This window comes from Dromaius novaehollandiae, chromosome 15 (genome assembly GCF_036370855.1).
Source record: "Dromaius novaehollandiae isolate bDroNov1 chromosome 15, bDroNov1.hap1, whole genome shotgun sequence".
In the NCBI taxonomy this organism is placed as follows: Eukaryota; Metazoa; Chordata; class Aves; order Casuariiformes; family Dromaiidae; genus Dromaius; species Dromaius novaehollandiae.
Genome location: NC_088112.1, coordinates 3,626,683 through 3,770,861, shown reverse-complemented (window position 1 = coordinate 3,770,861; position 144,179 = coordinate 3,626,683). Strand labels below are relative to the sequence as shown.

The 144,179-nt window shown below is 41.8% G+C and overlaps 1 protein-coding gene across 7 annotated transcripts; it reads right to left on the bottom strand.

The window, feature by feature from the left end:
- Window positions 1–59,412: 59,412 nt before the first annotated feature.
- Window positions 59,413–141,557, bottom strand: FBXW11 (F-box and WD repeat domain containing 11). 7 transcript variants are annotated; one of them, XM_064520817.1, is made up of 16 exons: window positions 141,366–141,555; window positions 132,675–132,754; window positions 130,049–130,155; window positions 123,611–123,712; window positions 102,354–102,416; window positions 101,020–101,245; window positions 83,308–83,494; window positions 82,364–82,454; window positions 72,393–72,530; window positions 71,635–71,753; window positions 70,693–70,942; window positions 69,372–69,490; window positions 68,574–68,684; window positions 67,426–67,504; window positions 65,789–65,977; window positions 59,413–61,930 (listed from the first exon to the last, which is right to left on the bottom strand). In XM_064520817.1, exons 4-15 carry the CDS (start codon window positions 123,659–123,661, stop codon window positions 65,816–65,818), a joined length of 1,596 nt encoding a protein of 531 aa, XP_064376887.1. In that variant the 5' UTR covers window positions 123,662–123,712; window positions 130,049–130,155; window positions 132,675–132,754; window positions 141,366–141,555; the 3' UTR covers window positions 59,413–61,930; window positions 65,789–65,815. The 7 variants fall into 7 exon arrangements, with proteins under 7 accessions (XP_064376887.1, XP_064376889.1, XP_064376888.1 ...); XM_064520819.1 differs by lacking the exon at window positions 141,366–141,555 and adding an exon at window positions 135,031–135,046; XM_064520818.1 differs by lacking the exon at window positions 130,049–130,155.
- Window positions 141,558–144,179: the final 2,622 nt, after the last annotated feature.

Sequence of the window (144,179 nt, the reverse complement as noted above, 5' to 3'; positions counted from 1 at the left end):
CCAACTTCTTTCTACAAACAACCTTTCTTGTTTAAGGAGTTTGTGGCTAGTAGGATAAAAGTCCTCATGCAGTTGCGCTCTAACACCAACTCTTCTGCACGCAATATTGGTGGAGGGCATCTAACCTCTAGGAAAACAATCTCTTTCTAAGCATCCTGAGCACCTATCACAGTTTCTCTTTTCCTTTCCCTTTTTTAAATTTAAACTTTGGGATATTCCTTTAACTTCTTTCCCTGGAGAAGTGAGAGAACTGGTGAATGGCAAGTCAAATTTTGGCTAGTACAAATCAGCACAGCTCCAACTGAAATTAGGTTTTTGGATGGTCTCAGAGTTTGGAGACACATTGGGCAGGGGTTTTTAATTAAAAAAAAAAAGAAAAGAAAAAACACTCACCTGAAGCAGCTAAAGATCAAGCTGTCACTTAAATGGGTTTGGGTGACATTGGGGTATATTCCAACAACTCAAACCAAAATGCCCTGTGAACTTTACTTTAGCCTATCAGAAAACCGCACAGGAGGAGAGCACTAGTCAAACTTCACATGTGAGAAACTCAAGTAACAGAAAGAGTAAGGAACCAATTTTAAACCTAATCCATAGTCCAATACCTTGCAAAAGATGGGCCTGTTGAAATTAGGCCTCAGGTGATCTGCCCAAGGATAAACAATAAATCAATGTAATTAGATTGTTTCAAACGTAAGTAAATTATTTACAATTTTCATGTCAAGTTAAAAGTTCTCTCTTTATCCAAATATACGCACATAGGCATTATTTTATAAACTTTCCTTTTCTGAAAGAAATGTAAATATACATATATGAAAACATCAAGGCTACAGACCCAAGCACTCAAAACTTAGGAAATGCCAGAATTAAGTTTGCATGGGCAAAAGAAAATATTTTTCTCCTGATTTCATTCCCAGAAATGGTGAAACCATTTTTTGTTGAAGCTTTCCAAACAATTCATCTGAGGCAGACATTCAGCATGGAAAGTTTCAACCCAAACAGTTAAAATTTGGCAAAGTTATATGCTACTGAAAACAGGGTCTTATAATGGGAAATGTAAGGCAAGCTTAATAATAGGCAGTACTACCAACATCACTTATATATTTAGGACTGAAATTTCATCCCGGCTTTACTAGGTCTATTTTTCTAGGAATGCTGTACCAAAGTACTTGAAGCTTCTTATATACATCTAAATTTCAGACTGTGTTTGTAAGTCTGGGGTCTTTGACAAGCTTGGCCAAAACTACAACACAGCTATTTACATTTGCCATCAAAAATAGCGGTCGTTACTTGAAAAAAATTGCACTTTCATGATATCAAGTAGAGGAAGAGGTAAGATATCAAAAAAAAAATTTCAACACTCATTTAAGTTTAAAGTTTTCACAAGTTTTAATATGGACATTTTTTAATTTAGAGATTTCAATCAACCCGATAGCTTATAAAGAGGTCATGCATTCTTTGTGAGAAGCTGGTTTCAAGATAAAATAATTTAAGTCACAAATTTTGGCAGATCAGATCTAAAGAACAGATCTACTTGATATTAGTACTCAGGGTTTCAACAGGAAATGAACTAAATTCAAAATAGTCTGATATGCTAGGTGTCTAAGGAGTTAGCTGGCAGTATCACGGTGTTCTCAGTTCTCACTATTCCAGCTTTCTCCACAGGCTTCTGCAGCATGTATACTCCATTAATCTCCTATTTTTAATGGAATCCATAAATTTCTGCATTATTTTGCTGCTTTTGATTAATTCTCTACTAGGTATTATATTACAATTTTCAACAATTTTATGGTTATGAAATAGCATGTAGGTATCTTTAGGAATTCTTAAGATCCAAACTGTACAGTCAAGATTACAGAGAAAAGTTATTAGACAATATCAGACTTGCTCCCTTTTGTTTTTTTTTTTAATCATTTACAACTAGCTTCCAGTCTAATATTACATCACTCACAATAGTTATTGACTTATTTTTATTGTTTTTCTTTGTGAATGTAAAATAATCCCAAAAGCGGTCTTTCCACTCTACTTCTACTAACTACCAACTAAAAGAGTGATCTGTACAAACTCTGAAATAGCATGTGGTGGCGAGGGGATTGATGCAAAACTTTGCGAGAGCACAGAATGAACTTCTATGCTCTCAGTATTAAATTCTGGTTTGATCTATTGCTAAAAAGTATGACATTTAGGTAAGAAATATTTTCAAGTTGTATTCTGTTCTACTAGGAATCAAAATGCATTTATGAAGAGGAAGAATGAGCTTTCAGTTAAAAGTACTACCTGAGATGAAGTTCTGCTGCCAGTTCTCTCAGTCACTACAGATTTTGTTTAACTTTCACTAATTCATTTCTCTCTTCTAGGCTTCAGCTTCCTATTTTTAAAGCATGAATAATAATACCTCCTTTCTCCTACTCCTTTCTAGTTAGACAGTAGGCTCTTCCAAACAAGCACTGTTTCATTCTGTATGTTTTATACCGCCACTAGCACAAGGGAGACTGATCTCCAGTGGGATTTCAAGACACTGCTACAATACAAATAAATCAATATTGTCAATTTAGGGTCAAATCTCAAGACACTTACATAGACTCTCAGTGAACTCTGGTCAGCTCCAAAAGGAGTCTAAATGAATAAAAATGTGAGGAATTGGGTCCTTTATGTTTAATTCTTAAGTTCAGTTGGTTAAATGCATTCTTTCCAGTACACTTTATACCACCATTCACTCATATTAAACATTCATATTTTACTTTGTCCAGTGCTGCTTCAATTTGCCTTTGTTCAGACAAAGCCTCAAAAACTACATCCAATATTGCTTCTCAGCTAACTGTACAGTGACTTCTTTATTTCACTTCAATAATACATAGGATATGGACAGAGTGACATAAAGGAAACCTGTGAGGCAAGGCATCTACGGCAGGAAAACTAAAGGTGACCTGTAAAGTACTTCACCAACTTTCCTAAAGACTTCATGTTTGTAACTTCTAAATCATGGAAGTTTGTTCCATGATGGCTTTGCCAATTATGCTACCTTGCAATGAACATCTTTAAGAGCTCACAGTGACACAATGGCTTCTTGACTGAATGTATTTACACAAAATTTCCTACATCAATCTTGCTGCACAAATGGAAGTGATGTAATAAAGCTGTGAAACACCTATCAACTGTAAAAAAGCTAAGGTTGCCCTCAGGAGCTAAGCATCGTAATTTTTTTTTAAAACTTATGCTGCGGTTTTAAACCTTGGAGTGCAACATCCTTGTAAAAGCAAGTGTGGTGGATGAACTTTATTTATAGCTTCAAATTTTACATTCTGTCTGCCTAAATATAGCTGCACCCACTGGAGAGAGCCACTGTGATTAGAACCATGTCAGCATTTCCTCAAGTGTGTAATTCAACCATACAAATTTGTTTCAGACTGCTACTTGACATTCAGGGGTCAGCTTCAGCACTGCATGTTCAGGAGAAAGAAGGTGTGCTGGTTTCCACAGTACATAGCCCTTTACTTTAGAAAGTTAAGGAATACTTCTCCTGTATTTTTTGCATTATTTGCACCACAATAGTACGAAAATACAAGCGAGTCCTCACAGAAAAGCTGGAGTTTCAGAGCCAGCTTGATATATTGCTACACTGGTAAGAGCTACATCCAACTTACCTCCAAGTTCAGAGTATTTCATTTCACCTCCTCTCCAATATGTGTATGTTAAACAAATTCTTCTTGGTATTTTTCTAGCTTGCATATTTATTTTGCATACACACATACTCACACACATAATGGGCATCTTTCTTCAGTTGACACATGTATCCATTACCATCTCTCCCAAAAAAGTGGGCCATAAATCCGACTAATCTTGTTTTTATTAAAGCACCCCAGCATGTTTTTTGCTCAAGTCAGTGCTCTGAAAATTCAAATGGTGATCATCTCTCTCCAACTATACACCAGGGAAAGTTCTAAAGGAATAAGACTCAATCCAGGTTTGACAGGACTACATCTGCTGGAGCTGTAAAGTAAGCAGAAGAGAGGAAGCTGCACACAGGAGGCTGCAAAAATGAACTGCATACTTAAGAATACAGCCACACATAGTGGCCAGGGCACCAGAAACTGAACAGATTCCCAGAAAGTTTAAGGCAAAACTGTGTGCATGCTGATGCACAGTTAAGTGCAGCCTTGTAGAATCAAGCACAACTCCATTTGCAAAGCCTGTAGTCAGCTGTGCACTCAAACCATTCATTTAGCTATTCTAATAACAAAATTGATTATCTTCCTTATTCTAGCTACATAGGAAGTAGTTCGCAAATATTCTCAGTAGCAGAAGACACTAAGTAAATACAAGCTGTTCGAGGACAAATCATTTAAGAACTCAGACTCTACAGCTTGGTTAAAGAATACTGTTTCACTTGTGAAATCCTCTTATCTTAGAGTACTTTCACTAACTCCTAGAAACAGACCAGTAACAATTATGTATTGACTCCACATACTAGACTCCTGATACAGTTTTGCCTCCACATTGCCTGTGCTCCCCAAGAGCTGAGGTTCGAATGGAGGTCTCAAGTATTAAATGAACCAGAGACTCTTGCACAGGGTTATACGCTATTCTGTGGCAGTGTGGGCCGTTCAGGAAAGGATTGAGCTACTGTAGCCACATGGACTTGGTCCATCTTTTTGGTGTCAGTACTCCGGCACTCCCAATTCTGCTCATGTCAAGAGTTGGAAGGCTCAGGAGGACTGAAGAAAGGCAAAAAAGATATTTGAGCAGTTTTAGACATGCAAGAACCACAGTACTGAATTTTGTGAAAGTGTTCAGATCAGTCTGATAGCATTCACACCAAGTGAGGCATTTCTGTAGTACTTATTCTAGATCTCAGGTATATAAAAATATACAGATTTCTTCAGACATCTCTTGTATTTGAATACATGGGGGAGGCGCAGCACTTTAAAAGCTTCACTCAAGTCCATAAATCAGATCTCTTTCAGTGCAGTGTTTTAGTGAAAACTATGTAATTTTCTTACAGTCACATTTTAACATAAGATGCAACATCACATGACAGAAAAAGGGGGGTTGGAACTGCAGAATGACAAGCTGTAAGCTTAACAGTAATCCTGAACTACTAAAAACAACTAGCATTGTATCTATAGCAAACCCAACATCTGGAATATCAAAAGTCAAAGAGGAAACCATCAAAGCTGCATCTTTTCATAGGGAACATCTAGGCTGCTTGCCAGTGTTGCGAGGCGTTAGGAGTATTACAGTCTTGGCCTTTCTCAAGAGAAGAATTCTTGCCCAAGTTGTCCATTCTTATTAGGACAGTGCAGCCTTCCCTGTCCTGTCCCTGAACTACAGAGGCTTGTGCTGTAACATGGTTTCAGGGGAACCCTGTGAATGGTGAGTAATTTGGGAATGCTAACCTAAAATTCACATCTGTCAGCAATTACACTCGCTCACTAAAGCACAAAAGAATTCTGCTTATTTGTATTAGACTGTAAATGCAACATGGCATTGGCTTTCGAATACAAAGATAAGCCTGTCATTAAGTTGCGCACTGCATGTAATCAAAGAGATGGACATGCCAGCAATTACGTTCTTACTTCGAAACTTTAATCTGGTTGCACACAAGCCAGCATTTCTTGCTATCTCTTAATATTTGTAAGTTCAGGGGAAAAAAATCCACTCACAAAAACTAACATGCCTTTTTATCATCACATCCATATACATTTATTGCAACATCTGAGAACTCCTCTAAGCCTAATGAGCATAGCCCCCAAATTCAAAATGATCAACAGTTAAAGGACAGAGACAGGGAAGAAGTTACATAAGAAAATACATACTTCCTGCAAGGTACATCCGACACTGATCAGCTTAAACAGGACGGTGTTTCAAAGAAGACTCTTCATATTTTGTAATTTTGAAGAAAGGTGAGGTCATTGCCAAGACAAATACATCACCTGTGTAAATGGAAGCACAGCACATCACAGCAGTGGTATTTTACATGGAATCAGTTGTAGTCACATTTATTTTAGCAGCGGACCACAGCTCCAGGGGAAAGAAAGCCAGTACTTGAGTCAGTAACAGTCACACTGATTGAACTGTGCTACACATTTGGCCTTTGCTCCCCAAAGGTATTGTCTAAAGCCCACAAAGTCAATGGAGACTTCTGGCTATCAAGAACTGGAAATGCTGCTAAGAGAATGAAACTTGACCCTCCTGTCAGCCAGAGAAGCAGTGCTGTCCAGAAATACCCGTCAGTATTCCAGAGGTAGAGTTGCTGGTTACAGAAGCAGCTTTTAAATGGTTTTGAAAGACATGGAAAATACTACAATTAGACTCCTTACGCAAATATTTTCATATGTCCTCCCACACTGAGCGGCATTTGATTTTAGGCTTGTTTTCACAGTGGAAACAAGGCTTATGCAACCACAAAGTCTGTTTGCCCCACCCAACAACCTTTGTCATTTGTCACTACATCTCTACCAAATTTATTTGAAACTGCTTGTCCTGCAAAACTCATGAAAATACATGGCCAGATAGAACAGAAAGATTAATTTCATGACTGGGGAGGAGAATGAACTCACACTGCAGACTTTATTATATGCCAATCACAGCTCATTCTTATATACTGAAGATCCCAGCTATTGGAAACAAATCCTCAAGAACATGGGTTTGCTAATTCTGCTACATGTGAAACAACCTGCGTTAAAAACAAGAGGACAGCATCATCTTTTGCATTCTCCTTCCCCTTAGCCAAAAGTGACAGCAACCTGTCAGTCAGTTACAGCAGGGCTAGCTGTTTTGTACAAAAGCGAGAAAGCAGCTAAGCAGCAGCAGTAGAGCATAATATTGAAAGTAATGGTAGAATTCAGCAGTACTAACAGTACAATCTTCAACTTCAGATTATAGGTTTTCACACCCAAACAAGGTAGCCTGTATGATCCCATTACTAGTAAGTCCTAGCTGGAAGAGTGCTTTCCCCAACTGAGGTCACTAGCAAAAAATGGCATATGAATCCCTTCAGTTCACCTGGAAGAGGCCCACACAAGCCAGCAAGAGCCTGGCAATGAATGAAGAGTGCCTTATTACTTCCCCTCCTTGCAGTGGACAAAGAAGGACTGAAGCATAAACATGATCCATAGCAACGCTTGCAGTTGGTATGTGACAATACAGTGAATTAGAAGCACATGTGCTAAAGGAGAAGTGTAATGTAACTGGCATGCTTGAGACGTGATTAAAGCAAGACACTGGCTAGGAGATTAAATTAGGAGGGTGTCAAATTCAGAGAAGGGATGAAGGCAAGAAAGCAGGAATAGCTAGCAAGATAGGGAAGAGCAACATTACATCAGAGAAGGTTAAGCAAAATGCTAGGTTTTGTTGACACTCCAGAAGCTACTTGGATTGAATAAGAAAGGAAGGAGGAAGAAAAAAAAACAAGAAAGAGAACAAAAAACGAGGAATTGGTAATAGCAAGTGGCTGCAACACCTTACGTCCAGACAGGACACTGTTTTGTATGTAAAGTATGTCAGCAAAGTTAGGAAGCAAAAGAAAAAACAAGGATGGCCTTATATCTGCTTAGTCTTCAAACTGAAGCCTAGAGAGCATTCTGGCCTTTGATCCTGAAAACAAGCCAAATGCGGCCAGCAATAAACACTTCTGTGAATAACTGAACACCAGGCAACGGGGTAAACACATAGGCTTTCTGTAAGACCAATTAGTGGCAATGAAATAGCACCTGATATTAAAAAGAAAAAGAGAGACACAGAGAGAGAGAGAGAAGTACTTCTGTGAAAGGAAGCAGGAATAAAAAGGAAAGCATACGCCCTTTCCATAACTAGGACACTACCAGAACATCTACCACCATGCTTCTGAGCCCTAACAGTAAAGCTTTGCACAATTTGCTACTGATCCACTCCTGTCTGAATTAGCAAACACCTCCTTCATTTCACTGTACACTGGTTTGTATATCAGTCTTTTGACTCATCTTGGATATCATATACAGTTTTCATCCTAGTTTGGCTGTTTTTGTTTCAAATGGGAACACTTTAGAGCAAACAAAACAGGATTCTTATCCTGTGTGCTACTGTAATTCAAATCAAAATACTGCCATCTCTTTAGGGGATCAAAAAAGTAATTAAAATGAAAACACTTTGGGATGAAACAATCAGCTTGAAAAGACCTAAAAAAGTCAAAAATAAGAAAAAAAATACCAATTCAGGAAGCCTCAGGATCATATCTCGAAAATCTCTATTCTCATTGTTTCTCTAGGAGATGAACTTGTGGCAAGAAAGACAAATTCACCAAACATTAGCTACTAAGTGAATGCACTTTGATGCAAGGAGAAAAGCAGTATCAGTTATTGGAAAAGTAGTCTCAGTTATCATAGAGGATCAGGGGCCTAGGCCCAAGACTCTGAAGGGGCATTTTAACAAAAAAACAAAACAAAACAAAAAAACACACACACACCTCAGTATCGAGAGTCCTCTTCAAAAAAGTCATTTTAAAGATATCTTCCATAATATATGATATCTTCTAACCTCCAATATCTAGCTAAATCTGAACTCAGATGAAAGGGATTGACAGTGATGAACATGATATGGGACCATGAGACAACAGTACGACTTAAGCTCTATTTTAAGTGTGAGCAGAATAGCTCTGTAGAGACAACAGAACTTCTACAGTGAATCAGAAGCGTTAGGTATCTTACACAGCTGTCAATAATTGAAGAATTTTTATTACAAACTATTTAAATATGTACACATTTCATATACCAATTCAGAACGAAGACAAGACTAAATTAACGCCCATGTATACAGTCTATTAAAATAATTTAAACAATCCTAACAACATTAAGTAATACATGTCTAAAACCACAGCTTTCAAGAAAGTTGGTTGCTTAACTAGTGGATGTCACTGGCCACACCTGAATCTAAAGTTTATAGAAGTACTGACCCAGCTTTTGAGATCAATAGCCTTTTTGTTCATGCAGAGAAAAATCTTTTTTTCGGTTCAGTTATTTATTTTGGGACTGACTCAGAGATAAAAAAAACAATTGAGAACAGAAAACCAGAAAAAATTTCCCACATTTAAGTTATAAAAGCATAACATTTACTAGTTTGTGAGTCATTATAGACAAAGTAATCAATAAAACTTATTCAATAGATAAGACCCCCTTTTTCTGAAAAAAGAAAATGAATCAATGTAGTGTATTTGGATGAACACTTTTCCTTCTGCTTCTGGAACACTCAAGCTCATTAGGTAATCAATGTTTTGAAAAAAAATTATTTCTGTGCTTTTTTGATTCTAGCTTTTATCCAAATAGAACTTGATAAAAGCCACATATCTTCACCATCTTTAACAGTCTTCAATAAAAATTTTAAAAGTACATAAATGCATTCTATATATGCACACATCTTCCTAGTAAGAAATATCATAATTTTTCTATGTATTTTAGTGATTATTTTTCTCAACAAATATTACCATCAATTTAAAAAACAGGGCCTCCCATACCACACATTAACTTGTGATTGATACATCAACCCTTATCATTACAAAAGGATGCATTACTTGTGAACATATAAATTCTTTTTGATTAGCTTCACTTCACATACTGAAGAGATTAGAAATTGCTCTGCTTAACTGTATTGATTTAAAATGATCACAAAGACAGTAGGAAACTTTGACATGAATTGCAAGGGAGATTTGCTACATGTTGGCAAAGGCCTTGGAAAAGTCAAGGTCTGCAAAGGACTGAGAGGATTATTAATACTCAGTTTTGCTTAGAAGAAATTATTGCCTTTGTAGTACTCACTTATTGGGTGTCACACCACTACTGCATACAAGTCCAAAGAGCAAACTCATGACAAATAACCAAAATATCATAATATTAAAAAAAAAAAAGAATTTTTTGTCTGCTCTCTGAACTCTTCCTACTCATCTCTAGTATGCATGGAAATAAGCTACTTTCTGTTGCTTTATTCTCATCCTCATACTGATATCAAAAAGCTCTGTTTCTCTGAAACATAGCGAAAGCTTGAGGAGTATGGAAAGTATATAAAAGTTTCATTTGCAGTATAGCACAAATATACATATAATTGCACAAATTTGCAGAGACCACTTCCTGCCAATGCAGAAGACAACTCCCCCCCAGTAGCCATTAAATTCTTCCCACCTACTAACCTATCTGCACTGCTAGAAAGCTAAATTTTCAGTGTTATCATATTCTTTCTAAATGTACAGTGAGATACCTAAGAAAAAGTCAACCTTTGTTTCAAAGAATGAAACAGAAAGCTGTTTTTCAAAGTAAAGTAACTTACAGTTACAACTCGGCTGTTTTAGTTATCTTCCTTCGAAACACCATGGTCTACTACAAGCCTCTTTAAATACATGCAAGTTACTTAATAACCAATTCTTGGTATATAGCAAAAGCCACATTACATGAACTCAAACTGAATAAAAGGCAAGAAATCCCCAAACTGGCCTGTGCATTAGCAAAAGCTACTGGTGGAAAAAGAGAAATGAAAAAAAGCAACAAGAATTACTCAACAAATTTATATGATCAAAAAAACTACTCTAAAAATGACTTTGTTTTACTCATGTTACCAGCTTGCTGCATGTAAATTCAGACCTTCCCCATCTCCCATACACCCGTAAGTCTGTGTTACTCTGATATCAAGCTTTCCTAACTGAATGATCTGGTGCCTACTCTGCATTTTGTTTCAAGATCATTAGCTTGTCTCGTTAAATTACTTGTGCCACTAGCAACTATTAATAAGCTAGAGAGTACTCAGAAAGATTGGATTCCATGGTTCAGTTTGTGTGGCTGGCAATTACAAACTTCTTCCTTTTAAATTTGTAAACTGGAAGTAGTTAATTTGGTTCACCAAAATCAGTGCAAATAATTTTCAAAATGTACTGGGTTTGGGGGGGGGGGGGGGCAAAGAGTTTGTTTGTTCTGCAGTGCTATGATAAATGTCCCTTTTGAACATACTGTTCCAAGCCATACTACAGTCCTCAAATTACATCTAGAAGTAAAATTCTTTCCAGTTTATCACCTTGGATCAGGGACATGCAGCAATTGACTGTTGCAGAGACAAAAGTCTTCTGTTGCTAAATAGTCCAAAACAGAAAATGAAACAAAACATTAACTTCTCTATGTAGAAAATCTACTGCGGGGCAATTTAGGACTGGTTACAATTGACAGAAGTTCCAAGTAGCTTCACATGGCAAAGTACTGATGCAGCTTATCACTCCTTACAGTAAAAAACAACAACAAACAAAACCCCCACACACACAAAAAACCCTTAAGATCAGTATGCTCTGTGCTAGTGATCACTCTACAGACAGGGTAAGGGGGAAAAAAGAAAGAAAAACAGTCTATTTGGAATAACAACCATGTTCTCATTTACTTCCCAAGTCTATTACCTATCCATTTTTCTCAGGACGTAGCCAACAATCTAAGAGTTTTTTCCTGAGCTACAGAAGTCCAAAAGGCATCACGCAGCACCTTTAAACCAGTTCTCTCCAGAATCGTCTTCCTTTTCACAGATGCTGCATTCCCTGGCCCTGCAGCAGAGTTCCAAATTGCTGTCTGCCACTTTGGAACCCATGGAGAGGAAAAGGGTTTGTCATTTGAGAAAGAATTACTATTACCTTTACTTCTTCCACCACACCTGGCTATTCTAATCTCTAGGAAGTGCATGTGGAAAAACTGAGAATCACTGCCTAAAAATATTTCATAAAGTGGTTATATTTGGGTTATAAACCCAAATAAAGTTATCCACATAATGGCTCTAGATCACACTTACAGGAGTGCAGGTTCAGAATGCATTGTGGAACAAGGCAGGAGACAAGGAATTTATACAGGGAGGGAAAGAACATGGATAAGCATTTCTTTACCTTACCTATTCCCTCAGCTACTGGCCAGGTGCAGGGGCCTTCCCCAAGTTAGAGAAAGCCTTCAAAATTTCACCTGGACAAAGGACTAAACTGAGCTTCACAGCCCAAGGATTCTCCAAAACTTAACCCACACATAGCTTGCCCCCAACTTTGTTTCTGATCAGCCTGTGATGGGTTTTGCACTCTCACACAGTCCTTTCAGACCCTGCAATCTCAGCACAGATAAAAGCTAGCAAGCCATGTGGTCCTAGTAGGGACTGCAGACTATGCTAGCTCCACATTCACTGACCCTCTGCTTTCCCCAGGACCATTACACCCATGATTATATGTTTTGTCATGACTTGTTTTCTAATACATTTAAACCATAGTAAATAACCCCCTTATTGAGGACTCTGCTCCCACAACCCTCACAAGATTCCTATTTTTTCTTCTGCTTCCTTTCCCCATTCTTATTCAGAACCACTTTTTCCTTATACAAGTTCACAGTCCACCTCCTACCGTGTAATCCCACAAAGACAGAAACACCTTGACAACCACCCTCACAGTAAACAGTAAAGTTACAGCCAAAATTTCAGTGAATAGAATTGACAGTACATTTACTAGACAGTATCTATATTAGGTTTATCCAGGCATATGTTATTACTGATAAATTGGGTAATGTTACTAAATTTGCATACAAAAATACTAGTTTCCAATCAATGGGTGTAAGATAACACAGCTCTAGAATCTTCACTTAGTTGGAAAACTAACTTCTGGTGTTATACAAGGTTAAATAGCATAGTCAGAAAGAACTTACAGGTTAAGACCTGGTCTAGAAAATCATATGCATGTAAAAATTTACACCTCAAATTTAATATGGCTACAAAGTTGATCAATTTCTTCTGTAAGGAAGAGAAAAAAGAGAATCACATGCTTATAAAGACCTGAGTTGCAAATTTTGCACTGCAGAGAGACGGGTTAAAAAAAAAAACACTATATAATCATGTCTCTGTTCTTCAGCTACTTATTTTCAATTATTTGTTTCCTAAAAACATATTCCCTTAAATATTTTCAGTGAAAAATCCAAGGCATCAGCAACTCTGAACTTTCACACATGCTTGAAATAGGAGAAGTATTTTGATCACTGGTGTTTAGGTTCATTCATTTACATTACACTTCCCCTTCTGCAGCAGCCATTTTCATAGGGTTGGGGTTTATGACTTCACTTCTTCCTTTAATGCCCCACAAAAGCTATCTATTGCCTCATACAGTCTTCTGCTATGAACATTATCTCTTGTCTTACATTGTCAACTATGGGATACCTTCTTTGTGTTTTTTTTCCTGCAGAAAATACGATTTTCACATAGCTTTAGACCTGCCATATATCATAGCAATGCAAATCAGTCTCTTTTTTTTTACTACTGTATGTCAAGCTCATACTGTGCTTTCATGTCATGCTATATCACTTTATCATAAAATTTTATTGTTGAATTACTTCCCTATGCATTTTACAGATCTTCAGCTATAAGTATCACAGCTGAAACCTGTTCCCCCACCAGCACTGGTTTCTCACTCTGATTAGACTGGTGTGGCAAATCATTCCACCAATATGCTTCACTGACATCATCTCTCAATCTGACAGTTCTTCACTTCATTAGCGTTTGTACTTTTCCCTATAAAATACTTAACTTAATGACAGGAGCTTTTAAGTAAAAGGTATTCTAAACCATTGTTTCGAAAGTGTGGGTAGATGAATACGGTTGCTTTCAGAAATCTAGATCTCAGGAAGCAGCCTAGTTGAAGAACTAATGCAATGGTGAAAGTGCAAGAACTTGCAGTGTAAAACATGAGCAAATAAGGAAGGAATTTCTAACCAGACTCTTTTAAATAATATTTATTTGATTTCCACATAGAATCAAACAAAAATAATTAGCACTCATTAGTGCCTGACCATTTTTTCTCCAAAATTTAAATAAACAAAACTGGGGGGGGGGGGGGGGGGTGGCACTTAGGAAAACACAAGCAAGCAAATGAATAGGGAAGAAATCTCAAAATATTGTTCTTTTTCCACAGTATTTCACTCAAAAAAAAAAAAAAGTCACAAGCCCCTCACTTACCCCCCACACACATACTTTTTAAAAGTTGTAGGCAGCTGCCTTCTGACCTGGTCAACACTGCCTCTGGGAACTTCAAATCCTTGCAACAGCCATGAAAACCATTCTGTCATCACCCTAGCTCACACGGGAGACAAACTGGAGAACCCTTTCTGGGACCTAGAAGTGATACTCCTTACCAAGGATAGGTCTTAGAAAGCATTTACATTTCTCATAAAGGAGCCCCTGCAGGCTACCACATGAAGAGTCAAGAACATTAAAACAAAAACAAACAAAAGAAAACCCACCCACACAGCCCAGGAAGGATCTCTTCACCAGCTAAGAGAGACCACTCATTTCCATATCAGAATAAAATTCAGTCCATAGGTCATTGTAGGATGTGCCCTGAATCAGTAGGCTGCACATAACCAAAGAGCTCTGTCTTTCAGTGATCTTTTCTAAGCATTTAAACAACATTCCCTCCCTTTTAAACAAGGCATTTTTATTGCATGTCCAAATGTCCTTGACTGAGTACTTCACTTAGTACTGAAATATATTAACGAGAGGGATCATCCAATTCATCTATTCCAGTCAACCATAAAAACAGTTCCTAGTCCAAGAAGATACCCAGAACAGCTACTGTATCACACACCACTTCATAGCAGAAGCCACAGGAAGTATTCCTGCGGCACAGCGCATGAGCAGTTCATCAGTATACCAGCTTTTTAAGAGATACTATTCCCTATTTGATAGTTGATAATATAAACAAATATCAAGAATTGTCATGCCACACTGTTAACAGTGTTGTTAGAGCATGAGTAATTCGGTAATTGGTAATGCACATGGCTGATATTCACAAAGCCATTAACTGCTGCTTATAAATGAGATCTCACCATTTCAGTGCTTGAATATGTCACTCAGAGGCAATGTCAGCAATTCCGTTGGGACTTGTTTACACTGTCAAAAAAAAAAAAGAAACGGGAAGAGGAGGTCAGGAAGGGAAAGAGTAGCTCAAAAGACAAAGCTGCTTGTTTGTGAGTACAAATGAGAGCGATTCACAGGTTACTATCTTTATGCTCCAAGGCCTAATAATGCTCCAAGGCCTAGTCCCTATAAATCTCCCATAGGGAATAATTAAGTAAAATGAAGCCCTGTAGAAATGAGCACAATACTTCAGTACCACAAAACTTACACTACACTAACAACCCACTTCCTCCAAATGGCTGCATTGCCTAGACTGAACTTTAGTTATTCTGAGGAAAAAAGTGTGCACGACAAAGAAGCTGGACTTCTAGAATATCTTAAGACTTAAACTAGGGTCAAATGTTGGCTTTGCAAAGACGCTGTAGAATATACAACCTCAAACTTGGTATAAATGCACATTGCAAGACAGCACTAACTTACACCTGAATTCTGGCTGCAACTATCCAAGTCCCCAAGTTTTGAACAATAACTCTAATCCAACCTAGAACTTGAAAGAGGTTTTTCAAGAACATTCTCAAACCCAAGTTACTCAGTCTTCCACTCAGAGCATTCTTTAAATGGCTTCAGTCTCTAAAACAGCACAGGAGACACTACAAGGCTCAGTAATCAGCTATTAATCTGACACTGAAACAATCTGAGCAAAGTTCTTGGTTTAATTTCAAAATGTAGGGGCGAAACCAGGTCACCTTTTCAGTCATTCTAGGACCGTGGTAGGGGAAAGCGTATGTCCAACCTTGCAAACAGCAAGGAAGAGAAATCCAAGAAAGTAAGTCTCTGAGGACTTGGACACTATTTACCATGTATGTTGCAGAATCTTAAATTGATATTGTTTTCTCTAATTGTTTTAACACATACTGTCATGCATGCTGATCAATCTTTAAGGCTGCATCACTTGAGACAATAACGTTTACTGCTCCAAAACGCACTTCAGGTCTTAACATCAGCATTTTCACAGATCTCAGAAGAAACACTTTTGAGTTCATCTACTTTGTGCAAGCAGACCTTGAAAGACTGAACCTCTAATGAAGCTTAAAAAAAAACAGTAACAAAAGACAGTGGTCACAAAATAAGCCACATAAAATTAAGGTTTAATTCAAAACAACAGCTGAACAAAACAGCTGAACAGTCTAATTAATCTACTTTAAAATCAATTCAGATCAATTTTCCTTAGCATCCAATCCCAGCCAGCATTATCACAAGTGTCATTTTTATAACTTCATTATTAGAAATTACTTCACACATTATAAACAATATATTCAAGAGTATACGAATTATATATAAATACAATTGTAAGCAATTATGAACTACTAAATTACAATTAGACATATTGAGTATGATTGTCTCTAAGTATCTGCCTAACTGCAGACAAATTCTGGCTGCAAACAACCCAGTGTGCAGCTTATCTTCTCTCATGCAAATTTATCTCATGAAAACTAGAGCCAAACAACATTGTCAGTTGGCAATTAACATAGATCCTCTGAAATTATACTTACTTTCACTGAAAGCCTGACCTAACTAGTGCAAAAGCCATGGGTTGACATGGTATTGTCAACTGAGCTGAAATAGTTTAAGAAACTTACAGCCTTAAGCTGTCTATTACCACACTTTCAGAGATTGTTTATGCTAACCAATTTTCATTCTCCTGAAACAGTACGAGTCTTCAAAGCAAACGGAAGACCTGGATCCAGCATCCTCATCCACTTCTTGGGATGTGGCTTAACCCTGCATTTCCTCCTGTCTCCTAGAAGGATGCTCCCACATTTTGCAGTAATTTTTCTAGTCCCTGGACAACAATAGAATAAATAGCCCTAACAACCACTGCATATTAGCAAAGAAAAGATTCTTGTGTTCTCGGCCTCCAAAAGTCTTATATTCTTCCCTGTACTTTTTCACAGCTTCATGACGAAAGTGCAGTCACCCAGAGCTATCCTGGCCATACTCTGATGTCAAAGTTGTTTGGGGCTTTTTTGGTTACAAAACCACACAAGTAACCAGCAATATACTTCAAGTGCAGCTAATTGTGCCAGGCATGCTATTTCAGACCAAAGGTCCATCTCAAAGAGTATCCCAACCTTGACAGTAACCAGTAATAGTTGCTTAAAGAAGCAGTATAACGAAGAGGATATGAATGTAGAGAGCTTCTCCTAGAGTATCCTCTTTTGCTAATACCTAGTTAAGGAACTTAAAGAAAAGCTAACTAGGGCTGCTGAGGACTCCCAGGGTAAATGCTCTCTAACATATTCCAGAACCTGGAAAGGTCAGTTTCATAGGATATTTCCCTTAGCAGGTATACAGAAATACAGGGAAGCCGAGAGATTTCCTAGAGGAGGACCAAGGCAGGATTACTTTTCAGAAGCAGAGACAGCATTTGAGATAACATCAGTCAACCCTAACCTGCGAGAATGGACTGAAGAAGATTCAACCTAGATGGAGACAGCCATGCAGCAAGCTGCGTGGAGGCTCAGAGAGTTCCATTTCCTTCAATAAACTGATCGGTATCATAGAGCATAAACAGGAATACAAGAGTTTACATGCTCTGTAACATCCAGCTCACCAAGGCCTGTATTTCACTTTAGGGACAGTTCCAGGCAGATTCTACAGTGCAAGAGTTCTAGTCTCTGCTCTCTGTTCCTCACTGTTTGGCTATATGGCCTGAATACTGATTGGCAGATATGTTCATTTTCCTTCTGAAGGCCAGCAGATTGATCATCTCTGGCCACACTCCTCCCCTTGAGCACTATCAGATATTTTGTCAGGCTCAAAGGGTTGTGATCAGCATCACAAAGTCCAGCTGAAGGTCAGTAACTAATAGCATACCACAGGTGTCAATACTTGGGCCAATACTGTTTAACATCTTTGTTAAAGACCTGGATAGAGGGACAGAGTGCACCCTCAGCAAATTTGCTGATGATACAAAATGGGGAGAAGTGGCTGATACACCAGAAGGTTGTGCTGCTGCTATTCAGAGGGACCCTGACAGGCTGCAGAGATGGGCAGGGGGGAACCCCATGAAGTTCAGTAAAAGGAAGCACAGGGTGCTGCACCTGGGGAGGAATAACCTCATGTACCAGTACAGGCTGGTGGGCCAACAGGCTGGAGAGCAGCTTTGCAGAAAAGGACCTGGGGCTCAGCAAGTTGACCACAAGCCAACAATGCACCCTTGTGGCAACAGTATCCTGGGCTGCATTAGGAAGAGCATCGACAGGACAGGTCAAGGAAGGTGATCCTTCCCCTTCCCCTTCCCTGGTCAGACACACCTGGAGTGCTGGGCCCTGAACCAGAGAGATATGGACATACCAGAGTGAGTCCAGTAAAGGTTCACAAAGATGAAACACAGTAAATCCCATCTGCACATAACAAAACACTTCTTCACTGTGAGGGTGGTTGAACTTAGGAACAGGCTGCCCCATCCCTGGAGGCGTTCCAGGTCTGACTGTGCAAGGCCCTGAGCAACCTGCAGTAGTTGCTCCTGCTTGGAGCAGGGTGGTCAGAGCACGGGCCCTCCAGAGGAGCCCTGCAGCCTCGGCCCCTCTGCGCCTCCGCACCCCGCGGGGCAGCAAAGCATGCTGGAGGTACCTGCTGGAGTCACATTAATCCTTCTCACAAGTGACCAAAGGATGTTCCTTATGACTGAGCCCTTACACAGGAGGATTAGCAAACACATAACACATTTCCATCAACTGCTTTGATTCTCCGGTGTGATTTGGGGAAGTTTTTTATTATTATTATTTAAAAAGAGACAGACTAGGAGAGGCAGACTAAGCTGCTTTTTCCTTATGCACATCCACGCCCATTCCTCACATCTACATCACAGTGTAACACCAACATCTCCCATAGCTTCAGCACACATAAACACACCAAGAAGACCCAAAGAACAACTGCTCTGTCAAACACAACTGCTCCGGGACCTCAGCGCCACAGCCCTACACGGTGCTGGCTGTGCTGCTCTCAGAGGTGCGATTTCATGCATCACGAGGAGACCACAGCGAGCAGGAGGAGGGTAACTGACCCCTGCTGCCCAGCACCACCGCACGGCACGCGGGACCGAGAGGCGCTCGGGGGCTGTGGAGCGTACTCAACGCCTGCGGGCTGCCCTCACACTTGGGCCATGCTGACTGCGCCGCGCCGCCTTTCCAGAACATTCCGCCCACCGCCGGCCACCCTGCGCCGCCTTTCCAGAACAGTCTGCGCTCTGCATCGGCCACGGCTACAGGTGGCCCCGCCCCCTTTCCAGAACATTCCTGGCGGCACCTCCAGCACCTGCACCGCCGCTGCGGTAAGTACCATTCCTGCATTTGGGGGGGGGGGGGGGGGGGAAGGGAGAGGGGAAGTGTCACAGAAATGCCCTCCGTATCATTCACGCTGAAACGCAGAGGCTGAGCCCGAGGGATTGACCACACCAAGCATTTAAACCAGGCGCTCGGCTACAACCTGCTGCCTCCCTTTCCCTCAGCACGGTTGTTCCTCCTACCCCGCAGGGAGGCGCGCGCCCTCCCTCCCCGCCGCACAGGGTGGGCGGTGCGGGCGGGGTGCACCCAGGTGCTCCTGGAGGATCCTGTTTTATCGGCCAGTTCTTCAACTCAAGCTGATGGTGAAGCAAAAGTTACTGGGAGCAGGCAGCTCCCTGAGCGCAGCGGGGGGTTCCCCTCAGCAGCTGCCCTCTGTGAGGTGAGGGCCGTGCTCTTGAAGGCAAAGTAACAAAAGTAATATAACGCCCCTCATAGGAACTACACAGCCCCACAGCAGAGCCTGAAAAATGCCTGAAAAGGGCCTCCCTGCTGGGGCTGCCATGCTGCTTCCCTCCGGCACAGAGCATGCAGCCCAGAGAGTGGAGCAAACGCGGCCCCTCCGCGCCGGTGACCACAGAGGCCCTGCAGCTGTGGAGTGTCTGAAGTAGGTTGGCACACGCTGGCCCGGTGATCTGTGCCCTGGCCAGTCCCATCTAGCCAACGACCAAAGTTCACACTTTAACAGGTGCTTCAAGAACAGATTTTATCCCATCTTTTGGCATTTAAACTTCCCCTTCCCTTCTAGTTTCCTCCCTGTTAGGTGTATCAGATGGTCCATGTTACCAGCTCTCCCAGATTCACAGGATTCTGGCCACTGCTACAGAAAACATCACTGGGAATCAGTAGAAAAGCAGGGTTTGGCATAAAATGCTATCTGGTGATATAAAACTGCTAGCTTTTCCCAAAACTCATGGTTACATAATTCATTTTCCCTCTTTTGCCTGTATTTGGCCCTTGCATGTCTGCCTCTGCAAGCTACTCTCCCTGTGCAGCTCCAGAGACCATTGCCTTTCCTTCACACCTTCCTCCCTGGCTTTGCAGTGGTAAGGACATACAGCAGAAAGACTTGTTGTTGAGAGAGAGAGAGACAATGATATTTTGTCATCCACTGACTGCTTTCTATTCCTCTTGTCCCCCTCTTTTGTCTTACAACTCCTCTTAGTTCCCCAGGGGAAGAAGAGCTTTGTCTGAGCTCCACAGCACCCATCTGTTTTGCTGGAAGCCAGGAGCAGGAAAGGCAGCCTATGCCAACAGGGTTTTTCCCCTGGACAGGCAAGAGCAGAGTATGACAAGCAATGTTTTTTGTCTTAATGCAAGTCCAGCTCCATCAGATTTAAGATTAAAGTGCAAGACCTGGCAGTCCTGGAAGGAATTATAATCACAGAAGAACTTACAGTTAGAGAAGTTTCGGAAAAGTTACTCAGAATGATAAGGACGAGGAGCCTCATGGGAAGACAAATCTATCCCAGCTGCACAATGCTTTTGCTGCTGTGAACTGAGTCATTTTAAATGGGCAGTATCTGAAACATGAAGTACATCTTGTTTGCTATGGTGTAACACCAGACTGAACTTTGAATTTTTATTAACACAAACAGCCACAGAAGTTAAAACTCACAGTAACCCTCTCAGTAAAGTATTTGGCCCAAAAAGGAGTATATAAACTCACAAACTTTGTGCATCACTTCTCATATACGCTATTCAGGTCTGCTGCTTTTCAACACACACAGTGCTCACTGATGTGCAGTAGCACATTCAGCCGTGTTATGTCACATTAGATTTAACAAAAGGATACAACTTTCAAGTACTTTACACATTTATGTCAATCCCATCTGACATGTCAGGTGGCCTTTCAGTGCACCTGCAGTTTGTTTGTCATCAAGGTAACCTAGGAGGTCCAAAATGACAAATCAGGATAGCATTGTAGCATAGAAACAGACTAGCAAGAAAAACAGACCTCATTCGTGAAGAAATGAAGTTCTTCATTGCCAGTCTTAACATTTATCGTCATACTTTTCATGCTGTCAATAAGCCCTGCTAACCAGATTCCAGGCTGTCAGAAGCCAAGAGAAGAAGCTCTTCATAGACACAGCAAGTAGGATAACCTTTACTGAAGCTATGAATAAGCTGAGATGATGATACAAACTGTTGAAAGTACCCTCCGTAGTGTTATGATAATAAATACTGCCAGTGAAGCAGTTTACTGCTTGGCTCAACAAAAAAGCACATTTACTAAATGGGAGACTGGGCCTAGAAGAGCAGAAAACCTGTCTGATTTTATTTTGAAGGAAGAGAGTGCAGAGGATTTGATTCATAGCTTGCATCATGCTTTGGGATCCTTCACGATGAAAGCTGTTACAATACTTTCAGGGTCGAATACTGTCAATCCTTAGGCACACTAAGCAACACTTCATTATTTGAATAAAATCATGGGGTTCAGCAGGTCTGTTTGAGTGAAGTGCTGTTCAGATTACAAGTTCCAGTTTGGCTTCACTGCTAACTGTCTCTCCTGTTTCTTCATATTACATGAGAGTCTTAAATGGTTTCTCAAAGAAGCCAGAGAGAACATTGTGTGTCTGTTGCTGTCTCCTCTAAAAGAAATGCATCACTGCCCTTTATGGTCACTGTCAAAGTCTATATTAAAGCTCTGAGGCTGGCACAGTCGTATTTACTGTTTAGCATATTTTGGACTACTTTCGGTTTTGTCTAAGTTAACATCTTGAAGTAGTTGGTTTGTCCTGACCTCTCTTTCCAGGATACGGATGATGCAGTAGAGCTGGTCTCCGAGTCTTTTACTGCCTACTTTGTACAGGGAATTGGATTTTTAGGTATTGGAAGAAATCAGAAGAGCAGCTTAAGAGAGCAAGATTTACCAGGTTAGAGTTTTCAGAAGTGTTATGTAGATCTAGATATACAGAACAGCTTCAGGCAGTTGGGAACAAGCTCAATTTGGACAATTGAGTTTGACATGAATATGGCTGAACATGATCGAAATTCACTTTAGATGCCATAGAACAAGAAGAGAAGTCAATACTATGAACTTTTAGTTAATGGTTTAGCAGCTACAAAATGGCCAGATCACAGCTACAATTTGAGCAAGCAAGTGAAAGTTTAATTTGCTATCCAAATAACCTGAAACTCTGAGATGCTCTTCCCCTTGTCAGCATATTCAGGCTATAGGCTTCTCTTAAAGCATACAGTACTGTCACTTCTGGAGCTGGTTACTAGTGCAAAGCTAGCTGTGCTATACGATAGTTCAGGATGTGAAATGAGACAAACTGCTTTCAACTAGCATAGCAAGTTTCAGCAAGACTGTAAAGGGACATTTTTCAAGACACCCAAAAGGAGTTGGATATCATGCTCCTATTGAAAGACCACAAGTATATAAGTAATGAACTCCTTTTTTGTGCTTTGGAGGAGTAGAAAGGAACACTAAACTCCTCTAGTAAGGCATTTAGCTGGAAATAATGAATTCATATTAAATGAATACTAGTGTACTTTCAAAGTCATCAATGAGAGCTTTTAATGCTGGGCATTCATTTGAAAATATCCACAGTCACAGGCAAAAGTCTTTTAAGTCCCATCTTTATGTCAGGAAGAGCTCACGCTGCTAGCTTTACTCAAGGGGCATTCCTGATGGACAGGTACCCAGATGTGGTCTAGCTCTCTGAGCAGCTGTCTCCTGTAAGACCTGCTAAAATGTTTCTCCAGTCATGAGACCAGGCTGCAGCAAGTTAATTCTTGTCATCACCTTTGTGACTCACCTTGCAGTTTCAACTGAGTGAATTATTCCTTACAGCTCCTCCTCAGAAAAATAAACCACTGTGTTGTTAGCACAGAATGGCTGCCATGTTCCAGCCTGGGCAGATGCATTTCAGTGGTGAGTCATCAAACTGAATATACAGGAATGATGGCTAGGATTTACCAAGAAGGATAAGCCTTATTTGCTTGACTGGAGTTAAGTATCTGAACCATTTGTAATCTACTAAAACCCCTCAACAATATGCCTATCACTTATGATAAACTTCAGTAAGTACCTGTACCTATATCTTAACACACCAGAAACTTCAGTTTTACAAGATATCAATTGTTGAGCCGTAATACCGACTGCCACATAATCTGCAATGCCGAAGTGTTTAAGAACAGGGGAAGAATCACTGTAGATATAAAATTTTGGATTAATTCCATGACAAAGAAAGACAATGTTCAGACCAAATGTGAAGAAATAAAAGTTTCATTCTTTTCATATTGCTGTCCTTAAATATTGCTTCCTCAGCAGCTAATCTAAACATTGACTAGTCAGATCCATAAATCAATCTTGGACAGAACTTACTAAACATTAGGTGGTGGTGAGTTTGTTTGTTTGTTTGTTCGCTTTTCAAACAAAAATATCCAGCAAGAAATCTTTACTTTTAACCATAGCCATACAAGCTGTCTTATTGATTTCAATGGAGCTATTCATACAAATATCTCTGAGTATATACACAAGCAATGGTATAGCCAAGACAGAAACTATATTTCATTCTGAAGACCAGATTATATCCTACTGTATTTTTCAAATTTTCTATCTTCCCTTTTCAGTACTTTTATGAATTATTTATTCAGTGATGGTCCCTAAACAGCCTAATGAGTGAGGAGCTGAATGCATTACATCAAAAGATACTGAGCAAATAACCAATAATATATGCAGATAAGAAAAGAAAATAGTTGTCAAAATAGATAAGGAAATGAGCTCTCTCACTGCAGAACAACTGACTTTGGCATAAAAACTGAAAATCAGAACACGTCCAAGAGAAACCTTTGTAATGCAGGCCCTCGTCACAGTTAAACTATTTCCTTGTTGAACAGCCTCAGTTAGATGGCTTCACATTGTTGAATCTGTTTGGATTATTTCTGAAACTGTAATTCACCTTGTCCAGTTCCTCCTGTATCCATTTTAGAATGTATTTCACCAGTGATTTCAGATCTGCAAAGATATTTAAAGTATTTCCTGTGGTTTGTTTATAAATAAGCAATAAACTCAACACTAATGCACTCATAGTCAGTCATCCTGGAGGTTCTCATCATGAATTTTCTTCAGATGCCCTATACAGATGGCTCTGCCTCTAACGTGTCACATCAGGAGCATGTTCCCAGTGCTTGTTTGTTGAACAAGATGATATTTGAGAGGCACGCTGAGTTAGAGACTTTAGCCCCTTATATTAGTAATCAAGCATTTATAAGTTCGTACTTCATTGGATATACCAAAGAGCCCCTGGATCTATAGTGTCTTGTTCACTAGTCATCCCATTGCCACAGAAACCTTCTATTATGTAAAACATCAAAAATAGAAAATGGCTTTAAAATTAATTACCAGTGGGAAATCAAAGCAGAATACAGCTGATGCTGCTACAGCCCTGATGACTGGGTAAGGTGATAGTACAAGCTAGAAAGTACAAGCTGGAAACACATTTTGTTTTATTTCTTTAAACCCAGTCAGTAGTATCCCAAACCCATTCATTTAATTGGTAAGAAGGTGTTATTTTTACAGCCACATTTGAGATTGTAATGCACTTTAACTGTAAAATTCTATAAGATTTAGTTTATGTAATCCCAACAGACACTCTGTGGAAAACACCAAGTCCATCAGAACAAGGTCTATCCTTACTCTGACATTTCATGATTTCACTAAGTCACAGATCTCCTAAGCCCATGTAACATACAAACAACTCCATCATCTCCCTGTTTAGTTATGAATTAATCTTCACTTATACCAAAATCCATCCTGAATTGGATAAAGACCATATCATGGAACTATATTGCTATTTTATATACCCCCCTTTCAAGCGGCAGTAGTCTCTTCTTCATCTCTTCCAGAACCCGAGTGGAACAAGATATTTGAATTACTTTCTCCAACCCCTGTTCTGTGCTGTTACTAGCAGAACAGTCAACTGTCTTCGGTGTTTTTGGAAAAAACCTGTCTGTGTGAACCCATCACTGTGGACATGCTACTCTGCCTGCCGCTAACTCCTGTTCCATCTCTTTCCAGATCTCATTCAAAAGCATTTTGCACCATACCACAGAATCCCCACAGCTGTGCTGCCTCACCAGTGTAGCAGGAGTAGGTTCGGGTTCAGATTCGTCACTAACCTAAACAAATGCAAGCCTAAACATGCGCCTTGGGATGCAGCTTTTGCAAAAAGGATAATACACAATGTGAAGTGGCATTGTATCACTGCATATATGCCAGGCAGGCAAGCAGAACAAGTGACATCTCATTGAAGCAGCAGGCACTTTTTTCCCCTGCATGCTCTTGTGTCTGTGATCAGAAAAGCAGTCTTCAAGTTCCTTCACATAATGGTATTCTACCTGAGCTGATGGACATATGGTAGATACAAAGAAGTTAACAATTATTTAATTATTGTTGTGATTCTGAGAGCTTTGTGCATGTTTGTTGCTGAATCATTAATTGACTGGTTTAATTAGCTTTCCATGGAAAATTAATTAGCTTTTTTCAGGAAAGGAAATACAATTGATTTGTACAAATACAATGACACTGTCAGCCAGTAAGCCCAAGTCCCTCCTGGTGATACTAAACTTTGGCAGAAGCATGCTAAGGAAACTTGGCAGGAAGAGTATTGAACCCCTCCTATAATACTCTGTCAGCAGTGCCACTGAGTGTTCTTGAAACTCCACAAAGCAAGTCTGTCCTGTAGAGTGGAGGTTGGTACAGAGCATCTGCAGCAGCAGTGATTAACAGGAAGCAAGGTAGTTTTATCAGCAGGTTAGCTGCTGATTTCACTAAAATTAACCTTCTTTGAGACTTTCTCTGCATCAGTGTTAGTAGCAGCTAGCAAAATAAAATCATATGCTGCTTGTTTACTACTAAAGAGTTTTGATTTTCCATGTTACAGTTATACCTGCCCAAACATATTGTCTTGAGAAAAAACAGTGGAAGGGGTTTAACACTGAGGTGAGAAGAGAAGCAAATGCAAAACAACCAAAAGGCCAAGCTAGATGTTAAGCTAATGGACAAGATTCTGGGCTAAGCTTATATGACTTGCATCCTTTTCCAGTCAACCCTGTCTTGCTAAGGCTGTCTTTCCAAATTTGCATCTGTAAGGGGCATCTTGAAGGAAATACAAATGAAAGCAGAAAGAATATAGAAAAAGGACTGATATAAAAATTTGGATCAAGCTTTTAAACAGTGAACTAAGATGGAAAAGAGCACAAAGTGTGTTGTAAGAGAACCTTGTAAGAAAAAGGTGGATCGTGGGGGCACAAAGGATTGTGTATGAGGAAGTAGGAAAGATTGGCTGTATGTGAATGAGGCTGGAAAGAAGCAGGCGCAATGGGCTAGATTCTCACCCTGTTTCAATTGGCATTGCTTCTTTGACTTAACAGAGCAGTACAATTTACACCAGCTGATGATCTGGCCTGATAGCTGCAAGTTTGAGGATAGACCATGTTGATCTCAAGGCTATAAACCTTCCCCACCCTAAGAAAACAAGAAGCATAATCTAGTTCCTGAGCTTGCTGTAGCCAAGTGGAAAAGGTGCCAAGCACCTGAATATCCCATATGTGAGGCTCTTTATTTGAGAAAAAAAAAACGAAAAAACAAATAACAAAAACAATTTTACTGCCAAATAAAAGTGTCCCTGATGCTTTCCTATAGAGAAACAATGACATCCAGTGGTGAGTTACATTAATCACAGAGGGGGCTTACATTAACATTGTCTCAAGAAATCACAGCTCTACCTATTCCAGGAAAGGGATCATTTGCTATATCCCTATTGCCCATGTTAAATGCTAGTCTGGTCCTTGGAGATTTTTCTTAAATTGTTCTTACTGCTTTCTTTTCCGCTAAGCCAAGAGACTCTGCATTTTCCTTTCAGTGCTGTTCTGAAGCTGTACTCTATGTCCTCAAAATCTAATATGGGCTTAATACTTTGTAAGATAGACATCTTCAGGTTTGGGGAATGTTAGCTTCATGACCAACTGAAAGCTTCTCAGCAGTGCAGGCAAAATTCATGTTTGCAGTGGCAGCCGAGCAGCCTACTGGCTGGCACTGTCCTCCCTCTGCCAGTGGTGAGCACTTATGCCCTGCCTCACCTAAATCATGGACTGCCAAGAGATCCAGGCTGGGAAGATAGAGGGAAAATGTGATTAAGAATGCAGCCTCTCATAAGCCACCACTCCTTAGAATAAGACACTATCTGCACAGAATTCCCCCTTCCCCCTCCCTAGCAAGAGGCCAGTACAGATCAGCACCATGACCACCTTCTACCCAGCATACTTCCTAGTTCAGTTCCTCTGACCTCAGGACCATAGTTCAATCATAGTTCCAGGTTTTAGGCCCCACAAGACTGCCTGTTTACACTGCTCTGTTTTGGTCCACTACCCCTGCAGAGAAAGACAACCTTTGGTTAGTTGCTTTTATTCTGATTCAGCTTGTCTCTCAATACAATGTCAGGGACTGAAGATCTCATTTTGAACAGGAACACCATTTGAGGACCTCCCCAAGTTCTACATAATTTGTCTCCACCACACCCTGTATATTGGCCAATGTTCTTTCCTCCTTTCAATTGTAAAGATGATACTTACACATGAGATTGATAACATCATTACGTGGAAGACATTTCCTCTCGTATCTAGATACCATGAAGCAACTGAGTACCTCAGCCCTAGTCTAATGGGTCTGATCTGCATCTTCAATCCCTTTTTGAATCTGTGGCATACACGGTCATCTGTGTTTTACAGTTAATTGATCACACCTGTCTATGATTTTAAGTGCATCATGAGTTTTCTGAAGAGAAGAGAAGTGGCACTTGGATAAATTAACAGATAACACACAGCGCACCAAGGTCCATAAATGTTGCTGGGATACACTGTCACACTACCACTAGTCTGAGATGGTTTGGATGAAGAGCCACACTCTCCAGAACTGGGAGGATTTCTTTCCTAAGTCTGTACAGAATCCAATCCATCTAAGCTTCGTTTCCTCAGTACTATCTAGGCATCTCACAGACTGACCTGTCTACCTCCCACAACATACCATTAAGAGATGGAGGCACTGGTTGTCTTACTGGAAGGCACAGTGGAAAGGCCAGAACTTTTAATTTATATAAACTCTTGAGATGGAAATAGTTACCTGGTGGAATTTACAAAACGAGCTAGATACCTGATTCCTAACAGGATTTTGTCACGTAGGTACTTTCAAAAATCCCGTCAGACATCCAATGCCATCCTTAAGTGCCTAAACAGAGTCCAAAGTCTGTCCCTGCTGTTTCTATCAAAGCTACACAAAAAAGCCTGTGGTAGATCAGGTACTAAGGAAAAGCCCAAAATGCACCACCCCATTGAGCTAACTGCTCTAAAAACATACAATTAGGACTCATTCTCCACTCTAATTTATCTGTGACCTTCACAGACAAGGCATATAGAGAAGACAGAGAGGCACGAAGAGGAGAAATAATTTTGCTTACAGGCACACAACAAGTCAGAGATGGGCTGCAGAGAAAAGTCTCTTAATCAGTGCCATTTCTGCTAAATTGCACTGTTTGTACCCATTGCCCATCTGCAAACTTTGGAGGTCAGAAGTTCTAAATAGTCTTGTTAAATGGTCCCCGCTGAAATATTTTCCTTGTTCATTTTCACTAACCAACCCCTTGCTCTCATATTAAGGAATGATGTTAATTTGAAGAATGGATTAATTTTCATGGTATCTTTCTTAAACACCTCGCTTACATACTACTCCAACCCTATCTTCTTCCAAGCTAAACAATTCTCACTTTTGCACTCTATCCTCAGATGTAAACCCCACCCAGCCTTCTAACCATCTCATGACATGCTTTTGGTGGACTTCCAAACCAAAGAGGTTTCCAAACTGAACCTCCAAAATGTCTGAGGTTTCCCCATCTCTATATAGTACTTTCCAAGAGCACACTCCCATTGATTCTGGAGGCAGCCTTGAATCAAAACTAACCATAATGCAGTCAGGAACAAGTCTGGCTACTTTTTAATGAGGAAATATGCTCTTGGGAAGTATCACGCAGTGATGGACAAACCTCAAACACATTGGAGGTTCTGCTCATAACCCTCTTTGATCTAGAAGTCTCACCCAATGGCAAGAAACTGATGATCATGCATGCGTAGAAGCAAGCCAGCCGTGACACGAGAGAGCTATTATCACGGTGGGCAATCAGCACAGTCCCCACTACACATCCCTGCTGCTGACTGGAGCGGTCCTAAGTTTTAGCAAGAAAATAATATTTCTTTACTAATAATGAAAGAAAAAACAACCCAGAAGTATGCAATTCAAGTTAACAACTACCCCTCCCTACTCCCACTGCTGTCATATCTAGTAGAGCCAGTCTGAACATTGCTCTCAAATCTGCAGCTGCAGAGAGCCCCAGCCAAGCCAGGTTCAGATCATAATGTAGACTTAACTGCTCATTGTTGCACAGTAAGAGAGAACCGAGCTCTGCTGGGATGCACTGCCTTTCTTTCATTAATCTAAGCTAAAACACTTGAATTCTGGAAGGGCAATTTTTGCTTTTGGTGCATGTCAGAGTTCTCCCGCTGGGAACAGCCCATACACAACACATTCATTATCGTCCCAGCTTCAAGGCTGACTTTTTAGTTCAAGCTACAGAGTGTCATACCTTCTACACCAAAGATCTGTAGTATTAGCTAGGTGGTGTCCAATGCTAGAGAAAAAAGGAACTCTGAAACCAAGGTAGAGCTAGAAATCAAAAGCAGGAATAAGGTGCTTTAAGTGTGCGTGCCTGTCCGCCTGTCTGCTTCTTCCGTTGGAGAGGGCCCATGACAAATCCAGCAACGAAGTTCTGCACATGACAGAGGTAGATTTCACTCCCACAAAGAACTTTTTCATTGTGCTGGTAAGAGCCATGAAACGGAGAGCCTTCCCTGTGCTACAAACAGTATTGAACTTTAGGACTTACCCTGCTCCACGTCGTTTGGACTGTTACAGTAGATAACCACAGAAGACACCAGGCCCTGCAAACTGGCTTCCCCCAGGATCCTTGTCCCATTTCTTTATATCTGTGTCCTGAAACAGATCTATAAGCAAAACAAACTCATCAACCTGAGAGCTTCAATATGTTGTCAAAGCAATGTTAAAAGGCTTTTAAGTAAAAACAAAATTACCCCTTGTTTCTTACGAAGTCCAAGAAAACAAGGCATTGTTCTTTCATAGTTATGGACTCTGCACTATGCAATACTACAGCCACTGCATTAGGAGAGTTGCAAGAGGTACAAATAGGGTCATGTACTTGCACTCTCCAAAAAGGAGGGCAAAGAGTTAGTCTTAAACCTGTTAGAACGATTCTGAGCAAGTGTGAGCAACTGCTACTATTGTGATGTCCAACTGAGTAATATCTTATTTCTAATTTTAACATTCAAGAGGAACTTTTTGTTTGGCCTGGCTTGGCCAGAGAGCCATTGGCAGTTGCCTATGGATCAAATGCTAATATGTCAGGAATTCAGGTTGGCATCCTGTGTCTCTGGGCGCTGGTGAAGATGTGTTGTTTCTCAGTGAACTCTCGCTTCCCGTCTGCTTCAGCATCGGCCTGTACAAAAGCCATTGAACAGGAGACTTGCAGGTCATGTGGCACGGTTCCCACGCACTGTAGGCTCTTGAAAACTTTCAGTTGTGTATCTCTGTGCCTCCTACTCAGGTGAAACAGAGTTCACAACCAATCAAAGAACTAATCAAAAATGACCCTTTCACTGTAAGGCCTGAAAAGATTCCATTACCTTTTAATTATCAATAATATATAACTTTAGATTGTCTTTGCATCCCTGATATGTAGCCAGAATGGAAGTGTGCATTGCCTAAGTAGGAGAAGACCATGCTTGCTTTTAGCACATTGCAGTTTTACCTTGGTTAGCTAAATACATTAACTCAGTATCTGCAGTAGCTCCTGGTGATTTGCTCTTAGTTGTCTGAGACTGAAAGGAATGATGAGGAGGGAAGGTTGTACCCTCTGCTTCAAACTTCTGCGTAGCTAGGAACATTTGCAGAAGCAACCACTCTTTATCTGCCCCAGTTAAAAAGTCTACTGCACTTCTATAGGAGAACTCAGATAAGCTTCTCTAAACTTCACCGAGCCTTTTGATCCACTGAACTTCAGACAAAATAACCCCACAGTACATTTGTGAGATGAGAAAGAATCAGCCCTGAAATTAGAGATGGAAAAGACTGACTTTATTTTCCCTTTCTTGTCCCTTCTTCCCCACTGTAGTCCAAATGTTACTCAAAGTGTTTATTCTGATGTTTCTTAGTATTTTTATGTGTTGACTTCAAATCAAATGAAAGGATGAGGTAGCCATTACAAGTCTTAAGAAGTTCCTCAATCCTCTCTTGCCAGTCTACCTAAATTTTTCTCCTACCCCTCAGATCCTATTCCATGTGTTTCATTCTGCAGTTCCTCTCCCCTCTTAGAGCTTTCGTACATTTGCACTCCTTCGCACTTCCTCGTGCCATCACTTGATCAAACTTTCAATACTGAATTTCTTTTTAATTAGTTCTCAAAATCTTTTGTCATCTCCCTCACCTGCTTATTTTTATTGGCTACTTAATCCACATCAGTTCACTCATGTCTTCCATCCAATTGGGACACACACAACTGAACACAATACCCCAAATCCCATGATGTCAGTGCCACCTCAGCAAAAAACATAATTATCTAATTAATATCTAATTTGATGTCTCCCCATTACTTGCAGGTCACTTCTAATAATAGTGCTTCCCAAATCTCTCTCTGTCTGATTAAGTACTTGCAGTTTCCTTTAGACATATTAGCTACATTTTTCTAAACTGAATCATGTTTGTTTTCTTCTTATTATGGTACTAATCTCTTGAGGCTTCTTTTGTACAAATGGATGGAAAGAGTTTTTCCCCTGTATTATTGCACAAGAGGGTTTTATGTCTTTGAATGTGTCATAACAAAATGGTTTTGCTTTCAGCGAACCTAATTCCTGTTGTTATTAAACCATAACACACTTCAGGACAACTTAGTCATTGTGGAATAACACTGTCCTGCGGACACCACATACACCTAGTAGGAAGTGCTGAATTAAGAGGAAGTGGGCTAGAGATAGATACAGAGTGAGCGTTTAGGGGCTGAGTAAGAAATTACATTCAGTCACTTTTTATGAGTTAGCTTTAAAAAAAGAACAACAACAAATGATGGCTAAAATTCTCTATTACTCAAGAAATTATGAAGTCTCCCCCCTTCATATAAGACGTGGTAGGAAAAACATGATTCTTAATCATATACATATTTTTGATTAAAAAACATAGTCCAAGCTTTGTCTCAGCGGGAGGGCAATGTTATGTCCTGCAACAGCTATGGGGTGCTTAGTGTACAAAGAAGCTGCTCTCCTCTTGGTTCAATTGTAGTCAGAATATTTTTTATGTAAAGGTGTGCTTTGAAGGATTTACAGCCCATCGTGGACCATTTTGGGAAGGTATTTTCATCACATTCAAAGCTGGCTTTTCTTCCGGGCTGCTCAGTCCTCCTGCCGCTTCAACTATCTGCTGGCCAAATCAGAGCCAGTAGTAATGGGAATGGTGCTCTTCTCTTTGGAAGGACAGAGCAGCTCTCACACACACAGCTAACCTCTGGTGGCCTAAATTAAATTTGTCTAGCTGGAGATAAATATATATACGCCAGTATATTAGCTTTGACCACCTTCCTGTAACACTGCTAGGTTTTTGTAGTAGCTGGTCTACTATACATCTCCATGTAGACTTGCCAGACAACCTTCTTTGACCTAGCCAGTCTGAATTTTGGGTCTGGTTAGAGTATAAGCTGGGCAGCAAGAAGTCCAAATTGCTGAGCTCATAGTATGGAAAGGAGGATGGCTCCCCAGGACATATTTACAGGGCTGGAAGGTGTGACGCTTCTGCTGCTCAAGTTTGTCCAGACTGACCTTGCAAATCTAGTACCATCCAACAAAGCTGAAAGATAAAATATGGCTGACTGGAAATTCACATGTGAAAAAAACGTTTTAGTGATGAGTTAGCTGAGAATCTTTACATCTATTTCGTTCAAGACATCTGTTCAGATCTGACTGATATAAAACTAACACAACTCAACTGAAAACACTGACAACATGCTGCTTTGCATGTTGATGCCTATGAATTTACACCATCTTGTGGCAGCAGGATGTACTTATGCACAGAACCTCGTTTAAAGTACCCGTGATGGTTACCTCTCTTTAAAAGAACAGTTACCTACGTAGTAGGAGATGCTATGCACCTCAGCTTGCTATTCAGCTGAGAGAACATCGCACTTCAGAGTAATTCTAGTTCTTTGCTTTGCACTTTGGGGATGCTCCACCACTCGTACTGCTCTGTGACGAGTAACCTGGGAGCTGGAAGGGGAGAAGAGGTGAGCTGGCTACTGAGCGAGAGGGAGCTCAGGGCCGTGCTGACACCAGCACTGCCTGCTACCACTGTTAGTCTGGCAAAATCTAAGCTAGTCCTCACAATGCAGAGCAGCTGAGAGGTATGGAAATGACAGAGTGAAGGAGGAGCAGGGGAGAGAGGAAAGTAGAGGGAAGAATGGGAGGAATAAATTGGTCCCAGAGAAGTTAAGAGGATCAGGAACAAACACGTAAGTCAATAAATAGAGGGAGGAAACAAAGAAGAGGGAGACAAATATCCTCACTTAGCAGTTTATAGCAACAAGTCCTAGGAGAACTCTGAGTTTGCATCCCTTGGAAACAAAGCCATCAATAATGCAATCCTGGAAAAGCATCCCCACTCTGAGTCTTGAATAGTATGGATCCAGGAAATATTAAATCCATCTGCTGTGAAGAAAATGTTTTATCAACAACAAAAAGCCCGTTTGATTTATCCCCTAGACGCTGGGCCCAGACTCAGTCGCTAAGCTGTGCTATCTAATGTGGTTAGAAAACTTCTAGGGAACTAACCTCTTGTTGCCATTACTCACAGTGTTTGCTTTTCCCCTATTGCCTTACTCATCTTATTCCTCCCTTCTTATTATGACTCTGGTGGAGTTGATAGGTCATAATTTATACTACGGGCTGAGGCTTTCATGCTTTTGTCAGTAACTTGAGCCAGGGAAGTGAGTTATTCTTGCCTGTGCCGTGTTTCTCTGTCTCATTCCTTCTCTGGCTGGGAGGTTACCTAGACCTAGAACATACAAACTGAGAGCACTACCTGAGAAGACAGGGGTCGATTAGCTTTCTCTCCAGTTTTAGTTACAGTGGGTGACTGTGAGTGTCTTTGGATGAGGTTTTTGCTGGATAGCAGGTATTTGATAGTAGCCTACAATGATACAGCACCTTTAATCCCGAAGTGCTTTCCAAACCATAGATTCATCCATCTAAGTCATTCTAACTAGCATTAAAACAGGGGCCTCACTGGAGAAGAGCACAGCAGCAGGCACCACCTTCTGTGCAATGTTAATGTGTCGTGAGCTTTTTCTCAGGTACTGCATCCAGCACATCTCCAGACACTTTCCAAAACATCTCACCTGCCCTTGATGGTAACTCCAGATCAGCTAATCAGGTCATTCAACACAGGTGAAAGACAGAGCGTGGTTTATACCATAGCCCACCCACTTCCCAAAGAAGACAGACTAAAACCACTCAGCTGCTGACAGGGACCCTAATTGCTGTCCCTCAGCTACCACATGCATCCAGTAGTACACAGCAGTTCTTCTCCATCTTGCTGGGCAAGGACTCAGAGCAGTTTCATCTACTGCAAGCAAAAGGCCCACAAGGCCTCTCACCACATGCAGTATGACCGACCTGGCCATGGGTGCAGGGCCCTGCTCCAGGTTGCAGCTCCACTGAAGTCCCTCAGAGTGGAGCAAGGTCAACCCAGAAGTTCCTATGGAAAATGCTTCTATGGAAAATGCAAGTAACTTGCATTAATTCTACTGCAATGCCGAAAACGAGACTGGCTGAAGACAAGATCCCGTACTGCCAAAATGGCTGCCCTCCCACTACCATTTGCAAAGGCAAATATCCACTTCTATACTAAAATGCTATGAGAATGTATGCAATTACCAATTTGCCTGAAGATGTCCCGATCACTTACTGGTAGACAAAAGGCAGCAGATTTACCTGGGGCAAAAAGACTCCCACCATCCCCTCTCATCTCAAAGGAAGCTTGCATTCTTCATGGTCAAAAAAACTCTCCGTGAAGAGCTCCCAGACTGCTTACAAGGACAGAAATGTATATCCCAGTGCATCTTGTTCCTATCTTAGCTGAGTATATTCTTATGTTTTATTTAAATCTTTCCACACAAGCAAAATCTACATTCTCTGCATCTTCTGCCATTGGGATTTCCGCACATTGATTACCTGCAGCAGCTGAAGTCAGATCTGGCTGGGTCTCACCTAGGCAGCATCAGCCTAAGGATTCACTAAGATAACACTAAGGAATCTTCAGATGGCCGCTTGAGGCACATTAAATTTCTTCCCAGTATGGGTTAAAAAGTTTAGCTCATCTGCCAATTTGCCAATTAACCAAAGTCTTAAAAGAAAACAAAACACCTTCCTCCTCCAGAACACAGGAACATGCCAGAGAACTTGAATTAGCCCCAGCAATATAGACAAATGCAGAGCTGGCCCATTAAAATACACTTTACCTGCTTCAAAAATGCCCTCGTGATCTTTTGAATCAGAGCAGCAGTTCCTAATGTGCTGTTTGACAGCTGCCATGGGCTTTGCCAAGGGTGGTTCCCTGCCGGTGGTGAGTGAAGTGATTATTGTATCTGCAGTTAGCTAGACACTGCAGTGTGGAAACCTGTGAGATGAAAGGCACCATATAAATATACAATATTATTACTGCTATTATTATTATTTCACTGGCCTTTTGCCTTCCTTTCTGGTTGAGCAAGAGAATATGAGTATTTCTGAATGTCCCCAACCCTGCAGTTAGTCAAGCCTCGTCTTTAGCACTGCAGACCTTCAGATATAATTTTTTCCCATCATCTCAGTTCACAGAGCCACAGACTATGTTTCTTTACTTGGTATTAACTTCAAAGTATTTTTCCTTTTAAAATACAAGTCAATGTTATTTGTTAAATGACTGTTTTGAACTTGGATCCAATATTTTTAGTAAAAAAAGAAAAAAAATGTTTTGTTTTGTTTTTTAACTGGAAGGAATCCAAACTATCCACAGCTTTTATAACCCAGCTTCCTTATGAGTCAGGACATTTATTGCCAGAAAAATATTATTTTAACTTTATTAGTGCAATATAGTAGTGACATCTAGTGGCTTTCATTAGTGTCATGACCAGTGAGGGAGAGAGACAACTGGAAGGACTTGTGGGGCAGATCTAGTTCAGATTCTTTATTATGTCACTGTTGAAAGTCAATGGGAGTTGCAACAGCTCTTCTCAAATCTCTAGACTTTATTAGAATTAGGAAAGTCTAATGATATCGTGACAACACACCCTAATATGGAAAATTCTAATAGCATAATGTCCATGAGTGACTTCTTCAGTTCACATCAATAACACAGACGGTAAAATTCATGGCCCAATGAATAACTGTGTGCAGTCCTGAGGTGTATGGACATTTTGCTGATGGGTACTTCCTTGCTCTGCCCTTCCCCCAGCCAATTCTCCACGTTCTCCCTGACCAGCTCTTTTTGTGCCTGTGCCTCCTCTTAGCCAAGCTGAAATATCTCTTTGCTCACACTGCACAGCTCCTTCACCACGAACTAAAGAAACAATGGTCTCAATTTTCAAATTCGATGTTCAATCCAAGGTCATTTATGAGCTGCATAGCCTGAATTCTGTGGGCACAGCCCAGCTCCTTTTGAAAGAAGCAGGAGTTTTGCCACAAAGCAAGACTACATCTTAAATACTATTTTTTCAAAGCTGAAACCCTTTCTCAGGCCTTCAGCCAGGATACATTTGCATGCAGACTTAATTTTACACTCAGAAATACCAAAAAAGGTCAGGATTTAGCCTTTTAGTAACACAGAATTGAGGTATTGCAATTACCCGACTGGCAGAGGCAGGGACTGCGCAAGGACTCCTGCAGCAACACTGGCACAAGAGTGTGGTAGAAATGTGATACTTCTATTGCTGGCGTGAAAGTTGTTTATCAACTTTGTAGCTTAAGATCTTTTTGTTAATTGTGGAGTAACATTAATATTACAATCGGTTTCCATTGTAAGGCCCTGCTTTGAGGTCTCCTGTTAGTGAGCTTGCCTTTGAAAGTTAGTTTGGCACAAAAATTACCACATTTTCTTTGAAGTCGGAGTAGATTATGTTTGTGAAGTCTGAAGAACAATGGTCAAGTGGCTTTGGTGCTTCAGATCATTAAAATTACCCTGATTTTAAATTCTAACACATATCTGATGGTTCTTTTTGTCTTTTTGGCTCAAAAAATGCTTTGTCATTTGGTCAAACTTTCCATGTAGCCAACCCAATTCAACAAAAAAGATTACAAGTGAGAAAAAGGGATTAATAATAGTTGTGTTTACCTGAGGAATTGCTCTAGCTACATTTAGGAAAGGAGAGGAAATATTAGAAATCTTATTTTGTGTAAGCATATTACCCTGTAGCTTAAATAAACCACAAGATCACTCTATAATCGACAGAGAGCTTGCATCAGCTTTGCTGAGAAAGCCTGCGTTATGCAACTGTTGGGTTATGGCTCTGCAGGTGTGCGGCTGGGTGTGTGTGTATGTGTGTGCATGTGTTTTATTATGAAGGGATTTACTTTTCCATGTGCAGTAGTGACAGCACTCCAGAGGAAGTCATAGCTGGGAAGTATCTAATATAATATTTGCATTGAGTCTGCAGTTTGCGTCAGAGTGCCAGCGTTGTTGCTCTGCTCTCCCTCCTCGGGATTATTAGGGGTTTGTAACATTAAACATAATGACCTTCTTTGATGTTTAGACTTAAGAACTGAGATGGTTTTTCCATGTTGGCAGTTAAGTTGCAGCCTCCTTCCACAGATGCCAGGCCAAGGAAACAAACGGTCAGCTCCACATCTGCCTGAAGCACCTCCACAATCAACTTAGTGCTTCCACCTTGGATGAAGCTTATACCCCAGATACGACTTGCTGCTTGGCCCCGCATCCATCATGCTCCTCCAGGCGGGATGAAATCAGACCTGGGAGTGTTCTCCAGCGGTCCTGAGGCTAAGTCCCTGGGGGCAACGCTGCCCCAGCCCTGGAGCCACGGCCGATGTTGTCTCCAGGAATTGGACGGCTCCTGTCCACGAGGCAGCGTTCCCCACATGCTGGAAAGTGGTGAGTCAGAGCAGCGGCTTGGGGGAGACTTCAAATACTCCAACAGGTCTGGCAGAAATATTTATACACCTGCATTTTCAAATATGCTCTACTTTCTCACTTTATAAATACATGGGATCCAGTTGAACACTTGGCCTAACAGAGCCAAGCATGACCCTTTTTATTTGATGAACCAGCTGTTTTTCTGGCCCGTTCGTATAAACATATTTGTGTGTGTTGATTTTGCAGTTCATTGGAAAAAAGAAACAGATGACAGGTCATATGTGCATTTTTGTTATGTATATAACTACCACATAGAAAATTACCTTCAGTCCACTTGTTTACTTTGCATGAAAGGAAACAGCACATAAAACACTCAAAGAAAGTATGAGAGGTGGACTGTAGATGCTTTTTAAACAAAGAGATGCAAAATCAGTTGGTTCATATAGGTAAGTTGCTGCAGTTAGTCTGCTTACAGGTCACCATAAACAGCAATATCATGTGATATTAGTCCCCATATGGGACAACTCCTAACCTAGCCTAGACAGTGAGCTCCTGCTCACATATTCATTCCTTTGGTTTTGGCTTCTACACCAATGTTTCCATGTGTGGATCTGTCAAACTAGCACTGGCTTTAAAGATTCAAACTGGGATTTTCAAAGCGTCTGAGATAGGCCCTTGTGGCATTAAAATGCCACAACAGTCAGGCATTTCACTTAGGTTACCTTGAATATATCCTTTCATACAGGTACATGAGTCCAAGACCTACCTGCTTGTCCATGGCATTACGAGTAGGTAGACAACAAACACAGGCTTGCACTCCTCCCTGCGTAGAGGCTTGTCAGGAGCTAATGCAATACGACGATCTGAACCAGCTCATAAAATTATAATGGGATGTCAAGGAATTTATTGCCAAGTCTGAAAAAGAAAAACATTTCAATATCCTATTATGGCCTCTCCCCAGTCCTATAACCTGCTGAGAACTAGGCTTTAAAAGGCTGTACTAGCCAATCCTTGTGAACTTTGACTTCTATTTGGAGGCATTGTTTTTTATTCAGCTATAAATAAGCTGAATTACGGGCCTTTTCAAGGGGAACATGCATCTGGAACATTACATGGAAAACCTCAGGTTAATGCTCTGACAGTTTGTCTAGGCAGTAAAAGGTAATTGCATGTAACGCCACAAAAGTTGTGCAATCCCCAATATAAGGAACTTTGCTTCACACAAATCACTGGAATTAGACAAGGGATAGGATATGCTCGCTGGAGGTGCCAGATTTCATCTCGCCAGTTCTACTTTTTATACTTACCTTAACAATGCATTTATGATTAAGTATTTTACTCTAGTTCTGGTTGTCTTTGGGGCCAAGCTGGAGAAGGCAAAGCACTGTTATATGGTTTATCCAGGTAAACATTCACATTTCTTTATCTGCTTAAAATATTCACATTATATTTTCACAGCTATCTTCCCCTTCCACTTCATCTAGAGTATCACTGAACTCCTTATTTTGTTCAGAAAATGAAATTTAAAACATCTTACTTTTTGCATATGATTCTGTTCTATGATTTCACAGCCAAGCCAAGAGGGACAACACAAATTAACAAAGAAAGCCCATTTCCCAGAAGAAAGGCTTACCTTCTTGATAACATCAGAAGTAACAGCAGCAATGAATGCGCATAAGCCAAAAAGATAAAGGACTGGAGCAGGAGGAGTCAAAAAGATACCAGTGAGTTTTGAAGTTTTGTTTCACTTTGAAGCAAAAAGTAACATTTTCTGCTTCCTTTGGAATTTTACGCAATGCTTCATTTGCACGTAAAATTTTGAAAGCAACATTATTTGAATGTTCCCAATAGAGTGTGCTGCAAGGACAGAACACTTCTGTTACATACCTGCTGTCACATGCTCTTTACAAGCGTGTGAATGACTTAACGGGGGAGAGGGGATACATGCCTGTGCAAATGCTAACTATTCCTTTCAAATATGATAAGCAAATAGAGATTCTTTGACTCTGTCAGCAAGGCAACTCCAGTTGGATTGGCACCAAAAGTGAGTGATGGGACCAACCTACTTAATCAACAGCTGAGCCAGGTGCCTAAATATATGGGAGAGAAATGGTTTCCAAGTAGTGTGCCAAGCTCATGTTCTCTGCAGTGGGGCCCCATTGTGTGCTGGGGAAGAGTTAGGACTCTGAATCTCAGTGTCATGGGATGCTTTGGACAGCTGTTGGCTGGAGATGCTGAGAGCCAGTGCTGATCTCGCTGGAGCTCTGAAAATAGATTTGCACCTGTTATTAGCGTCAGCTTTGCCATCAAAATCCCATCCAAGGGTGTAAATAACTTACGAATAAGAGAGATTTCGAAAGTAGACTACACTGTTCTTCCTCATCAAGGAAACAACCCAGGCAAGGAGTCCAAATGTTTCTGACCGCTCGAAAGGCAAGACAGTGCAGTACAAGTGTTAGAAAGAAGGCATAAACTAAACCCCCATGCAGTTAAGTTTGTTGCACATTTTCATTGCACAGTTCAACTCTACATTAAAAATGTGGCCAAACATGTAATGACTTGTCAAGTCAAGTGACTTGAATGTAGCTGAAAAACTGCCAGGGCAATTTAATGAACTTGGAGGCACCAGTCTGCTGCATCTCTTCTTCCTCTGTCTCTACCTTGCATGCGGTTTCCAGGCTCCCCAAGGCACAGACTGTCTCTTATTCTCTTCTATATTGTACCTGCTGCACTGGATCACTGTTGCACTTGAATGTGTTTTGTTTTTTTATTCTGTGGATGACAATGTAAGAAGGTAATACAGGCTATTATAGGTAAACATTTCAAGAACAACTAATCATTTTAAACAACTTTATTCTGGTGTATGACTTGAGCTGCTGTATTACTGTATAAATTCTGTACCCACATTGCACAGTAGTTCAACAATGCCTCTAAATTGACCTACAAATATTGAGATTTCCAAAATCAAAGACATTTTTGAAAATTTTAGCCTATGAATTTCAGTGGGGGCAAGAAAAGCATGTCTGTTCCCAGAGGTGTGTGGGGGGGTCTTTATCCAAAGGCAAATTTGGAGGGCATATGTTTGGAAGAGATTCAGTTCAAAGATGTTCACAGACTGTTTATAAACAATAGGTTTGGGGATGCAGCTAAGAGAGAGCTGGGTAATGAACAAGTACACATGTAGGTAGTAAAAACTGATTATTTATACAGGGAATATAAACCCAAAGACAGCAATAGCAACTGCAGTTGTGTATGTCTTCACGAATTTCGCCCAGTCATGGGCTTGAGGTTACTGCATCACATGGTTTAAATCACTAGTTTCCATACAACATGCACAAGTAATGTTTCAGTTAAAAATCAGTCATTATCTCATGCCCAAATTTTCCTATGCAACAAACCAGCTTGCTCACTCCAGACTTGCCCAAAGCAGAGTATGAACCAGCCTGTTAGTAATTTGGGCAAGAAGAGGGTTTCCACTGAGGTGAGGTCTCATGCCCTCAGCCAATATTAAAACATATACACCTCCTAATCAACATGATCTTGCTCCCACTGAGGGCTTTACTATTGGGAATTGAGCTGAATTTGTGTTGAACGCTCTTTGAAGACAGAGAATAGAAAAAACTGACTTGGCACAAGTGACAATGGTGACAGACCTTGAACTATCTCAGGAAAACAAGCTAAAATAAACCTTGCCTTAGGGTCATGTCCCCATTCACCTTGAACACTGATGATCCTCTTGATCACATGAATGCTGATGCTCTTCTCACACTGCACCGCAGCATTGGCTGAGTAAAAAAGACACATACCCAACCCATGCAGTTCTTCCACAAAAAAAATTGATTTTCCTTAAAGAGGAATATCATCTGGAAACCTGTTTCTATCACTGCAATAGCGAAGAAGGAGCATGGCCCAGCATATTTGGATTGTCTCACACAGGACAAGTTAAAAGCTCAGCAATGGAGTCCAGAATTGCCAAAATGTCACTGAGTAGTGGAAGAAGTAAAAGTCTCGCCAGCTCTCACATGAATGTGTGTTGGCTCTAGCATTCACGCTGGAAGTCTTTATGTGGCAACTTGAATTTCCTCATTTCACTCCTCTTGTTTCAGTTATCCGGTCATGGAGCAAAAAAAGCAAAACAAAACAAAAGCACCCAATGTGCGTGGTTAATCATTCACTTTGCATAACTTACAGTAAAAAGGGGAAGGCTAGTCATGGCAAATAATTCACCAACAATCTGCAAGCTGAAATGCATTTTTATGGAGTGTCCAGCCAATTCTGACTAGTTAACTCTTAGAAATGGGTATTTGCAGGAAATTCACCACCAACAAAAAAAATAAAGCAGCTATTACTGGTGTCCTTGCCAGCTCTATTATTTGCCTAACACAGCAAAACATGGTAAAGTTGGAGCAGGAAGTACAAACAAACCTCAATATGCTCACAAGAAAACCTGTTGGGTATAAAGCTCCACATGCCACCTGGAGACACAGTCGAGGTTGTTGAAAGCTGCACCATCGTGCAGGCTTCAGCCCTCTCGGCACCGACAAGTGGGCGAGATTTTTCAAAAGCTTTGCTTAAGTCAGCCCCAGTTACCTTCTACACTGCTCAGTTTTTCGAAAGCATGTGCTAGCAGACATACGGAGTGCTTTTGAAAATCCAACCATCTAACTTGGCCCCTAAATGAGGCCTGAACTCTGCTGGAGCTAACTTTTCAAAAACTAATAACGTGGCTTCAGACTCTCCATTGTCTCGCAGTGGTCATCAGATGCAGGAGAAAAATAAAACCTTGAGGGTGAAAGATCTTATCCAAGCTCAGCAGCAGAAATATGTTGTTCTGCAAACTTGTACGCTAAATGGGCTTCCCTCCCAGTATTCCCCAAGTGGCACATGGCCCAAAACGCAGATGGATCAGCACCAGCACATATAGAGCTGTAAATAGATCATATATAATGGTGTTTCATTTTGTATCCGCAGCTTGCCAACAGATATTAGGCCATGTGTCTGGTCGTGAGAGAGAGAACTTAAGCCCTGGAATAATAGCTACACAAATTTCCTTTGTATACGGTTGTGGAATAAGGGCCTCTAAGCAAGATCAAGGTCCCGTTGTGGCTCAGGGAAATGATTCATGTAAGGTCGTGAGCAAGTAGATGAGCAGCTGAACAGAGCTCACATCTCCAGGAGAGGGGAGGCTACCCACCGGCCCGCGCTCTCGCAGCTCAGAAACTGGGTACCTCCCACGTCGGTGCTTCCTCATGATATTTACACCGCCGCTTTGAGCGATGTCTGAAACTGTGCTGTGGCTGAGTTTATATCAAGGAAATGATCTGACAAAGCCAGACTTAGTAAAAGGCTTCCACCTGTAGGGAGCTACCACTGTGCACAGAGACCCCAAGAACAACTATTACTGACACAGTTAGATGTGAGTTTAACAGCAGCCAGAGAGTAAGCAAAAAAGAAATGAAAAAAGTATAAGGAAGCTCTGCTCAAAGTCTGCTCTGCTGGTGCTCTGAGGCATTGTTCCCCATGAAATTAGGCTGCTCTGGTGTTCATTAGCTAAATACAATTTCTATATTCGCCTTTCTTCTTGCTGCGTCTATGCAAAATAACTGTGCATGCCAAAAGAACTGCAGAAGAATAAGAAAAAAAGCACAGACGGGTTTGGTTGGACTTGTTTGATAGCACTACTTGTCATTGCAACAAAATGTAACCAAGCAATTTAGGGCATTTGGTCCATACCTGCACAACCTGAGGCTGTGTTAAACAGGGCCTTGTCATGTCTAAAAGGCAGCGTTTCTGGTGCAAAATGCCTGCAAGCTTAATATTTGCCCCAAAGATTAAGGAAAGTAAATAGAACTCTGACATGAATATTCAGAAGGGGCAAACGCAGAAGAGCTAAATACACTACAGGCAAGAAACCAGTTCATGTATAAGGACTCAAAACTGCAAGCATCCACATTTGGGGACTGCTTATATCCTAACAAATAGAGCAAGAGGAACTCTCAAGAGAGCATCTAGTCTATTTTCTTGCCCAGAAACAGGATCAACAGTATTTCTCCTACAGAAATAAAACAGAGTGTGGGTTTCCTGTGCTCTCTCCATTCTGGAAGACCTATGTTCCCCTCTCCGAGATCTTCCAAAGTGACTTTATGCAAAAATATAGAAAAACAGACCAACCGCATGGTGTTATAAGGAGAGAATGTGAGCAAGCACACACTTGCATGAGGCAGCATTGTCTTGCTAATCACAATGTGCAAATAATCCCTGGCACCTGCTAACCCCACGCCTGCCGCGGTCTGTCTCTGTAGCAAAGCACACCAGTAACGTGGTTCTGAAGGAAAAGTTAATCCATTCTTCAGCATGTCATGCACAGCTAATTTTGGTATTGCTTTCATTGCCATCTTTGCCCTGAATATAGGATTTTTTTTTTCCCCTCTGTTCCAATTTTCTTTCCAACCCTTGTCAAGAGAACCATCACAGGCATTTACAGCTTTCCCATTCTCTGAAACATGATCTTCAGAAAAGCAAAGTTTGACCTCTCTTGGCTTGCAAGCCAGTACAGCTCTCTCTTAAAGCATCACTGGCAGTAGGCATGCTGCATAGTCATACTGGGCCACACATACGATATTGTACGGAGCCGTAAGGATGGTGCTGAGTGAAAAGACAACCTTTTTGTAAGGTGAACTATGCACATTCACACAGACCAAGCCTATGTCTCTATCACATATCCATGGGTAGTGCTAGGTGGGACCCGAAATCAGACATGGGAGGAAGCAAGAACCATTGCATCTCCAGGCCATCAAGCAAAAAAAGATTCAAGCTGCAACTCAGGTTCCCCAAACATCCTTTTTTACAAATAAATACACAGATACTTCAGTACTAGCATCCAGCCTGACAATCTGTTTATCCATATGCGTGCCTAAAAAGACCCCCCCCCCCCAGGAACACAATCATGTCCACACTTGTCTTCTTCCTTTGTAAGTCCTGCTTGTAATTAGAGTCTCTGGCATAGGATCACCATCCTCTAAGGTCCCTTTTCAGCCTCTTAGTACAGCAGCCGTCCCCCTGAATTTTGCAAAAGCATGCAGTGGTGAAGCTAAACCATCTGCTTGGCAGTTGCCTGCTACTGTCCCTGGCTCTTCGAGCTGGTCCGTATTTCTACTGAGCCTTTCCCACACTTGAGAAGAAGCACCATTCCTGGTCTCGCGGCAGCCCACTAGGCAGCACACTGCCGGGTCTTTTCTGTTTCTCTCTTTCTCCCCCAGACCTCGGCAGTTTGCTCTTCCTAAGCACTGTTAGGAAACGTATAGGATTTCTGAGAGTCTCTTTGTTGTATTTTGACGACAGGGTCAGGAAGCATGTCTTTGCAGCAGTGTCTCCCCTCTTGCATCAATTGCCCAGGCTCTCCCCTCCAGTCTTTGCTTGCACTTGGGTCTCTCATTTGTGAACTTGCAAAAGTTTGTCAGGTGTTGACATCAACAGCATGAATTGACAAAACCAGATGGACACAATGTGGGGCTGCACGTAGAGTGCATCAGCTTTGCCCTAAACGTACACATGATTTCAGAGAAGTTTCTCCCCAGCGCTGGCTGGAACAGGCTCACGGGCTTGTTACCGCATTGAGAGTGAGGTGCCTTCATGAGCAAGGCACGGAGAAAGATGAATGCTTCCTCTCTCTGCTTTGACTCCCCTCAGCATTTTCATTTAAAGATATCCACATTCAAGAGGCGACTGAAACACCCAGTAGCGCCAGCCTAAAATGATCACACCCAAGGAAAGCCTTACTGTAGATTAGGGTTGGCACAGAGGTTAACTGAGCAGACTCATCACACCCCAGACTGTCTGTGGGACACAAGCTGCTCTTTTGCTCTATGCCGCAGCTCCTGGCCTGTGAACAGCAACAGTACCTCCTTTCTCCTGTCCTCTTTTGGCCTTATCTGCTAGGAAAAACCTGGTCATTCTGGTACACACACTTTTTAAAAACTGTTTCTACAGCATATACAGACTCAGCATTTGTTCTGTTTTTCAAGATACTGTATAACAATTCTTTCTAAGGTAAAAGATTTGTAGTCCACAGCTTTGCTCAGATCAGAAAAATCAAGCTAAATACAGGCTGGAAGGAATTCATCATCCAAAGCTATGTAAACCAACACATCAAGACAGCAGGAAGTCTTGGAACAGTGGTAAAATTAAATTTTTCCCAAGCAAAACATTTTTATTAATTTGATAACCACCAGCATTTCATTTTGACATTAACTAAGATTCCACTGTAGATAATGGGAAATGGCAGTTTTCTGTTAAAAGCTGAGGGATTTTTTTTTTTATGTATATAATATAGTTCTATCTGAAACATTAAAATAGTTTGGAGGCATTTGCTCTATTTCTGATAGGGAGTTTTACCTATAAGCAGCATTCACGGGAATGTGTTTTTAAAAATATTTCCATATGCTAAAGGAATGCAAATAGTTGCCAAAGAAATTGGCTGTTACAGCAGCAGGCTAGGGCTGTTTTTAAAGGAAAAACTGTTGCAGAAACTAGGTATCCACAGAGGTGCACTAAAGCAACACTAACTGCAGTGACCTTGCGATGACCTAGACCTCCTCATATTACAAAAATGAAAAGGGAGTTAGAAAATCTGAGGCCAATTAGGCTCTTTTTTTTTCCTGGAGACATGATGAAATTTCCTGAAACAAAAACTTTAGCAAATTCTATAAAATACTTCTAGCTTTGGTGGAAAAATAAATTATTGCCTTTTTATCTCCTCATTCCTGAGGCACAGAACTGGCCCACTTCTGTTTGTGCAGATGGATTGGAGGGAAAACACCCAAAGAAGGGCCAAGTGGTGAGATTCTTGGCACGAGCGATTAAGTGCGAAGGGCTGCCTATTTGTTATTGCAGCAGGAATCATTAAGATTATATGGAAAGATATTGTCTGGGAAAAAGTGTGAAGTAAGGATTATATGTCCTGAAACGCGATTAGGGAGCAAACCATTGTCTGTCCTGACGAGATCGCCCGGGACCAACGAGATGGAGGTGGCTGCGCTCAGCTGCACTTTGCTCCTTAAACCCCTCAGTGGAGCTGGCCCAGAGTTGGGCGCTGAGGACAGTGCACTGCCTTTCCCCAGGTAGGACATGCAAGAAACCACTGCTAGCCCCTCGCAGGGAGAGGCAGGACTTTGTCCGGCAGGCTCTGGCCACCTGGCAGGAGCACCCCCGTGCCCTGGCCAGCATGCCTGTGCGGAGGTCACCTCCTCCCCGAGGGCGCAGCAGAGGCTCCCACAGGACACAAACCAGGGAGCAGGCCCTACTCATGCCTTGTGCCCCAGCTGGCTCCCCAGACAGCCTGACCCAGCTCCAGGAGCCGAAACGAGAGGGCAGAGACAGGGTGAAGGAACGCCTTTCCCTCCCTACCCTCCCTCCACCAGCTTCTGCTGATTTTCATCTCCAGAGCAAGACGTGAGGGTAGGTGCCGGGGGCCAGGAGAGCCAACTGAGGGCCGTGCAGCCCCGAGCACAAGCTCTGATGGAGAGTTCAGGGACAACATCTTTTACCTCTTCATTTTACATCTGTCACCACCACCCCAGTGCCATCGCTCCTGCTAACGCTACCAGGGAGGCAGTAGCTTTCTCCACCCTTCCCTTGCTGAGGACAACAGCGCACTGCCTTGCGAGGAGAAAACTGCAGCCGAGAGCAGGGTGTAAGCAGGTCCTGATACCTCACTGTCACTGTAGCTAGCACCAAGGCCCAAAGATTAGCCTTAGCTTGAAAGGCAAAGGGTTGCCGCCCTGCCCAATCTCTGTGGTTTTCCATTGCCACCTTCTTCCAGGATACGCTGAACGAGAGTCACACTGAGATCTCTGACTGGGCAGAAATGGGTGCAACCAGGACTGAGGTGGCAACTCTGCAAAGCAAACCTTCCCGACCACCATCGCTCTTGGCAGAGCATCCGTCTGCTCCTCACCCTGCTGCTGGGCTGGTCTTCCCACCTCATGCCCTTCTACACCCCTTTTTCCTGCAGCCAGCCCCAGTCTAAGCCCAAATTTCCCAGAGGGAAACGCAGAGGGGCTGCACCGTGGGACAGGGCCCTGCATGGGTGGGTGCCATGCTGGGGCACCAGGGGTGAGAGCAGGGAGCACAACGGGGCCTTCTCGGGTCCCAGCCCCACCATGTGCAGAGGTCCATCTGCCCATTTAAGCTTGTGCCCCTCCATAAAACCCATGTGCAAAAACAGTAAGTGATTTTCTATCCAGCCTGACGGGAAGTAGAGGTCTGGGGCAACACCATCCTGGCCACTTCCCTGCATCTCTCTTCCCCGCTCAGCGCACTCCCATTCAAGAGAGAAACGTTTGTGTTTCAAGCCAGATGCTGGTGGTTTGGACTTTCCCTTTCACAGCTCGAGGCTCGTGGCATTCACTGTAAGCTGTGACAAGGGTTTGCACGCTGGCCAGGAGCATGTGCCGAGATAAATGGATGCCTACGAGCGCCGGGGAGGAGCAGGCCGAATGTCTTTGCGTGGAGCTTGCCAAACCAGTCCGGGGATTTGGAGTCAACGACGCGTGTGTCTGATACTCCCAGCGCCTTTTCTCAGTTCCCCCGCACCACCTCTGAAGAGCCGCCGCGCGCAGACAACCGTGCTGCAGGGTGAAGAGTGCAGACACATGCAAAACTAATCAGAGGCATCGTGCTTAGGCAGGAAGGACCTGCAAGCTCACGGCGTTCATCTGCTGGCGAGCAGCTTCGCTGTGCTGGTACCAGAGTCCCGCAGACAACAGGATCCTGCATTCCTCTGACACAACTGGATTCCCCCACCACGAGCGCCGCCCCGGCTTTACAGCAGCGACCAGACAGTAGGGAAAACGATACGACGAGAGAGAGGGTGGTCGACCTCCAAAACTTTCCAGATGCAGCCGTAACTAGATACCATTCCCACAGCGATGAGGTACGTGGGGAAGGCAGCAGAGCAGGATTAGCTCATTATCAAAGAGAAGACAAAGCGGTGCTTTCCAAGGGAAGCCGCTGCACACAAGAAAGAGCATAACTCCATTTTTGCGATCCATGCCTGGCCCCGCTGCGGATGGGTCACACGGACTGGCCCTTTGCAACGGAAGGTTTCTCAAATGGCTTTTGAAAGCAGCACTCTCCTGTTCAAAAAATCAGAGTTGAATACATCCAAGTATGTTGCAGAGGTGTATAAATCCTGTTGAAAATTCTCTGGAATCTCTTTCAGTCTTAAATTTGACTTGTTAAATTACTGCTTAGACTGGTCAATAAAAGTCAAAGTGATAAAATGAAAGGAAATCATTCTAAGGATAAAAATTAACCATTATTTCAACCAGTGTTCATAGCTCTTAGTGGGCGCAGGCTGAATATTTCCTGGTAGGCTGAATATTTCCTGGTAGTGGAAACACCTATGGAAATGGAGCAAGCTCATAAACAGCTAAATCAGGACAGGCCTCAATGCATCAATTAAGTGCTTCAGCCACGTGCAATACCCACACTCAGACCTGACTACGTCTCCACAGGTGATGTTTGACTATAGGTTTTGGCAATTAATGCTGATTTTTGCAGTCCCGAAGTCCTGAATTCAAGCCTCTGGTCAATAGAAACCTTTACCAGAAAACAAAAGAAAAAGTGTTTCCATAGAAAGCTCACAGAATGACCATGAAGACACCGCTGCTCGTAGCAGGAGTATTTTCGCCTGGTATGTAAGTCATTAACAACTGACTTGCATCCAGTTTCAGAAACACAGAGCATAGCACAAACATTTTTAAAGTGCCCAGGGAAAAGCTTGAGCTCGGAGAAGCCAGCGAGCGGCCACCCTGCTGCAGAGTGGTGGCACGGTGCGGCTGCGGGGACACGAGGTCCGATGCTGCACTGCACGGCAATAAAACCTGCCATTGATGCAGAGCATGGCAATTTGCTCAGCAGCCTGGGCCTGAATCACAGGAAAACTCTATCAGGCTAGGATGGAGCAACCAAAGCGCAATTTTAGCATCCCCAAGGACCAAGTCTGTGTGGGTTTTATATGGTGCTGACGATCCCAACGTGTTTCAGCAGCACTCTAAGCAACGCAGCTTGTGTCTGGCATGGAGCGCCTCATCTCTCCACCTCTCCCAGAGCAGGAGTACGTTCAAGGGAGGGCTGCGTTCCTGTAGATTGGATCTGGTTTGGGTTTTGGGTGGAAGATGCATCTAGAGGCAGAGTGGAAGGGAGAGGATCTTTTGCTGGATTCATTTTTTGCATTATAACTATGCTCGCTCTTCAGGTTGGCTTATGAAATTCCCTCTCGTGCTTAGGGAGGACGGAGGAGTGTCTGTGATGCCCTCTGCTCCCAGGGGTGTGCATCCCGCAGGACCCTGGAGCAGCACAGAAGAAAGTCCATGTCCTGCACAGACATGCTTTACCCATGCCATCAAGAGCTGCCAGCAGTGCCGTGTTGCTTAATTCAGGCTGGAAGCTTTTGACTGTCAGAAATCCATAGCCCAGACCGCTACACACCTTGAAAATGTGGACTAAGGCCTTGATCTGATTCCAATGGGATGTTGTGGTTGGTGCTGTAAAAATACAGATGCTGATGGCGTGAGTCTGGACTTGCTCTCTTGGAAAAGTGCTGAGAACTCAGTCCTGCAATGTGCTTTCCACATTCCAGATGGCTCCCAAGGGAAACTCGGCATCTCCCAGGAGCAGGCGCAGAGGTGCATGGAGGCACTGGTTTCACTGATGCCAGTATTTCTTTCCAGGTGAAAGATCTGAATTCTGAAGTCTCTCTCCAGCATTTTTTACAAGGTGCCAGAGGATGCCACCGACCCTAGTAGAGAAAATGTATTTCCTGTAGGTTAATTTCTTTGGCGACAGATGAATTTCACTAAGGTTGTTAAAAAATAATGAGGAAAAAAAAGAGGACCATTTTGATCCTTCTGTGATCTTTTTTCCTACTACTCTTCATCTGCAGGACACAAGTGAGCACAGCTGGGAGCCCAGGGTCGGTCAGGCAGGAACAACTGGAGCATCTTCCCATTGAGGAGAGGTGACACGCGGCCCAGACTAGCCAGGTCGGCTTCTCGCAGCCGAGCGCGCCAGGCTGCTCCCACCTGCAGACGTCAGCCCTGACCCAGAGAAGGCAGCAAGCAGCCCAGAGGCAAGTCCCGTCAGAGCTCGCTGTCCCGATGCCAGCGCCTGCTTGCTAGGGAGCAACCGCTGCAAGGATCCATCCTGTCGAGAGAGCTGAAGGCAGGGAACGAGCCTCCCCTCCCGGCTGCTTGCCACAGCCCTCCCCAAAGAAATTGCATCACAGAACTAACCACCATTTGGGACTTCTTAAACAGACTCTCCAGCCATTTAAAAAAAAAAAAAAAAAAAAAGGAAAAAGCGTAAGTATTCGCAGTAGCTGCTTTCCCACTGCCTTTGAATACCAGCTCACTCATTCAAAAAATAAACAAGTATACATGCTCAGGAAACCTTAAGAGACTGAATTACTCTAACTTACTTTTTTTTTTTTTTTTTTTGGAACATTAACACACCCATCCTTCAAAAGTGATCCGATTTGTAAGATTTAATGAACTGGCACCAAGGACCGTTCACGGACTCCCAAATTGGAGCAGACACCTTGCCCCGGGAGCTCCGGGAAGCAGCCAGCCCTCCATGTTTGAGATCCATGAAGCCTCTGCTCCTGTTTAACACAGTAGCATGCTGCCGCTCGGAGCCTCCCAAGCCCTCGAGGCTGGAAAGCCCCCGCTGGAGACCTTGGCCTGGGACCAGTCACCACCTTCTGCCTGCACCTGAGAAAAATCAAGGCTGCTTCGATGAGGGCCGTATTGCAAACTGCGACACCTCATCTCCCATGGTTGCTGTCTGGAGATGCTCTAGAGAAGCTCACGTTTCTAAAATTAAATCCCAAGATTTGAAGAGAAAGAGTATGCTTAATTAAACATGAAGAAGGTAAATGTCATGGCAGTAGGAGAGACAACCCCCAAAAACATTTAATGCAGAATTTATATAGTAGACAAGGGAACACAGCCCTGCACAGCAAAGACGAGATACTTCCGGGGCTTGAACTTTTATCAAACTCTCTCCGCTAATGTTTCTACGTTATCATCATTGGTGCAGGTTGAACCTTTAGTGAACCGAGCCCGTTCCTGCTGATGGCTCCCTCCGGGACGCGGCCACGCCACAGCCCGAGCCCACCGGACACCACTGCCTGCCCTCCCTCCCTGCCCGGGGTGGATGAGCAACGCACAGGATGGGGCAGGGGCCCGGGGCACGCCACGGCTCAGCAGAAAGCTTCTCTTTTCTCATTTGTTTATGACTTTTGGTTCTAGAAAGACCTCAGCATTACCCCCAGATCAGCTCAGGACATGGATCAGCTTAATCGCTTGAGGGCCACTCAAAGGCTGTGAGGCTGTGCGGTACTTGACGCTGGGCCAGCCTTGTCCACGCAGTGCTGATGGCGAGCTGAGGGAGCAGTCCCGGCCATACTTGTTCAGCATCTCCTCTGGCCGAAACGCCTGGCCGCTCCAGCAGACACCACCTCTTCACCCATCATCCTTCCAGGCAAGATGCTCATCCAGCAAAGCCAAATGTTCTGCTCTTCCAACAGGCACGGGCCAGCCCATCTCAGCAGAAGACTTAAAAAAAAAAAAAGAAGTGAACTTTTCTTCTGAGCATGATGTGCGTAGAAATTAAAAAAGAACCCAAACCTTCAAAGGGCTCCTTCAAAAGAAAAAGAAGAGGAAAAGAAAACACAAAATTTAAGACTGTGGGAAAAAAATAGTCAAGAGATACAAACGCATCTCACTTTATTTGTGCTGGGCTTTGCCAAGGAAAAGATGAAACTGCGATTCTTTAAATCGCTCAGACGAGGAAAGCTGTTTCTACTTCAGCCTGAGACCCGTCTGCAGATAAAAAAGGGGCCACCCAGTCAGCGGGCGGACTCACCACGCTGGCTACCGGGAGGGCTCGGGTGCAGTTTATGGCGCTTGGCAGCCCGTCCACCTTGTTTGCACTGCAGGATGAAAGGGAAGCTATTCCTCGACTGAGACATTTTGCAGGGACGTGCCAGAGCCGAGCAACGGCCGCCTGCACGGAGAATCCACAAACAAGCAGTGGGAACGCTTCGCAGCTCGTCCCCCGTGCCCGGGAGGGGAAGTGTCCTCCAGAAGCGCTCGCTCGCGCTCATCCATCTTCTCCCTGCTGCTGGCAAATGCTGCCGCTGCTATTAATGGAGCCTCGCCAGTAAGCACCAAGAATAAACCTCCAAAAATATACACCCGTCGCCCTTCTCCAGAAGGGAAAGCCACCGCTTCCTATCCTCGCTGAGGCCACGCGCTGGGCTCACTTGAGCGGTGGCGCCAAAGAGGCTGGACACGGGGACCCGTAAATCTGCGTGCGCCAGACGCTAGAGAGACCCAGAGCTGCCCCCATCCCTGCCAGCTGCTCCAGGCTTTGGCCTGGTAATTATAGCATTTAAAGGCCGAGGACAGGGAGCTGGGGAAGGGGGTCGCCCAGCAGCACTTCGCTGGGGAGAAGGGCTCAAAGGAAGCACCACCGCCAAGCAAGGGCTGCGTTGGGTTGGGAAAGCGCCAGCTGCCGGGGCCCACAGCTCCGGTTTCTGCCCAGAGATGGGCCCATCCTGCCCAGCACATCGCGCATGGAGACGTTTCCTTGTGTGCAAAGGGGCTGCTCACCAGGAAGAGGGGCAGGAACATCTCAGTATCCCACGCCAACGGGGTAGGGGCTGCCCGTGGGGCGGGTGCCAGGACGAGGGGGTCCCCAACACGATCCAGGGGCCCATCTGGCTCACAGAGAGCCCCCTGGTTTGGAAACTAGCTCAACCCCCAAAGAAACCCAGGAATGCCAAGGCCCCGGGGGGACCAGAGGGCTGCGGGTGGGCTCATGACCTACACAACGAAGGGATCTGCGGTTGCCGCCTGGGCGCTGGGGCGAGCAGTGGCTTTGCCAGCCTCGCAGGGGGTTGAACGCCGGCTCTCAATGCAGCCCGTCCTCCGCAGAGAGCTGCCAGCAAACTATCTCTTCCCTGGCAGATGAACTGGTTTCATCTCACTTCCATGCACAGGGACATTTGCTGTGCGAGGGGAAGGCCCTGGCTTAGCTGGGACCCAGGCAGCCGGGAGGCGTTCTGGGGGCAAAAGCGAGCATTTTGGAGCCCTGCGGGGCAGGCAGGAGCCCTGCGAGGTGGCTACCGCTGCTCTGCAGCATGGCCCGGCTGGGCTGGGCAGCCAGGCCCTGGGCTTGGCCCAGGGAGCGCCGGCCGCATGCAGCACCCGGCTCACCGCCTCGTGGCTCCATCACCAACAAGGGGGCAGCAGGAAACCTTCAAACCCCTCAGACTGGTCTCAACTGCAGCATTTGCCTTGCTCGGCTGCAGGCAGTGCCAGGAGCACCTTGCCACACTCAGCTCCCGCGCTGCGTTCCCAGGGCGCAGGGACGGCCGGGGCCACCGCCTCCGGCCCCCGGGCTCCCCACAGCCTTCGCCGCTTTGGTCCGCACAAACCCCCGGGCTGAGCCGCAGCCCTCTTAGCCTGCCCGCTCAGAAAGCGGATTAAAGTAGCAAAAAGCAAAACTGTGAATGAACACGAGCTCAAAAATAGGAATGGGTGACAGAGAATAGCTACTACAAGCGCTGCCCGGTAGCTTCCTATCGCAGGCACGCTGCAAGCAGGGCACAGCCTGGAGCTCACCTCTGTGCGCTCTCACCCTGACCCAAACCATGCTGCTCTCAAAGGGCACTGCTAGCCCTGGGAGCAAGCAGGCTGATCCCTACTCACTGAAAGGGACGACTGACAGATTAAAAAAAAAAAAAATCTGCCAATTCTTCTGGCACAGGAAAGTTTCGTAGTGTTTCCTGCACGCTCGTTTGCCCGCTTCACTACAAAGCTGTTGGAGGAAAGGCGAACGAGTCCTACCAGGTGCTTCCTTAATTCAGCCCCTGAGACGACAGACCCTTTGGCATTTGGTTATTCGCATCAGGACAAGTGCTTCTAGAGCCTCCTTGCGCAGATCATCCGGTCCCGGTCTGTTAGGAAATGACACTTATACAGTTGTCATTAGCTGACATTTGCTAAGCTGCTATAGCATAAAAAAATAGATGAAGAAACAGCACTGAAGCGACTGGAGGAAAATAACTCGTACTAACAAGAATGCCGGGGCGGCTGCTGGGCCAGCCCTGCCGTGCTCAGCGAAGCCCAGCAGCGCCAGGATCACACTGCTCGGCCTGCCTGAATGAGCCCTGCCGGTCCCGTGAGCAAACAGGGTACGGCTTGGCGAGGAGTTAACTCAGGAAGAGTCGTTAGCTGTAACAATATTTTTAAAAAAGATGCTTGGTCAAACGCCCTTTGACTGCTGTGCTCCCCGGCCTACTTGAGACAAGGCGGCGTGAGCTTCATGAGCCGCCCGCACACCCGTGACCAGAGTAGCACACGGGCCATTCACCCTCCAGCCTGTGCACCATCCCCTTTTTCCTCCCCTTAGCCAGCCTAAAAGCCCCCAGGTCTGGACTAGCAAGGAGGTTTGGGATCCATCCAGCGCGTGTCACAGGGCGGTGCTGGGAAACCTCCGCAGCCCTTTCGGGAAGGAGCAAGCTGCAGAGACTCACCAGCTCTGATCGCTTCTACCCCTGCAGGTGCTGCCCAGGGCAGGAGGCCCGGCGCAAGGCGGGCTCTGCAGAAACGCGGCCACCGCCTGCCCAACGGCAGAGCAAGGTGTTCCTCGGCATGCCAGCGCTTCGGGCACACGCCGTCAGTCCGTCTCTGCGCGCTTTCCTGCTGGGCCCCGACCACCCTCCCTCCCCGAGCCCAGGCCACGCTGCTCTTGCACCGCCGGCTCAGATCCTCCACAGCTCACAGCTGCTCAGGGGAAAAAAAACGCTTCTGCAAGTAGTGAGAAACAGAGGTAAAGGACAGACATCTGTGAAGAAAAAACCCTACGCTGCAGCAGAGGATTCAAAGTTGAGCAAAACGTCAGGCCTGGAGCACTCGCTCTGGCACCTGCCACAGCGAAAGCCCAGGGCCGGAGGCTCTGCAGTAGCAGGTCCTGCCTCGCCGCCTGCTCAGCCCACCTCCATGTCCTCGGATCTGGTCGAATTAATTGGGAGGGAAAGCCTAAGTCCATTTGCACCCGCTAAGCTCATCGCTGCAGCTCTGACCGCTACAGCCACCCAAGGTGAGCTGGAGCTAATTCCATAGGAGCCTTTGTCAAGGCAATACATTTTGCAGCGGAGCTGTTATCCAGCTGTGCTCACGTGGCGGAAAAGCTAAGACTAACTTTTCTGCATGCGTTGACAGGCGACAGCGACCAGTTTTCGCAGTGACAGGCCAGGAGCCACCACTGCATGCTGACAGATCAGAGAGGACTGCAGAACTGCACGCATAGGGATGTCGCCAGAGCCACGGGCATCAGCAACGCAGATCATCTGGCCAGAAGACCACAGTCCAGGTATGACAGCGCAGCCCGCTAAAGCAGACTTGCAAGTTTTGCAAATTTTTCAGTTTGCAAGTAGTTGAAGCATGCATGTTTTAAGAGTCTAACAAATCACCTGTCGTTCCTGTCTGTCTAGCACTTTTCCTTGCCAGCCTCTTCACAGACTACATGCTCAGCTCTGCTGAATCGAGCAAACCCACCACTGCTCAGAAGACAACCCAAGACATCACACAAATTTGGAGGGCCATACCGCTGGCCTGCTTATCAGGATAAAAACAGCTTCTCCACCACCACCACAGGGCACCAAAGGACCTAACACACACACCCATTACCTCATTTTTAAGTGTAAACCCTTTCCCATCACCTAGTTACCGAAGGCATCAGCAGTTAAGACTAACAACAGCCTGGAGCCCCCGCTGTCCCCCCTTTATCCCCCCCATCCTCTGAGAGCATCAACACACCACAAAACCACGCGCTCGTGTAACACGATAAGGCAACAAGTAGGGTAAAAGCAATTCTGCTGTATGTTTAAGGGACAAGGCTACTCATACCTTGAAATCTGAGAATACTCAATACCCATCCTCAACCACAGCCAGATGTTCCCAGATGTGCTGTCGCTGGCCTGCATGCTCTCTGCAGAATGTGCCACACCGATGCAGTGACACCCTGCCCGTCCGGCCCAGGATATCGCTCCCGGCTTTGGTAAGAGGAAAGAGTTAAGAGCAGAGCCAAGCCCACCCGAGGATGAGCGTGGACAGCCAGAGAGGTGCCTCAGCAACTTCAGCATGAAGCTCTCCAGTGGGAACTAACAGAAAGGACTATTAAAGCCCAACTGCAAGGAAAACCAAAGGCCACCCAGGTAAGAAGGGAAGAAAAAATTATTATTATTATTTTTTTTGAAAGTTTGACCTCAAAGTTTATACTTTGGATTTTAGTAGGTATATCACAGTTTTTATGACTTATTTGGACATTAGTCAGCAAGACATTCACAATGGCTTTAAAAAGTTAATTCAATAAAGCTTCGCTTTTTACAATGCGCTTCTAGCAGAAAATACTTGAGAGATTTTACTTGCAAGAATTACTTTCCCTGCGCTAAAGGGCAGCTACGTTCTGAGCAGCAGTAAAGTCACTTCGAAAATTATTATCCAGTAATTGTCAGGGTGGGCCAAGAAGAATAAAAAGTAATCCGTGTCAGAGAGAGATTTTGAAGGCTGAACTCTTCTAATACTCAGCCAGAACTTTGTTCGTATTCTTAGCACAGCGTTTACAGTACCTTTAAAAACATTTAAGGTTAGTACTTCCAACATACACCTTACCAAAAATAACACCGCCACAAGAAGGTTGCTGGGGAGCCCAACGGCAAGCCTGCGGAGTCGGCCCAGCCGCCATGGAGAGGGCTCGAGCCGCAGCAATTTAGCAGGGATTGCGCACGGGATCGGCGCGGGCACCGCGCTGGCATCACTGCCCAGCCTTGACGAACCGGCCGGACGCGAGCTGGTTCCCACAGCACTAACGGCCGTAACCCGCCACCAGCGGGTCTGTGAGATAAATCACCGCCTAGTCCGACTGTGCAGGAATGAACCCTTCCAACTCATTTACCAATTACCAGGCAAGCAGCAGCAAAGACTTCTTCAATTATTTAAAAGCAAAGTTCATTCAACAAATGACACTATTGACAAAATACCAGGCAATACCTTTTCTTTTTATTTTAAAACCTTAAATCCTTCCACAAGAACCTGCAGACAAGTTTCTACTAGGAAACCAATGCTTTTGTAAACTCGCAAAAACTAACCGCTGGTATCCAAGCATGCAACTACCTTTTTGTGTCACTAATGTGACTGATGTCAAAGAACATACTAGTGATATATATATTTTTTTAATCATGATTAGGTAGCATGAAAATTTTGAGTCGCTTATTCTCACCAGTCACTGTGTGATAGCTAAGGAAAACCCAAGAAAAAACAAGTCTTCTTAAGACAAAGCTAATGCCAGAAGACCCTTTATCTGAACAGTGCACAGGGCATGAACAGAGATCGCTTCAGCAACCAAGGGAACAGGTAATATTTAAAAATACTATTTGCATTCTTGATGAACTAAAAAAAAAGGAAAATCCTGCAGTACAGCAGAGATGTTCAGGTGCTTTAAGATCAACAAACTAGCTCGCAGCTCAGCTTTTCGCTGTGCCTCCCCAGCACGCGCTGTGACAAACGGAAGGGTACGGAAACGTTCCCGAACTGCCTCGGTCCAGGCCAAGACAGGCAGCCAGGCCAGCGCAGGCGGCTCAGATGAACAGCCTCAGCCCGTCAGCCTCGCGCCTGGCACCGCGAGCAGCGCTACGGCGCTGCCGAAACGCCGCCGAGAGGCGCCCGCTTGGTTAGTACCGCTGCGCCGTGGCCTTACGCGGGCACGCGCAGCAACGCTTGCAGACACAAACTCTGCATCAGTACAACTGCGCGCTGACCTTGGATTAACTGATGTGTAATACCAGCATCTGGTTAGACAACATTACTTGACCATGTATTCCACAAATTAAGTTCAAACTTTCTTTTTTATTAAGCACATTCCACAGTACAAAGCTTTAGATCATGAACGATATCTGTACAATTTAACAGTTTCAATAAGCTGTTCATACACCAACTTTCCAAACAGATAATTGGCAAACATAATTACAAGTTAGAATTAGACTATCCCAGTGCTTTGAAACATTAATATAGCAGTAATGTACAGTTGCTCAGTTATGGTTAGCAAAACGAAGTCCAGAGTGCAGCCAGGATCACTACCATTAATCCCAGGAGTCACGTTCCTTGGGTGCCAATCACAAAAGTCCACTGCTATGTTACACAAAGCACAAAGAAGTTTAGACTGCATGTTCAAATACCATTATCTCCCAAGGAAAAACAGGAATTTAAATCTTACACATGCACCAAAAAGAAAAAAAAAAAAGAAAAAAAAGAAAAAAAGGACTCCATTCTTCATAAACAAAAACCTTTTTCTTCAGGGCTGCAACGGATTCTTTTTAAACAGTTTAATATTAAAGCTAGTAGATGAGAAGGGTAAAGTAAGACACTTTCACAAACTACTGTCGAGCTTACCAAGAAGTGATCTTATGGACGCTCAGGAGCGTGTTTTTAATCTTCTGTACTTCATCACATTCGGTCATCTTGATGAAATAAATATCCTTAGAGTAACACGTAAAGGGGAGTTTCTTAACTTAAACACTGATCCCAACACCTCTCTCAACGTGAAGGGTGAAGAGGAGAAAACCTTAAGTCGCACTTCTGTAACGTTTCAGTAAGGTCTGACGGGTGCTTTCTCTGAACTTGCTCGACACGGATATGATGCGTCTGACCAGAGCTGTTCCACTGGTCACCCAGGATTAAACCCTTGGCAGTTGGACTTTCCTTAGCCGTTCTGATCATAAAAGGGAAAAATTCAAAACCACGAAAGCGCTGCCAGCGGACAAACGTACATGACATACAATGATAAGGGAAGGACAGTACATTTCTGTGCCTGCACGCTTCCTGCCCAAGAAAACGGGCACATTTCACACCAAGTTCAACCAAAGGATTAAAGAAAAGCCACTGATAGGCATAGTCGTACATGGCTAACAAAGATAAAATATTCAACTTTGCATTCATCGATGTCTTGTTTTGACATAAGAAAAATGCAGTAGCGTTAATATGACCACATAAATTAGACTATGACAATGTACAAGAGGAAACTACTGAGATTTGCTAATAAAAGCATGCTAGCGAAGACAAACCATGACCAGGACACCACGATATGGTCACAGCTGGTAGCTATGGATAAGAAATCTAGCGTGGTAACCAGAGCATCGACTTGAAGGGACCTCCACTCCACCTTAAGGAAGTGTTACAAATCATACATAAATAAATTTAACTTTGGCCCATGGCGTCTTCTCCACTGAACAGCCAAACTAATGCTAAAGGAGGACATCAGTAGGCATCTGCAACAACCTACTGCTGTTAAAAGAAAGACACCTGTAAATACTGCGGCACAAAATATAAGATACAGAACATAAATTAAACATTTTTTAATTTTTAAAAAGTTTAGAAATTACATTTTAAAATATGTGGTTCCCATTAAAAAAATCCTAATGAATACTGAAAACCTCCTTTTGCAGAGAAAATTTCTAGGCAATTCATATTAACCCCTACAGTGCCAGTAGTTAGAACATCCTGCTGCCAAGTGCTAACACATTTTGTATTAGTGTGTAGTGTCAGGAAATCCTGACTCCTAGCACCTGGAGGTTACACTGTTATGTACATTATATCTACATGCTTATACAGTATTTGAAATGAGGCAAGCACACATGGAAAGGTTTTACTATACCAAACATTAGGAAGCATAGGACGGCTGTAGTACAGAGCACAGTTAAAAGGAAAAGACAGTGCTATACAACTAGTTTAGATAACCTAGCCTGAATTACAGGTAATCTTTAATTTAAAAGAAATTATTGGTGCAGAAACCAGTAAACTGTAATCCAAAAATATTACTGATCAATTCAGAAATATTTCTAATAGTCCAACGTACACTCCTATCAAACAAAACAGGCTCTGAATCTGTCATGAGAGTAAAGTCTAGAGGACAATGGTGACTTTGAAAGCAAAGCTCTGTACATTCTGGGTATGTGTTTGGCACCCAAATTTCATTGGAGAATGTTTTTTCTTTAAAGTCAGACAAAAGTGCAAAGCAATATAAATTAGGCCAAGTCCTTTCTTGACTTCCGATTTATTTCTGAAAAACAAGCCATCAGAGTTCAGTTTCTACGGACAATTTACATGTGAAGCTTTGGATTTCTCATTGCAGGGAAGGATAGGCTTCTGAGATTCATCTACTCGAAGTCAGTGAACTTGCAGTAAATTCAGAGACGACCACTGAGAGCAGGAAAGGTTAAGAAATTTAGATATAGGATTGTGCTGCTTTGCATCTACACAGCATCTAGAACCAATTCTGACTTTAGCTGTCAGTCAACATCTTCAGGCATGTAGTAGCCAAAAATCCAGTAGTTCAAGACTGTGAAACCCTGAAAAAGACAAAAGAGAAGCTGAACTGATAGGACACACAAACGGAAAAGCAACATCTGGAGACATCTGGAGGAAGTTAAGCACACGCCATGTTTCACACTCCAAGCTGAACCTAAAAGGGCAAAATGCCATGAGTACAACGCTCCCACACGATGCCTTAGCGGGGCTCTCCACTTTAAAATAATTCCCGTGGTGCTAGAAGTCCTTTCCTCATGGACAGATGCACCTCCACAGGACATTGCCTTTGCTTGTGGAATATGCTTGAATTAAGCTTAAATAAGAGCATGATTCTTAATGGTGCTAGCTCTTCATGGGGTGGACAGGTTGGAAATCGGTCACAGTTGGCATTTTTGTTGCACCTAATAAGAAACGAAACCCCTCTTGGGGAGTAACAGATGCACTGCTAGCTTTAGCCTTGCTGAACAGTGAACGCTACTGACTGAAACAGCAACCTGCACAAAACTACAAGCAGCTCTCCCTCTCTCCTCCTCCACGCTGCACAGTTTTGCGTAGGATACAAAGTTCAGTTGTTTCAAAACACAGATTTTTAAGAAAACAGACTAAAAATCAAGTAGCTTTGTATTTCACTTGCCTTTTCCAGTCACTGCATTAAGAATTTGCATCTTCTCCAAGCTAGTAATGTAATTAAATTTGACCTTCCACTTTACTTGCCGCTTCCCAAAATCATTTTTACAGACTACAGTGAACCACCCTGTTCTGAAGGGAAACTCCCATGAAAGGTTAAAACATCTTTAGGCACCCCCCTTTCCCCCCTCCCAGCCCAAGGCCTAGTGCTTAATATAAGAATATTAGACTATCATATGGTAACAATTTTTATCATGTTACAATAAACAACAGGAATTCAACAGAAAGCAATAAAACTCTCGCAGCCAACTGCCAGGACTGTCAAAAGTGATCCACTTTGAAGCGGCATAACATTGCAAGCCTTGTAAAAAAGGGGAGAGGGCTGCTTCAAAATTCAGAAAACTATAATGTTTAAAAGCATATAAAACTGTTTCATTAAATGTCATAATGAAATATTAGCTGTTTGACCATAAATTTATGTAAGATTTATGTTTTTTGGATTCCGAATTTAGACAAACCTGTCAAAAAGTGACATTGCAACATCTCTCCTGTCTGAGAAAGAATTATTAAAGGAGTGTCATTACCAATGCCCAAAACTCCCCGGATATGGAGATCTGCATATTTTCAGGTCTGCATCACGAGACAAGTCAGACATAAGCTGTTCAAAATTGTCCAGCGTGCAGAATTTGAAAGGAAGAAAAGAGTGCCAAAGGCATTTCGTATTTCATCAACAAATCTCCGTGACAGAGGGTCTTGTGGGCCACATGTGGCAAGAGAGAAAAATAAGACACCCGCATATTGCTGATCAACTGAACTGAAATAAATTTTATTCAACTCCTAATTACTTTTGCGCTTAACGCACACGATACGTCGCTTCTCCATGAATCAAAAAATTAAATAAAGCAGCTTGCCAAATATACTTCTGTAATTTAAGCAAAACAATTTGTCAACTTCAAATTAACTTGCAACTCCACAGAAGGAAGTACGGATGTATAAACTGGAAAATACATGGAGTTTGTTCCCAAAACTATCGTCTTCTTCCCATGCAGCCTATTCTAAATGCCTGAAAAGGCAGGAAAAAAAAAATTATTCAGAAAGGAAAAAAATAAAGGAAAACCCCAAAGGTTTCTACAAGGAGGGAAAACACATTCAACTTCAAGAGGGCTTGAAGTCTCCACAGCCAAAGTTCATCTAGGTACAGATCCAGTTTTCAGAGAAGCCAGCAACAGCATCTTTATCTTTAAAGGAGTAGGACAAAGCCTCTAGGGACATGGCAACAAGCTTTTCACAATAAGATTATGAGTTTATCACCCCAGATAGGAGAAAAGATTTAAAAAAAGATTAAAAAACACTTCCAAGTGGAAGTGAAAGGCTGGCAGTACAAGAGGACCTAACTGTCTGGATAGTTTCAGGGTCCATCTCCTAGCAAGTTGTGTCTTTTAAGCACTTACCAACCCACTAGAAACATTAAGTTTAACAGACTGATTTTCAGATTTCTGATTTCCTCTTAATGCAGACAGAGTAAGAAGTTAGTGAGTTTTAACATGGCACTTCTAAATTATCCTTGCAGTAGTGCCAATGTTGCAATTTCTTTTAAGTTTTTAAATGAACTGTTCAATTTATTTGGCCAATACTTGTAGTAGCTCTTTCTACATTAAAACAACATTTAGATTCTTATTTTTCATTTAGAAAGGAAGCATAACAATACATGCATGAAAATGTAGGGAATACAGGCAATTCCCTAACATTCAAACAGAACAGAATTTCAATCTGTGTGAGCAACCATAACTGACTTAAATCTTGAATGAAGCAGTGCAGTTAAGATAGCCAAAAGTGCATGCACTTCCTTTGGTTTTAAGGGAAAGTGAATTCCATTAACAGCAGTAATAATCGTCCCAGCTATTAACTGCCCAGTAGATTCTGTACACTAACTCTCCATCCTAGCAGAAGACTTCTCCCTTAGGCAGGGGACTAAGCATAATAACAACTACAGGTTCTGAAAGGGAGGGGAAACAGTCTGACCATGGCCAGCTTTCTGCCCAGACCCTCTGTGGACCCTCACCATCCCCTGGACCCAAGCGCCATATCCAGAGATGATGCTATCTCGGCCTTCTTTAAAATGAGGATGAGTTCAGTTAGGAGGCAATGCTGCCAACATTTTCCCAAGGAACGCTTACAAGTGAAAAAACTAATTTTTATGAACCCGTATTTCAAAAAAGCAAAATGTAATTTCACAAGGCAAGGAAAAGACATTTCCCTCGCCAGAAGAGCTTCTACAGAAAGAATGGAAGAGTCTGAGGAACTCACTGCAACAGCAACAAACAGACAGATAACGAAAATCCATGGTTACATGGAGACAGCAAAAACTTTCTCCCCAAGGTATTAGCAAACTACTAATTATCTACTCAAAATAAATCCTTCCTGTTGGCACAATGTTAATCCTAATTCCTCCTGCTGCGGTGTCTCCACTTCCTTGGAAGCATCTAGTATCAGCACTGGCAGAGACAGGGCATTGGAGATACGGGTGACTATTCTGCTTTGGTAAGGCAATTACTATGTTTCCAAATCCCAGCATTATTCACAGCTATTTATAGTTTGAAGTGCAATTGTTGGCAGCAATACAGATGACATGAGGAAAAGAATCTATGAGCAGATCTACAGCAAAGTTTTTACCCAGCATGCTTAGAGACCTAAATAAAGCTGACTTGCAGAAAAATGTTAACAAAATAGTCAAAATTTATGTGCGCTGTTTTTGACAGCTTTCAGTTGTCATGTTGCTGAGCACAACGGATTTTTTCATTCTGAAAGCTATCCCTATTACTCATGGTTGTCACAGAATTGCTCACTTACGATGGGCATTCATCCAAAGATCATATGCACGTTCAGTTGATTAGCGATGCATTACAATGCTCAATACAGAGATTCATATGCGGAAAGTAAATGTCTCAGAAACTCTAAAAGGTGTATTTGGAATATACGTGCAAGAATTTGAGAATGTTGTGAGCACGCAGCTTTTCATATATTAATACCTGACGCACCCAATTACAAACAGGAGGGAGTATATAGGGCGTGAGGGTAAGATACTATAATCTTACAAACTTTATAAGCTGAAGCATGACATCATGCAAAGACTACACAATGCAAGAAGTAGCATAAAGAAATTTTATTTTCTTAAGAGAAACAGCAGCTTGTTGATTTGACCATACCTACCTGTAAGCAGAGTGATAATTTCACGTATTTACAAAACAGTCAATGCAAAGAGGAAGCCTTACCTTCTGAGGGTAGTAAAGTGCAGACTGTTATCTGGAGATGTAAGTGTATGTTCTAGATGGAGAGCGGGTCTCGTTCTGGGCACTGGGTGGCACATTTAAGAAATCCCAAATCAGAATCGTATCATCGTGGGAACTACTAATGATCTGAAATTCATCAAACTGGAGTCTAAAGACACGTCCTGAATGTTCCTGTGAGTAATAAAAATTCAGTTAGTGGAGCAATTTGAGCATTTGTACTCACCCACGTATTTGGACACAGAATGGTGAATTAAAATTCTGGTGTGTTCATTAAGATGTCCTTAGTCATAGTTAACCTGAAAATCATGGCTTCCAAAAAAAGTGCTTGTAAGCCCTGAAGCTTCCCTGTAGGGAAGAGGTTGAAGCGGAGATTAAAGACAGAAACAGCCTATCAATCAAGAATAAGCAATTCAGAAGATTAGCTGGCACTGACAAACTGCCAGGGTTCCTTCTATTACATAACATTTTGTATTCAACACTACTGCTTAATCAGGTTTTATATAATCCTAATAAACCACATCATAGGCTCACCTAGGTCTTGCTTCTGGAAGTATCATTATGGTTCACTTACTAGTAAAGACAGATTGTGTTCAAATGGTGCCTTAAAGGAAAGGAGCCATAGAGTACACGCTCCATAAGCTCCTTCACGGATATCTCAAAATAGCATTAAGAGGACCGTAAGATGTTCTCCGCTTTGTTCACTGTAAATAAATTTAAAAGGAGTACCCTACCTTTGTTAGAGAACTAACCAAAGCTGTCAAACTGATCCGCAATCTGTGGTCTGAACTAGAGTATACTCACAGAAGGGTAAGAATCAACTTTTCATATGGGATAAAAGGATAGCTAAATCTCATCTCCATGCCAAGACTACTGAAAAGACTAAAAACTAGAAATATTCCGTGCAATACAAGCACTTCTGCAGGAGTTGGATAGGCCACGCACATGCTCAATAAACCAGTTACCATTATATACGGACAATAGCTTTGGGTTGCTGCTAGCTCAGACAAATGTCAAACTGACTCCTGAAGTAACATTTCATGTACGTTTCTGGGAAAAGAACAATGAATCACTCCCTCCCCACCTTTTTTTTTCTTAAATTAAGTCGACTGTCATACATCAAACCCTATTACAAAGAAAAATATAAGCTAAGCAACCACCTTAAACATGACAGTCCCCTGCAGCAACCAGAGTGCCTTGGGGCAACGCAACATCCTTTTCCCTTCCACACTGAAGGAGAAGGTTTGGAAAAGGCTCAGAATTCCATCCCCCCCTCACTGCCACATCAGCCTTTTAATGAGAGGAAACACATTTAAAGACAGAACTACAATATCTATAGTGATATTAGGGTCCCACACCAATAACTAGAATGATTAGATACAGTGCCACAGTGATTATCATTTTAGAGCATCTAAGAATCTTGAGCTCAGAAAACTTAATCTTCCAAGGTCACATTCAAGACATAGCGATATATACGTTTTTCTTCATTTTTAGCATGAGAAGCAGACTAGACTTTATCAGACATCCTGAGTTTCTCACCTATCCCACTAGAATATAATAAAATGCCTTCCCCTTTCAAATAAAAGATTTCAGATAACCCCAAATGAATTAATTTTACATACCACTAATGTACGCAAGCATAGTGTACTTGCTGGGGCACGAGGGTCAAGAGCAGCTTGCAAGTCCCAAACTTTAATTTTGCTATAAAGTAAAATAAGGAGATTATAACAAACATTGTTTCAGATATTAGCGTAGAATAAACATCTGAAGCAATAGAAGGAATACCAGGCTTTCCCTGCAGTTAATTCATCAGGATCAAACAAAATATTAGAATTTACCTAAACTGATATACTAATGTTAAATCTCTTGAAGCACAGATAGTTTTCTATTTCTTTTCAGCACCAAATACAGTGATGCCTTTGTGATGGACCAAATGGATTAGTAGATATTACGAAGACACAAATTAACTGTGTTTATATACACAAGTGATTTTAGAACTGCAGATCTCAAAAGCCTACAGCACTACTGATGAGCGCAAAGACCCAGCGGGAAACAAGCCGGGACCACCAACCCAATGACACAATAAACCAAAGTAAAAGGCTAGAGACAAACACAGTTCAAGGATTGTTTTCGATCACTCTACTGTTTACTTGAACTACCATCCAGACAGAAAGAAATGTAGAATTTGGACACGGACGTAAGTTTTTCTGAATTTACTAAACCGTTAAAATACTAATACTTACAAGGCAGAGCAAGCCCGAAGCACTAACTGCAGGGGTCTTACCTTCAACCTATCAAAAATGGTCACTTAAGAGCTCTGAGAGCATATATTACGCACACAAAAACATTTTCAGTGCTGCTGTCTAATAAAAAGAGGAAGCCAAAACTACTCAGAGCATGGGATTTGGCAAGGAGCAAATCCTGAGGGAAGAAACAAAGGAATGCACTTTTTTTAGACTGGTTGCCGCTTAAGCCAAACAAAAGCGTATTTTCTACCAAAAGTCAAACTTGGCTCATAAAACAATTGAGGACCCTGTTAAAGAGCACCAGGAAAGCAGTTTAGATAATAATATGAATCTATTCAGAATGCAGTTTCTTGGCTCCCTAAAACTGCAGCCTGCTGCCTTCAAATCTTCATGCAGGAACCACTCGGTTACATGTTGATCCATCAGTCAAATCAGAAGAGAACCTACACATAAGGCCTAACAGTCTCCAGAAGATGCTTTGCTAAGAAAGGCAAAATTTTTCAAAATTGCATTTAAAAACATACCCATCATAGGCTCCACTAACAATTCTCTTGTTGTCAAACCTGATACATCGAACCAGTTCTTCATGGCCTTCTAATACTCTTAAGCAGGCACCACATTCAATGTCCCATAGCCTTAAGAAAATGGGGTGAGAAAAAAACAAAAAACATACTTTGAATACTTCAGGTTCAGCACCTATTCCTTAGCCTCATGTGCAGCAATTGAACCATGCTATTTACATTTTTTCTGTGGAAGATACATACAAGAGGCAACTACAGAAACACAAGATGCTCCTTCCATTCAATTCACAGAAGAGTAATTTTGATATGCTGCTGCTGCTGCTGCAACATAATTTGGTCTATCCAAAATTACAAACAAGTAAAGGGTGAGTGCTTGTTAAATTATTTCAGTGAGTTTTAATATACTGATTTGGGGTTGGGGGCAGGGGACGGACAGACAGACACTGTTTATTCTGCATATACCAGTCTCTAACAGAGGTTCAGAAAGTAGTTAAAACAGTGAACAAAGTCTTTCTCATTTCTCTAACCAGAGGACAAGGTGATACACTAGCAGGATCAATTAATTTTTTTTGTTTACCTTTGACATAAACCTCGCAATTGCAAAGTTTCAACAGGGCTGAATATAATGCTTATTCTTATGCTGAATAAAGTTTTCAGCCATACGTTATCTGCTTCAGTAACAGGACGAAGATTTTTTTTGGACTTGAAGTAGTGCAGGACAGTATCAAAGGTCAGGAAAAACTGTTTTCACATGTGTGGATGTACATCGTTACAAACCGATAGCACCTTTTTGGCACCCACCTAATAGTATTGTCTGAGGATCCGCTGACCACTAGTCGATCCCTGTACTGGAGGCACGCGATACCACGCTTGTGCCCGTTTAGAGTACGAACAAACTCGCATGTACTTGTACTCCAGACCTGTGAAAAATTAGATAAATGCTTCTCTCAGAATTATGCACAATCAAGATTTTTGAATTTCAACAGAAACTGTTAAAAATTCTTAACAAAAGAGGTCTGAGGTTGACCTTTGCTAGCCAGTGGAACGAAAACTTGCATAAAGTTTTTGCAGGCAAGAATAGACACATTGCATTAACAGACAACTAGCACTATGGGAACCTAGCAGCTACAAGAGTCACAGACACTGCTGTTGCACACAGAGTCGGTGAGAAAAGTTCAGGGAGGTTTTTTGTATATAAAATATTTTCAAGTGGTAGAGACTACTCTAAATGATTTAAAAAAACTTCCTTAAACTTGAATCTTAGAAACTTAGTCTCTTTAAAAAGCGGAAGTTACCAAATACACAAGCAACTTAATTTTTACCAGTGAAATTGCTGGCACTCTACCAAGACAGAAACTGTGTTCTGTAAAAGTTTGATGACTACTTCTTTCTTAACATTAGTTGATCAGCTTCACCCACTTTTAATAAACTGTAATTGAAGTTGTAATGCAAAGTATCCAGTGGCTCATTTTCCAGCATGCAACAGTACCTTTGGCAGATACTTGGACATAAAACTGCCAAGAGCTTTTTGGCATGGCCTAAGACAGCTCTAATTCTAGAGAAGGAAGGGTGGAAACGCCTTTGTTATATTAATACTGTGGGTAACTCAAATCTCCTGGTATGTATGTGTATATATATAATCTTCAAATACAGCATTTTAGTTCTCAAAATAAGGAAAGTCTGGTTTAGCTGTTGGGAAGACAGCATGAGGAAAGGCAACTGTTGATAAAATTCACATCTGGGACAGGTCTGCCAACTGGAATTAAAAAATACCATTTGGAAAAAGACATAAAACATGCCACATTTAACAAATAAGTCAGTCGTGAGACTAGGGTTTAAACAGTGAATAGGCTTCACCTTTTTGTAACTGTATGACAGAAGCTACCAAAATGTTACAAGCCTAGTTATTTGCATAAAGATATTAACAGTCAGTAAAAGGAAGCAACTAGCTGAACAGTAAAGAAAGGCACAGAACTGCTCATGAAGTCTTTTGCTATTCAGATTTGAATCATAACATTTGGAAGCTTTCCAGCTATTTTATTCTTCCAGGCACAAACTTGTCATTTTAGTTGTCGTTTCCTCAGCAAGCATGCAGATCTAGATGAGACCTCTGCCAACTTACTTTAATGGTCCTGTCACCTGATGCTGACACAATGTACTTGTCATCAAAGTCCACAACATTAACAGCAGCACGATGGCCAACCAATACACGGCGCAGGGTGATGTCAGTAGGTGATGCCATATCCCAAACAGCAATGGATCTGTCCTTTGAGCATGTCACCATTAAACCATTACTGAACCTCAAATGAAGCACTGCCTCATTGTGGTGAATCAATGTGTTCAGAACTTCGCCTGTGTTTACATCCCAAACTCTGCAAAAACAAAATCATTTTAGCTTAGATGAATGAAGACGCCTATGCACAGTATAAACTGTAAACATACCTAAGCTCGCTGCTATCATTCAAATCCACCACAGGCCAGCAGCAACTGGAACGTAATGTCCTCCGGTGCTACTTACTCGCTAACTTGAAATGAAAATCACTACTCAATGAAAAGTTGTAAAGACCAACATTGTCACCATCGTCGCAAGACAACAGACGGGAGACAAAGGCCTTCCACTGAACTGTAGCCAAGCATGTTTACATTGGACCTCTACTGAGCCCTGAATTCATGCAAGAATTAGAACTCAGCGTCATCAAAATTGCTGTTAGACAAGTATGTATCCCAAGTATTCTTGCATCAATAGTCATAATTAAGAAATGTCAGAAGAAGATACAAGGAACCCTAAATGAGGAAATTACAGGATAGCTGGCTCATCAGCCATTCTACAACTTCAGCTGATGCCTTGAATCACACAGATCACATTCTTTCAAAGTTCTTAACAACCTACAAAAATGACACTGAAATTTGGGGAAAAAATTGAATGGGAAGCTTTGCTAAATGTGACTATTTTGGTTTTTGAATAGCAGCATCATATTCATAACAGGGCACACATATTGACTATTTGGAGATTATTATAAGCATTCCCAGCTCAGTCATTTTTGCACAAAAGCTTAACACTCACCTCACTGTAGAATCTGAGGATCCAGTTACAATGACTCTTTCATCATACTGCAGACAAAGGACTGAGCCAGTATGTCCTGTTAATACTTTCAAACATTCCAAGCTTGTTTTGTCCCAAATCTGTTAAAAATAAAAAGTATAAGCAGCTTACCAAGATCAAAAGCATAGATCCAAGACTTTCACATTGCAGCAAGAGAAAAGGAAGGAAGAAAACTAGGGATAGCAAGAAGAATTCATGGGTAGTTATCCTGTCTAAACAGTGGGCCTTTCCTCCCTTTTAGCCTGATCAAGCCTCCCTGAAGCAAGTTCTCAACAGAACAGTGAATAACCAATGATCATAGAAAGATAAAAGCCAGCTTTCCAAAAGGAAATGCTATGTTGCTCAGAGACGAATACGAAAGCAAACTGTTAGCATGAAAGCGAACCATTAGCCAAGCCAAAAGACAAAGCAAAGGACAGTGGCACACAGCATCTCCATTAATTTATATCAACTTTGGTTTCACAAGCATTTGTTTTTAGTCATATCGAAAACAAACATAGTATAGGTCTCCTGGCTGGCAGTCTCCAGAGTTCCTAGAGCAAAACACAGGCAAGAACTTCGTGGGGCTATAGAAGACAACCCATCCTCATAAACCCTGCAAAGATAAATACTATCCTGTGAAGACATGAGTGAAATCATCAAGGAAATGCAAACAGCTATCTTTCCAAGGCAGAACTGCCTATTTATCACTATAGAAAAGACTGAAAAATAGTGTTTACCTTAATGGAGTTATCTCGTAGGCCACTGATAATCTTTTCATCATCATACTGTAAACAGTAGACACCTTTGCTATTTTCAGAGCGGCACTGAATCCTCTGCAAATTGTGTCGCCCACATCGCCAGTTAGATTCTATAGTCTAACAAGAGGGCAAAACAATTAGACGTTATTCATGAAGCTGCATGCTTCATCATGATTATGGCAACAGCTACACCACTTTCTTTCCCACTTTTACATATCTCATTCTTAACGTTTAAGTACGTAAAACTGAAATGTATCTACATTTTTTCCTAATAAAAATACACAAAATACAATATATCACAGTTCATACTTCTGTATTTTGCCATGAAAAAACACAGATTAGTGACAGAAGATGATACCCAACCAGCCCTAATGAGCATATCTTCAAAGGAGCCATTAGAGACACACCATTCATGAAAATTCAGTTTCCTCCTGTCTTTACACTGCTATCTGGCATTGGCAGTAAAGATTAAATCAGAAACTCATATAAAACCATGTTCAACATCACATGTGTAACTAACATTACAAAACTGCTGAGCCCAAAACAGAGGTCACTGGAGCTCTGGAGCTTTCCCTTTGCCACCCAGTCATTTGACCTATTAGCAGTTGTTACACATCTCAAAGTGACTTTGACAAATGAAAGCTTTCTCTAAGCATCTTAAACTCCAACAAAAATCTAAAAATAACAAAACAGGGACTGTAGGATTTCAAACCATCCTAGGAACAGCTATCAAAACTTTTTAACAACCTCCTCTAATCTTAAAACGTGCAGAAATTTAGTCCTCAACATTCTCATTCTGAGAGATATTTTTAAGGCAAGAAACCTGACACATCTAAACAGGCCACAAACTATTTTCTAACAGAACCAGAAGTCACTTCCATATTTTAATTGGATTTATTACTTGTGAGAAGGCCCAAGCTGATTTCAAAGAAATAAGGGATTTTAGTTCAAAAGCTTGCAATAACATTCACCAGAGGATGAGTGCACAGAACTCCAGGCCAACATCTGCAGTACCTAGGCCGGCTGGGATGCTTTCCATTTTCCGATGCATGCATCGGAACAGATCGTTTATTTGACGATTTCCCCGGGTTCCTCCTCCCCCTCCAAAAATGCTGCATGGAAATCCAGGGAGAAGCTGATCAATTGTCACTTTGATTGGAAAAAGTGTATTTATATCCAAATCCTAATTTTAAAACAATGGCAAGCTGCTCTGTGGTTCCATGCAGTTGTTGTTCTCCCCCCAAGACTAGAAAACAACTGAAGCACTAATTAAGGACAAAAATGCAGTGCATGCATGACTTCCAAATTCTAAGAAAAGATGCCTACTATAAGGGAAAATTAGTCTATTGCTTTGTTTTCCATGCATTTGCTCCTTCAGTTGTCTCCTATTATGCAATTTAGAGAGAGAATTATACACAGTTATAACACAAACCTGATGGGTCACAGAGATGTATCTAAATGATAAGTACAAAGGGACGCTTCTAGGGAGGCATGCAGACAAGTTATTCACCCCCCTTCATTCGCTTTCAATTTGGTGGGGAAGCTAATGAAATTAAGACAAGTCATTTGTCAGTCTGAGATCCACTAGTCTCTAGTGCACTGCTAATTTTCAGGCTGTTCGAAGCAGGCTTAAAAAGTTCAAGCTTGACAGTGGTTCAGCCCTGGATTCCTGCCTCGAAGGTGGCAGGCTGTTCAGTGTGGGATGGAGGTTTTGATGAGGAAGGACAGGCAATAGGATGCAATTCTCAAGCTTTACCTGAAGATTTATCACCTGAGCTTGGAGGGCAGAACTGCAATTCATTAACTCCTTTGCTGTCACAGAGAGGTGACAGACTATGCTCGGAAACAGGAGGAGATAGTTTTAGACATTCATAGCATGAACTAGTATAATTAAAGATCCCAAGGCAAGGTATTTAGAAATGCGTCACTAAAGACATATGAGATTAAATATCAGATTTGAGTTAACCAATTTAAACCGTTCTAGCAACCATGTATGTTCAGAAGTTTAATTCTAAGAAGAGTTCAAAGGGAGAGTTTCCTCTAAAGCAACTTTTTTGGAAAGCTCTGGAATATGTAGTTTTACATAACATGTATTGGATTATTCTAGCTGGTGAGTGCTCCAACACCATTCCAGCACTTTCACACTTCAGGTCCCTGCAACAGTGATTAGCCATAGCTACAGGATATATTAAGAACATCACAAATCAGAAATTTTGTTCATAACAGTTAGTTTTCTAAACAAACCAGTAGTCAATAAAAATATGCTGATTTAATTCTTTGAGGTTCACTATAGGAAGCTACTGAATAAGCTTACCATAAGAAAATGCTGGCTTCAAATAAAAGAAACTAAAGTTTTATTTATACCTATGCGAAGGCACGATGAAGCAGTAAGTCATATGCAGGTGCACATTTTAATTCTATGAGTAGATGTCATTGCATTTAGACATTATATGATTATATGGTGTGGCTACTGTGGGAAAATACTTCATGTTTTTTGAGAACTTGTAAAATCCCCTTACACTGCGTAAATTTTCAATATGCTGGGAAAGTAGCCACAAAACACAGAGAATATACAGCAGCATTTAAATTGGCAATAGAGTGAAAACAGATGTGTACGTATAGAGAAATAACATTATTTTAGATGACTAAATACAGCTGAGTGGGTGGGCAACCTGGAGGACCCTCTAAAAAGGAACATGGTTAATACAATACTGGCAACCACATAAAAGCTTCTTGGTATAGGAAATTTCTGGTTGTTACTGAACAGTGCAGTTAGTAAAAGTTTTCAGCTGCAACCTTCTTCCAGGAGATATCTGAATAAACTGTATATGCTGAGAAGGTAGACATAAGTGTTTAAGGGGAAAGGAAGAAATTGCTGTATTTTATGGACTGTTACAAGCATCACTGAGTCAATGCTGAAGAGCCCCACGGTTTATTTGCAAACTTATGATACCAAACCAATATATGCACTAGCCACAACAATAGTTTCTATAGATTCCCCCCAAGTCTCCAAGTTACCAGCCTCTAAACAAGATTCCCCCCAAGTCTCCAAGTTACCAGCCTCTAAACCTGGTTTCACAACTAAAAACAAGATGCTGCAGAACACTATCTCCTTAGTTCACACGCACACAAAATAAAGCTTCTCGCATTTTTCTAAATGCTCACCAGAGCAATAGCAGCAGGTAATCAACGACTACTGTATAACCAGCAAATCCGGACATACGTGGGACTATAACCGAGAACAAACCCTTGTTCACATGCTTTCTTCCAATACCTAAAGCATTAATGCAAATTTGTCTGCTAGAGAAGTCTGAAGATCTAAACAGTCTTCCTTCCCTCCAGTTTCTCAAACAAATGGGTGTACTGACATTCCCGTGAGCATGGTGCCCTAAAAGCTCCTCCACGACATTCTCTTCCCATCCCTACCTCTTGCCAGTAGCTTCTCAATCCACAGCAAATTTATTATGTCCTCAAGTTTTTGAGGAGACTACAGCATTTCTTAACAGAAGCAATCAACAGGCTGTTCCCTGGCACTTCTGGGGATGCCTCATTTACACCGGGCATCTCTCAAAGTTAACCAGAATTAGCAAAATCACTCCTACATTAAATCTCTAGTCTTAGAGGCCAGTTAGAATGAGGTTACTGAGCAGTATCAGCTGAGTTTGATTTGGCCAGTTGTATCAGGGATATACATGGGCTTGTATTGCTCATGTTTTGTTCGTCTTCATGCCTCATCTTCCTTTGTGCTAAGCACAGAAACGTAAGACAGAGTATGCTCAGTGCCATCTCAAATCTAGTCACAGAACTCCAGCACAGCTAAATTTCATGAAGAAATCTGAGCAAGAGCAGAAAGAGGATTAAGAGAATGTCTCTGTACGACCTCAAGCAAAGAGCCCTAACTAGAGGTGTAAACAGAAGAAAGTGGTATTAGTTAAGCAGCAGTCCACATGTATTGGTAGCTCACACTGTGGTGAACTTGGTTAAAATGGCCAGTAGCTATACAGTTACAGACTAGTGAACTTCAAAGCAAGTTTGCCTTTCCATGGATGAGCAAAGAGAAGAGTAAATGAATAGACACTGATCTGGTAAAGAATGCTAGCAACTCCAGCCACAAATGCTGAAGATGCATCTAGGAAAAAATGTCTGAGGTATGGACCTGGGCCTGGAGAACAGCTTGTAGCTGTATCATGTCTCACTACTTTGCCCCATGCATCCACTACTGGATGCTGTCAAAAAACAGGATGTTGTGCTAGCTTTTGATATTTGACCTTTGATATGACCTGTACAGTTTTTCTCCTTCCCCAGAGAGGGAGTATGGACCAAAAATCCTCTCAGCTCCTATTCAGTCAGACCTGTAACAGGAGGATGCAGACGACCAAAGCAGTCACTCTTCCCAGAACAGTCTGCCTTCTCTATCAAGCACTGCTACAAATGCGGCCATGAAGCACGAAATCCCCAAAGTGATCCAAGGGAGCATCTCATAAACAAGCCCTTTCCACCCCTGTGGCTCCAAGTGGCCGTGACACCCACGGACAGGTCCTGCTGGCAAGACCTCTTGAAGCAATCCACTTCCACCAACTTCTGTCAAGTAGGTATAACACACTTTACAGACATAACAAAATTTCAAGCTTTCAGGTTACAGATGAAACATCAAAATAACTTTAAATGGACTCTTGCTGACTCCAGAATGATAGCGGAAAGGAACTACTGTTAACTGGGCAACAAATCAATCCCTTCCAGATCTATAGAGGAAATTAAAAAAAGCCAAAAGCAATGAAAGCAGAGAGAGGTCCCCTGAGGTACTTCAGTGGTATGTGCACCTGTAATACACCAAACACGTGACAAAGAACAGTGCTATCAAAAACCAAAATTGTACATTTTAGTTTCCATTTGACACAGTAACTAACTTTATGCACAATACCGTAAATATACAAAATTAATGCTCTACTTAAATACGTACTTATAAGCCTCTATCATAGCATAGGGGCATTCTAAGTATTTAAACAGGAACAATAAATGCCTCTTTCAAATCTGCAAAAAAAGGGCAGGTTTAGTTTGCCTGTTTGTAAAATGTACATGTGAGGTGTGCAAAGTGAATAAAAGGCGAAGCCAAGGATGTTGTCTGCCCCTTTCAGATGCGAGGGCCAAAACCCCAGTCGTGCACTACTTCGTCTCTGCCGCTTAAAAGCCTCGTTTCATTGGCCAGTTTCATTTTTAAGAAATTGCTTTTGGAAAATGCATGTCTGTGGAGTAGACTTCAATGGCTGGCTGAAAAACCAAAAATATCTCTAGGCACATACCGCTGACCTGATTTCCCCCACAGCCCTACACACACAATTTCTCAAGCTTCATAATTAAGACACTACTAAACAAATACAATTCCTTGGAAATTATACATTAGAACTTCCATAAACAAAGATCTTCCAGAGCTGGCAAGGACTTGGGGTAAGGGTTGACTTTTTCCCTTTTCATGTTTTTCTTTTATATCCAAGATTTTGAAGTCCAGCTCTAGTTCTAAAATGCGAACATTCCCAACGTTCAGAAGGACGTATGGTGTCTATTCAATAGCCCGGAACTAATCTTCCCTAAAGTCTCTAGCAAAATTACATTTTAATTCTCATCTTAATCAAGTGGACCTCAGCCTCCACAGAAACAAGAGGAGGGCACTTTCCATGTGCCTAAAGATAAGGAGAACATTTATGTCTTCTCAGCTCATCACAAGAAATAGATACATGTGCTAATTCTGAAGGGAAAACTGAATAGTTGGCCGAGAGTCATAAATAATATGGAAAAAATCCAGGGACTTGGGGTTCTGGAATCGACACTGTTAAACTTCCCACTTTGGCAATCTGCTGATTAACACAATCCACTTAAGACAGCTGACCTTCACCACCATGCTTTGGGACCGCATCCAGGCATACCCCAGACCAATCACATTATCTCCATAAACAAGCCTCACAAACCCTGAATCAGTTTTCTAGGATAAGCCCCAAATAAGGTTTTCCCTTTAAAAGGGCTCCTAAAGAAGCTTGGCAGTTCAACATCTGACTTGGACACATTTAAAATTACTGGACCACCTCTTGTGAAGTGAAACCTAATTAAATATTTGGCCTCACAGTAGAGGTGGAGAGTAACTACCTCTTTCCAAGAATTTGGTTTCAGATCTCTAAATGTCCTCTTATTTTCAAACCCAATGATTTCAGAAGTGACATTATGTTCCTGAATGCCTTTGGCATGAAACAAGCAGATATTGGCACTAATAAATTTTCAGAGAGGCAAGGGAACCCCACATTGCCAAGTCGTAGTCTGCATTACCTTGCAGCTAACAGCACTTTGTGATTGCACAGACTTCTGACCCAAAAATGCATACAGAACCCAAGGGAAAGAATTTAAATTAGCTATTTATCATTCCTCATTTTCCCTTCCAATTGTTAACTTGGGCTTTGGATTACTCTTTTTTGTCAGTCAATCTAGAAGAGAGAGCACATTCTCCTTTGAGCTTATCTCTACTCACAACCCAACTGTGGTAAATTATTAACTCTACTTCTGTTGTTAGAAACAGTCTAGTAGGATTTGGTTAATCTTTGTCTTCCACAGGTATTACAAGATATGGTATTACAAGATTTCCAGTTACATTAAATATATTTTATTGTATTAAGAAAATCATGTCCTTCATACACAAGATAATCGTCTTGCAAAAATATTTTTAGTTAAGTGCTAATGTGGTAGCTTTGGTTGGGGGTGAGTAACTATCTTTGGCTCATCACTAGCTCCCTAAATTCTGACCCAGTGACAGAAACAGGAAGATCTCATTAAAGGTCTAGCCAAATATTGGAAGAAAAAACATTTTGCAATTCAGAGATAGAAATTCTTCATCACTGCTAAGATGAAAGTCTTAATTAAGAGCTTCTGCACATTGCTTTGAAAAACTAAGAAATGGAAAAAACTATGAAACTGAAGGAGACCATAACTTTAGCCGTAACATTTTCCTCCTCTTATTTTGTTTTTAAGAAGTGTTCCAAATCTTATAGTTGAGTTTTGTTGTTGTCATCATTCCCCACTATGTGCATTTTTAAAAAGTGCCAAAAACTTCCTTTGGTAGTCCTTTAGGGAAGCAGTTCATAAAAAATGACTTAAAGGGTAAAATTCCTTTTTAGAAAAATTATAATAGACTTTTGGAAGCAGAAGAATTATTGGACCCTTAACTGTTGGAAAGGCAGAGTACTGCAATATTTCAGCAGGCTTGAAGGAAACATTAAAAGAGGGGAAAATGTTATGTGGCACAATAGCCCAGCCCTTCTGCCTTCCCCTCCAGTGCAGCAGTTTCAAAGAACCAGGAGTGGGAAACATGCTGCCCGTATAAACTGAACACTGATGATTCTGGAAGTAGCTATGAGTTTTCAGAGACTTCGTCGCTCTAGAAGACTGGACAAAGGTGCATTTGTTTCCTGAATATGGGCAAACAGAGGCTTACACTTATTTTTGGTAAAGTGAATTGCAGAGGCAAGATCCTAAAGTTGACAGCTCCGGGCTCTTTTGAAAGGCATCCACAGGCCATGCACAGCTTTGAGGTTAGTTGCCAATACCTTAAATTTTACCCAAAATGATTGACAGCCAGTAAACACCAAAGGTCTTTCATACATTTATGGACATAAGTATAGACTGGAAAGAAGTACTGGAGATAATCCCTGATTATCCCTGAACAGCTCTAATTCTGCTTCTCTATACTTGCCTCCCTCCAGTTTGAGGCATGCTGGAGTCACCTGTATATCCCAGTAATATTTAACTTAAGGATACAAGCATAGGTTAGTAACTACAGAAATGATACATAACTGGCTGGATTTTCAGGCAGTTTGGAATCGTCAGGAGTTACGGTAACAGCTTACAGTTTCCTTTTCATATACCCAGAAAAGACAGCTCCTTTCCCATGCTAATTTATTCAATATTTTTAAGTAAGAATAATGTCTTACGTACAACGCTACCATTCCCATGTCATTTCAAAGCTTGACACAAAATAACCCCTCACTCTGTATATTTTATCCTTATCACATCATCCCCCTGAGCATTATACAATGCAAAATGAAAAATTATGAGTAGAAACTTTGAAAGAAAAAGTTAGGATTCAAAGAATACTATAAATCTGATTTCTTGACTTCTAAACACTGACACATTTTCCAAGTTTCAAATACGTGAGCCCTTAGTTTTCACACAGTGCAATGTAAAAGTTTTCTCTTAATGTGAGGGTTTAAAGTATTTACTGTTATTTTAATGAAATTCAGTTTTTCAAGAAACATGTCCATTACCAGGATCTCTTTTCAGTGGCACCTTTTCCCTACTCCCAGATGTTTAAAAAGACTGAGTAGTTTTACTTTAGTATTTTTTAGTATCAATATTAGTGGTGGTAGTGACTGAAACATGAGATTTTTTTTTCCCTACTTACTTCTTACTAGTATGAACTATCCGTTTCAAGAGCTTCATGTCTGTGCATCTTATTCTTAGTATATCTACTACAACTAAAGAGTTAAAGTATTAAATAGAAGATTGCAGAAGTTCAAAGGCTAAAAGCCCTCATATCATCTGAGCAATACTCCACCCTCCATTCTCAATAATGAGAATTCCTATAAGATTGTTCTACTTGCACCTTTCAGAAGAATAAATACAAAAATCTGGAATATGACAATGCTGAACTCCTTTGCTGTTTTACATCTGCTCAATCATCATCTTTTCACACTACTTTTTGCCCATTTTCTTTACTAAACAAGGCTGAAATTTTGTGCAAGGCAAGAAAATATCACACTAAGAGTTCCCATTAGTCCAGCAGGCACCTAAGCATCCCAAAGCACTCTGTCATTCCTTATAGAGGAGGTTTTACTTCACATAATAAAACATGTAACATTCAGCTCACAAGTATATCCAGTTTGGCCCTATTTTGCCTAGGTTACGCTTTACACTTAGTTCTATAACTTTAAATGTTTATAAATTGTGTAGCAGGGTTTGTAAAAATAACACTTGAAAAATGGATTATATTTGGCAGCAGCTACATTCTACAGATAGGTTAAAAATCTGCATAATTTGGTTTATTGAGTGCCAAGCAACACAAACTCACATTTGCCATAGCAGAATGATTCCATTTGTTCGCATCTGCCTTAAACAACAGAACATGTGTTTCCCCACTAACGAATTTCAGACCAATAATTTAACGTCCGTCACATGGTTGAAATAAATGCATTACAATCCATGGTATAATTTAGAGTTTTGTGGTGGGTACATAGCAAAACTGAGCAAGACTTAGCATTCTGCCTACTGGCAGAAAAATTAAGACAATCCTGATCTATCAGAAACATGTTAAAAGAGTAAGGGTGCCCCTCAAAGAAAAGAATAATCATTTCTCTAGTCTCTTGACCACAGAGCCTTACTGGGTTTATCACAATAGGACAGATTATTTTTGTTATCAAAGTCAGTGGAGGGGAAAAAAGAATTCCATACACTGAAGAAAGCTATATTTGTGATGACAACAGCTTTCAAAGTAACAAGTTACTAAACCAGTAGAGTTTAAATGATTAATATTACGGAGTTTAACCCTCAGGCCACTTTCTAAATGCATGTAACCAACACCCAGTTTCATGTAGTATGTGGAATAACCTTGGAGTAATTATAAATTTCCTAAAACAACTATTTTATTAAAATCCACAGTGCAAGAATCCCAAAATCTTTAAATGAAAAAAAGGTGGTATTAACACTTATAATTTGGAAGTAATCTGTTAATGCACATACTGTGGTAGTAAGCTGCTAAGGGTATTCCCCCCCCCAGTTTTTGGAGAGAGAGAAATCACAACAGAAGTTGTGATATCAATATGTATAATATGCTTCTCTGCTCTAACATCAGCATGTTTGGAACATTACGAGTGTGAAACATTATTTCTGCTGCAGATATACATCAGAAAACATACCTCTATATCCTGTATTATCTTTGGGTATAAGGACCTGTAAAATGAATTTGGGGGGCCATCTGTTGGTCTGTTTTTAAACAGGTACTGATCCCTAGAAAGAACCAGAAATATATTTTTCAGTTTAGTACAGAGAATCCAAGAACTCTAAAGGGATTTAAAAGCTGCAATGAACTAAAACTTATGACACATTTTCACAGAATACTTGTAATAATTACTTGGTATTGAAATTATAACCCTTTTGATTTTACAGTTTGACAGCTGTATTTAAAATGTCCAAGACTGAAAAGAAAACAGGTATTTTCCTTATGGTTTTCTGAGTTAGGGTTTACTGCTCCATAAGGCTTTTTGTCAGTAGGGTGTTCTCCTCTTGCACAGCTCTTTAGAATATGCCTTGCATTTTCTTTGCTGCACCACTAGAGAGCACAGAAAAACAAGCTTCTAAAGCAGAACACCTCGTATCTTCAGATACTTGTAAAGAATGGAAAAATCCAGTTATCACACCAAAGGCGAGGAGAGAAACCTCCATAGGCAAGGTTGCTGAAGCCCAATCCACCACTTTACAAATGATGCAAAAGAGTTTAACCAGAAATACTTAAGAAAAAGCCCTGTGAACTTTCTGCAGCTAGTTTTTGTCAGCTATTACTACATATTAGTTCTCCCAGCAAAACAGAAAGCACACCTTTGCGGACAGACTTACCACGAGAGACCAACTGGTGAAAGACAGACACCAGTGCACGAAAGGGAAGGGGACCAAGCAAAAGGAGAAAGAGGAGGCGACAGCTTTAGCAGTAGCAGGCTGCCCCACAAGTCATCAGCGAGAGCCTTCTCTTCTGCAACGAATGTGCTGTAAAACTGCTGTTTGGCAGAACGTGCTATTATAGAAATATGTCATGGAGAACGCTGTAACGGTAAAAGGTGAATGTAGATGTTGTCAAGGTACTCACCAACCCCTTCGTTCCGACAGCCCTTTCCACAGCGGATCTGTGCGTACCATTCGTTCAATCAGTTTTTTCCATAGCATTCCCTCAGAGATGACCCTCTGCCATTCCTTGCACACCAGCTCTGCTGCGCAGAGCGATCTGGCATCGAGATAGGAAAGGATGTTTTCCGCTATGTGATCTAAGCCTTGCTCTACAGAGAAATAAAGGCAATCAAAGCGTCAGTCTCTTCGTAGCGAGCTACCAACCGCCTCCAAGTTTTGCAGTACATTCAGGGAATGGTAACTGAGCTTTAAGGCATTGGAGCAATGTGATAATTACATCATCATACAGAGAAGTATTAGTTACAAATTAATCCAACAAGCTGCCCTGAAATATCTAACTCCATTTCTTTCCTAGCACAGTCTGCCTGCTGAATAGACAGAGCAGGAGCGTAAAACAAATCTCAACACAGCGCATAACCAGAAAATGTTTTGCTGCTGGACTTTCTGAGCATGCAATGCCCTGAGCTACACGGCCCAAAAAGAAAATCTTCCTCAAGTATATGCTTTACTACGCAGCAGCAACACGAAGCTAAAAGGCTGATTATTTCACTACTCCTTTGCATTTAACAATTCTAAGAATTTAGATTAAGGCAACACAGCAGAAGACAGGACTCCTCAGGAACACGCACAGACATACCCTTACAAGCTCTGCAGAAGGAGCATTAGCAGGGATCCTGCACAAACTTTCGTGCATCAGACCTAAGGACATTTCCTATTCAAACTCTTTCTACAGTCTACACATGGCCGGTCCATTCCCAAATTTTGCTCAGAAACCAGGCGGTAGAGTATACAGTGGAGAGGCCATGCGCTGTGAACTGATGTGGGCTAGGGAAATCAATGAGAATGAGCTGGAAATTAAGTCATTAACTCTAAACAGTGCTTAAATACCTAAGACAACTATGCTGATTCACAGCTTACTGTCACTAGACCCCATCCTGAGGGAAATTACTGAATGACTTATCCTGCAAGCAGACTTTGAGGCATCTCTTCAGCTAAAAAAAATTCAAGAGGGATAGATATTTAAAACATAATGCGATCAGTTCACCTTAAAACATTGGATACAGCTTTTATTTTTGGTCCTGCCAATGTGATTGTGTCTAGTACGAAAATCAGCTAAGAAACCACCAGGATTCGGATAATTCTCAATGAGAGGTGACAGCTCTGCTGCTGTACCACAAGTTCTAGTGCAAAGTAAGTTTAGTTTAGCTTCACAATGATTGCCCAATGTATTTAAAATATCCATACTAATCAGACATTGTCTTAGGATCTTTTCTTCAGCTGCTGTTCTCCCACCCTGAGGGCACACCACCTCCTAGGGGAAAGCGGTGAGGTGCGAGATGACTTACTGTTGATTTGATGAAGTTAAGTTTCCTGGGCCAAAGAATGAGCTCAGCAGCGTATCAAAACCAAACTCTTCAGTAAGGCAACATTACTCAAAATGAAAGCCCGTTGGCAGTAAAAGCCGTGACCAAGAAAGTCTCTCAGCTGCCTTCTACCCTAGCGTCCAGACCTTCTAGTTCAGTTACCCGGACATGTAAGAAGCAACATCTACGTGGACAACTCATGCTCTAATTGTGCCTGCAGCGTAAGGCCAACAAGCAATCGTTATTAGTGGACTGGGGAAACACTGACTTCTCATCTCGAGGATCCTCCCTATCAGAAGCAGCTTATTAACCCTGCTAATGTCTCCCCACCACAGTATGCTTAGATTTACGTATTAGGTGCACTCAACTCCAGGAGTAGTTCAAATAAACTAGAAATCCCAATCTAGCCCACTGACCCAGGTCTTTGTAAGGCAATGTGCTGCAATATGTTCTCTCTCAATCATCAGTGGAGTTATCCAAAAGCACTAGGAGCTTAAGCTGGTGGAGAGAAGCAGTACATCAGTGATGGTGATGAATCCAATAAGCTACCACCGGCCACATGTATCAAGGCATTAAATTATTTTGGTAAACGCTGCCTACGTTTGCTTGTTAGATTTTGTCTCCTGCCGAGAGTGCTAGATAAACAAATGTGATTGAAGTTGAGTAAAGGTACATAGGTAGGACTACTTAGATAGTATATTTGCATTAGATTTAAAAGAGCAATCAGACTCTTCCTGTTCACATTCCTACTGCAATGTCACTGGGCAGACAAGAAATCACAAGGAGGTTTATTACTTATTCCAAAAGACCTGTAATTTTGCCTTCCTCAAAACTCCACTAAATCAGAAATCTAGAATAACTTCATTTTAGTGAATAATGTATACCAATAGGCCAAGCATGGGGGGGGGGGGGGATTTCAAATTAGAAGATGACCTTTTTAATTTGCCACTCTGTCTCATGTCAGCCTGCTTTAGACTTCAAATAGAATTAAAGAAACTTCTATTCATCTTGGAAAAAAGAAGAATGTGTTCAAACAGTCCTCCAGCGAGGTGCATATTGGACTAGGCATGGCCTTTGTGAACTTGAACAGAAAGAAGATGCAAATTTTGATTTCTTAAGAGCCTCTTCGTTTCTTCTACATAATCCAAAGAACTATAAAAAGGTTTCAGGAATCATGAAAGCTCCTACGAAGCAAGTCAAGTTTATCCAAATTTTTCAATGGCAGTCCTAATAACAAATTTAAATAACTGATATATATATAGCAAGGCTCAAGTAACCGGAGGTTCTGTCTCCTGCACTAGCAGTTTGAAGAAAACACCAGGGCCTTATACAAATTGTAAAAGTGGTCTTCTAGTCTTCATCTTCCCCCCCTTTCTGGTGGATACCAACTATAAGATTGTACATGTTGTTTATTTAGGATATAGTTATCAAAAAAAAAAGAAAAAACCTTTTCTGTGTTACTGTGATGCTATATGATTTGAAAAAGTTCTCAAGGTTCTCTACGAAAACATAACCACAGCATCATTTTAGAGAATCAGTTTAAAATCATGACTCATTTGGTATCAAGACGACAGACTAAGTCCTTGTGTAAAGTGGAGGATGCATCTAGATAAAAATAAAGAAAAGGGAACCGGTCTGCTAACTAAGCATCTCTCCGATTTTGACGCTGCAGGTGTGATGAACAGGACACACACCAGGCTTTAAGAGAAACAGAGCTAACAGCTCTTTTAGTACCAAATAGTTGTTTATGCAAAAGCAAAGCTTCAAGTGTAAGATCGGCCTGTGCAGGACACGCGAGCATATCTAGAACGTCTGTAATGCTGCAATCACGTGCCACAGCTCTCTGCACCTTTGCCCAGCACATGACGTTTGGAAAAGGAAGAAGGAAATTTTCTACATAAAGCACTACAGTTCCCAAAGCAAACAGCACACAGGATACGGCAATTAACCATTATTGCCATTGTTATATTAATAGAGCAGGACACCAAGGTTCCCATATGAATTAAAAAGTGTTTAAGGCTCCCATTTCACTGCACCATTTTTCTTTCAAAAGCCAATTTACCACATCTCTGCTTCCAACACCCTCCTCTCCCTCTTCAGACTAAGCTAGTGCTTTTACTCCTCCTAGCATGTCTACTCTAGGTCAGCACTAAAGGTATGTGATATATATATATATATTTATTTATAGGCACACACCACCTACAGGGATATTTAGCCAAATTATTAGGCAATTAAGAGACCATATATTGTACTAAGAAACAACAGAACCGATAATTTAGTTTAATGACTATCAAGCTGCTATGTTTCAAGCTCAGTAAATATAAAAATGAATGATCACAGAGTTTGGAAGAAGTGAGAAGGAAATAAATGTTAATAAAGAAGCAGGTTGCAGTTAAATCAGCAGACCCAGAAATTTTTTTAAAAAGAAAGAATTAAACATTGTGATGCAAAAAAATGAGACTTGAGTATCAAGACACCACCACCAGCTTTCAGCTGGGACAGATGCCTACTGGGTTAATGTTTCACTGAAAGCTTAAGAGGGGTAATTCTGCCTTCCTGACCTAGTCTAGTAAAATAACCATCACGCATCTACAGCATCATTTCAGATCAGGGACCTGTTCACACTGTAATTGCCTAAAAAACACTTAAGCAAACCAGAACTCGGTACTTATTTCACCATATACTTAAAAAGAAAGGTTACGGGACAAAGTAGCCGTGCTGGCATTTGAACACGTTGCAAATACCTGGTTTGCAGTTCTGAGCAAACTTTGCAGTGTAAGAGCCATGGACGGGTCGGAGGGAAAGCAGCAGTTCCCGAGGGGAAAAACAACAAATATTACCAGATGTTCAAATGATGTTCCCGCACAAACCTCCCGTTCACGCATATACGGAAAAACTTATCTGTTACTGCCATCTCCTGGCAACAAACTAAATAATTATCCTCTCCCCATGAAAAAGATGAGAGCTCGGATGAGCTGTAAACTTGCTAATAACTAACCTAATCAAAAAACTGCACTGCAAAGCATCCTTTGAACTCAACGGATGTTTTGACATACCTAAATCTATATATTCTTTCAGCATACCTGTATCATCTTTCAGAAAACATGGACTAGATCTGCTCATGAGTGCACGTGAAACACGCCCCAAAGCTAAGAGCACGGTATCACTTGCCTCTCAGAGGCAGACAAACATTTTAAAGGCAAGTATAAGCACTTTAGGAGTTTCATTAGAGAAAGAAAAAGTCATCTTACAAAAACGACAAAGACAGCAAAGTGATAGCTGATTTCCTGCATCACTTAACAGTGATGCATTAAAAAAGTCATTACGTTGCTACACAATGGGATGCAATAAGCTGCTAAGCTGTTGCATAGGCAGCGTGCAGCATATTCCGTTATTAGCAGCAATCCATAGGCCGTATCTGCAACCCTCAGCACGAGCAGCAGGGCACACGTCATTTATACTGCTTCAGAAGAGTTTGATTTAGATTTCTATTTTGGGGCTCCTTAAGTAGAAAATAAATGACAGTCACGACACTCCCCTAAAAGCCTACTTTGAAGTATTTAGAAGTGTTTCCGTGCATTTTCTAGCAGTCAAAGTCAGTGCAGAAGCTAGTAAGTGAAAAGGAGAAGTCAGCCAGCCCTTTGGGTCTCTTAATTGCAGCCTGAACGCTAATAACCAAAGTGGTCACAACAATTTCTCCAAAAAAATGGAGATTTTCTTGGAGAAATCAAACGCTGCCACATATGGCTGTCCACAGATTATTTCAAGCATATGTGAAGAGCTGGTGAGGCACCGGCAGTCATTAATCCTATATTCTCAGAAAAAGAGAGGCATAAAATTCATCATACCACCGGAGAGCTGTCTTCAGCAGCCCCAACCAAAGCCTCGACTCTGCTGCAGAAAACCACACAACAGGCACTGGGTGGAAAGATGTGCTGGGTGGCTTTCTACTGCACGTGCAGAACTCGGAAGGAAAAAATAGCCTTCGGACCTAAAAAATGTCTGGCCTGTAAGAGACTGACTAAAGCATGGTTCAAGGGTCCTGGGTAATTCAGCAGGATGGATCAGCTTAGTCTTTGGATGAAGAGCTAGGTCCTTTGTGAAACCCACCTTTAAGAAGAGACCAGTTCACCATAACATATGAAGCAGTTAGAGGCAGGGCTAGAGTACAGGTTTTAAGGAGAATTAAGTCTCCACATGAACTCAAGGTATAAAGAAAAGCATCTTCCTTAGTAAACCTCTTTCTTTCCTATAGGTTAGGAATGTTCTCATGAACATTTAGATGTGACTGCCTACCTTGCAGAAGGATTTTTATGTAGCTATGCAATATACAGCTTGGCGAGACACAACCCAAGTGGTAAATACTCGGCATTTTTTTAAATCACTTCACTAACCTGAAGCTTTTTCAGGTCCTTTCCCTTGCGGTGCAATCCTAGTATACCAAATGCTTGTTAATTTTTAAACGAACTAAGCCAAGATTTTTAATAAAAGCTAACAGCAATCAGCTACCACATATCATCTCCACAAGAGCATCAATATATTTATGCCTACTAATCCATGAATACACCTCTCAGGCTGTGACTCTTTCAACACCACATACGGCCTGTTTATTATGGAGCCAATAATATTTCATTGGGTTTTAAGGACCAGCTGTGAATTAGTAGATGCATAATTTTTATGTGTAGCACAGGTCACAGTTAAAGACAGGTTTAAAAGTCAGAAAGATCAGTGTTTCCTGATGTTATTAAAGCAATCTCATCTTGAACGCTACATACTGAGCACAAATGTACAAGTGCTTTGCTTCACCCACTGCTCAGTCTATTCTTAAGATTTTTACTACTAGCAAAGATGTACAGATTTACATTGTTCCCATTAAAAACACGGCATGTAAAATAGTCTTCCTAATTAACACAGAAGGAACTGGTGCAAAGTGCCAATTCTTCATTATAATTAATTCAGAGACCATGCAGGATTCTCTCTCATTTAATTTATGGAAGTTCAAGGTTACAAATACCCATTTCACATTTAAAGTCAGTGAACGGTTCGTTTTAAAAACATTTTCTGAAAGAGGTACCAAAAATTATGCATTTTCTTTAATAAAATGCATCTAGCATTTACTAGTACACTTTCCAAAGAAACAAAGAAAAACATTACTGCTAACTCTTATACCTCAACAGCTTTTGTAGTTTTATAGGAAAATAGTAAAAAATTACAGCTGTTGCCAATTATAGGTACCAGATGAAGGTTTGGTTGAATTTCAATAATAAATTAAAACAATTAAAATCCACAGAGATTTCAAAGCTCAATCTGTAAATATCACTTTGTATGAAAATGAAACCCAAATGTGGGATGTCAACTCTATAAAACCGACTAACATTAGATATGAAACAGTCACTTAGATCATGCAACTGCACAGACTTTTGAAATTTGTTTCTAAAACAATAACAGCACTCTAGCAGGGTTTTGCTTGCCTGACGCAGTGTACAGTCCTCTTGGAGCTTTAACACATAAAACAGATACAAAATTGGCTTCCCCCCCCCCCCCAATCAAAGGTGAAAAGACAGAAATTCAAGAGTCAAAGTTGTAATTCATTTAAGGAAAGGGCACAATTTGGATGAGACCATGCAAGGAGCAGTACGATTGACATCTTAAAGGTAATTAAGGGAATCCAAAGCACAGAGGTGACATAAGTTATCCTTGCAACTATGCTGTCCGTTATACACCGCTACCTTTTCAGTTGTTTTTGGCACGATGTTAGTGCCGCTGGAAGAACAAGGAGCCCTTCTGAGTTGCTCTGAAGATCAAGGCAGATTGATGATATTTGCAATAACTTGTACAGTATCAGTCATATGCCATAATAGTGATTACTAGCCAAGAAAAAAGCCCAACCACAACCCAGTTTGCAAGAACAGACCCTGCAGACTAAACATTTACCCCTGCGCATAGAAAAGCATACCAGAATTATCACTTTTTCCACTGAAGCAAAGGGAAGCCAGATACCACAAGCATTTTCCATTTCTTCTGCATTCGCACAGGTGTAAAAATCAGCAGGGATTGCAGTAAGCAAAGACTATTTTGGTTTAGAAACGAAGGAATTTTACTTCTTCAGGTAGCTGAAACTATCTTTAAAAAGGTTGACAGCTTTTAATGCAGTATTAGCCCAACATGGGATTAATTTCAATCGGCTCAGATTAAACTCCTGGGAACAAATTATACAGGAGTTATTCAAACACTACATGTTCAAATGTAGTTTTCCTTGTGCCTAACGTGCAGTGAAAAATTACCACCACTTAGTCTCCCAATTTCAATTAGTTTTCACAGAAACTTATACACCTTACTGCAACTTGAGGAATGAATAGGCACTGTCAAAGTTTCCATTTAAATATGTGAGACTTGAGATGGGGGTGAGACAAAATGCAATTTATAATTTTTTTTTAAAAAAAAGCATTTTGGATGCATGAAAATTCTGTGCCTCTGTTCAGCATCATGACCAGCAGCAATTGCAGCACAGTAAATTATGAAATCTTCGCTTCTCTCCGGCAGACTGGGAAACTGAATTTTTTGTTTGTTTGTTTTTACGATTTGTACCTTTGGAAAAATAATTACTTTAAGTATGATCACAAACCTCCAAAGATTTCTCCATGAAGTTGAACGACACTGCAAGAAACAGCAGCCATAGGTAATATTAGCTATAAGCAAGACTAAGAGCTTCAGAAGAAAGTCAAAACCTTGAAAGCAGCAAATTTTCTTTAGAGAAATATGTCCCACTCCAGGATAAAGAAAAAAAAACTTTTTCCCTTTAAAACTACTGAAGAAGCTCAATAAAGGGCAAACAATCAGGAACGCAAAGATCCGTAATCATCCCTCAACCACAGCAGCCGTCTGTGAGCGCAGACTCGCTGCTGCTACCGAGTGAACTGTTGCATATAGTGTGAACATGCAGCTCCATTTTAGGTCTGGACATTATAAAAAATTGTGGAGGATTTTCTAGAGGAAAACGGACATGTGAGCAATCCAGCCCTAATGCTAATAGCAAGAGTGTGAAAGTAGGTTTTGCGGCCTACCGGTAAGGTTACTAGAGGGCATGCAATGTGGTGAGAAACTGTCCTTGGAACGAGAAAAACAACTCCCAGATGTTCAGTAAGGAACTTATGGGCTTAGGGGAGTTTCTTTGTCTCCTCGTGGACAGTACATGCTATCCAATCATATACTGTTTAGATGCACGTGCAAAATGAATATGTACCAATCACTCTATAGTTTGATTCACATGAGCACGGTTAAAGCATATAAAAGATGCTATTCGGGCTTAATAAAGTGTCAGCATTTAATCATATTGATTGGCGTGCTGTCCGTTTATCTCCCGCAACTGGCGCCCGAACAGGGACCCTCTTGCTGTTGCTTGATTGAGCGATAAAGACAGCTGGAACAGGAGGGTGAGCAGGAAAGCCAACCGAAGGAGTTGCTGTCCCGGCAACTGATTAAAGGGGTGCGCACCCAAGAAAGCCGCGTCAGGGATCGCGAAGATTAGCCGCAATCGTGAAGTCGCGAGGTTTAGCCGCGACACAGGAACCAGGGATTGCGAGGGTTAACCGCAACAAGGGACGCGAAGCCGCGACGAGGATCTGCAAGGGGGGAATCTCGCCCTAGGAAGGTGAGCGGTCAGGGAGGAGATGGGAGTCTCACTGTCCAAGGAAGCAGCGGCAGTGGTAAAGCTCCTCCAACATATCCTTTCTAAGAGAGGGTTAACGTATGACAATGGGACATTAAAAACTTTGTTGAAATGGGTCCAGGATAGAGGCTTGATACCGGGAGCGGGTGTTGCTTTTGAACTACCCACCTGGGAGAATATAGGAATTGCCCTTTGGGAAGAAATTAGCAAAGGGTCAAAAGAAGCAATGCAGTTGGCTACGCTATGGCGACTCCTAAAAGAGACTTTACAAGAAATGAAAAGTGAGCGAGCGGCAGCAGCTTCTGCTTTCGCAGCGTTATCACCGGCAGCAGGGTCTGCCTCTGGTGAATTATTTTCGCCTGTCACAATACCGGGTCCGGCGCTGGCGGACCATCAGTCCGCTCCATCTCAGCCACCTCAGCCGCCTGTGCCTTTGATGTCACCTCAAAGTGAAGAATTAAAGTTAAGGGGGACACGAAAGTCTCGGGACAGTGGATCAAAAGGGAGCGAGCCCGGTGAGAAAGGAGCGGCGTTGGTAGTCGACTCGGACACGGAAGTCGATAAGGAAGAACGGGACAACCCAGAGAGACCGGCTAGATTATATCCGTCTCTGCCACCTTCAACTCCGGGAAGCCCCCACGGATCGCCCCGAGCAGCTGAAAAACACTCACACACAGGGACCCTCGTGGAACAGGGCAACAGAAAACTGCAGGAGCTGTTGAGAAAGCTGGCAGAGCTTGAGGCAGGACCATCTTATAATACTAACCCCTTTTTGCCCCCGGGACCCTATCCACCATCATCAGTCTGCCCGCCGACAATGCTGGGGGGGGGGGGGGGCTGCCAGCGCTGTGGCCAACGGCTCTGCCCGCACCCTTGTTAGTGGGTGGCGGAGGGGGCGAGGATCCGACTGTCCGGTGGAGAGGGATTATTCGGGATGCAGTGGCAGACGGACAAGTCTTCCCTTCCGCATTCCCCGTGGTCACGGGACCGGGAGGGGGAGGGCAGTGGGTTGCCTTGGATTGGAAAATTCTTAAGGAGGCAAAAGCTGCGGTCGCGTAATACAGGTTGCGTTAACAATTTACCAACTCTATTTTACAGCACAGTTTTACCGCTAATTTATTAACACCTTATGATTCCCAGATGATTATACAAACTTTGCTGCCACCGTCATCACAGCTGCATTTTTACCATAAGTGGCAACTTCTTTGTGAAGAAGCCACTGCAGTTACTAGGGAGCCGCAAGACCCCCTATATGGGGTCCAGGCACAAATGTTAATGGGTAATGGGCCTTTTGTGCGAGCAGAATTCCAGGCACGGTTCCAAATGGAAGTGTCACAGTTATCCCAGCGACTAGCGTTCCAAGCTTTGCAAAGTGTGCATCTGCCCGGGCAGAGCACGCCTTCTTTCAGTAATATTAAACAAGGAAATACAGGATCCTTTGGCAAATTTATTGATCGTTTGCATGACGCAATTATGAGTCACCCTGATTTGGCACCGGAATTGAAGGAGAAATTGTTTGACACATTAGCATATGAAAATGCTAATGAAAAGACTAAAAGAGCAACTGGGGTTTTACCAAGGGGAGCAAGCTCTGTGCAGATGCTTGGGGCAGCGGAGCGCATGCTGGAACCTGACAAGGCAGCCCATATTGCTGCCGCTGTTGGGGCAGCGGTTTGACCACTGCTAAAAAACCAAGCGAAAGGGAGTGGAAAACGTGACAGAAATTGTTTTAATTGTGGAAAACCTGGCCACGTTAGAGCCCAATGTAAAGCTCCAATGGCCAATAAACAAGAACAGAGGCCATCTGAAAGGCGGTGTGAGAATTGCAAGAGATCCAATCATAATACAGTTGAATGTAGGCGTCAGGGAAACTGGAGGGCCAGCGCGTCGGCCCTGCGCGCGAAGACACAAGCTCAGGGTCCTTGGACCAAGTGCCGGAGTGGACGTAGCAACAGCAATAGACGTTACGCTTACGACACAAGATATGCAGTTAGTCAATTCAACTTTAAGAGGGCCTTTAGGATATGGCTTGAGTGCATTATTGTTAGGAAGATCTTCAACGCCAAGGCAAGGAATTTTTGTGCTACCAGGAGTTATAGACGCAGATTATACAGGCGTCATTAAGATCATGTTGTATACCTTGGCACCACCAGTATCCATTCCGAAAGGAAGTAAAATTGCTCAATTAGTGCCATTTCGATCACAGGTGCCACATGCTTTGGCTGTTGATCAGGGAGAAGGAGGATTTGGATCCACTGGGCAACCTTAAGTGCTGTTTGCCCTTGATATTCAAAGAGGCAAACCGGAACAATTGGTAGAAGTCAGGCATCCTAGTAGTGGAAAGTTGTCGCTAAAAATGATTATAGACACAGGAGCAGATGTCACTATCATTGCTTCCTTGAGATGGCCGAAAAATTGGCCGATAGTAAATTCACAGTCAGGAGTGTTTGGTGTTGGGGGGGTTCAAGCTACTCACATTAGCCGAGAGATTATTGCATTTGTGTTTAAGGATGGTGCCACAGTAACAACACGACCTTATGTGTTGAACATACCAATTGCATTAATAGGTCAAGATGTACTCTGTCAAATGAATACCAAACTAGTCACGCACCCTTTTTAGGGGCAGTCATTGATCAAAAGCAGCCGGTGATACTAATTTCTTGGAAGACAGATAAACCAGTTGGGGTTGATCAGTGGCCGCTAAAAAGGGAACGGCTGCAAAAAGTCCAGGAACTCTTTCAAGAGCAATTGAGTGCTGGACATATTGTAAATTCAACTAGTCCATGGAATACACCTGTTTTCACCATCCCCAAGAAAAGCGGAAAGTGGCGCTTACTACATGACCTGAGAGCTGTGAATGAGGTCACGTGTGATATGGAAGCCCTTCAACCTGGGTTGCCTTCACCAGTCATGCTGCCAGAACATTGGGACCTTTTAGTTATTGATTTAAAGGATTGTTTTTTCACAATTCCCTTGCATCCCGAGGATGCGGAAAAATTTGCTTTTACTGTTCCCTCTATCAATAAGTCAGAATCTGTGAAATGGTATCACTGGGTTGTACTACCGCAAGGCATGAAAAATTCCCCAAAAATGTGTCAAATGTTTGTTGCGTGGGCCTTAGAGCCAGTAAGGCAGATGTTTGACAAATTGTTAATATATCATTATATGGATGATATATTGATTGCAGGGGACGGTATGGATAAGGACGAGGTTTTGCAAAGCGTCACCGGTATGTTAGAGCTAAGGGGACTGAAAGTGGCACCAGAGAAAGTTCAACAACATTCTCCGTGGCATTACCTTGGCTGGGTAATTTCAGGCAGTACAGTTAGGCCACAGAAAATAACGCTGACAACAGAAATTAAAACATTGAATGATGTACAAAAACTGGTAGGAGACATTCAATGGATCAGAAACATATGTGGAATTACCAATGACGATTTAGGGCCACTGATAAAACTGTTGGGAACATCAACCCAAGCAAATGACTCACGTCACCTGGGTGCTGAGCAAAAGATGAGTCTTGAAAAAATCTCACAAAAGATTGTTCGGTGTCATGCAAACCGACTGGTGGTTGAATATCCAATTATGCTTATGCTTATAAATTCAGGAAAACAACGTATACATCCCTTTGCATTGATTATGCAATGGATTGCCCAGCACCCCAATGCACTGAGCATATTAGAATGGGTGTTCCTGCCCTTTCGGCCAAAGAAAACAGTATTAACAAAAGCAGAGGCTTTTAGCCAACTCATTATGAAGGGCCAAATTCGAATTGTTGAATTATCTGGACAAGAACCGAGCGCTATATTGGTACCATTGGCGCAGGGGTATTTGGAATGGCTGATGCATATTTCACCGGAAATGCAAATTGCAATCGCGGGATTTACAGGGGTAGTTACTAACAAATACCCAGCTTATAGAACAATCACTGTGTTGCACGATCAGACCTTTGAAAAAGGGAGTTATCACTCCGAAACACCAGTGGAGGGCCCCACAATATTTACCGATGCTGGTAAGAAATCCAAAAAGGCGGCCGTAACCCAGCAGGAATCAGGGGTTTGGAAGGAACATGTTATGAATGGATGCCAGGAAGACTCTTTGCAAACACTCGAACTGACCGCTGTTGTATGGGTCTTGACAAATTGGACAAATGTTCCCGTTAACATAGTATCTGATTCTTTATATGTAGTGGGAATTGTCAAGCGAATAGAGAATTCAATGATAAGGGAAGTAGCAAATAAGAGGCTATATGAACTACTGTCAACACTTTTGAGAGTTGTAAATAATAGACAACAGTTATATTTTATCACTCACATCTGCAGTCACCAAGTCGTAGGTGGACTAGCAGAGGGCAACAATCGTGCAGATTGACTTGTTGCTCCAGCATGGACAGGACCGCCAGTCAACACCTTTGAGCAAGCTCGGTTATCACATGACTTCCTCCACCAAAACGCAAAAACGTTGGCGCGACAGTTTCACTTAACACAGACTGATGCACAAGGAATCATAAAAATCATGCCCTGCTTGTCAAAAAATAGGTTTTGGACTCGGGTTGGGGGTCAACCCTCGCGGGTTAGTGCCATTACAAGTATGGCAAATGGATGTCACACATTTTGCTGAGTTTGGAAAACAAAAGTATATCCATGTCACGGTGGATACCTTCTCAATGGTAATATGGGCAACTGCTCAAACTGGGGAAACTGCACGACATGTGATGAGGCATTGATACGCTTGTTTCACTGTTTTAGGGGTACCACTGTCTATCAAGACAGATAACGGCCCCGCATATACCTCTCGATCGTTTCAACAACTTTGCCTGCGGTGAGGTATCAAGCATATTGCAGGTATCCCACACTCTCCCACTGGACAAGCTATCATGGAACGCACGCATCAGACTAAAAAACCAGCTATTAAAACAAAAAACAGGGGAAAATGGTTTGGGGCCAAGCAAATGGCTTGCAAAGATACTATATGTGCTGAATTTTCTGCGCTTAGCAGGAGGACGAGAAGAGCCTCCAATGACTGCACACAGCAGTGTATTAAAATCAGGGGTAGAGAAAAAGGAGAAAATTCTTGTTCAGTATAAAGATTTACAAACGGGACAATGGAAGGGACCTGTCGAGGTACAAATGACTGGTAGAGGATACATGTGCTTACTTACAGATGAAGGATTTTGTCGGATTCCAGCAAGATGGGTGAAACCATGGATAGAGTCAAACAAAGTGGGCCAGGACTCATTGTAATCGCTCGAGCTGTAATTACTGCACGCGTGTAACTAAAATTTAATTATTTAATTTGCTTTGATTTGGCTCTGAACTTTTCTGTGGGAACCCAGGGTCAGGCCCTGTTATGGTGGCTGACAAGCCTAATTTCCATAACAGTTTGGCGACCCAGGTGGGACCCTAGGCGACCACTGTCGGGGCCTCTCGTCTCCAAACGATCATCTGGCGCCATCGGGTGAGCTCACCCGGGATCTTTTGGTAATGAGAGGCACCGAAAAGGTGAGTCTTAAATTCCTGCCTAAATTCTAAATTCTGGTCTGGTAACAGTGCACTGTAAGGGGTACGCAGGCTGGCCACCGTAAGTCGTACCAGGGGATGGGTGCGAGTCCCATCCCCAGGCTTTGAGTGGGTTTTTAAGTCCCTAATGATGTTAATGCCTGTAGTGCTATTCATCATATTGATATGTGTTTTTGTGGCGTTGTTTGATAACACTGGTGTCTCGATCAGTCAAGAGTGTCTGGATTGCTCAAAGAAAAGAAGGGGGATTTGTGGAGGATTTTCTAGAGGAAAACGGACATGTGAGCAATCCAGCCCTAATGCTAATAGCAAGAGTGTGAAAGTAGGTTTTGCGGCCTACCGGTAAGGTTACTAGAGGGCATGCAATGTGGTGAGAAACTGTCCTTGGAACGAGAAAAACAACTCCCAGATGTTCAGTAAGGAACTTATGGGCTTAGGGGAGTTTCTTTGTCTCCTCGTGGACAGTACATGCTATCCAATCATATACTGTTTAGATGCACGTGCAAAATGAATATGTACCAATCACTCTATAGTTTGATTCACATGAGCACGGTTAAAGCATATAAAAGATGCTATTCGGGCTTAATAAGGTGTCAGCATTTAATCATATTGATTGGCGTGCTGTCCGTTTATCTCCCGCAACAAATATCTATTGTTTTAATCCGAAAACGCATGCAACTAAGCTCCTGCTAGCTCAAGGACGATTAACAAACATTTACACTCAACTTTCATTGCAACCTTTTAAAGAACGTGGCGCTTTAGGTAGGAGAGGGAGGTTTCAAATTGCTTGCTGTAAACTACCAGCTTCATTTTCACGCTTTGACACGCAGGCTATTAAAATCCATTACGGGATTTCCCATCACATTTTCATATAGTTCTTCCCATTTACAACCTAGCATCTATATGTAAGGAAACCAACTGCCAAAATAATGTAACTTTAAAAACAATGACATTACTGCTTGGTCATATCCCCAAAGGAAAACCAATGTTGTTTCACCTTAAAAGAACATAGCAGACCATCCTACAGCCAGGTAAATGTTTCAGGCACGAGGAAGAGTGGTTGCTTTGAAATATTCACTTTTTAGAAAGGCTCAGAAGGGGAAACAAGGACAGTTCCCATTCCCATTGCTACTAAAAAATAACAGAATTTGTGAATATAAATATATATATATATATATTCATAAATATACACATGGTATAAGCCTCCAGTAACTTCTTAGCAATAAATATATAATCTAAAAGGACTATACATCTCCATGATACCCCAGGTGTAGAAATAAATGCAAACAGAATTATAGTTGAAGATCATATTTGCCTATGACGACCACAAAGATCTATTTCACTTTATCTATTTACTTTTAGTTAAAACTCAGACATTCCCTAGGGAATATCCAAATTCAATACTCAGTTTAAATGAGGAAAAAAAAAAGTCTGGAAGAAAACATCTAGGCTAGCTAAAGGAAGCAACTCTCCAGTCAAAACTAGGAGCCCATTTTGTACATATGTGGCTAAATGAGCTAAATCATCTATAAAATAAATCCCATGAAACTTCAGTTTGGGGGAAAGGCAACTCCCCCCTCTTTGCAGAGCTTCCTCCCTCACTTCTGCATTAAGCCTGTTTTCTTAAGAGAACAGAGCTCAAATGAGACCCTGTATTATTCCCTATGTCCTACACCACATTCTTCATCTCCCCACTCCACCTCTCCAACTATTAATTTAGTTCTTCTCAGCCACACTTGACAGATGAGCAGAAACCCCCTCTCCACCCCCAAAAGTTAAATTCCTCCAGGTTTTGTGAAAATAAAGCAGCACTAAAGAAAACAAACTCATAGCTTCAAAGCTAAGACAATTGTGATATTAAAAAAAAAATCCGATATTCTGCCACTCGATACCAGAAAAGTCCATACATGAGAGACCATCTGAGGACACCAGCGGCTGGAAAAGCTTCAGCACTTGCGATAGAACCAGCCTGTAAAGGCAAGTGTACATTAGTGGTTCCTGCACTCACTAAATTACCAGTTTCTAATCTTGTAGGAAGGTTTTATTGCTTGAGTGGATTTTGGCTTCCCTGCTGGGGGAAACCGAGGAAGGTGTTTACCTTTTTACCCAGACTCGTATCACTTCCCCCTCTGCCCTTAGTGCTTCCTGCCATGTCTTGGTCTTTTGGGGGATGATATCCACAGAGTACCTGCTCACTCCAAGTATCAACCTGTGCTATTGCACTGTCAGTGGACATGGAACATTTTGACCTGTTTTACACTTATTTCCGATTTTGGAAACAATGCCCATACATTTACCTTTCAAAGAATCAAATGAGCCAACTTAAATATCAGAAAAAATCCAGGGATATAATTCCTTTCAGATCTTGATGGAAAAAGAAATGATAACTCTTACAGAGATAATTAAAAGCTAAAGGATATATATAGTCCTATATAACATCTATATATATGTTATTACTGCTCCAAGTTTTTAAAGACATGCATACAGTAAGCCTAAGAACAGATTTCCTATTCAAATTACTGATACAGATTTAAACTCATCTGAGGCAGAAGAGGTTCTGAGCAACTGAAGAAAGGAACTGACTGCACAAAAAGATCTGCAAGTTATTCTTGAATCAGTAACAAGACCACAAAAATGACCAGACTCACTTATGTGAGTGGGCAGCAGTTTGTTGTTGCTGTTTTTGTTGTTTTCTCTTTTAAAGGCTTAGGAAATTAAGGACAGGAATAATAAAAAAAAAAAAATGTAATAAAGGCTTCACAGATGCACTCATGTAATATTTTCTACACCTATAGGCTTGGAATGAAAAAGAAAGCCAGACCAGAGCTTACAGAGATGCAACTCTTGCAACTCAGACCCAATTCAAACACAAGTTATTCTTTAGAATATGCTGTTCAAACTGCTTTTACATGGAACAACACTGGCATCCAGTGGCCAATTCAATTAATCACAGAAGTGAGTGACTTAAGGTATCCTCCTACACTTCTTTGTGTCCTATAAATAACGTGATGCTTCCTAGTCAATCTAAATCTGAAGAATATTAAAGAAAAACTTTGCAAACACCCCAAAGTATAAAAGACTGTATTTATATACCCACTTCTTGTAAAATGAGTATTAATTACCTGGTAACGCAGTGATGAAGTCCCGTTGTAACATGGGCTTCAAGTAAGAGTTAATATGTCCATGCTGATAGTGACACATTCGTGAAATAAGGTGTTCCACAAATTCAACTTGATCTGATTCAGACCACTGGTCAAAGTATTTAATACACAAGTCTTTTTCCTTTTCGTAATTTCCTTCCGATGGTCTTTTTCTTGAGACAATCACAGATGAAGTTCCATTACTTATCTATTTTTAGAAAAAGAAAGTCACTATTTAAATATGAACAATATGAACAGCTTTATCAGAGCTCTATTGAGGAAGAAAATGTGAGAAGCTACAGAGAAGTAATCAACACATTTTGAAATATATTGCTAAAGCCATCACACCACAAAGGCTTCATCTATCACATGAGGATGAATAAAAGGCCCTTGTGCATAATTTTAAGTTCTCTGTTACACTGAAAGGCTTCTCTTACCTCTTACTATTCTCTTCTCTCACCTCTCGCTATGCAAACAGCAAGGAACTTACTCTTTTTAGAACAAATGTTTCCAGACTAAACTAGTGGTTTCTGCTGCATGTTGCAGTTTGCACCCACAAATGAGTTACAGGTTCCCGCAGCACCCATATAGAAAAGTTGGACAGTAATTCTCTAATCGGCACAAGAATTCAAGACCCTCGCATAGGTGTTGAATTGCTTGCCCCATTAACGAACACCGAGAATTATATGATGTCAAGGCTTTCTTTAGTTTTTGAGAAGCAGTTCATGAAAATTTTCATATGAAAATGTAATTAGAATAAACAATTATTTTTTATATAGCTGTACAGCAACCCTAGCTAAATGCCGAGAATTATAGCTACAAATAAGAATTCTAGAGAAGGCCACCCCAGGGCTTATTACTAATGGGTAAAGAGAACCAAAGATCCATGCCAGGCTCATCTGAGCCCTTCAAGAGACCAAGAGGGCTCCTGGGGAACAACTATCGCTCTCTGAAATATTCCCAAGCTTCTCCAAATTAAACTCGTGGCAGTTCTTCGCCACACGAAGGTGCTGAATTTTTTCTTTTAAATGACGATTACGTGCTCAGAAACGTTGAGCTGCATTCTGAAGTACCCTTTGAATCGTACGCACCATTTCAAGGTCAGTGCAAACATACAAAATCTGAGAAGATCTAGTCATTCATCCAGTATTATTCACTGTCATCCTTCACTTGAAGACTGAGCTAATTTTATGATGACAAAGTCAACTACATAAAAGGCTGATTATGCATTTGCAGAAGCAAGCCTTTGAGAGATTTCTCAAAAGCAGGAACATGGAAAATTACACCAACTACCTTTGTGAGACTGTGAGTCTTACCTGCCATAGGGTATTTTTCTTTGGAGACTCATCTTCATTCTGATCCTCCATTACTGACGTGTTCTAGGAGAAAAGGGATTATGATTCAAATTTTTATTTTTTATTCTATGGCAATTCTTTGCCTGTGCTTTATGAAAAGCAAATCAAACGGATAAGCCCATTTCGCTAGTGAACAGAATTATCAAAGATTTCTAGCCACAAAATCTGGGTATTGTCAATAAGCCCCCCTTTTAACTGACATGTTTATCAATTCTATTTACTGTAAATATAACTCCCCAACCCCTCTTCAATTTCCTTTGACAGGTTTTCATGTCACCTTTTGATGCTTTTCTCATTGGGAAATAAATTCACTTTCAACCTACTCAGGTCAAAGCAATTAAACCTGTCAAAGTAATCAACTTGCACATTCTGCCAAAGTTAGATTGCATTCATCTAGTTGAAAATAAAAGGAATAAAATCACTATGCCCTGCTTACATGCAACAGAAGACAACTTCTTTTTCCTTGCGGTAAGCTCGAGCTCACCACAGGAAGCAGGAGGGACCGTTCTCTGCAGAGAACGTGATCTACTGCCCGTTTGGGTTTACAATCCCTTGGCGGTGACCACCTTTTTCCACTCTGACTTAGTGTTCTCCCCACGCCATAGCTGTTCCGCCCTGCTCCTTGCTTCCTTCCCTTCTGTCCAAGAACTAGACATGTAAGGATGCCTAGACATGAACCCACAAGATTTCTTTTTGGAGTTCACTTCAATTTTTCAAAATCTTTAGCTCGTTTCCTCCCTTCTCTATTACCTGCTCACTTTTGCTGTCACCACCACACCTACCGTTCATCTCCAGATGCTCTCTGGGACTCCGGGCTTCTGCAGGTCCTGCTCACCTAGCTTCCTGCCAACTCTGCCCTCCCCGTCTTTCATGCCTGGGAACCACCGGCTAACTGGCAGAGGGGCTATCACGAAAGCCTGAGTGTCTTAAAACATAATCTATATTTATTTTATCCTTCTTCCCCTCTCTAACAGCTGTCTCGGCAGAAAGAGGAACAATATATTCAACCAAAAAACATGACAAAACATCACAGCTATTCCTTTACTTTTGCCATCAGATTATAGATCAAGCCCTTAACAGCTACACCACCGCTATCCAAACCACTATTACACCTCAAAAACACTGGCCACTTCATCTCCCCCCTCTTTCATGCATTAGGAAGGTACCACATGAAAAAATAAGCCTTGAAAAGAAAAATTAACAGTATTACCCCTGTTGGGTAGTAAGGAACCCAAAAAGGAACAAAGGGAGTAAAGGTATTTTTGTTACTCCACAGATACATTTTTTTAGTACTTCTGGGCAAATACAGAACAGTCACGCTTGCAAAAGTAAAACACGCTGCCCACATTTTCAAAAGTATAATCTCTTGGGAACCCCTCCAGTTTTTCATGAGGCAGCAGCACTACTGCGAACAAGCTCTCCCTCTGCACAGTGCCACCAGAGAGAGCACAGATTAACTGTGGACTTACTGGTACTCTCCCGGCCTACATCAAACCACCCTGGAAAGCAAACAGGGCACCAGGGACCTATCCAGGATACTAATTTTTTTTTCTACTTTAAAAATTAAACATGTAGAAATACTACATGAAAGTCCCTACACATTGATAACAGTGCTTTCCACTAGTTGAAGGATAAAAAAATGCATTGATTGAGCTAATATCATGTAAGAGCAAGGAACAGGAGCACTACTGAGAACACCCAACATTTAAAATTTCCCATTAATACTCATAGCTTGGGTCAGTGTATTCAGTAGAGACTAGAGGAAAAGTTCACCCAATGACCCTATGTACCAGCCCCAAAGAAACACAGACCTGTACCTTCCCTGTAAGGGTAACCGGGCACTGCAGCAAGTTGCCCAGAGAGGTTGTGAAGTCTCCATCCCCAGAGACACTCAAAACCCAACTGGACAGAGTCCTGTGCAACCCGCTCTAGCTGACCCTGCTTGAGCAGGGGGGTGGGACTACATCTCCAGAGGTCCCTTCCAACCCCAATTACTCTGATATTCTGAGATCTTTCACTTCTCCCAGGAAACCCCACATCAGATCAGCTTAGCCCCAGTGCAACTTTCCTTTGGTAGGTCATGCTGAGGCTACATTGCTTTCTTCTGCTTCTTAATTGGGAAATGTCTGAGTTCATTGATCATTTTTCTAGGCTGTCAGCTAAGACCTTTGTCCAAGATGCTGCATTTTTTCATTCTAGGAACACATAATACAGCTGTATCGCAAGCGGCACTGCAATACGAAGTGTGCAATGTTGCAAATGCTACTGACATCATCCAGCATCTACACCATGGTACAGACTGCGGAGCAAGTTTGTGTGTTTGGTGTGCATCTGCTAAGTTCTACTGAGCCTCTTTGGTAGCTCGGGTCAAGAAAAGTCCACAAAAAGGCTATGTGGCATATGTAATAGTGCTGCCAAAAGATACTGCCATGTCCTCTCAACGCCTGGGCCACAGATTGATTTTTAGGCGGGAAGTTTAACTTTGCATTTATTCTGGTTATGTTTAACTGGGAAGCAGACAGCTGTGTTAATTTTTACTTGGAATCTATTACAGTGCTTATTTGTGTTTTTTCCTGTTTTCCCATCCTAAATTCACTCCACATATTTTAGAGCTTGAAGGTTCTAAGCCTTCATTCTTTCCCTTTTTCTACTCCCAAACATACAGCTTGTTTTCCCTACTCCACCTTCTCTTCCTAATAAGTTATATTTCTGTCTCATACAATATTTAACTTGTTCTGTTACTCCCCAGATCCCATACGTGCTAACTCATAAGGAATTTACACACTGTACCCAGGCTCTAATGCATCTCTAGAGTGCTTAAGCCTACTAACCAAAGAGTAAGTGATGACTCAGGTGGATACTGTCCTGTCGTCTGGAAGAAGCAATTAGGAGACTCTGCTCTGTCCTATACATCCAAAGGGCCTGGCAAATACAGGATTGCAAAACTCCTAACAGCTGGCATCACTGTCCTTGCTTGGGAAGGCCTCCAGCTATTATGCAAGAAAGAAGATACACATCTACAAGTTAAACTTCCCCTTCATTACGCTGTTCTCGTCTCTTGATCTGTACTTTGTTGCTTACCCCACCCACCCTCTACACACAGATACCACGCTCGTCTCCTCCACGGGTTTCCCCAGTAGCGTTAAACTGGAATTAATGTCGACTCGACTGCATTTCCCTGCAGCTCTGCTGCTAAACAGGACGAAGACCTGATACAACGGAGGAGTTCTCCTTCAGTTACTCTGTCAAGGCCACCAGCAGCTACAACAAGCACTGACCCGCGCTTGCAGATTTGGAAACAACATGTTTGATTTGTTATCCCAAGGCCACCAGAGCCTAACAGCTTCCCCCAACGAAAGCCTAGCTTTAAATATTGTCAATTAATCCTGTTGATAAGTGCATTTTTCCAGAAATTCTTGTCAACTTACTCACAGCTCTTGCAAAAGCAGAGCGATATTTCAAACCAGCTGTCATTCTTTAATTAGCCAGCCTTGAATAAGCACTCAATCCCCTATCAGCAACAGCAGCAACCATGAAGTATTAACAACGCGTCTAAGCATAGATGTTTTGCCACCACCTTATAACTATACCCGACCGAATGCAGTCGCCCTGAGAAAAGCCTTTGTCTCCATTCTCACTGACGGTAAAACCTGCAACGGCAGTAAAATTTACAAATTGCTCCACAGGCTGCAGAATTGCAGTGGCCTGGGTGCCCGCAGACCTGCACCCTACGCTCCTCTCCCCCTTCTGCAGTAACGTCAAGCTTTCACTAACCTCTCTGCTCCACAGTGCCTCACGTTTTGGGGATTTCCGCCCGTCCAGGAGATGTGGATGAACATGGCTAGCAGGTTCAGGAGTTATTTGGGGAGAGGGAGGTACTGACAAGCTGCGTAATTATATAAAGCCCATTTCCTTAGGAGGCCAGACTACAAAGTTTCCAAAATAAAAATAACGAGGGATGTTCCCCAAAAGGGAAAAAAATTTGCAGGCATTATACAACTTCAGAAATCACAGTTTTAATTAAGATCCTTAGACACGCAGGAGCAACTATAAACTCCGGAACGTTTCTGGTATATGAGTCCCGCGTACATACGATGTTGGGTGCACAAGCATGGAAGTTACTCTATAGAGGAAGGGCATGCAGCCCGCCATGCAGGTCTCCCTGCTGAGGCGTATGGAAAAAAATTGTATCTTCGCCGGCAGAAGTCTACCAAACCCGTGCTGGCTAACCAGACGCCTGCGCTAGCTATGAGCGGGCAATGCTCAGGTTTGCGCCAAGCTTCTGGAACGGGGAGCGCGGTTCAGACACTTAATCGACTCTGAGCAGCAAGAGGCCGGTGCAGCTACGCTCCGTAACCCAGTTTTGGTGCCAGCAGCAACAGAGCAATTACAGAAGCGACAGCAGCAACCCTGGGAATGGGGACGAGACACGCGGGTACTGGGAGCAGCAAGGCAGACAACATCGCTAGGTCTCTGAATAGAAACTTTCTGCTACCAAAGGATGGACTCCCAGCCTCGGAGAGAAGCGGAAAGCAGCTGTGCTACCTTGAAATAAGGAATAGCAGGCTTTGATTATCATCTTTTCAGCCATAACGAAAGGGAAAGCGGTAGATAAAATGAATTTATATTTTCTTCCCCTTGACACTACACTAGTAATTCTGATCTGAGTTAAAGGCTAAGCTTGTCTTTAAAAAATCTAATTTTTGACAAAATTCCCACCCATTGAAAAAGATTTCAGGAGACTGCATTTCAGTTAAAATAGCAAAACCAACCCAAACAGTTCAGATTAATAGGCTTTGACTCCTTTTAGCAAATTATGTCTTCTCTTTCTTTAGAGAAGTTGAGGAAATGGTAAAAAATGGTAGCTAATACATAGCTGGATACTTGGGAGCGAAACACAGCAGATTAAGTCGATGCTGCGTATACTCGAATCACCTTCCTAAACACTAAGCTCTGCCAGCACACGGATTACTGAAGATATCAATTTTGTATTCACCCAGACAAGGGGAGGAATCCCGCATCCCATGCGACAACAGGCTCGAGCCAGGAAGGGGACCCTATGGAGAACAGGGTAACTGGCCTTACCAATAAGAGCAATGAAAACGCCTTCCTGCTTTCAACACTGCCAGAAAAGCCTGAATGGTTTAAGGCACTTTAAAAGGAAGGCAAGTCTCTCTGTAGGAAGCAATCGCCAATATTTTCTAATCCAGGAACGTGCTTAACAGGGTTTGCTAACACCACCTTGATGCCTGATCAGGGATGGGAGGAGATTTAACTCCTGAAAGATTATCAATAAAATATATTGTAGCACAAGCACAAATAAAAGTTGGAGAACTGCTAATCTAAACTGCACAAGCTGTCAAATCAGCTTTTCTCACGGCAGGGACAAAAATCCCTTACTTACCACGTCCCTCCAGACCCGCACACCCCGTTCTGCAGAGAAACGCAAAGAACGCTGCAGCAGTTCCCAACGCGAGGTCAGAAATAGGTGGCCGCCGCCAAAATTTGCTTCTCCTAACAGCTGCAAAGACTCAGCACCTCAAACAGTTCCCTTTGGAAAGTATAGCCATAGCCAAGACAGGGAGGAAGGGTACAGAGAAACTCTGTATCAACTAGGTAAGCCTCGAAAGTTACCGACAGTTATTCAAAGAGGGGTAACAAAGGCGCTTGACTTCCCGGAGAAGCCGGCACCAGCAACGTCCTACCTCCAAGCTGCAGGGTGAACCTCACGCCGGCTGCCTCTAGGAGATGGTCCCGTGCGCCATCCCCACCAATTCCGCATCAGGAGAAAATCTGTATTCTTTCTTTCTAAATATATTGATAATCAAGTCACAACCTTATGCAAAAAATATCCCTTGAGAAACAAAAAACACGGAGCCGGTGGCCAAACAACTTTCCGAATAGAGTTTCGGAAAACACCTGATGGCAGCCGTAACTCTGCCTCCGCTGCCCATAGCCACGATGAAGCAGTTTGAAAACAAAGCGCTGAGGTTCATCAACTGGAAGGGAGTCTCTTAACTTCAGAGCTAACCCTGCTGACCATGGACATGTCTGCTACACATCTGCATCAACAACTCCTTATGTCAGCCTAAACTATACCGTTTACATAAGCACGAGGTACCTGCACAGATCGAGCTCCGTCCACTGGAGCTCTTCTCTAGCTAGCTAAACTCCTAGTTGTCAGATTTTATTTTAGTGCGGTTATTGCTAGAAGTTCAAACAAAAATACACTTGAAATACTAGGAGTCTATCAAGATCCAACAGCTGAAGGCAAAATTAGGAAAAAATCTCATACCAAAAATAAGACATAGTTTTTATTTGGTCCCTGACTAACCACCAAAAAGTCCACAGCAAGGCAGCATAAATTCAGTACCAGCAGGCACCTTAAATATAAATTGTGTAAGGGTCTGAAAACAAACACTGCAGTCTGACCACAAGCTGTGGACTCGATGCTTTTCAGGAGATACCTAATGCTTTTAGGTGCCCAGTGTGACACCTTGCAGGGGCTGGATTCTCACAGAAATCTGTCAAGATCGGGAAGAGCCCCCAGTAACGAACGGGCACCAGCTCCTGTCTCTATGCTGAGAGTAAGAAATCCCAGGTCACTCTTCACCTAAATATTGTAGATATTAGTGTGTCTGACTTAAAGCTCCTTTCAGGAGTCAGATTGGTGGGTGGGTTGTGTCCACAAGGACTAAACTATGCCCTTTTTAAAAAAACAAACAAACAAACAAACAAACAAAAAAAACCTAAAATTACACACTGAAATGAACAGGGGAAAAAAAAGTCAGTTTTACTACGCTGCTCCAGCTCCACAAAATACTAAGGAAGAGCTCCTACTCCATCACAGGATTTTTGGTGGTGGCACATCCTTTCCACAGGCAGTCGCGTTCATAAAACACAGTCTCAAACTATCCAAACGTGCTCGCTAAATTTGGGGCTGCAAACTCTTAGACAAAACATCAGAAAGCCATTGATGTTTCACCCACTGCAGCAGCTAATTCGGTAATTCGCCCTCCACCAAGCAAAGCACAGCCGCCAGCGGAGAACCTTAGAAACCACGGCTGCTTTTAGAACCTCAGAAACAGCATACAGCCCTCTCCCAAAAATTAAAAACACGAGTTAACGGACAAAAAAAAAACCTACTAGTCAATGTAGGATGTAACAACAAAATTGACTGCTGCTTTTGCCCAAATAATCACCTGCTTTCCAGCATGCCTACATTTTTCATTCAGCAAATAGCCATTACTAGAGAAAAACAACTATTATAATTCTGAGAGGTATCTACATATAGCTGTTTTAGACGGGAAGCTGTTTTTCATTTCTAGGCCAATTCAAGTTGTCCATGCCTTCTTAAACACGCAATGCTTTCGGACTGCTGCTTAGGGGAGGGCTTGCGCACTGTGGGATCACGCCTAAACTTCTCCTTGCATAACTGCTGCAAACACACCCTAATTCCCATTTCGGTTTCTGAGCGCCTGTAGCCAAGAGCCAGTAAGCAAGCGCTGTTTATAGCGGTCACAGGCGAGCAGGGTGTATTTAGGAGGACAACCAGCACTGCATTGTGCAACCGTAGCAATTTGGTGACTCAGCCCCGAGCGCTGAACCCGTACATCACGCAAGCCATTTATCGCTGCAGAGACGGGCTGAGCCCTGACTATGCCCATCCGTGTGCTAACCACTGTCTCCTCGCCTGCTCCTCAAAACCGAAGGTAATGGCTTTATGCACAAGCTGGGAGTTAAGGAGATCCGAGCCAACTTGAATAAAAAGCCTAGGGTCTAACAGAGGCGCTGGCAGTAAGCAGCCCAGCAGCGATGCTCGCCGAAACACCAGACCTGCATCGCAGCAGGTCGCTTTTGCTCTCCATCAGCAAGGACCAAGCTATTTCTCTGCTTTCCGACATGGGCATGAATTCAGCATTTTCCATACACTCTGTTCCCCTCATTTATTAAGTTAAACTTGTCACGTACCGATCGTGTTTCCTTCAGATAAAAAACTGGCCTTATTTTCTAACCAGCCAGACTCTAGAGCCCTTTCCTACCCTAATAAGGGGTTTAATTATCCCTTCAGCTCATGAAAATCTCAGCTTTTGCAGTTCCTGCATTTAGCTATATAGTCACTCGACATTCACAGAAGCTTTTCTAGGCAGATAATACTCATGTGTGATACAGAAGCAATCCACATTCTTGCCCAGAGCAGAAAATCTCAATACTTCAATAGTATATCAAAGCAGTCATCAGGTTTATTATTGATGTTGCTGCAAACGGTTGCGATCGTTTTCCTAAAACTAGATATCCCACCAACTTCTGAATTAACTTACACAACTATCAGATTCTGCAGTAACGAATACCCCGAGAGAGAAGCCCTTTTAGTAAAACAGAGTTTACTGCTTCTCTAACTTCAGAAGCACCAGAAACACAGCTGTGAGAAACCAGCTCTAGCAAGGTACACAGAAGCTAAGAGCAAGATACTGGTTTGCTTTTTTTCCCCCTCTTTTATTTAAAGAGAAGTTACTGCAAGTCCTGAGCCAGAAGTATTATTATAGTATTTGCACAAAAGCTCACTTGCTAATGCTTCATCTAATTATTTTTTCTGCATACCTACCAATATACTCTAGAGCCAGAGCCTACCTGCACTTCTAATGCATCATGAAATAAAAGTTTTTCTTCCCTACACCTAAAACTCAAGAGAAACTTCAATATTATCTATACAGAGAATTAACTAAAACCAAAATAAACAGATTTTGTTAGGCATTTGGGAGGTTTAGGTGTGTGAAACTTTTTTTTTGTATTATGGAAACAGTAACTAGTATTTACTAGACAAGAAATGGTCTCACTGCTTGCAAAAAAAGTCCCTTAATTTTTATTTTCTGTATTAAAAAAAAACTATCATGAACAAATGAAAACTGGAGGGGAAAATACTGATTTACAACTGTAACAACTTTTCTTCCTTCCTGAGTAGATGAAGAGAAGCCTCCTAAGATTCATTCATCTACTCACAGATCATATATAGGACTTTTAAAAGGAAAACAAGAGCTAATTTGAAAGTTGCATTTCTCAGATCAGCACATGTGTTAGGACCACGCTACCTGATGAATTTAAGCCCACAAACATCTGACTTCAAAGATTTCCTAAGTGGCCAAGATGCTTCAGCTGCTGCATCCCTGCAGCACACTAAATCAGCACTTAAATTTCAAAGCTCTGAACCGTCTTGCATTCACCTCCTACAGCAAACGACCTCAAATGGAGTACCACTACCAAAAAGTTGTGCATGTGGAGACATCATGGGTCAGGTGCAAGCAAAACTCAAATTATACTTCATGTGGTACAGTGTGTCTATGAAAGCCATAAACCATACTACCTTCAAGGAAGAAAAGGAAGAAAAAACACCACTCTCCTACACAATTAGAAACCCTACTAAAAATTTTGCTGTTTAAAGGCAGCACCAGTAGCATCTCAGAAGTCAATTTTAGGAGAAGCTGCTAATCAAGTCATCATATGATGGCTTTAGATTCATTAAAAATGTACTAACCTATATTACAATTAAATATTTTTGCAACTTTACTGCATTGGGCAAAGTTAAAGTATTTCAACAGTTACCCCTAGATTCAAATTTATGCTTTTGGCACCCCACAAAATGACTCCTGTCCGAAGGGCTACCATGATGTGCCACACAGAAGACAAGCGCAACTCAACGTGAGGGCAATTAAGAAGCTGTATGAAGAACAGGACATTAATGGGCATCAGAATTAGAGATAGCAACTTCAACCAGTTAAAACGATCCAGATCACAGCATTTCTTTCAAAATCCGATAAATTCTTTTTCCATAGCCAGACCCATTTGCATTAGGGTTTATATTCATTTTCTTCCCCTAAGAGCTAGAAAAAGTTCTCTGCACCTCTAACTCCAGATGAAAACAATAAAAAAGGAACAGAAGGAAGAAAACGAGCAGTGTACAAATACTTCAAAATTCAGAAAATCGACCGAGTGGAAAACACAGGGACACGTATCACACATGAAGCACAGGTAACTGAAGAATTAGTTGTTAACAAAGAAGTAATTCCAAAAAACTGCCTGCCCACAGCAGCAGACTCACTGACATTAAAGACTAATTCACTAGGGTTCAAGAGTCAGAAGAAGCTATAAGCTTCACTCGAATGCTCCATACTCTTCTCTTTAAATATGCCCACATATTTTCTCAATTTTTTTTCTAAGACCCCACTTTGGCAGGTCTTCCTTCACACCCCTTCTTCCTTTCCCTGTACCCCAGAACTACATGAGAATTTGTTCCCGTTCTTGGGTTTTTGCTCCTCCCCAAGGATCAGCAGGACTTTAATTAGGCTTTGAAGAGTTTCTATGCAATGTTTTCCTCTAAAAGTTATAAAAAGCTTATTCAAAAAAACTGAGTAGCCTGAGAGAAATCCATAAGTTGGAAAATACGAATCTTAAAGCTTCAATTATTTGTTGTCTTTTGCAAGATGGAAAAGCGGAGGGGGGGAAACATCTTTGCCCTTCAAAAAATACAGAAAGAGCAGCCACCCCAATGAAGTGCTCAGTAAAACTAAAGCCTAAAACTGGTCAGCTGCTTCAAGACTAATGTGCCATTATAAGTCCATTTTTTTCTTCCAAAGAGGTATTATAATTAGAAAATCTTAATCACTTCCTAATTGTCTGAAACACAATCTTTTTGCAAGCTCAAAAAATCACCTAACTGCATACTAAGTTCAGCTAAAGAAAGAAGCCTTCAGTAACAGAAGATATCAAAAATCCCCATAGCATTTTTCAAATATCCACTTAACATTGCCTAGATTTAGCCAGATACTGTTCATTCAAGTGCCAATCTTCTCTAGGTATTAAAAGAAATGAGCAATTACATAATTTAGATTTCATCTAATTTACATAGCGGGTCTCTAAATGCTCCTGGCTTACCTGGCCAGCACCACTTCTCCCTACAGCTTTATGTTACAGTTGGTTCAAACAGAAAAGCGTAACGTTATAAGTCTACAGAAAAGGATCTGAGAACAGGAGGAAGACTTGCACAATATCTCGAGTTCCTCTTTTTGGAAGATTAAAAATAATCTGTACCACATCGGTGATTCAGTTGATATTACAGCACGCCGTATCATTGTACTGGCAGGCTTAAATGAAAAGGAGTAAACTTAAAAAAAACAAAAAACATATTGTGCAACTAAGCCTTGAGACCAAAACTGACCACTTCAGGGTGCCAACAATTTTCTCTTTATTTCTGGGTTTGGTAGCACTTCAATAGGAAAACGACCGCGTATTTCTTTTACATCTGAAGCAAAGGAACATCATTAAGCGGAGCGCTAATTGTGCTTGCTACGTCCTGAGCTGGATTCTCCAAGGGTGTCTTGCTTCCAACAAGCTGCACTTAGGAGCACCCGACATCTTGTATTTTTACTATCCAGGAACCGAATTCAAAGGTATTTAGCCTCATTTTTACTATTTTTCAAGACATACACTTGTTTACGCACTTGAGACTTTCATATCAGATTTGCTGTAACAACCTGAGCTTAAGTGTTCAGCTCTCTATTTGGATACTTGCAACAGTAAATATTTTTCCAGTATTATATGATTGAATAAATCCCCTGCTTCAATCATCTCCAATAAAAAGTTTAACAGGAAAATACTGCGATTTTCCAAAGGAAATTCAAACGTGCACACAAACTCTGCAATTATATACACGACTTTAAAGATATCTTCATTTGATCCTTAAGTGATTTTTCAAGCAGGGTATTTAATTATTAGCTGCCAAATATTGTATACATCTAGAGAACTTCAAAGTGCATTGCTATGCATTGGTAAATAATTGCCCAATGGTTCCATGATATACTTTGAAAGTCATTTAATTTAAAAAAAAAAATACTTCAGGTTTTTGCATTTTCTCTGTCAAATTAAAATTTCTCTTTGAATGCAGGGCCCTAATACATTTGGTACAATGATGTTCAACATTTTTCAGTTAAAGTGCAAGATCCTGGATGTGAATTGTTCACTTCTGATCTTTAACCAAGAGAAACAGCTGAAGTTTCCACAGACACGTCAAAAGACAGTGGCATTTTATACTAAATTTTCAGTGCAATAGTAGGAGAATTTAGTATTTATTCAAAAACAAAACCAAAAGTGGAATAGGTGGGGGAAAAAAACAGGTTTATTCAAAAAGTGTAGTTCAGATCACCCCGAGCAAGAAGCCTGTATAATAACAGTATCAAAAAAGCTGTGTGCTGTGGCGGATGGAAAACTTCAAGAATGAGAAAATTTAAGAATTTGAAAGGAAAGAGTTCAGATGCAACAAGCTCAGAGTCTCTAAAAAGGCCAATGTAATGCCATCCAGGATAATTTAATACAGGACCAGTGAAAAGGCTGCAATGAAGAAGACTACTACAAAATTATTCCTCTAGGGCTTTTAAAGTTTTAGAGGTCTCTCTGCTGCCTTAAGTTATCCATAAGACCCACATGTCAGAAGCACTGAGACACCAACCTGCACCAAAGCAATGTCTTTTTGTAGTGAGAGCTTTGCAAATGTGACTATTTTGCAATAGCAATACTGTCCAAAGTAAAAGGCTTTGGTTATGGTTCCTTCTTTCTCTCCTGTACCAGTTCATTCATACTTATCAGATAGGTATTTGTGAAGTTCACTCAGGCCTGGGTTTGTAAACAGCTGTCCTGACTTGGAAGTTTCCTTCTATTCATTTGGATTCTACCAACATTTCAAAGCATCAATCACCTGGATACTTCCTCCAAAAAAAAAAAAAAATCAAAGCACATACGTGAAGACTGTGATATGCCATGGCCTTGAAGACCTGCAGAACAACTAACTCATCAGCTGAAAATAGAAGAGGCCCAAAGAAACCTAGGAACAGCCTCCCTGCTACACCCCCGGCAGCAGTTCTCACACCAAACAGAATGAATGTTCTTATGATAGTGTCCCTCAGAAATTGGGTTATTAATACTTACAAAAACTGTATTAATACTGACATTAAGACTGCTGCTTTATCCCTCACAAGCAAGGAATCTTATCATCCTGCCAATTACTTTTTTGATAAGAGGTCTGCTGGCGCTGTGTGAAGATACTGGACGAGTTCAATGTCAACTCTGGTGGGAAATATTTGATAGTACTCTTCCTGTTTCCTTGAATTTTTTCCCAAAGGAGACAGACCAAACACCTCCAAGGGACAGGACTATATCAAATATATCCGGAGTAGACTGTTGTGCATCTTCTCCTCCTAGGAAAGATTCTACTCGCTCCCAACACAAGCATGGCGTTATTAGAAGGCAGGTTCTTAAGAGCAGGGCAGTTTATCCAGCAAATTTCCTTGCACCACAACAGGATCAGATAGCAAAAATCTCCTCTTTCCCGTGAGGGGTTGAGAAAGCACGAGTATGAAGGTGTGGCTAGCAAGAACACCTCTTCGCTCAAAGATCAGTCTTTTGCGGACGCATCATACCAGACATCAGGAATAAGGGCTCCTGCCCTTATGAAATACATTAGGCTTAGCTTGTGTTATCTTTTTAGAGGAGCATAAATTTATGCTCAAAATGATGTTTATCTTTTGCAGCTATAATCAATGGCTCTGGACTTGCTGAGGCAAGGTCTAGCATCTTGTGTTGATACACGAATCCATAATTGAGAAATGCACTTGCCTCCGTAGGAGCAAACCCTTCCCAATCTGAGGGCAGATGGATCTTGATCTCCAAAAGGTACACTAGCAAAGAGCTAAAAGCAGAAGTTATGCTAGCAAGTGACCCAAAGTAATAAGGACTGGATCTCTGGGCTTACTTTTCTTTTTCTACATTTAGCAGCCCTTTCTGCAGAAGACAGCAGTTTAGTGAAATGTCTCAGCAGGAAGTCAAAGAACTACCACCACCTCCTCCTAATCTCTCTCATATAGCCTCCTATCATAAAGATAACCAAATAAGTATTACACTGAAATAGTTGACTAACTTTTGAATACTGACTTCTGAAGAAAAGGGAAAGGTGAGGGAACTGCCCGCCAACTACCATTTACACCTGAAAACTTGAAGAGCTGGTAAGAAAGACAGACAGGCCTCTGAAAGCATTTGTTCTTCTGTTCAGGCAAGCTTGCAGCTTGGGGACAAAGTGTGATCCTTAGCTCTCCCTGTAAACTGCTGAAAACACAGTCCAAAAAAAGCACCCATAGATATTAAGTTGTTTATACCAGCAAGGACAGAAGAAAAAAAAAACACCCACAAGCTGGAAGTTTAGTGGTTGGCAGACACTCAAAATAGCACCACCTTGGAGAGCCCACTGCAAACGGCCCTAACCTGCAAAGCGGTTTCACCAGCCACATCTCACCTCCCAGCCGGCACTCACTATTTGCTGTTTATCTTCCCGCAGACGAGAACAAATACAACCTGATCCGTTCAACAGAAGCATTCGTCAGCTAATGAGTTGCTTACGCAGGTCGTGTCTAGCTGAACCACATGGCTACCGTCCCATGAAAACATTCGTGAACTTGAACACTGCAGAAGCACTCCAGAGGCGGGGGGAAATCAGGAACTAAAACTTACAGATATTTAGCCCGTACGCTAGTCTTCTGACATCAGGGAACACACTTCACCGCCTCAGTTACGGAAGCTGAAGAGGAAGAGCTCTGGCTTATAGCTCAATAATAGTTCACCAGCTAAGATTTAGAGCAATCTAGTAAGCAACCACTCTCTTCTGCTTAAAAACAAACAATATGAATTGATCCAATAAACAGGCTAGATCTCTTTTTGCCCCTAAGAATACACAGGCTTAGTTAATAATTAAAGTTGTAAAAATTAAAGCACTCAGATATACAAATGATGACTGAATCGTAACACTTTCCTTCAAATCATACATCGTGCTTAGAATAAAACACCCTGCATTTTACATCTACTTATCAAATCGGTGTCAAAACCTAGCGACAAACCACATCCATACCGTCAGGAAGCACTGCAACAAACTGCTGCCACAACAAGAGACTACAGCAAGAGCAGCAACATTTGGCACTCGTGAGACCCCATCTGAAGTACTTTGCCCAGTCTTGGGCTCTCCGTTACGAGAAGGACAGGGATGCACGGAAGCATGATGCAGCAGAGGCTACCTGGTGGTCGGGGCTGCAGCACCGGGCAGGCAAGGAGAGGACAAGAGAACTGGGTGTGCTCAGCCTTAAGAAAAGGCAGCTTAGGGGAGATCGTACTGCTATCTGCAACTACCTGAGCAGAGGATACAGAGAAGACAGAGCCAGACTCTTCTCAAAGGTGCACGACGACAAGATGACAGGCCACAGACTATTCGGAATGTGTGAAGTTCTGATTAGACATAAGGGAATAAAACATTTACCTTGAGGGTGGTCAAATACTAGAAGAGGTTTTCCAGAAAGGCTGTGGCATCTCCATCCTTGGAAGTGTTTGGGACTCAACTGGACAAGTCCCTGAGCAACCTGATCTAGTTAGACCTGCTATGAGCAGGGAGTTGGGCTACATGACCTCCAGAGGTCTCCTTCAAATTATTCTGTGTGTCTATATCACTTTCAGGTCACTTCAGTCTTTAACACTGACACAATAAATACAAAATATCAGTATAATTACATGAAGCAAATCTAGGTAAAGTGCAATAATTAGTCACCTGTATTTTCATTAAGCCCTTTGCAAAAAAACTTCAATAGCTATGAACCATCCTACTATGGGAAAATGGAACCAGAGTTGTCTACATAATTAATCTTTTAAGTGAAAGCAGTGAGATGTTTTAACATTTGAACACTTTGACAATTCAGAAGGTAGAGGACAAGGCAATTGCAGAAAATGCAACTAACACCAAACTGAGCTGTTGCACCAGTCCTCAGTGTCTGCAACAAAGAACTGAAAAAAGATAAAATTATGAAAAAACTGCTGAAGACAAAGCCCAAATTGCTATTAATTTTTAGAGAAGACTACTCAAGCTTCAGCTAGGAGAAAGATCAATACTGGGAAGTACTACCGCTGCTGAACTGGGAGAAAAATGAATGTTTTTATATCAGATCTACAGACTCAGTAATTCAGACCTAAAGCCATCTCATTGCACAAAACAAGAACAGGCCTACTTGTATAGATATGTTTAACTGCTTTTATAATACTATGCTTTGTTTTAAAGCCTTCCATGTCAGAAGGAAGTCTGTTTAAAATAGAGGGACAAGCAAAAATATTTCAGTTATTGAATAGAACATTATGTTCCTTTAGAAAAAGGAATCCAATATGCATTTCTTTTTAATGGACCTGCTGGACTCTCTCCAAAAGGGAATGGTAGCAGTCCCACTGTTTTGAGGCAAAATACCAGAAAACACGTCAAAGAAGCATTTGTAAATTATTTCAAACCTAACAGAAGAAAAGCAGTTGTCCAGGCTATTACAATTCATTTCGACAGCTGCACAGAAGAATAGCATTTTCAAAAGGATGCAGACTACACAGTGACAGGCTATTTTCTGATTTGTGATTTCATGCACTGCAGGAAAAGGTTTTAGTAGGATGTGTCTACTGCACTCACTGTAATTTTAAGAATACTGTTTAATGTCTGCGTCTGAGTTTGTACTACGAGCATGACAGCACTGCTATAAAAATAAGGGTGCTGAAGCTCTCATGCCGGTAAATGAGAATTCTTTGTTTTCAAATAGGATTTATTCCAGTTGCAGCTTCTGTTTTCATACTCCCATTGGGTATCTGAATCATAACATCAAGCAACAGAAGCTCAAAACTAATAAAGAATAGCACATAGGAACTTAAGTTAATGCTAAATTGCACCTTATTAATAAATAAATAGAAGGTTAAACTTTCTCCTTTGTGCCCTAGTTCAGCAGTAATAGTGCTGAGATTCCTTAATGCTAAAAAAATTTCCTTTGCAGGGAATATTACTGTACGAAACAAATACTAAAACACTAATGCTTCATAACTCCACTTCCCATTGGCAAAATAAGTTCTTCTGAGCAGTAATAAATTATGTATTAGTCAATTTAAAAAGCTCTTCAGACTACGTTTTTGTGAAGACAGCTTCCAGTTACAGAGGGTAAATCAATATACTTGTGTCTTAATCTATGAAGAGGAATGATACTGGCAGATCTAAGTCAATGCCGCTTTCCTATGGCCTGCCCAACATCAGCACACGTACTGTCGGGATGAAAACGTAGAGCAAAGAAAACGCATACAACTGGAGACCCCACTGCGCCAAAGCCAAAGAGAAAGGATAGGCGAAGAACATGATTGCAAGCCTGCTGACCGCTGGATGAACAGGTTGTGAAGCCGGGGAGGAGTTGGGGCAGTTTCATGTTTGAGAAAGCCCATGGGAACGTGTTGCAAGATCCTCTGGTGGAACAAGTGGACTTCTTATACGGGACAAAACAGCATTCAAGTTAAATAGTTAAAAATAAGGCCTCAAAATGTGTAGTACTTCTAATTACTATGAACTATCATTTAATCTGTGTCTTTCAACACTAAGGTATTAAGTGATACTAAGTGTCAATAACTTTATTTCTAAATAATATGAAATATGCTGAAGATCAGAACAGAGGAGAGCAGATTAAATACTAAAATGGGTCCTAGACCCTAGTAAAGTTTTATGACTGCTAATAGTACTGTGAAAATGCAGGGGTAAACCTAACATCCGCTTTCTTCTTTTAGGCTGATCTTAGGTTACTCCTGAAGCCCAGATGTTCTGAAAAGGGCTAAGATTCAATAAAAGTTTTTTGCAGAAGTTCCGCTTCAAATTTAAGACTACTGCCCCCCTCTCATTCTGGGCTAAACACTAACTGCTCTACACACACAGCACAGACTGCTGGTTTCCAAACTGCTGTGTATAAAGCAATACGCTTATTAAAATATAGTTCTGTATTTTATACTGTAATCAAAACCCGGGTAACTCTCATGTGCATCACTGACCTGAAGGGCTCCACTATTTCCCCTCTTAAACCTACTATTAACCATCACTACTCTGTTTGAAGGTGTGTTAAGGAACAAAGATCTGTTAGCACATCTGCCCTCCCTGTCTTTACATGTGGACTCATAGCTTAGAAAACAGTAACAGGCCAGCCATAGTGTCAGAAAACAAAGATAAAAGAAAAAAAGGGGTTGGGGGACAGCTGGCATCACTTTCATTTTCAGGTTCCCCATAGGGCAGTATTTGAGTTACATGCCTGAAAGGAGAACCACTTAAAACAAAAAAACAAAAACCACAGATGCTGCTAAAAGATTCAAAACCTCCTACTCCCGGTTGCGGTTCTACAAAATCCCCCTCTTTCCTTCATCATTCTCCAAGCAATCAAGCAGGAGAGTTGGGTCAGCAGAAACACCCAGGACTTGCAACACGCAGAGAGGCGCCGAGCGCCAGGGTGAAACTCCTACACGCGAAACCTCCTGACATAAAACAGGCTGGACGCACAAAATTGTTGCTTTCCGCGCACAAAGAATCCTAGGCAACTTCAAAGCAACTCCGCCAACCTGAACAATGTGAATATTCTTGCAGTAATGTGCTTTATTGCTCAAATTTGTTAACACTTAACTGTTACTAATCTACAGTAACAAATACCCTGCAAATGTTATTTCCACAGGCACATGCAGCAAAAAGCCTACACTAATTGACAGGTATTGCAAATTTGGGTTTTCATTAAAGCTGAGTGATCTATAGTAACTGCTGAAAACAATATAGATCCCTATGTTTGAGAAATCTTTTGATGTGACATCTCCAGACATAACAGCTTCATTAGCTGTTTAATTAGATATGAGGCAACATCTGTGTGGTAACAGGTTTCCAAATTCCTGTGTATAAAGCAGTACGCTTATTAAAATACTGTTTTGTATTTTATACTGTAATCAATACCATCAAAGAAGCTTGGACTATATAATGTATTCTGCATAAACTAATGCACTGCCCAGCCTGGTCTGAGCTTTCACCTGTTCAATTTAAAGTATACAACCACTATGTATCTAGTGAGAGACACTGTAAGAAGAAAAAAAATGGTTTATAACAGATTTACTATCACTTGTTTCCACTGAATATTTTATGTGTATTTTCTGTTTATAATACTGGTTTAATAAAAAGTCAGCTTGGGGAGAACACCTGGTTCATTTGTCATTATATGCTGACTGATGAGAAATTTCCAAACACTTGATTTATAAGAAATTGGGGCAGCCCTAAGGTTCTTCGATTCGCCAGTAAGAGTCCGTGCAATTCCCCAGTCCGGTACGTGAAACGACACAAGCCTCGCCAGCTTAGTAAGACGTCACCTAGATTGACTATTCTGTTTGAAGTTCATTGCACATGGGTCCAGCAGCTGTTCCTCCCCAGCACCTGCGGTCCATGAAACCAAGATACACAGCTACCATTTAAGACAGTCACTAACAGCAAAACTGTTCCTATTCTCAAAGGGTCAAACTGTTTAGTACGGGTAGGGATAAGTGACAAATTCAAAGGTCAGGTAGAAAGGAGGTAATAAAATTAACCAAAAAAGCCGAGGCATCCAGCCTTGGGTCTGCACCAAACACTAGTCTAATGCCGGTAAGGCAGCAGCAGTTTCAAACTTACCGCTTTCCATGCTCACATCACTCACCAGGATTCATTAACCAGCACTGAACTGATCACAGCTCATCCCACCAGTCTCCATCCAACCTGTTATTTCCAACATCATTACCCAGCTGAAAACAACTATAATTGCTTGCTGAAAAAGCCTGTGGTCTCTCTGGCCCTTGGCAACAAATCAGGTCCCTGGGGAAAAAATTTGAGAATTCCCACTAAAAAAAATGTTGTTTTCCAATGGGATGGTATATTTTGAGGATCAAGGAAAGGGAGCAGAAAGGTCTGATATTGGTACTAGATTAGAAATATTCCCAAGACAGGCAACAACCCCAGTGACCTGAATTGTCATGATTATAATTGTCTATTATAATCATTATCTGGTAATGATCTAGTGCCGATTTCTACAAATTGTATCATTCATCCACACACTTATCTTGGTCATGGCTTTTTTTTTTTAATCTTTTTCTTTAAATAGTATTTCAAAATTGAAAAAGCATTTGAACAAAACAGGAAAAAAAAAGCACGTTTGTATTTTAAAAGAAACTTTGAAAGTTAATACTGAATCTCAAATCCGCCAGAACTCAAGGGGCAGCATTTTGCAGGCAAGAGGAAAGGTTTTGCAATAAAAGGTCACTTTCTAAGACAAGACATTCATGTTATCCAGTGTCTGAACTTAAGTGGACTGACTTTAAACAAAACTCAATCTGCTGAAGTTTTCATTCACAAAAGCAATTTGTTCCAAGTATTCGTTCTGTACACGTGAAAGACCGACCCGCTGAATAACGCTATTGTGTTAGAAAAGATAATAATATTAAATAATAAGTTACGTTCTGTTAAAAACATTAAATTCAGAAACAGTTCAGGAAGTGCCACATAGTTAGTTACTACACATGTTCTGCATTTATTTTCCCCAGTAAATATCCTGGGAGTTCAAGAGTGTTAACTGGTATAAAAATCTCCCCCGTATTAGTTACCTTTTCCAATCCCACCCACACCAGTAAAGAAATAGCAATTATCCCCCATCCATAAATTACGCAGGCTCAGCTTACAGTTTACTGGAAGAAAACAACAACGAACTTGCGATTTAGTGGTTTTCTACTTAGAAGCAGCCCCCACCCCTAGCTCTTGACTTTTAAAAAGTTAAGCTAAGTTAACAGTATCACTCAAAATGCTCCAGGACTCCATGCTACCTCCTCAGCATTCAAACATGCGCAATGGCTGTAATGTAATGCTATAACCAGGACCACACTTAAAAAAATTAAAAATAAAAAGCTTATCCTTTCTACATTAAATCACAGAAATATTATAGGCTATTCAGTTCATTGCAATTGTTAAGAGAAATGGCAAAGCTTGTTATGCTATATATATTTTTTTTAATTAAATGAGAAAGCAAAATGTAGCAGGCAACATGCACAACTATGCTACTCATATCACGACTTCGGTAAACAGGCAATAACACACACAAGCTCACGCCACCCCTCCCACCGAGGAGAACCTGCTGGCCAGAAAGCCCTCTTACGATTCCCTCCTGCAATATAGTTAAGCAGAAGATGTCAGAAAAGGAGGCACAAAAAACATTTAGCAGACTTAACAATATGATTAAACAGAGTCCTGAGCGTTTAACAAAGTTCAACAGCATACGCATAACATTTACAACAAGAAAGAAGAAAGGCACCTGGAGACATCTGACACTGGGCATGCTCTGCAGGCATCTCAGTGCGCACATGCTCTCTACCAGGTTGGAGCAGCCTAGCCACAAAGACCTTGGCACAGAACACTGCAGGGTGACAAAAAGGAAGGAAGAGAAGAAGCGGTTAGATGCCACAACAAATCACTTCAGGCAGGCAACTCATTAGTACGTTAACGTGGCTACTTAGCTAGGTCATTTCTACAATAATCGCAACGGTTAGCGGCCAAGGGTAAAATAGCTACTGAAGATCCTTTGGGGAGCACGTCCCATCAAGGGGAAGGAGCCCACCTCCCTGCTTCGCGCCTGCCCGGCTCCAGCGCCCGCTTGAGCATTATAACTTACTGCAGGGAGCACCCCAGCTGTTACCGCGGGGTCCACGGGTGCCGGGACGCATCCCCGCACCCTCGCTGACCAAAGCCGTCAGCCAGGAACCGGTGAGGACGCCGTACTCAGCGAGCTGGCCTGGCCCTACCTGCTTGCTAGGTTTGCACTTCTGCCATCACCCCGGGGAACTGAAGCACTGGAGCTTTGAGACTTTGGCATAGGACCAGGAGGAGCTTTACTGAAGGCCTGGTGCCCCCCACACTCGAATTTCTCAAACAACTTGTGCTTGGTTAGACAGACAGCAAAGCCTTCTTGTTTATCACATGCATTAACTTCTGCGGTGACAGCCTATGCACTGGGACGCTGATACTACAAAAAAAGTAAGTATTTTTAAAGAGCAACGACACCTAGTTAAGTCCAGATTGCAGGACCGAGTTGTGCTTCATTAAGATGCACAGTAACCTGATTACATGAGTTACGGGGGAAAACACACCCTAAATATTATCAGTTGCACAGATCCTAAAAGCCAAATCGTACCCTAATTATATTTATAATTCATAACGCCACCCAGGCGTGCACGAGCCGAGGGTGAGCAGCGGACTGCAGCTTGCTGACACAGGAAGTTAGGAAAAGCTTGGAAATCTTTCACTGTCCCTTAAGTGAAGAAATTTGAGGCAGAGAGAGTCCAAAAACCTTTCATAGTTCAATGATATTATTTCACAGTTCCCTTTACGGACACAATAGTACACTATATAACGATCAGATAAAGTAAGTGAAAAGGATTTAATTTCTCACTGTCAAGCAGCATGTAAACCCAGCTCTAAAGTTTGGCACAGACTCAGCTTTTAATATTTTTCACCCAGGCTTCCAATTTAGTTATAACAAACACTAAATCATTAAAAGAAAAAAAAAACTCACTCATATCAAAGTTAAAAAGCAGAATAACCACAAGTGAGGACCTGGGGAAAGCATTTGCTGTGCCAGTAATGAGGGGAAGGAGGGAACCCAGACCAACCCAAGAGGTTAAAACCTCTTTTTTATTTCAGATCTTATGAATAAAACAAAAGAAAGCTTAAGATTTTCATCTCCGTGCTAAAGAGAAATTACAAAGCAAAAGGAGGACAAGAGCGATCCCGGCAGCACCAAAAAACCCACTTAGATTCTCTCCACTGATCCTGTAGGAGGGATGCAAGTAAATAGTGGATGGTTTGTGTTAAGCATTTGCAATGCAATGAGTAGGTGCATACACCTTGTGTACAGATACATAAATATTAATGCTAAATTGCATTAATTTTTCCTTCAGTATCAAAATAAATCATACAATCTTGTATTGTTAAAAGATTCTTATTAAAAGTTCGGAGAAACATTATTTTTCATTTAGGTACCAAGTCATTAATCTGGTTTATCTATAATTGCTTTGCAATGGCTTATTTTGACACCCCCCACACACATTTGAATTTTAATTCTTGGAATTGTTGTATTGATATTAGAGAAACTACCTTAATTTCAACAGACACCAAAAATGACTTTTATATTCTTAAGGAAAGACAATGTATTCTTCAAACCTCACAACTGCGATAATAGAGACGTGCGTATGGACAATCTACAGCTCAGCTTCAGGGAAAAAAATGTATATATGTCAGGAAAAATCCTTTCTAACCTATTTCATTATTTGACCTAGTTGGGGCAATATTTGAATGGTGTTTCCACAACACTGAACCATCAAAATTCAGTGCATCACTGCAGATATTTGTTAAAGCCCAAGCAAGTTATTGCATTCGTAAACACAGGAGGCACAGTACAAAAGTTCAAATTTTGCTCACATCACTAAGTAAAAACATGTGGGAAAAAAAATCACTGATCAAGGAATACAACAATTTCACGTCCTAAGAATTCTGAATAAGCCATACAAAACCAGGCGTATAGTGAACCTGCATCTGCAGCCTTCCCAGTTACTTTCTCAGGTCACAAATGGACTTCAGGAGTCCACAAATTTTAAGCTCAAAATCATTGTTTTAAGTTATCAGACTGTGTTTGGTTTCAGGAACCACTTTAGCTAAATAACCTAAATATTAAGAACCTGAAGAGAAACATGGGTAACTTAGGAACAGTTTTTTAATTTAGTTCAAAAGACATTAAGCAAAGAGGTCATTTCCATGCCAAGTTTAAGCCACACGAAAAACTTTTCCATTGTATTACGAAACCCTGAATACAAGGCTTTATAAAAACACTGGACACTTAACTGTAGCAACAAAATTGCACAACGCAACAAATTCAATATTGCATTCTACTTCACACTAAAACAGGAATGTGCAAATATTTGTGTGCCTCACTGACATGCTATTTCTTGACCCTGCCTGCATAGGAGCTGCTCATCATAAACGGAGGCATAACAGTGTAAAGAGTTTTAATTTTTGAATAACAAGAGTCTTGTCCTAGACTATCACTTTCCATTTCCCTTTCAACAGGATCTCAGGGAGTTGAAGCACTAAAAAGCAAAGACTAGGAAAGCGAAAACGAAGAGGAAAGCGTATTACATTAACTCACTGCACAGGCTAGTGCTTCCTAGAGATCTTGATTCAAGTCGCCAGTACAGCAGATATAAATAGCGTGGACAAACATCTACATCATCTAGGAGAAAAACACACAATAGGGGGGAAAAAACAGAAAAAAGAAAAAGCTTTAGGAAGGCAACACTTAGGCAATTAGAAGCGACTTTCCCTCAGATACTTGACACCAATCAGCCATTCTGTGCCCAGCTAGCACAGCATTAACAGTGGCCGTTAAATCCACCGAAAATGCACAGTAATAAACCTGTCTGCATGAGGAGCAGCATAAATTAGTAGTGGGGGCTGCAGGTCAAGAACAGGACCACTTGGACCAGCCAGAGTGGAGGAAGTCACAGCGAGCTCTGACAACCCCAGAAAATAGCTACTACTTAAAGTTACAAGTCTCCGCAGATATCAGGAGATGTTATCAAAAGCCTGGAAATGCTACAGAAAAGATTACAAAAATGAGAAATGCTAGACCAAAGTTAGAGCATGGCAGTTTGGAAAGCAGACTTTCACTGCAGGGTATAAAAAGCACTGGCACAGTCACCGGCTGGTGGGCAAGATACTCAACACGCAAGTGCAACTGCTCTCAATCGCACTGGCAGACAAGGGAATCATCCAGGGTAAGATAAGGCCAAGCAAAATTCAAATTTCAAGGAATAAAATAGTGTTGCAGAGTTTTAGTCAGCTCAACAAGGAAGTTTTGTGATAGTTCATCTAAATGTGTTATTTGGGAGGAGGGGGCAAGCAAAAGGATGGAAGAGGGGCTTTCCGGCTTCATAACAAGGAGCAAACAATAGCAAAAGAATAAAGAGAAAAACAAAAGCAGAAACTACTTTGCTGATCTTACAGATGCCTTATGTTTGAGAGGATAAGGCATTTATTTTATTAGGTGATAATCTGTTCTTCTATACACAAAGAACTGCTTTGGTTTTCCAACCTCAGCAAATGCATTTCAAGATTTAAGTTTCAATCTTAAATCGCAAATCTGGGAAACCTGTACAAATGTTTGCTAACGATCCGACACTAAATTCCAAGTAATATCAGCAAAAAGAGGAATATGTTTCAATGTCTTTAATGTCAGATGCTAAGAAATTCTTTAATGAATATTAAAACCTGCAGCAGTGTTCCTACCTGTAATAACTAACAGGTCAGTAACATCCCTTAGGATAGAGGTAAGCGTCTATTCCCCTGAGCAGTCCAATGCCTACATTTTTCATTCATTCTGGACTTCTCATATATGTACAGCACTGCTGTTGTGTTAAAGCAATGTAAAAAGTCAAGTAACTTTTGGCTTAGATGCTTTCAAAGCTAAAAGTTACCTCCGAACAGAAACCTTTTACAAAATTTTCCCCCCTCAAAAAAAAAAAAAAAAAAAATCACCAATTTATTCGAACCAGCTCCAGAAAGGCATACAGATTACAGCCTGTGCCCCTAATGGAACTATTCCACATTTCATACCCAGTGATGGAAATATCACAATACCATAGTTAAGGATATCAACACTTGCATTACCAAAAGCCTTATTCCTAGAAGGTTTATAAAGTGTTAAAATTCTGACCTCAGGACTCTTCCTCCAGAACTACATACTTTTTACTTATGTGAGGTAATTTAAGGGAGCAAAATTTAGTAGTATGTTTACAGTTTGAGAAATTCTGTTATTAAAGCAAAAGTACCACCATCATTTTGTAAATGAGTTTCTATATGGAGACTAATAAAGGGGGGGGGGGGGTTGGCGGGGGGGGCTGGGAGGGGGAGATTTTGACTATCAAAGGAAAATACAATAAAACAAATGCAGAATCTAATTTATTTAATTTTTCAAGGACCATTGCAATTCAATCAACTCTCTCTTTTCACAAAGGCTTTATGCTTACGCAGTTTATAATAAAAAAATGCAATTAAACATAAGAACCTAACCAACCATTCAGGCTTATAAATCCTAGAGCTTGAAATGCTTTTCCCAACTTTCTTGTGACAACAAAACAGTTCCTCAGGCAGCTTAGTTATGTTCTGGGTTTCCAGAGAACGAGGAAGAGTTTCATATTGGCAAAATCAGGTATAGTCAGAAAATTTAAATTCTTATTCTGAATTTTCTTAAGGTTTTTAGCTATAAGAAACTAACAGGCTATTCGGCACCTATAATTTACTGTTTGGTTTACTTCATTTTGGGCCTGGTCCCACATGACTGGTACTTCCTCCCCTTTTTTCTATCAGCGTGTAATACTGAAAAGCTAAGACCCATGGGATAACTGCTATTACTTAAAATGTTCTCCGTATCTGGGAATGGCAGAGACATCCACCGGTAGTTCAGATTTAATGCTGCAAAAAGGGGCATCCTGAAAAGCAAACTGACTTAAGGACAGCATGATCATTTACAAAAGAAATATGATCACTAGTCAAATTTAATAATAAGGTCAGGTCGTCTTTTCTCAAAATTCAGCATTAACCACAATAGGACAGAAAGACTGCAAAGCAGTAACACTGTTCAAAGGCCTTCAGTATTATTTTACACTCAGCCGGGAATAGCTGCCAATGACTCAAACTCAATCCCCTTTTGCTAGCTGGGATATCATCCAGATCTTACCTGGCATTTTTATCTTAAGTGATTCATTCAAAATATTGATAAGCAGAACAGTGTTGCACCAACTAGGCAATTAGAACAAGTACTCTGAATATTTGCAAGAGGTGGAAAAGCAAAAGTGTCATTGAACTATATTGATAACAGTAGGAATAAAGTGTGGGGCATGCATGTAACACAAATAAGCGTGTTGCACAAGTGACAGCCTGGCACAGCTTGATAATACATTCATTATGCTGCACATTTTGGCACAACATCTACTATCTCTGCTGAGATGCTCTAAAACACAAAATAATTTATGGCAGACCAATAGCAGTACTTTATCCTCTTCCTGTTTTCATTTCAAAACCAAGTTGTCTCTTGAGAGGTGCAGTGCATTTACATGCTCCATTCCAGTTCGTTTGAATCAGTGGCATCACATCACTACCTCTTCCACATACAAGATGCAATCTCACATGCAGACTTGAGTGTCCAATTTGGAAGGCAGTCTGAGTATCATTCTTACAAAGCATTTCCAAAATGCATCAAGTTTCACATACATGTTCTGCTTTAATTTAAGAATGGCTGCATTCAAGTCAAGAAAGTTGTCTTTACAAAACAGATTTAAATTATTCTTTCATTTTTGTACTTGTGATGAATTACAAATGCAAAAGCAAGTTTCGCAAAGGTAAGTATTAGCAGCATAGCAAAACACATCTTAACTTGTAAAATGCTTTTGATTATTTCTTTATTGTTACTAGATCATCAAAAATAGGCAACTAATAGTTGAGTCTCACTTCCATTAGAAAAATCTCTTTAGTTAAATGATGGCATTCAACAAAAATCTACTCAATGATACCACCTCCCAGTTGTCATTCAAGATCTGCACATAAGCTTCTTGTGTTTGGGGAAAAATACTAAGTGAGAAATCAGGACATTTAAAGCAAGACAAACGAGAAATAACTTGATCAGACAAGTTCTCCTCATTACCACACGGTTCTTCTACATAGGACAATGAATTCATAGAAGGGTGATCAATAATGCAGTTCCATTCTGCTCCTGAAGATCAAAGTACGTTTGCTACAGCAAAATAAATGCTGCAAAAAGGAACACGGGTTCAGTAGAGAAAAGATTACAAATGCTTTCCTTGAATAAAATAACAATCTTACTCCATTATAATTTATTCATCAGGATAGGACTCATGAGATGCAATATCTTGTTTTCAGGAGGATACAAGAGACTAGGAAGAAAATCCTAACATATATATATCAAAGTCACTCAATGTTAACTGAGATCAATCTAAATTTCCCCAGACACACAGTATTTACATTAGTCTTCACTTCCTTCATGTACATACATCCCAGTTCAGAACTTCAAAGGCATGATATACCTTTCTGCATTAACAGATCCTACATTATGTAAAGGATGGCCATTTCAGAGGGCAATGTCTCTCCGACTCTCTACTGCAGCAGAAACATACACAGCTGGAGACAGCAGCACACCTGCTAATAGTAAATCACAGCCGACAAACAGTAAGAAACATTGGAAAGACACCTAGAACTGCCAATTTAAATAGCAGAAACTCAAAGTGAAGTTCAGCACTTAGGAAAAGACGTGGCTGAAACCTGTTAAAGACATCAGGAGGTGGCTCAAACCCTTCTCTGTATTAACTTTGAGAGCTAACAATCTAACAAAAACATTATCATAATCTAAAAATCTAGTATACACAAAGTAGTGTGAACTTTAATTTGACCAGATTCATGTGTATGAAGTCTGGGCTTAGTACATAATAAAATATTACGTTCACATTCAGTGTTTGCATTTCAAACACTACAGAGGAGTATTTAAATAGCCCTTCAACGTTGACTTACATTTTACTTTTAAAAAAATGCAAGATTCAAAGCCTGAACCAGAACTAAGCCTCCAACCTGCAGATACTTGCACTCAAGTTCAACTTAACATTTCTACTGCCTTCGATAGGACCTTTTCCTGTTTCAGGAGGAGTAGTCATAATATTTAATATCATAACGTTGGCTATCTTGAAGACGAGTGCACATGTAAGCTTCCTCTTTTTTTTGACTGTATTTTAAATTATTTCCTCATTTCAGTTTTCATCATTAAAGATTTCAGGTTTACTTCTGATTCCCCATTCCCTCATTTTAAAGAGGGCACACGCTGAACAGCAAATATTCCATGAGAAGACTTTATTTTGCAGTGTAACTCCAAGGCGAGGGACAGCCTGACTGGTACATGGGAAAAATTCAGTTGCTATTAGAAGAGACTGCAAGAAATGTGTCAGACTAAGGTTAAGGAGTATTTCCCTCAGACTTTCACCACTGAAAGCATTAAATTATGCTAAAAAAAACCATGCCCAAGACTTTTCCACCCTAACCAAATACAATTCAAGTAGTCAAAAATAAAACCAGGAAACAACAGTAGCCTAAGCACAGATAATTAAATTTAATTAACGAATATATAAAATGAAAGTATATTTTTTGCAAAAAATACCACGCCAGCAAAACAAATGCACAGCTAAAACAATACATATCAACAGCATCTACAAGAGTTTCTTCTACAGCATATTAAATATCGATGCCTTAAGATTTGTTTTAATAGCTGTCTACAAAAGAGAACACGCAAGACTCAAGCAGCTTAGTGTTATTATTATTAATATCAAGAGGAGTTGTAAAGGCATACCTGCTTTACACTACGAGAACTTTAGAAATAAGTTGACAAGTTTGTTAAAGCACTAACTTGCAATAAAGCTGGGTGGTAGGAGAGGTCTAGGTCTCAAGTTGACACCTAACACTGAAGGCAAGTCACTCTTTTTGTAAAAGCCAGCGTCCTGGCTTTCCTTCCTAATGCACACAAATACCTTACAAACTTGTTTTTAAGTTAATGTATCGTAGCGTCATAGAGCCATTTCAAAATCTCAAAGTAACATGCTGTAGATTGCTCAAAACAGTCTACTCCCCTACTCTGAAATAAACCTCGTATAACTTTAAAGCACTTCTTGAAAACCATGCCTTACAACTGGCTCGCCTGTGCTTTGAAAACAACTGACACCAGAACCTGAAGTTGAAATCTCGTTAAGGATTTAGAAGGCTGACTCCAAGTGCTGCCCACAACAGAATTTCAAATGTCATTTTAACAGGAGAACACTGGAATTTGTAACACAAACAGCGAGAAAAAGTTCTCTAAATTTTTGATGAAGTCATGAGAAAATACAGCTAGAAATTCAAGCAGATAGCTATTACTTTTCTAAACTTGCCTGAAAAGATCAAAGTCATTCATCAGGCTGCTTTCTCCTTTCAGGAGCAAGAACTGTGAGCCACTTGCTTAGTGCCCCTGTACCTGTAGATACTGCTTTCTAGCTCCACAGGCGGCAAGTTCACCATATGTTCCCAGATCTGTTCTTCAGATTAGATCTGCAACTGCCTAATAAAGTACACATATTTTACTGAATTTGCCCTTTCTTGCTCTAAACTCGCATCAGCAGCTAACTTTGTGTGTTCTAGCATTTTGGGGACATTAAGCAGTTAAAGCAAGATACTGAATTTGCGGACAAACTCAACTAAGCAGAAGCAGCAAGATATAGTACAGGGTGGCTTCTTACCTGAAACTTTGTTTCTGGGCTTCAGATCCACCAATCCAGAATGAAAGGGGATTCGAATGGGGTTTCCTTCTCAGACTTGTCTGTTAAAAGAGAGCAGCCAATCATCTTCAGCTTGGTGTATCTACTTCTTTCTTGAACGAAATCCCAATTACGTACTCCTACTGCTGTTAGAGAGACAAGGCAACCTATATACCTTCACCAGTTCAGTAACAGCTAAATTAGTGGGACCTAATGGGGGGATTGGTGGATCTAAGACAGAGAAACTGATTTACAGACAACAAATCGCTCTTGCCCGTGCCCTGAATCAACCAATCCAGAATGCACGCTTTTGGGCAACAGCTCACTTTGCCAAGATTAAGAACGATGAGAAGAAACTACAGGGCAAATCAGGAAGCGTAGGCTAAAGCTTCAACCACCAGCTTCGCAAGCGTGCTCCATGAACAGCTAGGATGTTAATACACAGGTAAACAGACAGTTTCAAAGCACACGGTTCCACTAACTTTGCCACAAACATGCTTTAAAGCATTTTACTGCAATTATTATTTGCCTTTTTCCTGACTCGGGACGACCTGACTTTGCTCACATACCGGCAGCACAAAGATGGCACCTTCAAGACACTTATGATCTGAATGATAGCAAAATTCAAGAAATTCAGTATCACTGTGACTCTGAAAAAAAATCTAGAAATGGGAGAGTAAGATAAAGCATACTATTCCTGACTGAGATAAGAAAAATCATTCCTTACTCTCTGATCAAGATGAAAAGTGACTTCATGCAGGGCTTTCTGTGGTACGCTTAGAGTATTAAATGACTAAATTAGTTTAAGTAACTTTCGCAGCAACAGCTAAGAGAAGATGGAGTCTGCAGAAAGCTCATACTACGCATCTAACAGGACTAATTATGGAAGCATATCCTAGAGAGACTAGACTGTGAGCCGTCAAAAAGTTTGATATACAGCCTAAAAAACATTTTCCCCTAACAACAGCCAGGAACAACAGCACCATTCTCTCAAACATAATGCTGCAACAGCCACAGAAGAATACGCTACCACTTTCTCTCACACTTTTCCTTCCTCATCAGCCTCTCCTGAAAACGAATCGAGCATTTTTTTAGCCTCCACAGTAGTGCCCCATGTATCAAAACGCAAGTAGCTTGGACAAGGATGGAAGAATCTGCCACTATTCGCGGCTGGGCCAAGGAGTCGTGTCAGTGAGTACAGTTATGTCTGTGACCGTCCAGAAGAAAGGAATATCTACATCATGTGCTAATTTTCTGCTTATCAATGGTAAATTAATAGTCTATTATAGAACTACATTTCAAGGACAAAGCAGCACTCAAGTCTAATGATATGTCTAATCTATGATTTATAAGGCTGCCAAGTAAAGTGATAAGATGTCAAGGCATATGGCTCAGAAGTGTAAGACTACAGTACAGCTCAGTAACAAGACCACTATCAAAATTATATAAATGCACTGATTTGCTAAGTAACAACAGAGCCAGTGGGACGTTAGGAGAAGCACTTCACCATGAAGGCATTCCTTAAAGTTATGTGGTAGTGTTACAACACAGATCTGATTTTTCTCTTGAGAAGGAGTGGAGTGATGGAGACTACTTGAATATCAAGTTTCCCCGATTAGTCCTTTGCTGCCCAGATAGAATTTCTTAAAAGTATCTCTGTCAAAAACAAGCTGTAATTTTAAGTTAGTACTTTTTGCAATTTTTGCAAACAGACTGAATATAGATTTTTCAAAAAGCAGTATATATCTTTGTTTGAAATCTTTAAATTGGCATGAACACCTCACGAAGAGACAAACAACGGAAGTTGTCACAACTTATTTTGCACCAAAATTCAATATTCAAGAATTCTTCAACAATATTAAACTCAAAATAGCCACATAATTTGTGAGACTGAATATGTAGTCGTCTTACTTCTCTAAGTCACTGAATGAACAAAATTTTGCAACTCTGCCACAGCTAAAAATTGACCCCAACAGCTGTTACCAGTTGAGACAGAAAGTGCATTGGTCCCTACTCCTAGCAACAGGTGCCTACCTACATCTTACAATTCATATTTCTATCAGTACAAAATGTGACCGGGAAGCTGAACTACTCTTTGAGCCCCAGGGAAAGCTTCAGTATCTCAGGGTAGGTACAAATACAGGGATGCAACTTCCTGAGGGGCCCTGGATTAAGAAAGCAGGGAAGAAACAACATGTCTTCAAATGCTCTCATTGTTAATTTAGCCTGCATTAGAAGCAAATTAAGTTTCTGAAAAGAGTCAGTGCTTTTTGTTAGTAAAACACAAAAGGCATTGGGTTACTTTTGCAATATCTGGTCTTTGTCATGCGCTACTCACACTGGGAAACGTGTGGAAAGTAGTACAGGAAAATGGAGTAGGCTGTCAAACGTCACACCGTTGAGACCTAAATGCTCCTATGAACTGGGGAAGGAAGGGATTTTCCAGAAGTGGATTTTCTTTGAACAATGAAGTATTATCAATACCACAAAAATCAAACTGAAAAAAATCAGATTATATAACAACATAAACAGTGGCATTAGTGTAAAGAAAACATCACCATAGAAAATAAAAGCTAGAATGCAAGTATTGTTATTAATCAGCATTAGTTTAAACCACTCCGTAAATATTCTCATTTCTCTTTATTCTGTTTTCTCCTTTGTAAAAGAAATAAAAGACTCGCCGTAGAGCAGCACCCTTACAACCACGGTCTCATATTCTCTCCCACACATCATTCTTCTTACTGGCACATTTGCTGCAACATCCATTTCATTTTAAACCCATAAAGCTTGTGCTACTGCACAAGCACTCAAAGCAGCACAGCAAGATCTAAGATGAAGCTGAAAATGCCAAAGCACCAATGACCTCTAAACTCTACAGCAATAAAACGTAACGCATCAAAAGACATACATCAAGTTGATTTGACAAGCAGCGAAGGTGTTTTAGAAAACACACATGAAATGAAAAGATACATCCATCCTTCAAACCATGTCCCCTGGTCTCTCTAAGGGTACAGCTTATAATAAGTGAGGTTAGTTTACTTCGATAAGATGCTGGTGCAACACTTATCAGTGACCCAAATTTTCAGCAACATTTAACAGGCCTGCTTAAGGGATACGCAGCCAACATGGTCTGAAATGCAGAAATGGCATACATGCATTTTACAACTTTTTCAACCCAATCGCATTTTCGAGAGCTCAGCTGGTATGCATACCAGCGTGCCTGCAGAGATGTGCTCTCATTCCACAGTGACACCTGTGCACTAGATTTACGAGCACAATTCAGGACCTACAGTCCCAAACCAGAGCTCACAGGCAACACATCGCCCTGAAACTATCCAGCAGCTCGCAAACTCAGAAAGCTAATGTGTATTTTTCTGGCAACAAGATAACTGTGCTACATGTTACTTGCTCAGCATTGTTGCAAAGGCTGGAAAAAAACAGTAATCTGAGAAAATTTAACTGAAGCGTGAGGCAAAGAATCTCAGTATCTCAAACAAGATTTGAAAAGCTTTTGGTGAAACACCAACCTTTAGTCTCATGAAGAAACCATAAGTTTCCTCCATTAAGCAACTAAAAGCAATTTAGTTTCAGAATTTTCCCTCCAAATGGAGCATCTGCAGTTTTCCTTCATCTGTATAAACTGCCGCCATAATAATCACAACCCAGTATTTCAGATAATTTTTAATTTGTAACCTCTGTTCTGCATCTTTGTATTCTCCACGTCCCTTCTCAGTCATTTTCTCACTCATGCTCTTCCTACTATTTCATCTAACCCTTCCCTAAAAGGCATAGTTCTCCACACTTCTGCCCACTTCCCTCATTTCTTCATCATTCTGCTGGCTCAGAATCAGTTGTCTAGTTTAATTCATTTTCTTAGCTCTTCCTTCCCATTTTCTGCACCACTGCCAAAGTCACAGCAATCCTTTCTCTTTATACCCTCGTCCTTCCTCTTACAGGCACTCTGAAATGTGACCGTCAGTCTGACAGTCCCTGTCGCAGCACAGGTCTTGCATCCCCTGCCCCAAAGGCTCTTCTGTACCTTCCTAACAGCCATCTAACCACCACCTCTTTAGATACCGCTCTAGTCATTTCGTCTTTTTCCCCTTTGTACAAAACTACCCGGCATCCTATTGGCTGCACTTTTGAACATCTGATATGCAACTCTCAGCTCTGCTAATTTAGCTACTGAGGGTTAGAAAAGATAACTGCAAAACCAACTGTTCACTATCCCACTGTGGCAAAGCACGACTAGTTAACACAGAGGTTTCCAAACATCTTGCTAGTTTTCCATCTACTCTCAGACTCTAAGAACTACTGACAAAACACAGTCAGATTTGAGTTAGAACAGTACCTCCCTTGTTTCAGATGCAAATATGATCATTGTCCATCTGTATCTCCATCACTACAAAAGCATAAACTCTTTGAAGAATTACTCTAAGAACATTTGGGGGAAAAAAATGTAGCTGCCTGCTTGGTTAGCAATGACTAAGACAGAGAGGGAAAAAAAGTCAGAATGTTATAGCACTACTGAGATATATACAGCAGTTGTATTCTAGTTTCTAAGCAGAATGCTAAGACTTATTTTGCACTATAAGGCTTTAAAGAGTTCAGGGACAAAATCTCCACTTGCAGTAACCCAAGGAACCCCAGGTACTAATGGTACAATTTACTGAAGAAGCTGCTGCTGGTAAGGCATTTCTATGTGAAACACTTTATTCTGAGATTGTTACCTTCTGAATTTGAAGACCCTCAGCTCACACCAAAGTTCTACCAAGAGAAACAAAGAATTTTGGTAAGATACTGAATTAGAGTTCTGTGTTTATTATCTACAAAGGGGCATTTAAACGCTTGACACTTTCATGAGAGATGGTTGCTCTAGCAAGTAAATGTAGTATGTTAGGAAGACTTTTTTCCATATATATGTATGTGTATATATATATATGAAAAAAACTTTACATTGTATTATAAATTTTATTTTAAACAAATGCTTGTCAGTTTTATTCCTAGGCATGGTCTTTCCATAACCCTTTCATGCTATTACGACTGAGCAGTATTATATTGAATTTAAACTGCCAACTCTGCAGCACAGGGATCTGTGTTTGGAGAACAGCGTGCACATCAAGGGCACAGTAGAAAGACAGATGATAATGCGCTCAGTAAATGAGAATATTAACACACACTTGGCTTCCTGCTTCAGCAATCATGTCCAATAGGTGCCTGGTGGGCACAAGAGGCTGAGAGGAAAAGACTTGTTTTTATACTATCCATATCGCACACTGCACAGTTCATCTCACAAACATGTACCTTTTTATCCTGTTTATAAGGTTCAAATTTTCCTTACTTACGTATTCATTCACAACCGCCTTAGTGTAAACTAAGATGCTAGTAATCTCCTACTTCAAAAGCCTGCTGGTAAAACAAATGTATGGTTCAGTGAAGTTTTCTAATAAAGTGAAAAACACAAGGTTTTTACCAAGTATTCAAGACAAATACATATAATGCATCAGATGCAACTGAATATTATAGATTTTTTCCACAATTCAGAATTTGTAGGTTAAATTTTTTTTTTTTGCAAATCACTGTTGTTGACACTTCACCTTAAGAAAGAAAAAAGTTTGATTCTTTAAAAGAGCAAAAAGGTTGCAGTTATCAAATTTCACAAAGAAAATGAAAACCAGGGAAAGAAAGAGCCCTATCAAGCATTTCAGCTGGTCTTCCATCTGTTGCAAATTTCTTCATTACTACTCATTTTCTAATAATTAGTCCACTCACACAAAGCATTTAACCAAAATTGTACAAGTACTAAGATATCTAAACTAATGACAACCCTGTCAGAGACACTCTTAGTCTAAATCTGTACCTCCTGCAGTCAACACACACGTTACATTTCTAGGCCTCGCGCTTCCTGAAGTCACTTTTACAGGCAATGGGAATCTTGCCTTAAGAGCTAGAAACCATAAGCAAATGAAAGCCACGCAGTGTCATAACTAGATTAATTGCTCATCACCAACAACTAAAATCCTAACAACATTAAAAAGGCTAGATGACATGATTTACAAAACCAAAAGGAGTTATCTAAAATCTTAAGCTGTCCTAAAAGCTACGGTGACTTCAGAACATCGGCTGAAACTTCACATGGCAAATAAAAATTGCCACTTTGAAACCTTAAAATATTTCACTCAGATTCCAGCTAAAAATAGAACAGTACTATTTCCATCACTGATTTTTCTTTAAATAAATGCAAATGATCTAATCTGGTTAAGGAACGGTTCAGAGCTAGAACCCCAGGTTCTGAAACTCTCATGTAGTTAACATGTTGACACAGTATCTCTTGTTTATCAGTCACTCATTTATATCCTGTTTGCTCCGCAGAACTTTTGCATCATACATTTGCATCTGTACGTACTAGATATTCACCCTTGACATTAGGGGGAAGTGATCAAGTACCAAAAGCAGATAAAATACAATCTTCTATATCAGAGAGAGACATAAAACATTCAGCTTTTAGTAAAGAAACCTCTGTACCTTTTTTCTTAAGAGATTCTTAAACACAAAAGCACCGAAGTCTTTCATAGTAAAATCATGCCTGGTTTAGGGATGTTTTGCCACTAACATTAACAACTGATAAAAGAGCTTGCATATAATACCGAAATCACACTATCAATACTGCTTTGATTTCTGCTTTGTTTATTTAAACAAATCTTCCAGAAAATCTCACCTTTTACAACACATAAGAGCGTAAAGCCTTCTTGGGTCATGTCTTCATTTACAAATGACTTTGAATGAGTTTAGTGGAAAATTTAAAATAAACACACGTTTCTACACAAGCCTTCGCTAAGAAGGAAATTAAATTCGACTACCAGCTACATTGTTACAAAGTACCATTTTCTACAGGAAAGCTACAAAATCCATTATTCATCCTATTAAAATTTTATATTTATGAATTTCTTATGAAAGAGATAAAAATGTTTCTTAAACCTCCTTCTGTAGAATAAACATCACCTAAATCACCCAAATATTTGTCTTTATGCTAACACATTCTTCAGGATCAGCTGTAAACAGAGGGTACAACAATTATCAGTATTCAAAAGTTATATTTGCTTCTGCTTGTTAGTAATACGGTCAGAAATAGAAGAGACTTCTAAAAATGGAGAGTGGTTACAAGAAGACAAGCAAGGAAGTTGCAAGAGGCAAATGCACCTTCCAGCCTCAAATTCTAATTTAGCACCTCATATAATCCAGGGCTGCAGAAAAGCATTAGTAACCCTCCATTACAGGTAGGGAAAAAGCCACTAGAACTCACTTTACGCATCTGAGATTTAAAAGACATCTTCTCTGTAAATGACTTGTTCTGGAACAGATGCCTTCACAGATATCGCCAGCCAATATTCTTAACACTGCAATCCACTAACACCTAAAGGTTGGTGCCATCAGAACTGTTTAAGTGCAAGATCACTAAGTCAATGGGAATCAAGAAAGCAGGCTCGTTAAGAGCAGCTTTTAACCTAGGAATCTCAGTGATCGGAAACAAATATGAAAGGAATACCTGACTTAAAAAAAAAATCTTTATTATTATTTTTGTTTCTTGATAAGGGATGGCACTCAAAGAAAGTTCCAGTTTTCCAGACGAGGTAATTCAGCAAAGGTGATACTGACTGAAAAACCCATCTAATGTCTCTACTGAACTCAACAAACCTTCAGAGTGCCTCAAAAGCAATATTAGAATTTTACCATCCAATTCTGCATGGAATTTTGTAAAAGTAAATTATGCTTTTGACAAATAAGCTAGCGGAAGATATTTCTGTGATTACCCTTGCTAGTTTCTCCCAGTCCCAAACTTGATTCTGCGCTTTCCTAAAGGCAGCTAACCACACTCCTCTAATATTTGGCTATAGGGATGTAAGCTCCCCCTATGTTAAAAAAAAGCCTCCTCATTCTTCCGCTTCCAGCTGGCCACCTCTCCGCTAGCCTGAATTTAGCGGCATAAACGCTGATGACGGGATATAACAAATGTACCGGCTGGGTTCGGTTAGGTAATGCCGCCTTTGCTGCGCCGAGCGCTTCGGCAGAGCTCCGCTGCTGAACTGCTGCAGGGAAACACACGTTACCTGCGTGCGGGCTCGCAGCGCCGCGCAGAGAGCGGCGCCCCCCGCAAGGGTACCGCCGGGGGCCCTACGCCTTCCGCCTGGGAGGGTTTTTTTTTTTAAAAAAAGCGAGGAAGGAGGGAGGGAGGGCGGGCGGGCGGCCGGGCGCAGCGGCCCGCACCGCGCCGCCGCCGGATGCCGCATCGCCGCGGGGCTCCAGCCGCGGAGCGCGCCGGGCTGGGCCGCCGCGTCCCGCCGCGGCATTTCGGTTTCAGTTTTGGGAGCGCGGCCGCGGCTCCCCCACGCAGCGGGCGCGGCCGGCTCCGCGTTTCGGTCTTTTTTTTATATTTATTTTTATTTCGTATTTTTTTTTCCGCCCCGCGCAGTGAAAGCGCCCGTCGCGCCCTCGGGAACCGGGCCGGCGCCGCGTCACCTTCGGGCGGGGAAGGGGGCCGGGCCGGGCCCGGCGGCGCCTTTGTGCGGCCGCGGCGGAGCCCGCGGGGCGCCGCTGGGCCGGGCCGGGCCGGGCCTGGCGGCGGGGCGGGGGCGGGCCGCCGGGAGCCGCGCCGCGCGGGGCCAGGGCACTCACCATCAGCTCGATGGTCTTGTCCTCGATCACCGAGTCGGGCTCCATAGCGGCGGGCAGCTCCGCCGCGGCGCCGCCTCCCCCCGCGCCCCGCCAGGCCCCGCCGCGGGCCGCCGCCGCCGCCGCTCGCGCCGTCCGGCCTCCCGCCCTCCCCCCACCCGCCGCACGCACGCACGCACGCACGCACGCACGCTACGGCCGCCGCGCGGCGTCACGGCGCCCGGAAGTGGAGAGGCACCGCCCGCCGCGGCGCCCCTCATAGCGGTCACGGCGGGAGGACCACAACTCCCGGCGGCCCCCGCGGCACCGCAGCGCCATTGGCTGGGAGAGGCGGCGCGCGGCTGCGGCTCTGCTGGCCGCAGGGCATGCCGGGACCCCCCCCAAGGGCGGCCTCCGAGCCGGGCTCGCAGGCCGCGGTGGCGTCGCCGGGCCGGGGCCGCGGCCCCCGCTGGCAAAGGGCGCCGAGGGCCCGCGCGTTCGCCCCTTCCCTGCCGCCCCGGCTCGCCCGCGAACCGCCGCTGCTCGCCGCAGTCGCTCTCACCGCGCGGCTCACCGGGAGCTGGCCGAGCGCCGCAGCGTGGCGGTGACCTCGGCGGGGCCCCCGAGGCCTCCCCAGCCCGCCAGGCCCACCCGGAGGGCCGCCCGCGCCGGGCCCGCAGCGCGCCCGAGGCCAGGCCCTGGGCCCTGTCTTGCCGCGTAGAGTGGGGCGTGCTTGGGGTGGGCAGGAGAGCAGGGCCAAAGCCTGGCAGTCACTGCGGTCACGCTGACGTTCTGATAACTCAGTTTTATTAGCAGTAGCGTTACCGCAGAGGGGGCTATTTGGCTTGGTTGGTTTTGTAACTTACAAAGCATTAAAGCCCCCCGGCGGAGTTTTTCTCCCTTGTAGAGCTGGATAACACCTGCTTGGTCCAAACTGACAGCTGAAAAAAATCAGGTTCAAGCACATAACAGTACCCTGAGCAACATTTATATAAGAAACCTCTCTTTTCCATGCGTAGCAGGTGAGGAGGCATTGCTTGCTCTGCCTTAGAGACTTCAGAGTGCTCTAAGTCAAGCTTGTAGTGAATTTTGGAGTATTTTCATTTGAATTTGCAGTTGGGGAAGGGGACTTCCTTTGCTTAAGGTGCTGTTTTTACTTTTTCCCCCATAAAAACACAAATACATAGCAACTTATCAGTGGGATGTTTTACAGACCCTCTGAAATAGGAGACGGTGTACATTTTTTCCCATAGTGTTAAGAAATTAAATTAGAAGCCATGAGAAACAACAGCTCCTAAAGACAGACTTAACTGAGAAGGCATTATGATACACAGAATCATGCGTCAGTCTTGCAACACTGCTTATTTTATAAGTCCAAGTCTATCTAGTCACGCACCTCAGAAGTTGTATTGCTAGCAACTCTCAGGCAAGAGTGTCAGTGCTTCTATGAGAGGGGGACCTAGCGCTGTTCCTGTTGCACTCCAGCTTCTCAGTGGGCTCTGTCCAGTATGAAGATCAAAGCAGTCACAGATATACTTAAATGGTATTATTTACTGAATGCTGACCGGCAGCATGCACAGCATTTGAAAAATAAACAGGTGGTCCTTGCCGTAGAAAACTCTCAGTCTAGGTTAGATGTAGACAGACAGGGCTGAATGCAAAAGCTTGAAAAGAAGCAGCACCAATACACCGTATTTGCAAGGAAACATGGAAATACTTGGATAAGGTGGTCGCGCACGCATTTCTCTCTGACTAATTGCAGTCTGCACTCTCAGCAATGAGCTGTGTTTCCAACGGCCAAACCTCTAGGGTCTGTCTCCTGCTCGCAGACTGTCTGCTTGCAGCCGTCCTCTGCGGATGGCGGCGCGGCGAGGTGGGCTGGCAGATCCAGCCCGGGCATGGCCAGACCTTGGCTGCAGGGGGGCAGCCGGCATGGCGGTGAGGCTGGGGACGGGAGCAGTGACAATGAAGTCTCAGGTGCGTTGGGTTACCAAGGTCACGCAGGCTGCAAAGTGATGACACAGCAGCAACTGAATGCAGTTGTAGGCATTGAAAACAGGAGGCAAAAATGTCATCAGCAGCAATCTGGTATAACAGCATAGCACCAGTGACCATGCACCTGGGATAAAAATGGACTCAGTAGCTTCCATGCAAAGCATTTTTTTTTTCCTGAGGTACCTGCTTAAACCTCTTCAAAATTTATCAAGAGCTGGAACATGAACAAATGGAAATGGCACAATGTCCTTTCTTATTGACATGCATCCTGCTTTGCAGTACATTGATGACAATAGAAACGTATTTTATTCATAAAAATATTAAAAGAATACTTATCATGAGGCCTTCACTCCTTTCACAGAATTAAAAATGTAATCCAAGACCAGCAGATTTCCCTCTCCCTAAATAACTGCCACTGCTCAAAATCTTGGGGAGGAAACTGAGACTTTGATATGCCCTGAAAGCTGCCACATTTACATTGGTCTAGACCAAGTGCTTGCCAGCCACGCAGCTGCCTTTGGACTCTTGCCCAAGAGTCCCTCTAATTGATACTACAAAGCCCCAGCTCAAGCACCATTGCTAACGTCAGCTTAGGCAGCGTCAGCACCCGCTAACCCCTGTGCAGACATGCTCCATTTCCACGTGAAAAAAATATGAGGGCTTTTTCCATCAAACCTGGAAACTCAGACTGACAGCTGAGCTGAATTCTTTCCACCTTTACGTCACAACCCATAACTAAGGACTTGCAGGTCAAATTATACTCAGTGTTATGTGTTATATAACTCCGTTGACCTCTGCGAGTTTATAAAGATGTCACCAAGAATCTGCTTCCAACGCACATGG

What these genes read in the sequence shown, in the direction of transcription:
- FBXW11 (XM_064520816.1), bottom strand. Translation starts at nt 141,410, where the DNA reads ATGGAGCCCGACTCGGTGATCGAGGACAAGACCATCGAGCTGATG. An exon ending in TACGAGATAACTCCATTAAG is followed by an intron (nt 71,754 to 72,392) that starts GTAAACACTATT and finishes TATTTTTAACAG; the next exon opens with ATTTGGGACAAAACAAGCTT. An exon ending in TCCTCAGATTCTACAGTGAG is followed by an intron (nt 70,943 to 71,634) that starts GTGAGTGTTAAG and finishes TTGTTTTTGCAG; the next exon opens with AGTTTGGGATGTAAACACAG.